The sequence below is a fragment of the Eptatretus burgeri genome, chromosome 8 (assembly GCF_056783735.1).
Source record: "Eptatretus burgeri isolate ZD-2024b chromosome 8, Ebu_testis_v1, whole genome shotgun sequence".
NCBI lineage: Eukaryota > Metazoa > Chordata > Myxini > Myxiniformes > Myxinidae > Eptatretus > Eptatretus burgeri.
The window spans coordinates 27,679,881-27,824,059 of NC_140968.1; the positions used below are offsets into that span (position 1 = coordinate 27,679,881).

Sequence of the window (144,179 nt, forward strand, 5' to 3'; positions counted from 1 at the left end):
ATGATCACCTGTCTGTTATCATCCGAGCTCAAGCATTTGGACATCAGGATTGCAGATCTCTCTGAGGTTCGGAGACCGGATTGCGGCGAGATAATGGTGGGTGGTTACACCTACTATTGGTCTGGTCGCTCTGATGGTCACCATACCCAAGGAGTTGCTGTAGCTGTGTCCAATAAGCTGACCCCAATGATAATTGAGGTAACACCGGTCAACGAGCGTATTAAGAGATTAAGGATTAGTCGCTCCTTAGGTGTCATTTCCCTGGTCTCTGTATATGCTCCGACTGAGGCGAGTGATCTCACCGTGAAGGATGCATTCTACGCCACGCTCGAGTCTGTGGTTGATCAGTGCCCCAGACGAGATACACTTCTAGTCTTGGGGGATTTTAATGCATCGACTGGAACTGATAGGGATGGTTATGAGGTGTGCGTTGGTCCCCATGGGTCAGGAACTATGAACCAGAATAGCACCAAGTTCCTTGACTTTGCAAGAAGTCATGGACTTAGGGTGGCTGGTTCATGGTTTCAGCACCCACAAGCTCATCGCTGGACTTGGTATTCCAACGCTGGCAGTGGCAAAGGAGATTGACCATGTCCTCATTGACGGTCATTGGAGGATGATCCAGAACTGCAGGATCTACCGGAGTGCTCAGTTCTTCAATACTGACCACAGGCTTGTTGTTGCAACTCCAAAGCTGCACCTTAAATCCTGGAGAATGGTACCATCCCAGCCTTGGCTGGAAGTTGGCAAGCTCAGGGATGAGAGAGTAGCTGAGGAGTTTGCGAACAGGCTGAGTGGACACTTGGGGGGGTCCTGAAGAGTTGTGGAGTGCCTTCAAGACCACAGTCCTTGATGTTGCCGGTGGATGTCTTGGAACTCACCGCAGGGCAAAGAAGAATTTTGTCTCGCAAGGGACACTGGATACCATTGACCAGAGTCGCAGGGCCAAGCTGAATGGCAGAGCTGAGCTGTTCAGGGAGCTGAGGCGTAAAACTGTACGTGCACTGAGGGTGGACAAGGAGGCCTATGTGCGAGGAATCTGTGAGGGGGGGGGGTCGAGCATCACCTGTGGACAGGTGATTCTCGTCCCGCTTACAGGGGAATTCGTGCATTGCGTTCATACAAGCCCATCCCTCGGAGCACTGCAGTTCGAGCAGAGAGTGGTAGGCTCTTGACAGAGGAGTCTGAAGTGAAGGCCCGCTGGGCCGGTTACTTTGAGCGGTTGTACCAGGCTGATCCCCCAGCTGTCGAGTTGGACGTCAAGGGTGTTACAATCCCTGTTGCTGACCCTCGAATCAACTGTGGTCCACCTTTGCTTGTGGAAACACGGGCTGCGGTGAACCGGTTGAAATGGGGCGAAGCTCCAGGGATCTGTGGCATCCATGCTGAACTTCAAGGTTGGTGGAAATGCTGCACTTGTGTCGTTGCATGCAGTTTTGTGCTCTGCCTGGAACACAGGCATCATCCCAACTGATTGGAAAAAGGGCCTTGTTGTTCCTCTCTGGAAAGGGAAGGGTGATCGCCAAGATTGCAACAACTACCGAGGGGTGACGCTGCTCTCAGTGCTGGGCAAGGTCTTTGCTCGGATAATTCTTGATAGGGTTCGCCACCATCTGCTTGAGCACCAGCGTCCAGCAGTCAGGCTTTACACCAAAGAGGTCAACGATTGACCGTATCCTTGCTCTTAGTGTCCTTACCGAACGCAGACGAGAGTTTCGGCAGGGGCTGCTTGCAGCCTATGTTGATCTCTGTAAAGCGTTCGATTCAGTGAATCGGGATGTCCTCTGGAGGATTCTTGGTCTTCGTGGGGTGTCACCAAAACTGATCAATCTGATGTCTGAACTCTACTCTGGTACTGAGAGTGCTGTGAAGTGTGGTGGTACCATCTCAGACTCATTTCCAGTTGTTACTGGAGTTCGTCAGGGCTGTGTACTGGCCCCCACACTTTTCAGCACTTGTATGGACTGGATTTTAGGGAGGATGTCAGAGAGATCAAGCTGCAGTGCATCGTTTGGGAATGTCAAGATCTCGGACCTTGATTTTGCAGATGATGCAGTCATCTTTGCGGAGACTTTAGATATCCTTTTGGGGGCCCTCGAGGTGCTGAATGAGGAGTCGGAGCCGCTGGGATTACGTGTTTCTTGGGTCAAAACCAAGATCCAGGCTTTTGGTGACATCTTGGATGCTGCTGTCCTGTCTGTGTCTGTTTGTGGTGAGGATGTTGGGGTCGTGGAGAGATTCACTTTCTTGGCAGTGATATTCATGTCTCTGCTGGCTGTGAGTCAGAGGTCAATAGTCGTCTGGGTTGGGCCTGGGGAGTCATGGATTCACTGGATCATGTGGTGTGGCGCTGCCGGTACCTGTGCGGGAGGACGAAAGTCCGAGTCTTCAGGTCCTTGGTGCTTCCAGTCTTGCTCTATGGATGCGAGACTTGGACTCCGACCAAGGATCCGAGACGGAGACTTAATTCCTTTGGTACCAGGTCTCTTCGGAGAATCCTTGGCTATCGCTGGTCGGATTTTGTGTCGAACGAGCGGTTGCTGAGAGAGACAAGGATGAGATTTGTTACTTGCATAGTCCGTGAGCGTCAGTTGTGGCTGTATGGACATGTGGCTCGTTTTCCTGACGCTGATCCTGCTCACCAGATTCTCTCAGCGAGGGAGTCTGAGTGGAGGAGGCCAGTGGGCCGACCACATGCCTTGTGGTTGCAGCAGGTTGACCATCATCTCAAGGAGATGGGGATGGGCCTGGCATCTGCCTGGGGGATGGCCAGACGGAGGCCCCTGGAGTACCGGCGGAAAGTGGACGCAGCGACGCGCTGTTCTGGCACATGCTGCAATACCTGACCTGACTACAATGAAATCCATCATTAAGAAGTGGAAGACAGAGATTACCACCCAGACTCTAATCATATCAGATTGTCCACCCAAACTCAGTTGTCGGGCAAGCAGGAAACTGATTCGGGATGTCACTGTAAACCAACAATGACTTTGGAAGATATGTAAGGCTCTCTGTCCAAGATGTGGCTCTATCAAGCAACAATATCCTGGTCCCTTCACAAAACTGGCCTCTATGGACAGGTGGCAAGAAATAAGCCATTACTGAAAGACGAAATTAATTGTGGATAAAAACGCACTCACACAATGATGTAGGTGGATACTTTGAGACCTGTTAGGTCTCCGTTCTACCTCCTGAAAACCACCCAAGTGTGGAGATAGCAGCCAGCAACGCAATGAAGATAAAGCAAACAAAACAAACAAAAAAACAAACACACACTTCCACCTTCTGGAATCCATATATGGAGATAACCAACGACAGATTAGAATGCCCTCTTCATTGTCTTCATGAATGGGCAGAATACAACGAATTCGGTAAAATATTGTCATGTTTAAGCAGATTAACACCAGCCTGGACGGATAGCCGAACGGCTGAGAAGATCGTAGATTATGGACAGAAAGTGGCGGAGTACGTACCAGAACAGAAGCACACGGGTTTATTCTCAACAACACAATGTATAGACAAACACAAGTCAATTCAACAAACAATGGTTTAATAAACATAAAAATCAATGACTTGTAATGAAAATAAATCAGTGTGAGGTAAATTAAAGCCTAATTTGAGACATCTCCAGTCACAAAAACAGACAAGGAGTAAAAACAAGCTCAAATGAGCTAAGATCCTCGTTCTCTGCATGATGACGTCATAAAAACGAATACGACGTCATTGTGATGCATCAGGTTTGTGAGAAATTATCTGTGCTTATGCCCGGCTTGATTCCCGCAAACAAAATTCAAACAGCTTGCCGAGTTTCGGAGATAATGGTATAGGCGATACGACGTTAACTTTTTTTTCTCGGAAGAATTTCCAAAATCAGAGATGGTTACTGCCTGCGCGTGGGCTTTCTGCATATACGTGGCAAGTTTCACGAAGATCCGATGAAAACTCTGTGTTGTGAAACAAAAAATGTCAAAAAAATAGGAATGACGTCATAAAAATTGATATGACGTCATAGTGATGAATCATGCGTGCGGTAATTCATCTCTGCTAATGCCCTGTTCGATTCCCGCAAACAGAATTGAAAAAGCTTGCAGAGTTTCAGAGATAATTTTTTCGGCGATTTCCATTAGCGGAGATATTTTGATGTCATAACTTTTTTTCTAAGAGGAATTTCCAAAATCGGAGATGGTTACTGTCTGCGCAGGGTATTTTTACATACAGTGGGGAAAACAAGTATTTGATACACTGTCGATTTTGCAGGTTTTCCCATTTACAAAGCACGTAGAGGTCTGTAATTTTTATCATAGGTACACTTCAACTGTGAAAGACTGAATCTAAAACAAAAATCCTGAAAATCACATTGTATGATTTTTACCTTCGCAGACTTTGTTGCGAAGGTTATGTTTTGATCACTGTGTATTTATTTATTTGTGAATATGTGTGTTTGTTTGTTATTCGCACAACTCCAAAAGTATTGAACTGAATCGCAGCAAATTTGGTGGGATGATTGGTTATTACCGAGGACCATTTGATTAGATTTTGGGAGCGATCGGGTCAAAGGTCAAGGTCAAGGTCATGAAAAGGTCAAAATCGTCTTTTTACCATAGCGCGGTCAATTTGTATCCAATTTGCATGCAACTAATGCCAAAATGTTCAGAATTCAATGCCCCATCTTGTGATATGTGACATGACACAATGACGTAATAACCCTTATTAGCAGTTGGGAGTCAAAGGGCAGGGGTGGGGGGGGGTCACGACATTGCAAAATGTGCGGTTTTAGTCACAACACGGTCAATTCTTATCCGATTTGCATGAAACCAACACCAAAATGTTGACCGTTCTGTTCCCCACACTCTCATACCAATTACAAAATTAAGAGGACAAAGGTCAAGGTCGAGGTCATGAAAAGGTCAAAATCATCATTTTTGTACAATGAATGTTTGTTCACAATAAATAACTTATTTAGAAAAACAGAAACTCGTGTGTGCTAAATGCCCATAAAATAATTTCTTATAATGTGACCAGTTGTCATCAGATTGACTTGACACCGACACCCAAAAAGGTCAGGGAGTTCATACAGAAATTGTACAATGTACGTGAATCAGTGTCAAACAGCGGGAAATTTAATGTTTTTAAGCCATCATAACACATATGAGATGGCAGATCTGGTATGGGATTAAATACCCTCACAATCAACGGTTTCTGGGGGGGGGGGGCAAAATGTAGCGTTGGCGAAGGTATGCAATCTACTGAGTGCCCGTTCTAGTTAAATAATTGATTTGCATTTTATTGCATGAAATAAGTATTTGATACATCAGAAAAACAGAACTTAATATTTGGTACAGAAACCTTTGTTTGCAATTACAGAGATCAGCCGTTTCCTATAGTTCTTAACCAGGTTTGCACAGACTGCAGCAGGGATTTTGGCCCACTCCTCCATACAGATCTTCTCCAGATCCTTCAGGTTTCGGGGCTGTCGCTGGGCAACATAGACTTTCAGCTCCCTCCAAAGATTTTCTATTGGGTTCAGGTCTGGAGACTGGCTTGGCCACTCCAGGACCTTGAGATGCTTCTTACGGAGCCACTCCTCAGTTGCCCTGGCTGTGTGTTTCGGGTCGTTGTCATGCTGGAAGACCCAGCCACGCCCCATCTTCAATGCTCTTGTTGAGCGAAGGAGGTTGTTGGCCAAGATCTCACGATACATGGCCCCATCCATCCTCCCCTCAATACGGTGCAGTCGTCCTTTCCCCTTTGCAGAAAAGCATCCCCAAAGAATGATGTTTCCATCTCCATGCTTCACGGTTGGGATGGTGTTCTTGGGGTTGTACTCATCCTTCTTCTTCCTCCAAACACGGTGAGTGGAGTTTAAACCAAAAAGCTCTATTTTGGTCTCATCAGACCACATGACCTTCTCCCATTCCTCCTCTGGATCATCCAGATGGTCATTGGCAAACTTCAGACGGGCCTGGACATGCGCTGGCTTGAGCAGAGGGACCTTGCGTGCGCTGCAGGATTTTAATCCATGACGGCATAGTGTGTTACTTGTGGTTTTCTTTGATACTGTGGTCCCAGCTCTCTTCAGGTCATTGACCAGGTCCTGCCATGTAGTTCTGGGCTGATCCCTCATCTTTCTCATGATCATAGAGGCTCCACGAGGTGAGATCTTGCATGGAGCCCCAGACCGAGGGAGATCGACTGTTATCTTGAACTTCTTCCATTTTCTAATAATTGCGCCAACAGTTGTTGCCTTCTCACCAAGCTGCTTGCCTATTGTCCTGTAGCCCATCCCAGCCTTGTGCAAGTCTACAATTTTGTCCCTGATGTCCTTAGACAGCTCTCTGGTCTTGCCCATTGTGGAGAGGTTGGAGTCTGATTGATTGAGTGTGGACAGCTGTCTTTTATGCAGATAACGACTTCAAACAGGTGCAGTTAATACAGGTAATAAGTGGAGAACGGGAGGGCTTCTTAAAGACAAAACTAACAGGTCTGTGAGAGCTGGAATTCTTACTGGTTGGTAGGTGATCAAATACTTATTTCATGCAATAAAATCCAAATTAATTATTTAAAAAAATCATACAATGTGATTTTCAGGATTTTTGTTTTCGATTCCATCTTTCACAGTTGAAATGTACCTATGATAAAAATTACAGACCTCTACGTGCTTTGTAAGTGGGAAAACCTGCAAAATCGGCAGTGTCTCAAATACTTTTTCTCCCCACTGTATATCTGCCAAGTTTCAGAAAGTTTCGATGAAAACTGTAGGCTGTGAAACAAAAAAGTCCACAAGAAGAAGATGAAGAACAACAACGTGAGTAAGACTTCAAGATCCTCCACGAGGATCTAAAAGTAAAATAAAATCCTCCTTTTATGCCAGTTGTGTGCAGCTTGTGTCCAGAGATATCCTTTTAGGAGTCTCACAGTCATCGAGCCTCGAAGCCACTGTGTGGGAAATGCACAGCAAAATGGCACCAAGTCATTCCTCATGGTCACGTACGTGAGGGGATTCGCACGGACAATCTTCAACGCCAGGAACCACGAACTGCCGTCGAGTTTCTTCTCACAATCGAGATTGCCACACCGCTCCCTCAAAGTTCCAGGTCCACACATAAAATGACGCCACCTTTCTCCTTGATCATACAGGGCGATTGCTGAGGCTCTGAGACAAGGTCAAGAGATGTGCTCCTCTAAAACGTACAAACTTCACGATACAGGCAAACAGTCAATGGCAAGCATCTTGCTCCAGCACGTGAGCAAATTCACACAGCACGAACGACGAGAATCGTGCAGCCTTCTTGACCGCAGTGAGGATAAGCCAGAGGTCCTATGTGTTCTGACCATAGTCTCCACATTATCTCCATACTCTTACGTCACACCGACCAATCATCAAGCTCGGGAGTGTGACCTACCCGTATGAAGCCGGGAAGGCGGGGCATTTGCCTGCTCGGAAACATTTGGCTGTTGTTGAACGAACGTTGTTCCTATTTTAGACAGCGTTGTGAATGCAAAAACGTAGGAAAAGGTCACAGGGGGTAATCGAATGCTGGGAGAACTAGCTTAAAACCCTACCTAGTTAACACAGCACCACCCCTCATGTGGTGACACATAAAACTTAAACTCAGTTTTCCAGACTTGATTTACATCGAGATGACCCCTACCTGTCCACGGACCATGCTACAATATACAATCCTTCCTTTACCATGAAATTCCTCCATCTACCACACAAACATAACACAATACACATCTGGGATAAATTTAGAATCCAATCGAAGACTTCCTTCAAGAGACAACTGCCATAAAGGAATGCTTTTGCAAAATCAACTAACCACTTGACATGGGGGCAGAGGTTGTCACAACTTCATCAGAACCATCTTGATTCAAAGCTTCTTGTTCTCCAGCTGAGATAACAGAATTGGGCTGAATGTCCACCGAACCAACCTGAAAAATAAGGAGCTTCCTTCAATTTAGGGAACAGGGAGGGGAATGTGACCATAACATTCGTGAACAGCCTCACTCCTTCATACCATAATCAAAAATTTAACAACTGCCTTTCAAAGTACAAATTCCAAATAAAATTTCTGTCTGAATCATTAATATTCACTACCACAAGTCAACAAACACCTGCACTTGGGGAAGTGAAGACCCCCCCCCCCACCCACCATAGGGACATTTTTGCTGCATCATCAAAATAGCATTTTCCTCAAGTGCCAAACGTGCATCATGGAGAAGCTTACACATGCAACAAGTGTAGGAAAAATCTGTACTTGTAGAAATGAAAATGATAACAGAAGGAAGAGACAAACAGCATGACATTTGCACCTGGAATTCAAGCTTCATAAACTACAGGCCCAGGTGAGAACACCAAACAGGTAAATCCAAAATTTCAACCAAAGCAAAGAAACCTTGTTCACCGTTCCTCAGACCTGTTGCCATGCATGCAGAGAATGATCATAGAGTGACAGTAGATCGCCATGAACTTCTTCCTGCACAGTTGCTTGAACAGGAGGAGTTTTGACGCTCGGATCATCCACATAATTGAAGGTACATTTACTGGGCTTCCGGCTGAACAGAACAGTCAAACAATTAGGATTCAGGCCTTCCCGATCAACACCACCTGAACATTCATCATAATCATCTTCACCAGAGGATTTTTGCAAAATATTTTCAGCGATTCCTTGCAAATAGTTTTTCATAAATGTCCTTCCTTAAACATATGGAAAATGTAAAACAATCATAACAAGCATTATTATTTGAATGCGACCATGAGTGTTCATGTTGTTTACCTCTTTCGCCCAATCAGCACTGAGCTACAGACTTTTGTTCCTTGGAGAGGAAGCGACGAGTGAATACCAGGACCGGCCCTTTTCCTCCCACCATCCCCCACCTCCCTTTTGGCGATTCTGGACTCGGACATTTATCTACTTCGCAGCGAACTCAATTCCGATATACAGTAGTCTTAAGTCTATATCACATTTTGCATGCTTCAGTTTATCTTTTACTCTTTATAAACCATGGTGAGGTTTTTGTTTTGTTGTTGTTGTTGTTGTTGTTTGGGGGGAGGGGGTGAGCCGAGACTAGTGTAACAGCGAGAGCAGAATGGAAAAGGAGAAACACCAACAGCAGAGTGGAAGTGAGGATGAGATCAAAGGGAGTGGGGGTGGGGGGGGGGCACATGGAGTCAGGTCAGGTCAGGTATGGGAGCATATGTCAGGCAGATGACAGGCCCATCCCCATCTCCTTGAGATGCCGATTAACCTGATGCAAGCACGAGGCACGTGGTCGGCCCATTGGCCTCCTCCACTCAGACTCCCTCGCTGAGAGAATCTGGTGAGCAGGATCAGCGGCAGGAAAACGAGCCACATGTCCATACAGCCGCAACTGACGCTCACGGACTATGCAAGTAACAAATCTCATCCGAGTCTCTCTCAGCAACCGCTCGTTGGACACAAAATCCGACCAGCGATAGCCAAGGATTCTCCGAAGAGACCTGGTACCAAAGGAATTAAGTCTCCGTCTCGGATCCTTGGTCAGAGTCCAAGTCTCGCATCCATAGAGCAAGACTGGAAGCACCAAGGACCTGAAGACTCGGACTTTCGTCCTCCCGCACAGGTACCGGCAGCGCCACACCACATGAGCCAGTGAATCCACGACTCCCCAGGCCCAATCCAGACGTCTATTGACCTCTGACTCACAGCCAGCAGAGACATGAATATCACTGCCAAGGTAAGTGAATCTCTCCACGACCTCAACATCCTCACCACAAACAGGTACAGACAGGACAGCAGCATCCAAGATGTCATTGAAAGCCTGGATCTTAGTTTTGACCAGAGAAACCTGTAATCCCAGCGGCTCAGACTCCTCAATCAGCACTTCGAGGGTCCCCAAAAGGATAGCTGAAGTCTCCGCAAAGATGACCACATCATCTGCGAAATCAAGGTCAGGGATCTTGACATTCCCAAACGATGCACCGCAGCTTGATCTCTCCAACATCCTCTCGAGAATCCAGTCCATACAAGTGCTGAAAAGTGTGGGGGCCAGTACACACCCCTGACGGACTCCAGTAACAACTGGAAATAAGTCAGAGATGGTAGCACCACATCTCACAGCACTCTCAGTACCAGAGTAGAGTTCAGACATCAGATCGATCAGTTTTGGTGGCACCCCACGAAGACCAAGAATCCTCCAGAGGGCATCCCGATTCACTGAATCGAATGCTTTACAGAGATCAACATAGGCTGCAAGCAGCCCCTGCCGAAACTCTCGTCTGCGTTCGGTGAGGACCCGAAGAGCAAGGATATGGTAAATCGTTGACCTCGTTGGTGTAAAGCCTGACTGCTCAGGAGTGAAGTGAACATCGAGTGAACAAGCTAAAATGGCAAGAGGAGGAAGGGGAGAGCAGGGATGAAAGAGAAAAGGGGGGAAAAAAAACAAGTGAAATCCTTCAATACAGCACGTGTGGTGAAGCAAATGAGTACACATGTTAAAATATGCAATTTATGCTTTTTCAGTTGAAAAACAATTAAAAAGCATACTTAATATTTGAAATGTAAAAAATCTTGTTATTGTGATAAGCACCTTTATATATACATATAACAGAAGGAATGAAATCGTTCGATACAGCGTGGCAGGAGGCCGCAAAAGAATGATAGCGTAAGAAGAACTTAGCTTTCAGCGTTCGACGCGAAATGCGATGGTGGGCGGAAATGACGTCTTTTGTTTGTTCATACATGAGGGGAGCGTTTCTTGGTTTTTTTTTTCCGTCAAGCAATAAATTCAATTGTTTTCACATATATAACACATTAGTTTCAAAAATTTCCATTGAAATACTCGGGTATTTCTGTCAATTGTCGCCATTTCCGTCTCGGTCACACACTGCCATCTACCGGACAGCCGTCAATGACTGTCTTGAGGCATGTGGGGGGGGGGGGACACCGGGACACCAGAGACGTGGTAGACACCGGGGACATTTCAAACTCTGTGCAATTGTATACAGCGCACGCGCTGTAAAAAGGTTTGGGAGAGCAAACACAGAGAAGGGGAGTGCTTGGGATTGGGGTCATTCAGGGTAGAAGATCATGAATATAGATGGGGGATGAACTGAGGCAGTGGTAAATGGCAGTCTTGAAGCACCAGAGGGAAGAATGGGACTGAAAAGACTGGGGAAGTTAGTTGCATAGGTGAGAGAAAAAGAGGAACGAATGAGTGGAGGTGAGCACCGAGCCTGGATTCTAGGAGTTTCATCAAGAGAAGGGTTATTGGAACACCGTATGCACTCTGCAGAAGCCTGAAAAGGAAGAGAGCCAAGAGGGCGGAGGGTGCAAGACTAAAAAGGAGGTGGTCGGATATAGAGGCAACAATCCCGTCTGCGATGCGTGAGTAACAGGCAAAGATGGTCAGCTCCACCAAGAGAGATCCCAATGATCACGAAGGCCTTGCTTTCTTTCCACGACATCAAGAGCAGCAGTACTCAGGGCTGTGAATGAAGACCTTGTTGGTTGTCAAACGTCGATTTTCACAAAGCTAGAGATTTTGACTCGGGCCTTGTATTAAAACTAACGGATGAGACAAGTTATTGAGATTTTAACAACGACTTTCATAATAGTGTCATTTGGACTACTAATCATGTTACAAGTTTAACCAATCCAGGCAAAGCAATCCTTTCCAGGCCCAGACAGCCAACAGCCTAAGCTTGCAGAAATGTTTGGCAAGTGGAAATGAGTTCAGAAAAACAACAAGCTAACATCCTCACAGACCACGACACAAACACAAGTCATGTCGGACCCAGAAAAGAGGAAAGTAGTATTACAAGATTCAAACCAAGCTGCCAACTCGCCACCATCATCACACCATTCACTCCCACAGAAACAAAAATAGGATCGTGCATCCTGAAGCTCACCTGGATCAGGAGTAATAGTCACTCAAACCACCCGCAAACCCCCTTAGACCCTGATTTTTTTTTTTATTGCCATGAACAAACTTTGGTACATCATGGGTGATGAAGGTTGTGGTCAAGTTTCATCAAAATTGTGTGTGTAGTTTTGGAGAAGAGAGCAAATACCTATTTTTTGTGGGTGTCTTTTTGTGGGTTTGTAGCATATGGTACCCTACAAACAAGAAGGATGAGGACCTCATGGAGAAAGCACAACAAAGCTACCAGACCAATACCCGATTTATGATGGCGAGAATACCCAGACAGACTGATAGTTCTGAAATTTCCAATATTGGCTTATAGAAGACAAATGGCAGACCTCATCGAGGTCTACAAAATCGTCAAGAAGTTTGACAACCAGGAGGCCATGAAAGTGTTTGAAATGGATGAAGGGTCGAGAACCAAAGGGCACAGACTGAAAACTGGAGGAGTACTCGGTGGAGCGCATACTTCCACCACGTAATGCCTGATCAACGAGAACATATCAGGCCCAATACATTTTTCAAATATCATGCAACATATCGTTTTTTGGCACTATCCCTCAATGGTGAAGAATCACAATAAAAACTAAATAATTCTCGTGTCCAGATTCAGATCTCCACCAAAATTGAACGAGTTCTTCCTTGTCGCACACCCAACGTGTCCACCAAGTTTCATCCGGATCAGTCTTCAACTTTTTGAGATTATCCTGCACATAGACAAACAGACAGACAAAGGGGGTGAAAACAGAACCTCCTTCACCTCCAGTGGCTGAGGTAACTAGGAACATAACCTCCTTCACCTCCAGTGGCTGAGGTAACTAGGAACATAACCTCCTTCACCTTCAGTGCCTGAGGTAACTACGAACATCACCTCCTTCACCTTCAGTGGCTGAGGTAACTACGAACATAACCTCCTTCACCTCCAGTGTCTGAGGTAACTACGAACATAACCTCCTTCACCTTCAGTGCCTGAGGTAACTACGAACAACACATCCAGTAGCTGAGGTAACTAGGAACATAACCTCCTTCACCTTCAGTGCCTGAGGTAACTACGAACATCACCTCCTTCACCTTCAGTGCCCGAGGTAACTACGAACATAACCTCCTTCACCTTCAGTGCATGAGGTAACTACGAACATAACCTGCCTCACCTCCAGTGTCTGAGGTAACTAGGAACATCACCTCCTTCACCTTGTGTCCAAGGTAACTACGAACATAACCTCCTTCACCTTCAGTGCCCGAGGTAACTACGAACATAACCTCCTTCACCTTCAGTGCATGAGGTAACTACGAACATAACCTGCCTCACCTCCAGTGTCTGAGGTAACTAGGAACATCACCTCCTTCACCTTCAGTGTCCGAGGTAACTACGAACATCACCTCCTTCACCTTCAGTGTCTGAGGTAACTACGAACATAACCTACTTCACCTCCAGTGTCTGAGGTAACTCGGAACATCACCTCCTTCACCTTCAGTGTCCGAGGTAACTCGGAACATAACCTCCTTCACTTTCAGTGTCTGAGGTAACTACGAACATCACCTCCTTCACTTTGTGTCTGAGGTAACTAGGAACATAACCTCCTTCACCTTCAGTGTCCGAGGTAACTAGGAACATAACCTCCTTCACCTTCAGTGTCCGAGGTAACTACGAACATCACCTCCTTCACCTTCAGTGTCTGAGGTAACTTGGAACATAACCTCCTTCACCTTCAGTGTCCGAGGTAACTACGAACATCACCTCCTTCACTTTGTGTCTGAGGTAACTACGAACATAACCTCCTTCACCTTCAGTGTCTGAGGTAACTAGGAACATAACCTCCAGTGTCTGAGGTAACTAGGAACATCACCTCCTTCACTTTGTGTCTGAGGTAACTACGAACATAACCTCCTTCACTTTCAGTGTCTGAGGTAACTACGAACACATCACCTCCTTCACCTTCAGTGTCTGAGGTAACTACGAACATAACCTCCTTCACTTTCAGTGTCTGAGGTAACTACGAACACATCACCTCCTTCACCTTCAGTGTCTGAGGTAACTAGGAACATCACCTCCTTCACTTTGTGTCTGAGGTAACTACGAACATAACCTCCTTCACTTTCAGTGTCTGAGGTAACTACGAACACATCACCTCCTTCACCTTCAGTGTCTGAGGTAACTACGAACATAACCTCCTTCACTTTCAGTGTCTGAGGTAACTACGAACACATCACCTCCTTCACCTTCAGTGTCTGAGGTAACTAGGAAATACTCGTGTCGAACCAGACAAGGGAAGAATGCATTCTCAGTCAGAAGCATCAACAACCGGAACTCTACCTGAAAGGGCAGTCCGTGTAAAAAACGGTCGGCATTGGAAATATCAACCATTGAAGTACCAAATCCGACCACACAAATCCATGTATCGGCGCAGAAACGAGGAGCAAATAAATAAATATCGCTTTGAACCACATCATCAAAATCCCATTTACCTCAATTTATCCAACGATTTCCGACATTTCCTTACCCACGAGGTCGAAGTCGAGGCCGTTTGAGCGGAGGCAGGTCATCCTCATCCATGACGAACCGAAAAAAATACTGGAAAATGAACGGAAATTCAAACTTCAACTCGGTGACTTGTTTATTTATTTATTTATTTATTTCCCAACCGGAAACTCGTATCCAATGAAAATCACAAATTAATCGATCCACGTTCACTTTATTTATTTTATCCAACGGAAAATACGTTCCGTATGTCAATACCAATACAAGCGGAAGCGCTACATTAAATTCGCCATCGAGAACGTCGGAATCGGTACAAGAACACTGCCGCTAACTACCTTGCCATGGCCAGCTTATAGCGTATAGAAACATAACTGAAACGGAAACGAAATTGCTGAAAGAAAGCAAAAAAAAAAGACAATCGTCATCTCGGATATATTATTACAGGTCGGTACCAATATGTGATATGATTTGTCCTAAGACCTTGAGGATCCGTCGAGACGGTATAATCGGCGTTTATATCGGTGAATGTCTCCCGCAGTCCACTGATTCTCTCCAGCCCAAGGTTGGTTTCGACAGGAACAACGACAAAGTTATTCGTAAGTTTAATCAACTCCCTTTGGCGAACGGACGTGAATGAATCACATGTTATAGCGATCATGACAAATAGTTCACACAAGTCCTGACTGGAAAAATACACAATAAATTCCCCAACAAGAAAGATTTGAAATCCTTGAGTCGTCGTCACTACCACCTTCTCCTTCTCCTCCTTCTCCTCCTTCTCCTCCTTCCCCTCCTTCTCCTCCTTCTCCTCCTACTCCTTCTCCTCCTTCTTCTCCTCCTCCTTCTTCTTCTTCCGAATGCAACACAAGGCTGTGGGGTCACACACATTGCTGAGGGCGTGACTGTGTCGCTGATTCAGTGCCCCATGCAGGTTAGAGCAGGAATTTGGAATTCTAGTGGGGCAGATAACAGCAATTTTTGAGAGGAATCGTGCAAATGATGATACAAGCATCAAATTTGGCACATTCGTTCTCCATGGGATTCTAATCAAATCTGCCTGATTGGCCATTTGAAAATCCAAATTTTTCAAAATTTGGATTTTCAAATGGCCAATCATGGAGATTTGATCAGAGATCCCTGGAGAACAGAAATGCCAAATTTGATGCTTGTATCATAATTTGCACGATTTTTCTACTATCTACTACACTAATACTGTACAAGCAGACTACCTGCCCGAGCTGCAGAAGATCTTATTCCAAGCATACAACACGTTCTTCTGACACATACGTTTATTTGGGTGGTGTATAGGCAACTGACAACTCTCTATAGGCAAAAAACAATAACCCGGGTTAAATGCATCAATCAAAAACATACCTACTGCTTATCTATCTATAATTCCAGCAATATCTGTGTGTGTGTGTGTGTGTGTGTGTGTGTGTGTGTGTGTGTGTGTGTGTGTGTGTGTGTGTGTGTGTGTGTGTGTGTGACAGCTGTTTCTCGACAACCACTGGTCCGATCTAATTGAAACTTGCCAGGTATATTGCTGGGGCCCTGAGGATGTGCCTTTTCAAGGTTTGATATTAATCGGACAAGTGGTTCCCAAGTTATGGCCATTTATTTACCAAACCAATGACAGGACACGGTGCTATGACATCACAATTGGCGTCACAATTCTTCTTCTTCATTTGATATGACGTCACAATTGATGCTGGGGACCTGAGTATGTGCCTTTTCAAGGTTTGATATCGTTCAAGGTTTGACATGCGGTTTCAAAGCTTATTATTTTTTTTTTTTGCACGTACGGCCACGCACGTACAGGCACGCACTAGTAATTCAAAACACCTCAATACACTGGAAAACGTGGGGACAGGAATACTGTACTGTAATTGGTAGTGACTTGTAATACCCTCCCCCAACTGGAGGTGGTGCTACACGATACACATTTACATACAGAATTTGTGTCACCATTTGCACCCAAGACCTCTGGAAAAGATAAAAACATCCCTCCGGCCTATACATGAATTGGGGTCATGCTGACCCTATGTAGCAAGTCTGGACGTAATCAGCCCAGAACTGTATGAGGAATAGCACCGCAAACACCAGTCCATGAATTATAGGAACGATGTTCAGGGTGCCAACGATATCTCGACTCTTTGCGGAGGACACCGTGGGGATCTTTAACGTCCACTAACTAATATCGGTGGACGAGACACCTTGTTTAACGTCCATCAGAGGGATGGCACACACATTGATGATTCACCCTACCTATGAAACACCGGAATGACAGTCTCCAGCTGAGTCAGGGTTCAAACCTAGGCAAGATAGCTTAAAGGTGAGTGTGTGTACCTCCAGAGTCTAGGACATCCTGTGAGCCATATGATAGCCACCTTACCTCCACACACAATCATTAACTTTATTTTGAACTCTGTGGAACCATTTAAAGAGCCATCTCACCAGGTTCACACGAAAACCATCTGCCACACTTGTACACTCTGGGATGTGTCCCCTTTTATCCTCCACCTCTCCACCGGGTTTCTCGACAAAGGCCAAACGAGGTGTATGACTCACTGATATAAATGGTGAATGTTTCGAAAACATCATCGATTAATTTGACTTGGTGCTTTTAAATGACGGTATTGGGACCTTCGTCAATCCATCCACTTGGCAGTTTTCACTTGTGGACCTCACCTTTGTCTCCTCATCTAGAGCAGTGAGGTGCGAATGGTGGATCCACTCTGACAGTTTAGGTAGTGACCATTTTCCGGTGATCACCAACCTCAAATTGGATCGGAACCTTGACGATTTGGGCAGATCCTCCTCTTGGAACATTTCCAAGGCTAACTACTTTTCTATCTGCTGCTCTGAGGAAGTGAGGGAAGAGCTTGCTAACGAGAACATTGACAATTTGAAGATAAATTTCCTCAAAACTATAAATGCCATCATTCAGGATTCAATCCCCATTAGTAAAAGTTCAGCTGGTCGGAATATCAAAGTTTCCCGGTGGAATGACGAACGCAAAGAGGCTATTGGGCTAGCAGGACATCTGTTGAGTAAGAACATCTCTTCAAAGAGTAAGAACATCTCTGTTGATTCAAGATGCCATCGAGTTTAAAAGGAGAAGAGCTCAAGCCGAGTGAGCAATCAAACAAGCCAAGACTACTTCTTTGTGCTCCTGTTCATCCATCAAATGGGACGTCTCTCTTCAAACCATCTGGAGAAGAGTAAAATATATGAACGGAAGCAAAGATAGAGGGAGAATCAACCCCATGCTCGTCTGCAACGACGAAACCCTCTGCATGAACAGACAAGGCTTTGACCCTGTGAAAACACTTCTCTATCCTCATTTGAGACAGCAACATTAACTTGGAGTTCAAAGTACATAACCGTCAATTTGCCAACTAACATAGACAATCTCAATGACGCCTGTCCTGAAAGCTCAACACTCAACCTGGACTTCTCACTTTGGGAACTCAAGCAAGCCATTCTAAAGTACAAGAATAAGGTGCCTTGTCTTGACCATTAAACCTAATGTATGTTCAGGCACATAGATGATAGGGCGCTGGGAGTGTTCCTTCAACTTTCAAACAAGGTTTTGTCTTTAGGAAAGCTTTCCTGTGACTGGAAACACTACACTGTTATTCCCATTCACAAAGTTGGAAAATATCCCTCAAACCCAACTTCCTCTCGACCGACTGCTCTCATTTATTTTGTGAGTAAACAATGGAGATGTTCAATGAACGTCTGGTCTTCTTCCCTGAAAAGAACAACCTGTTGTACAAGTACCAGAGTGGGTTCAGAAAGGGATGTTCTTCCATTGACCGCATTGCATCACTTGCCAATGACATCAGAAAATCTTTAAACAACCGCGAGTCACTATTTGGAGTATTCCTCGATATTAACAAGGCCTACGACACAGTCTGTAAAGAAGGCCTTCTTTACAAGACATACCGACAAGCAGTGTTGGGCACCGATAACCAAAAAGTTAACTTCGATAACGATAATCCCAATTTTTAAGTCTGATAACGATAATCCAGTAATACAAATATAATACAAAGTTATCAGAAGTTAACGATAATCCAATAACTACTTTTTAAGAATAATTTAAAAAAAAAACAAGGAAAAAGCTTCAAAACCCATCGAAAAGGCTTATTTATGCTAAACCCAAGAATAAAATAAGCATTATGTGTCAACAGTGGACTGGCGTACGGCAGTGCCAGTGCTGGCTGAGCCCAGGGCCTCGCCGATGGTGGGCTGCCGGACCTTCTTGGTGGGCAGCTCGGGGGTGGCGGAGCCAGAGCTGCGCACGCTGCTGTTGCCGGAGGTGTGGTGGCGGCGCTTGCCACGGCCAGAGCCAGCCTTGATCTCCTCCGCAAACTGGAGAGCTACGGATGGGTGGGTCCTCTTGATGTGGGACTTCAAATGATTAAGGCTGGTGACATGGCCTCTAACAATTTTCTTGGTCGGGCGGCATTTTTGGCACTCAAAATAGAGGACCTTTTCCTTGTCCTTATCCTGACGGCTGAGCTTGAAGTAGCGCTCCAGGTGGGGCCAGGGGTTTTGGAAAGGCTCCTGGTCCTGGCTGGCGGCGGCCTGGCTGCCAGATGGCTGAGAAGTTTCCGCCACAGACAGAGTCAGATTGGGACTCAGAAGTTCCTGAGACAGAGGCTATCTCAATGTCGAGAACTTCTTCTTGGTGTTCCATGGTTGTAGACTGTAGTCTTGTAAGTTGCATAGAATGCTTGGTAACTGGTAAGCAAGAACTGAACGCTGTCAAGTTGACGATGATACTGAAGAACCTGAAAAGAAAAAAAGAGTAAAACGATAAAAATGTTATCGGACAAAAAAAATGAACGGACATTATCGGACTAAAAAAAAATCGAGTTATCGGAAGTTAACTGGTCCGATAACGATAAATGGAAGTTAACTTCCGATAATAGTCTGATATAAAAAAGGTTAACTTCGATAACTATGTTATCGGATTATCGCTTTTATGCCCAACACTGCTGACAAGGAATCAATGGTGGAATGTTCGGTTGGATCCAGGAATTTCTGTCCAACAGATCCTGCCAACTGAGAGTACACCAAGCCCCATCCACTGTTTTCCTTATGGATAACTGTTTAAGTCCCACTCTATTTAATATCATTATCAACGATGCAGCCTCTCCTTCAGTGCCTTACAGTAGGATATCTCTGTTTGCGGATGACATTGCCATGTGGACCCGGAGCAGAAACCCACATTTTATGGCCAAAAAACTCCAGGTTGATGTTTGTAGGATCGAGCAGTGGGCCCAAAAATGGGGATTTGTGTTTTCCGGCTCAAAGTCCAAGTTCATAATTTTCACTCGCAAAACGAAGGCCAAGGACAAATTGCTAAATCAATGGTACTTCCCTTAAACCTTCCTCGGATGTGTCCTTTCGCGGAATTACTCTCGATAGGGGCCAACCGGGAACTCCCATATTAAAAAAAAAAAAAAACTTTCTGCAAAATGTGCAAAAGGTCCCAACCTTTTACATAATCTATCCGATACAACTTGGGCAGCTCATCAGGAAAGTCTCCTGTTTTAAGCCATTATCCACTCTCAATTTGACTATGACCATCAGGCCTTTTGTGATGTGTCCAAAACCAACCGCAAAAAGCTGGAACCATTCAATCCAAATCAGTCCGTGTGTGTCTGGGCACCTTTAAAAGCACTCCAGTTTGTGCACTCCTTGTAGAAGCCGGCGAGATGCCCTTGTCTCTTCGGTGGGAAGTGTCCAATTTGAAGTACTGGGCTAAGAGCATTTCTCATGGGGACAACCACCTCGTCAAAGCTTTGTTCTCAGACTATTGGGAGTACCAAGCTCTCGGCAGAATCTCCGTTCCACCTCCTGTCATTCTAACATGCGTGAGGGTGGCAAAATAAATGGGTTTGGATTATTTTACCTGTAATTCCCTCGAACAAAGTGGCAATCTGGTCCTCTGAATTCTTAGAAGCCCCTCATATACACCTGGATCCATGGGGAAACCTGATAGGGACAACCTGGTTGTGACATGTATCCAGGCCATGGAATATATCACACACGGTTTGGAGTCAATCTTTACATGTTTACACAGACAGCTCTAAAGACCCTGCCCTAACGAGAACAGTGGCTGCTTTTTGCATTCCAGATAAATAAATGTGATAAAGTCAGTTCGGCTTTCTGATTATCTTTCGGTATTCTCAGCTGAGCTCTTTGCCATCGTTTTGCTCTCAAACGGATAATTGACTTCAACCCCATTAGTGCAGTAATATTTTCTGATTCACTGACCTGGTTCTTGAGGTCCTTCACCTTATTAACATGGCTAAGGAGAAGGGCACGTTGATTGACCTGCCCTGGATCCCTGCTCACATGGACATTGGAGACAATGAGGCCTGCGATCAGGCAGCCAAACATGCACTCAGTTCATATTTTGAAACCCCAATCCCTTTGGGCTCATCAGAACTTTTTAATATAATTAGGAGTCACGTTAACAAAAAAGGAAATGGCAATTTCAATGGGAGACTTCCACCAAGGTGCGATAGTGCTATAAGGTGCACACTTTGGTTGAATCCGGTCTCGTTTCCTCAACTCTCTCAAGGAAACCAGGCAATCCTCTACACTCTACAGACTTAGACTCGGATATTGTGCTCTAAGCTCCTTGTTACATACTCAGTGTTCTGCGAGCGGTGTAAGGTTCCCGAAGATTTGGATCACGTCTTCACATAATTCCCTGGGTATGGGAGACCCAGATCACACCTTTTCCACTCTGCCCGAGAGATTGGGATCAGCTGGGCAGGTGCATGTGTACCGGATACACTGTGCCGATTGAGCCAGAAGCACACACGACTCTGCAAATCGGTTTTAAAATTTATAAAAACAATATTATTGTGGGCTAGGTTCGGTAGCGAGGACGAACGCCAGAAGGAGCAGTTGGGCCATCTCCTACCGAACACCAGAATTGAAAGGTCGTCACCCCGGATAACTCCGGAGTCGACGGGCCACTTAAAGGATCGTGGTCACCAATATTTTGACGGCGTGAGGTAGGGTCCACTTGTCTATTCCAATTTACCTAAGTACTCACGCCGTCTAGTTACCGGAGAAACCACACGCTCGGCCGCCTCTGTCCGAACCGAGTCGCGTGTACCGAGCGGGAATTACCAGAGCTGCGCCAGTCCCAATGACAACTTACCGGCCCAAACGGCCTCACGACTTCTCAATACGCACCGTGCTGAGTCAATGAAAGAAAGTGACAGACAACGAGCTGGTACATTGAACAATTGGGGGTTTATTTGTCAGGGGGCCAGGGGGGCACAAAGAGCAGAGTTATCTGAATATGCAGGAAAATGTACAATGAACAAAAGCACTTAACATTTCTACTTACCAGACTGGTGACACACACACACACACACACACACAAGAAATGGACGCCGTGGGGTTTTTATTCGGTCCCTCAGCTCAGGAGGGAAGGACGAGCTGGGGACCAGGGCTCAGCTTGTACCTGGTCGGAGGGAAGGTGCGCTCCGTAATGCGGCACCAGACAAAGCATGTCGGTCAAATCCCCAGTCGCACGTGGGGGACTTGTGGTTCGTGGCGGAGCTCGAACCCATGCCTCCAGAATCCAAGGAGCGACTTGGCCAGCTGCGAACACCGATGGGCGACTCGAGCACCACGAACACGAACACCAACCAGGACGAACGCCAACTCCGACCAGCACGATCATCGACCAGGAGCCACAAACTCAACTAGAGGGGGAGCACTCGGGAGAGTGCAAAACCTCCACCGCCAATACTGCTGGGTCACTCAAGTGAACCTTATATCTTATTCATTAAATATGATGTCAACAGTGCTAAGAGTTATAGTTCTTTTCTCCAACATTTTTTTTGGGGGGGGGGAGGGTTGGAAATCACTTGAAACATGTAAAAATGCAAAAAAAAATGCAAAAAAAATGCAAAAAAAAAAAAAAAAAAAAAAAATCGAAATTTTGTTGAAAAAAAAGTTGCAATTTTTTTTTTCTCTAACAATTTTTTTTTGGGGTGGGGGGGGGTTGGAAATCACTTAAAACATGTAGAAATGCAAAAAAAATTTTTTTTTCTCTAACAATTTTTTTTTGGGGGGGGGAACCAAGTCCAAAATTTAATGGCATGATCCTTGGACCATACCTAACCTCCCCCCCCACCAAGTTTTGTCGAAATCCATCGAGGAGTTTTTCTGTAATACTGTTCACAAACAAACAAACAAACAAACAAACAAACAGGGGTGAAAACAGTAACCTCCATCCATCTTCGCGAAGATGGCGGAGGTTAACCAGCAGAAACCAACTTCTCTCTCTGGCGAGCAGCTCGTGCATGACCTTTCTTATCCCTCCCCCTCGGGGGGGGGGGGGTGGAGCATCTGCTGAGGTAACTCGCCTCCTGATTGGACGGTTGCATCGCACGATTCGCTGGCCGTCCTTCATTGGACAGGCCCACGGTAGGCGGGGCAACTCCCACCCTTCTGGGCGGAGTCCCGATCGGAGGCGTTTGTGGCTCTGCCTGCCTCCTCACCTCCGGCCATCTGCGTAATGGCGATGGTGTCGAGTTGGAAACGGGGCAGGCGAGACGTCCGCTCCTTGCCGATTGGCCAAAGAGGGACGCCATGCCTATGTTAGACTCCACCCACGCGCACGCTTGCTGGCGAGCACGTGAAGAATGCTGCGAGCAGAGTGTTGTGTGAAAGTGAAGATGTAAAAAATCCCATCTATAAAATAACGCACAGCGCACGTACACTTAGTTCCCATTAGACACAGGGGATGGATTCTAACTAAAAACACATGCTTACCGATATAACTGATCTATAGGGACTCTGGCTGCTGTGTGCAGTAAGCTTCCAAATACATAACAATACCAGGTGGGGTTGACTCGGCCTGTCATGGTTGACTCGGCCTCGGCCTGTCAATACCAGGTCGGCAAAATGAGTGCCAGCTTGCTGGTATCCTGTGTCGGAGTGGCGACCCATCCAGGATTGTGCCCAATAACCAAGGAATCTACTGAGGCAGCACCAACGCTCTGCACAGAGTGTGGTCCCAATGTATGGATGAAATTGAATTTAGAATGGGATTAAAATAAGTTCAATTCAAATCAAATGGAAGACCAAATAGGTAAAGTCCTGCATTGGAGTTATCAGAAGGAACACAAACAAGCAAAAAGCAAAGATGATGTCATCAGGAGGAACCTGGATAGGATTCACATTTCAGCTGCTACTCCTCAACCATCAAACTCATCCAAGTGAGTCTTATTCCAAAAAAAATATAAAAAACCCACATCAAAAAATTAAATAATTATGGCTGTCAGTTGATCTGTCTGATCAAGTTGAAATTTAAAAGATGTATTCTCCATCACTACGAGATCATAATTATGAAGTTTCATGGCGATTGATTAAGCGATTCCAGAGAAAACGTTATTTAACATTCTTCTTCAATCCAATATGGCTGCCAAACCATGTGACCTTTCAATTATTCCTCAACAAACTTGAACACCAAAGGCTTGGGGAACATTTGTGTGAAGTTTCCCTTCGATCTGTGCAGCCGTTCTGGAGAAGATTTTTTTATAGGTTTCAGGGTAAATCCAATATGGCTGCCAAACCATGTGACTTATGTCATATGTGTGAACCTTTTGTTCCTCATGGATAGGTCATACATGTAAAGTTTCACATCAATCTGTTCAGCCACTTCAGAGAAGATAATTGAAGGTGTTTTTTTTTATTTTATTCTTTAAACAATACGGCTGCCAAATCACGTGACCGATGACATCAATTTTTTTTCTGTGAACAATTTTATCACTAGATGACCCTCATAAATTATCATACTGATCAGATGTAACGTTCTACATATGCAATTATGATTTCATAATGAAGCACCTATGACATCATAAACAAAAATATCACTTATTCCCCATGAGGAGTACTTGCCGTGTGCAAAGTTTCAATTTTTTTTCCTTGGTGCAGTTTCCTCTCCCCTTAAACCCATCCAATCGAGATACAGAGGTCCAAAGTTTTTCCGTTTTTCCGACATGGCTGCCACACCACATGACCAATGACGTCATAATTATCAATAAAACAATGTGTATGAGTCATCGCTCCTATGGTGAAAATAGTCTCAATTCGACGAGTTGTTACGGAGACAAAAATAAAAACACAAAAGTTCTGTGCGGACAAATAGAGACAAGCCGGTAGGCGGCGATGGGTTGCGGAGCATGGAAATGATAAGATATAGAGAAAAATATGTCATATAGCGGATAGGGAATCACATTAAGATTATGCATATCAAATCTCATCCAGTTCCATCTACTGATAACTACTCGGTATCCATTTGAGTGAAAAGTACCGAAAACGTGGTTTGAAATCAGAAATCCCCAAAGTTTGAGGGGGTGCTGTGGGTGAACAAAGATCTAAATCGAAAATCCGGCTCGATCGTTCGTGCACAATGTATTCCAGACGATTAGTGTGAATTTTCATGACCATCCGACCATAACCCTAGGAGGAGTAGCTTTTGGCAGAAGGCACCTCCAGCTCTCGCATATTATCGATTTTTGCACTAATTGACCTTTGATCCCTGACCGAAGCGAAATCGGTCAATATGTCCTGAGGCAAAGTTGTAGTACTCATTGAGTACCATGAACCTGCAAAGTTTCATTCGTATCGATGCACTCACCTGGTCGCTAGGGGGCCTTCAATTTGCCAATTTTTGCGCATACCCTAATTGTAGGGGGTGCTGCGGTTAAAGTATTCCATATCTCACAAAAACCGGAATATATTTGATAGAGCATCACCTGTAGATCATCCGTGCCAAATTTCATAACCCTACGTGGGATAATGGCTTTCGGAATTGATTTCGCATGAACGGTACCGATTTTGAAGGTTTTTCGATTGTTGCTAGGGAACCAAAGCGTCCCTAGCAACCATCACAATTTCCAAAGCACTAGGTTATAAGATGTACCAACCACCCAAGATTGGTCAAAATCTGCCCACGTTTACTACCAATTATGCTGATGACAAACGAACAAAAATCCAAACAAACAGACAGAATTACTGACAATAAGGGTCACCTATTTCGGCGACCCAACAGACAGACAAATGGACCCAAATGTAATACCCTCTCCTCCAGCAAGGGTAAAAATAATAATTCAGAATCACAAATATATCGTACAATTTAATGTAAAATAAATAAAATGTATTTCTTTTTGGGCTTTTTGAGAAGAGGAAGTTGAAGTATAATGGAAGAAAAATGTGAAGAGGATGACATTTGGGATAAAGGAAAGATTGCGTGATAGACTTTAGGCCTCGACGTGATGTAGCTGTGTCCTGAGGCCTCGACAGACAATCGCAGATTTTTCATGACAGTCGAGAAGATGAGGATAAGACACCGGAATTGTCCCACAATTAATTTGCAATTGGTCACTGGCTTTGACAGCAATATATATATTTTTTCTATTAAAGACCCTGGATATCAAAACCATCGCTGTAGTGTCCATCTTGTTTACCCCCGTGTACCACACCTCATCCCTCTCCCTTCCACAGATCTCATGTCTCTGTTCACCATTATTTTGTACTTCTCTCTCCTGCCTTGTTACATGGTCCTTGGGTTAGCTCTTACACGAGTCTCGACATGGTACACAAAATAAATACAATAAAAAGCTACATATATCAAATAAAGTTCGAAATGGAGCACCTCATCACCATTAGAGCATTTAGATTGCCTCAGATGTGGCACGAAATGTGAATTGTTGCTCCCAGCTTGCCTGCTCGATGCCAGAAGACACCATTTGAATTTTTGCCGCCTCCATCCCGACTGGGGTTAGAATCCCATGCGGGCACGGGCGACATCAGAATCCCAATCGACAACACCGACGAAATGATGAGGGAAATGTCACCCCTTCGTGAAATCTTCAAGCAACACAAAAGAAATGTGTGAAGAGGAAAAAAAAATTTACTCCATATTTTACATCCATCCATTGACATTGTGCACAGTCAATCATGACATTCCATGGCAGAGAGTAATTAAATAATTGTACATTATCATCACCGTGCCTCAATTTTTTGATCAATAAACTGTCCACAAAGTACATAACCAACAATATATAATTAATAAAGTTTTTTACAAATCTTGGAATCATTCCAAAACACGTCTGGTCCTCCACCAGCACCATGGGACTGTCACATCAGCCTGGAAACCCTGTCCTCAAGCTCTTGCGGAGCAGCTGCGCACCAGTGCGTCCAACTTGCGGCCAAACGCAGCAGGTGAAAAACGAGCGGCCACCCTTTCCTGGCCGGCCAGACCCATCTTGTGAGCCAGCCCGGGATCTTGGAGCAGTCGGAGCAAGGCGTCGGCGAACGCTTTTGGTTCAGGAGGACAAAGGACACCAGTCACGCCATGAGCGACGGTCTCGCACGGACCGCCCGAACAGACCGCCACGACGGGCTTGCCCGTAGCCATGGCTTCCAGGGGCACAATACCGAGGTGCTCCCGAGACGGTGTGTACACCACGGCGGTGGCCGCACCGAGCAAGGCTCGTTTCACGCGCTCCGAGGGCGAGCGGAGCAGAGTGACCGAATCGGACAGGTGCAGCGAGGACGCCAGGTCACTAAGCTCGGCGAACACCTGCGCGTTCTCGGGTAGTCGTGGATCGAAGCCGCCCGCCTGGACCAGGTGCACCTTGGCCCACTCGTCGGGCGACAGCATGTCCCGGAGCTCGGCCATGGCCTCCAGAGCCAGGGGCAGCGCTTTCTTGCGCTCGTAGCGGTTCACAGACAGGAAGAGCGCGGTCTTCCCCCGCGGGACTTGAGAAGGGACATCGGAGGCGAGACCCTGGCGCAGGAGGGACGCGTCCACGCACGGGTACAGCACTTCGGGGGAACGACGAGCCACTGACGGGAAGGTCTCTCGGAGGACGTCGGCGGTGAACTTACTGTTGACGAGCAGCCGGTCGGCCGCGGCCGTGGTCCGCTCCTCCAGCCAGTCGATGGGGGCCCGGTACAGGCGACGCCACGGCGAGTCGTGACTGCTGAGCAACAGGTCGGGGAAGTGACAGTAGAAAATGACCCGCGCGCTGTTGCGCAACCGGAGGAGGGGCACGCAGGCGGAGATCTGGTCGCAAAACGCCACGTCGTACGTGTCGCCGCTGAGCAGGGACACGTAGAGCGCCAGGTAGGCCATGCGGAGGTACGCGCACAGCGCCACACCTCGTCGCAGCACGCTGCGAGGAAGCCAATCCCCGGCGGTCACCACCCGCAAAGAGCCGTCTGTGGTCTCGGGGAAAGCGTGCCGCGGGTCGTGATGAGAGGTCCACACCGTCACGTGGTGTCCGGCCGCCTGCACGGCCAACGCCGCATCCACCACAAGACGCTCTGCTCCGCCGATACCCAGATCCGGATGAACAAACACCACCCTCGCCACCCCAGCCATCCTTGCTCTCCCCTCTCCTCCCTCTTCTTCTTCTTCTTCGATTTTGGTGACGTATTCAAAGCCGAAAGACTATATACACCACCGAACTCAACACCCCAATCTGCTTCTTCTTCTTCTTCTTCTTCTTCTTCTTCTTCTTCTTCTTCTTCTTCTTCTTCTTCTTCTTCTTCTTCTTCTTCTTCTTCTATTTTAATGACGTATTCAAAGCCGAAAGGCTCTATATACACCACCCAACGAAAAAAAACCCAATATTCTTCTTTTTATTCAATTTTGGTGACGTATTCAAAGCCGAAAGACTCTATATACACCACCGAACTCAACACCCCAATCCGCTTCTTCGACTTTAATGACGTATTCAAAGCCGAAATGCTCTATTTTCACCACCGAACAAAACAACCCAATATTCTTCTTTTTCTTCAATTTTGGTGACGTATTCAAAACCGAAAGGCTTTATACACACCACCTTACGAAAACAATCCAATCTTCTTCTTCTTCTTCTTCAATTTTGGTGACGTATTCAAAGCCGAAAGGCTCTATATACACCACCGAACGAAACACCCCAATCTTCTTCGTTTTCTTCGATTTTGGTGACGTACTCAAAGCCGAAATGCTCCATATACACCACCTAATTAAACAATCCAATTTTCTTCTTCTTCGATTTTGCTGACGGATTCAAAGCAGTAAGGCTCTAGATATGCCACCTAACGAACCAACCCAATCTTCTCATTTTTCGATTTTGGTGACGGATTCAAAGCCGAAAGGCTCTATATACACCACCGAACGAAACACCCAAATCTTCTTCTTCGATTTTGGTGACGTATTCAAAGCATTAAGGCTCTATATACGCCACCTAACGAACCAACCCAATCTTCTTCTCCTTTTTCGATTTTGGTGACGGATTCAAAGCCGAAAGGCTCTATATACACCACCTAACTAAACACACCAATCTTCTTCGATTTTGGTGACGTATTCAAAGCCGAAATGCTCTAAATACGCCACCTAACGAACCAACCCAATCTTCTTCTTCTTCGATTTTGGTGACGGATTCAAAGCCGAAGTGCTCTATATACACTACCGAACGAAACACCCAAATCTTCTTCTTCTTCGATTTTGGAGACGTTTTCAAAGCAGTAAGGCTCTATATACGCCACCTAACGACAGGACCGAATCTTCTTCTTCTTCGATTTTGGAGACGTTTTCAAAGCAGTAAGGCTCTATATACGCCACCTAACGACAGAACCGAATCTTCTTCTTCTTCGATTTGGTGACGGATTCAAAGCCGAAAGGCTCTATATCCGCCAAAATGAAACAACCCAATCGTATCAAGGGAGCCTTCCTATCATCTGATGAGTGATCATATATCAGGGCCTACGGGCCCATGAAGACCAATTTCGGGGAAGGAATTGACATTTGCTTCATCTTTGCAACACTACTGCCGCGGCTGATAAACAAGCTCAAATGAGCAAAGATCCTCGTCCTCTTAATGATGACGTCATAAAAACGAATATAACGTCATTGTGATGTATCAGGTTTGCGATAAATTATCTGTGCTAATGCCCGGCTTGATTCCCGCAAACAAAATTCAAACAGCTTGCCTAGTTTCGGAGATAATGGTATAGGCGATTTCCATTAGCGGCGATATTATGACGTCAACTTTTTTTCTAGGAAGAATTCCCCAAATTGGAGATGGTTACTGCCTGCGCTTGGGTTTTCTGCATATACATGGCAAGTTTCACGAAGATCCGATAAAAACTCTGGGTTGTGAAACAAAAAGTCAAAAAAATAGGAATGACGTCATAAAAATTGATATGACGTCATAGTGATGTATCGTATGTGCGGTAATTCATCTCTGCTAATGCCCTGTTCGATTCCCGCAAACAGAATTCAAAAAGCTTGCCTAGTTTCGGAGATCACTTTTAGGCGATTTCCATTAGCGGAGATATTTTGACGCCATAACTTTTTTTCTCGGAGGAATTTTCAAAATCGGAGATGGTTACTGTCTGCGCAGGGTATTTTTACATGTATACGCCAAGTTTCAGGAAGTTTCGATGAAAACTGTAGGATGTGAAACAAAAAAGTCCACAAGAAGAAGATGAAGAACAACAACGTGAGTAAGACTTCGAGATCCTCCACGAGGACCTAAAAATCGCACAACTACTACTTCCTCCGTTTGACAAAGTTTCGTACGTACTACTTTACAGAATCCAGGGTACCTGTTACTCCACCGGTAAAGTATATCCGCAACACCTGGATGACGTATTGTCATTCCTCGAACAGCCACGACCTTGCAACGTCGTACCTGAAGGGCGTTGCAAGTTCAAAATGTCAAGTTCTCAGGTGAAAATCCAACCCATCGATCTGTAAAAAGTCCAAACGGTTCAACTTCGACTCAAACGATTTGGGGACAAGAGATCAATAATTAACACAGCTTTCTGGATTTAAATCAGCGGTGAAATTAACAGGACGGTGGTTGAGGGAATCCCAGTAGGAAGCAAAGACAAGCTGACGTTTCGGGTGTGAACCCTTCGTCGGAGCAAGAGAGGGACGGACGAAGGGTTAACGTCCGAAACGTCAGCGAGCTTACCTCGAGCATCCAGTTGATTTCATCGATTGCTCTAACGCTCAGCCTTGATAACTTAGAATGATGCATTTCCAACTGAAATCAAGAAAACATGTTTCTCTTCTTTATTGCACACAAACGTGTCAAATCAAATCAGTCAAGTTTAATAATCCAAATCAGGAAAAATTACTCCGACCTCAACAAAAAAAAATCACAACTACAAAGTGAGCAAAACAACTTCTATATTCTCAGCAACATTGTGGAATGAACTACTCAGATGGTTCATCAGTAGAGACAACAGACATTTCCAGAGAAACATTAGTTGAGGACTCTTGCTCAGGCTCCGGCTCCGGCTCCGGCTCAGACACCGGCTCCGGCTCCGGCTCCGCACCCAAGACCCGGTTAAGTGGTGTTTTCTGGATAATGTAATCTGATGTGGCATTGAGAGACTTGCGGACGCGAGTCACACGAGCACGACTGGTCTTTGCCACATGCTCGATACCAGCCGCAGATTGCCTGTAGACTCGGCGTCCAGCCTTGCTGGATACTGCAGCGAGGCGCTTATAATAAGCAATGGTCACAGAGCTTGGTGTAGACTTCTCCACAGCCATTTCAACTTCTGCAAGGAAACAAACAGCAGGCATTAAACTCATATGCCATAAAAAATTATATATATATATATATATATATATATATATATATATATATATTGTATTCAAAAACTCTGGCTTGCCTGGTTCATCTGCGGAAGCTGGCAAAAACCTCTCAACGTACTGCTCCGTCCGAGATAGGAGCACGTCAGCCCCGGACACCACGACACGGCCAAGCCGTGTACCCAGGAGGACATCAGTACCACCGACCACAGCCTGTTTGGAACGTTCTACACCCCCTTCAACCTGGGACTTGGTTTGATCCAGCACGCTGTTCACCTGCTTTTGGGCACTTTGAAATGTGTCCGAGAGGTGTTCCTTTGTCCCGGTAACGACCTAAAAACAAATCAATCGATCAATCCTTTAATAGTGGCAGATTTACCCATCGCATCGAAACGTGGTTACGACCTCCACCACCTAAGGTGGACCGAGGTTGTGTTTTCACCAGTCTGTCCCTTTGTCTGTGAGCAGGATATCTCAAAAATCGTGGACGGATTCGGACGAAATTTGGTGGGCCGGTTGGGAGTGTGACGAGAACTCATCGATTAGATTTCGGTGAAGATCCGGATCCGGATTCTAGAATTTTTTTTTTAAGTGATTCTTCGCCGTTGAGAGATCAGGCCAAAAACGATGTGTTGCGTGATATTTCAAAAATGTATTGGGCCCGATATATTCTCGTGGATCAGGCATTGTGTAGCGGAGGTGTGCGCTCTACCGAGTGTCCTTCTCATTTTGGACATTCAACGGGTATAGTTTGAAGCTGATAAAACTAGAACGGCACTCGGTAGAGTGCATACCTGCACCAGGCTGAAGAGTTTACGTGTTGTATCCCACTGATGGGCCGGATCTGCATCCAGACCGTAACTAAAATCTAATCGGCTTCTTTTCGTCACCGACCCAACCTGTCCACCAAGTTTCAGCCGAATTTGTCCTCAACTTTGAGATATTGTGTTGTGTATCGTTTTTGACCCCAATCCCTCAATGTCGAAGAATCACTTTTAATACAATATAAATTAAATAATTCTCATATCCAGATGCGGATTCAGATCTTCAATAAAATCGAATCAATTCTTCCTCATCACACACTCAATGTGTCCACAACTTTTTGAAATATCGTGCCATATACGAGTTTAGGGTTAGTGACCGTCACACCCTCTCTCTCAATGGTGAAGAATCAGTGTAAAAAAAAATTTGTCATTGGATTCGGATCTTCACAAAAATTGAATGGATTCTTCCTTGTCACACACCCAACCTGCCCACCAAATTTCATCCGGATCCGTGTACAGTTTTTTGAGATATCCTGCACACACAGACAGACAGACAGACAGACAGACAAGCAAACATAACCTCTTTCACCTTCGTTGGTGGGGGTAATCAATTCATAACACCCTATTTATAAAATCTCACATTCATCCCTCGTTTTATTATATCCTTGCAGCAGAGACAACTACCAGCGAGTCAGATATAATTGGTTCAATTTCCATGAATCTTACAGCAGCACCAATTAAACGAGGCAGCTTAAACACCTTGGTGGTTGTTTGGTGAAGGATGGGCACTTTATCTTCCAAGATATCCAGACCCCGGCACGCCAGCTTGTCCACAAACTTTACTGTTGGTAAGACAATTACACGTCACAATGATTACATTTAATGACACCCGACTGATGCAACACATGAATGTGAAATTGCAAAGACCATATATGGTTAAGCTCAAGAATTAAACACCAAGAAGGGATTGCTCAGAGAGAGGGGTGGGTGATGAGTAGTACACGACCTTTAACATACTTCAAACAGCTCACTTTCAAACAACCCCCTCGAACACACTCCCCCCCCTCCACCACCACCACACCCTCAATTACCTTCATGATAACATATCATGGACTTTGGTTGCAGTGTGGCAAAGTAATTATGTACCAGGTTCGATATGTTTTTGGAAATGGCATTTCTACGTACTTTGTGGCTGCAAAAGCCTGGTAAATGGGCGGCTTCCAGTCGCAGCAATTGCAGTCATTCCTGAAATGCTCTGCTCAGCCACATTGCACAGCGAACGCAGGATGGGTCTCGCTTCCTTGCCATTGAGATAGACCGCAACCAACTCACCATAAGCAGAACTCAGCAAAGGTAGCCCGATCAACCTTTGCACGACACTCTGTGGAAGGGGTTTGGGGGTGGGGAGGGGTAAAAGAAGCAGCATTACTCCATCACAAGAAGCATATCATCTGGGCAGATGCTCTGATGGACAGTGCTCAAGAAACATCAAGATCATGAATCTACTACAAATGGATTGTGCGTGTGTGTGATGCTTTTTTTTAATCGATTAATTACGTACGTCTATTAATTAATTACGTACCCTTTTGACCCTTTACATTGCTGAGACCTCTTCGACGTTTCAAGACCCGTTAACACCCTCAAAAGACCCCAAAAGACCTCTATTATTAGGGTTCCTAACATATCATTTTTGTTCAGGCCAGCAAAACGCCCAAGGCCGTGAAGACCGATGAAAATTTTGGTCCGATGGACCAACGGGCCCCCTAAAACCAATCAAACCCTGACAATCTCCGAGAAAACAAAAACCAAAAACAAAAAAAAGGGACCTTGGTGTGAGATCGGGGTGAAACGCGGGCACGTTGGATCAAACGACCTTCTGCACACATTGCGAGCCAATGCAAACAAAGCAAAAGAAGCAAATTTAAACATTTGTTTTTAGATCCTCGTGGAGGATCTCTGAGTCTTACTCACGTTGTTCTTCTTGTGGACTTTTTTGTTTCACAGCGTACAGTTTTCATCGAAACTTCCTGAAACTTGGAATGTGTATGTAAAAATTCCCTGCGCAGACAGTAACCATCTCGGATTTTGGAAATTCCTCCAAGAAAAAAAAGTTATGACGTCAAAATATCTCCGCTAATGAAAATCGCCTAAAAAATTATCTCCGAAACGAGACAAGCTTTTTGAATTCTGTTTGCAGGAATCGACACAGGGCATTAGCAGCGATGAATTACCGCACATTATGATACATCACTATGACGTCATATCAATTTTTATGACGTCATTCCTATTTTTTTGTTTCACAACCCAGAGTTTTCATCGGATCTTCGTGAAACTTGCCATGTATATGCAGAAAGCCCACGCGCAGGCAGTGACCATCTCCGATTTTGGAAATTCTTCCGAGAAAAAAAAAAAGGTTGACGTCATAATATCGCCGCTAATGGAAATCGCCTATACCATTACCTCCGAAACTCGGCAAGCTGTTTGAATTTTGTTTGCGGGAATCAAGCCAGGCATTAGCACGGATAATTATTTATCGCAAAGCTGATACGTCACAATGACGTCATATTCGTTTTTATGACGTCATCATTAAGAGGACGAGGATCTTAGCTCATTTGAGCTTGTTTTTTTTTTCCACCCCCTTTTTAATGGCTGTTCAGATGATTTCATCCACAACGGTACGTCATCGGTATAGAAACAATGGAAATTGTGACGTAAAGATCAAAACAAACACCTTGTCGTCGACGCGTCCCCCCTCGATCCCGAGAGCCATTGCGTCCAACAAGAGGTTTCACAAGATGATGATGATGATGATGAACCAGCGACTGAAAATCTGAAGGATCAAAGATGAGGATCGAGGAGGTGAAACAAAGCAATGCTGATCACACACGGCGAGAGAGAAAAAGAGAAAAAGAGAAAAAGAGAAAAAGAGAAAAAGAGAAAAAGAGAAAAAGAGGTGATGCAACAAACAAACGAGCGCTTCCACACTACCTACCTATACCACCTGTAGTCTCGTATATCTACCTGGATTTACCACGACAACCACCAAAAAACCCACGGGTTTATCCAATCCACCACCACCTGGCTCTGGGAACTCCGGCTCATGCGCTCTCTATATATATATATATATATACGTATATATATATATATGTACGTGCACGCGCTCCACGCGGGACACGTGACTGCGCTGACGTCACGCGCGCCGTCTCCTTTGACCTAAATCTTTCTTCTCGACGGTTCATTCATTCCCCCTCCCCGTCGGCCCGTTGTCGTAATTGCGGTGAGCGTTGATGACGTTTATCCTGTTGCCATGGTGATAGAGCAATTTGGATTTATTTATTTATTTATTTTGATGGGGTTTTTTTTTTTCCTTCCCACCCTCTCGGGGACAATGATAATAAGCAGCGCGGCACGCCCCGTTCGTGCCCAGAGTCACGTGACGTACGGCGCACGGCGGCCGTCCGTGCTCACGTGACTCGCATTGGGATTCGAATGAGCGAATTATCACACGCTCACTGACGGGACGCGTTGGGATGGATTGAAACGCTCGGAAGGATATTTTTCTACAGCACGAGTCCGGCGCCTCGGGACGCACGAGTCGGTAGTCGTGTCGGTGTCGAACGAACGATGTCCGTGTTGTTAATATAAAAAAGGCCGCGTGTTCGTACCGGTCCGTGCCGACTAGGCCGCGTGTTTCCGGCCGCTCGCCTAGCGGACGCTCCTGGGACTCGGCCTACTCGGCCTACTCGTCGTGTCGAGGTCTCTCACACCGGTCCACGGTGTTGTGCTTGCGAGATGAGCCGGGATTACAAATACAAGGCCGGTGATCTCATCTTCGCCAAAATGAAGGGGTATCCGCACTGGCCCGCTCGGGTGGGTAAACCCTACGGCCTCGCCTAGATTTCGAACCGCGGTCTGTGCGCGCTAGGCCTCGGGCGTCGGCGCGAAATTTCCCACAGAGGCGTCGCGCAGTCCTTCGGTCTTGATGAACCACCGTGACGATAGATCTCTCGGAGGAGGAGGAGGAGGAGGGTGTTTGGTGAAACCCCAACGAGGGGTCGACACCGGCGTGTTGTAAACTGCCGTCCTGGCGATTCGCGGGCTCGACGTTCAGTGATCGAGTGTGTCCTGCGTCGGATACATCAGCGAGCCAAGGTTCCGGCTATACCGGCGTTTGTTTGTGGTCATAATGAAACATCCCATCCTGCCTTTGGTAAAGGGTAGGCCATTGTGTTTCGGTGCCCTGGCCAAATTCTAGCCACTACCTGTTGGGTGCATCCCCACCAGCTTGGAGCGCTGACACCCCCCCGTGGACATAATGAAACATCCCATCCTGTCTTTTGTAAAGGGTAGGCCGTTGTGTTTCGGTGCCCTGGCCAAATTCTAACCCGACCTGTTGGGTGCATCCCCACCAGCTTGGAGCGCTGACTCCCACCCTCCCCCCAACCCCCTGAGGACATAATGAAACATCCCATCCTGTCTTTGGTAAAGGGTAGGCCGTTGTGTTTCGGTGCCCTGGCCAAATTCTAGCCCGACCTGTTGGGTGCATCCCCACCAGCTTGGAGCGCTGACTCCCACCCTCCCCCCAACCCCCTGAGGACATAATGAAACATCCCATCCTGTCTTTGGTAAAGGGTAGGCCGTTGTGTTTCGGTGCCCTAGCCACTCCCTGTTGGGTGCATCCCCACAAGCTTGGAGCGCTGACCCCCCCCCCTCTTTGGACATAATGAAACATCCCATCCTGTCCAGTAAAGGGTAGGCCGTTGTGTTTCGGTGCCCTGGCCAAATTCTAGCCACTACCTGTTGGGTGCATCTCCACAACTTGGAGCGCTGACCCCCCCACCCCTCCCCCCCGTACACATAATGAAACATCCCATCCTGCCTTTGGTAAAGGGTAGGCCATTGTGTTTCGGTGCCCTGGCCAAATTCTAGCCCTACCTGTTGGGTGCATCTCCACCAACTTGGAGTGCTGACCCCCCCCCCCCCCCCTCCCCCCTACCCCTGGTGTTTCAAAGGACTGGTTACCTACTGGGTTCGAACGTGGTGCAGTCCAACCATCATCCTTCAACGCACTTGTCTGACTTACCTGGAATGATGTCACATACACACAATCTTGCTCGCTTTGGACATTGTACAACTCGGTTCCATTGTCGCGCGAAATCCTCATTGTATTGTCTTTTGATTGTGCAATTTTTAATCGATCACTATGATTCACAGCAACGTATGAGTTTTTAGAATCCACCTGCATTGCATTGCTCTCTGAGAGATCTCTGAATGAATAACCCTGTAATTTGTGTTAAAGTACACACACGTGTGTACCGGTGTGTTTGTCCTGAACCGCTCGTCGATGTACCTTGGATCGGTGTTCAGGATGATAACAATGCTTTGTGTTGTTTGTGCGTTGTAGATGGGTGACACAGGCGATTGTTGTGACATGCACGTACAAATGTCTGAAGTTGTGTTTGTGTTAAAAGTTTTTTTTTTGACAGTAACAGCAACAGCAACACTTCAGAAAATTCCAGTGAACGGTATTCAAGGTGTGAGGTCCTGGGATTGAGGCATTTGGATTTGATTTGATTTGAGTTGGATTTTGATTGGATTTTTTTCAATGGATTACAGGCTTTGTTGGTGTTTACAACCTATTGGCATCACATGTTTTTATCCAAGGACGGGCCTTATCTAAACGAGGTTGGTCTCTGATTAGAACCTAGCTTGGACACGAAAGGGGGGGGGGGTCTTTGCTCCCATTAGCTCTCCAACTTGCTGTCCAACATGGAGCTTGCAATTAAGATGGCCAGCATGAGAGCATAAATTGATGTCATTTGGTTTTTATCATACTAATCCGACTAAATTACATAATTTGGTGTCGCCTGTCTGTCTGTCTGCGATACATTCGCTCATTACTTGTCCAATCTCAACCAACCTGGACAGGAGGACAAAGGGTCGCACTCTGGAGGTTGTCGTGACTTCATTTGCCCCTCTCCCCAAGGGGGTTTTTTCCACCTTGGGTGAAATCTGTGTTAAGGTGTGTAGATGGCTTGCAGTGGCATTTTCTCAAGACCTTTTTTAATAACAGTAACTAGCCTGGTGTTGGCTACGTGGTTAGGGTGGCGGCTTGGGATCCTCGGATCCTGAGTTCAAGCCCCATTGGCCGCTGAATTAAAATACACCAGGAGGTTGACAAAGTCTGTCATCCTTCCGAGGTCGGCAAAATGAGCACCAGTGTACTGGTAAGGGGGACACTGCATCAGCGGCATAGCCGTGTCCCAACCAATGATGCAACCAGCAGCCATAGGCTGCGAGAGAGAGATAGAGAGATAGATAACAGTAACTCGAAGGGCATTCGGTAGAGCGCATACCTCCACCAGGTTGATTCATTTACATTTTGTATCCCACCGATAGGCCGGATCTGGATTTGGACCCACACAAAAATTTTACCAGCTTGTTCTTGTCACTTGACCAACGCATCCACCAAGGTTCGTCCGAATCGGTCCACAACTTTTTGAGATATCATGCTATATTTCTTTTTTAGCCCGATCCCTCACTGGTGAAGAATCACTTAAAAAATTTCTCGTATCCAGATCTGGATCTTCACCAAAATCTAATCGGTTCGTCATTGTCACATACCGAACCTGTCCACAACTTTTTGAGATATCCTGCACGCAGACGGACAGACAAAGAAACAGACAGGGGTGAAAACATAACCTCCTTCCACATTTGGTGGTGGAGGAAATAACACTAATGATAATTAGCATAATGTTAATTTTATTACAAAACAATATTAATACTAATAATAATAACCCCCCCCCCTCCCCAAGGAGCGTTCCTCCTTGGATTAACGTGCATAAATAGCTTATCGTGGCGTATTATGGGGAACACCTCCGAGAAGTAAAAAATATCGATAAACCACAAATACGTATGATTACATTTTTAAACAGTCGCTACTGCTGTTTACCACTAAACTGAAAGGGAGGAAACCCGACGTTCTTGAAGCATTATATTCTTGTTGCGTCCCCCCACAGATTAACGGACCTGAGCCTAGATTTACTGTAATCGATATATCCCAGAGAGGATAATAACATGGTCCTTCCTGCTGCTGCTGTTGCTGCTGCTGCTGCTGCTGTCGGGAGTGGTTGTACTCGTTCTTCAAAATGGTGATGGGAATTGACAATAAAGAGTCTGTACATTAACACGCGTCGAACAAGGACGAGGACATTTGTACATTTCTGCATTGATCGACGTGTTTCTGTATGTCATTTTTATCTTGGGATTCCAGCATCATGTGCTCAGATTGAAACGCCAAATGGGCCCCCCACAAGTTGTGCCAATTTACTAGATCTTCTTTTGATTACACTTGATTGTTGTGCTCTGATGATGATTATTTCTCTGTGTTGTTTGGGGGGTTTTTTTGGTCCCAGGTTGATGCTGCTCCAAGTGGGGCTGCAAAGTCTCCTGGAAACAAATATCCAATTTTCTTCTTTGGAACCCATGAAACGTAAGTAATAGCCAAGTACCTGTGAGTTGTGTAGACTGGTAACTAGAGAAAAATACTTTGATTATTATAATTTATTTGTTTTGATACAGGTAAATGCGGAGCATTCGATTGCTTATCATGCTCCTGTTTGAATGTAAAGTGTATTTGCCGGAGTTGGGGGTGGGGGAATTTTTTGAAAGGAGCATATTGTGACGTCCACGGGACTTGAACAGTCCCGCCAACGCAGAATGAGCCGAAACGATGGAGGCGGTTTATTTATTTATAACCCAAACATGGCGGTTCTAATCGCTCTACCGCAAACGGGACGAGGAAGGTGGCACAAGTCACTTTTCACTGAGTTGATGATGTTTATTCCTTTTTACTATTAAGCAGAAATAACAAGACTCGGCAAGAAGAGGGATCCGGGGCGATTCGACGGGATGGTGTGGGATCGGGCATGGGGAAAAACACAGACAATTCCAATGAATATATAGAGATCTCAAACCTTCTAAGGCGCCAAGCACACACACACACACACACACACACACACACACACACACACACACACACACACACACACACACACACACACACACACACACACACACACACACACACACACACACACACACACACACACACACACCGTAGCTATTTCTGGTGGTCAGGCTGGACCGTGGTGTGGACGCAACTGTCCCTGGATCGGCGTCGGACGAGCCGGCCTTGCTCTCGCCAGGGGGGCTAGAGAAACCGCGGTGCTGTCGACCTCCTGGTCCTGGCCCAAGTCCGCCCACAGCTGCCAGGGAACCAGCTCCGGCGCCAAGCCGCGAGCAGGAGAGGGAGGCAGGTCCGCCCGCCGCCCGACCCCGCACTCCGAGTCAGCAGAACCCCAGAGCCAACCAAGGCGAGGCACGAGGCTCAGCAAGGCTCCAAGACACGATCAAGAACACGATCGACTCACCACAACAACAAGGACGCTCTCTGCCGCCAGGGAACCACACCAAAAAAACACAATCTTTTGATTGTAATCTTCTTCCTCTTCCTTTTCGACCCCGAACAAAACCTTTTATCCTTGGTTCTCGTCACTTCCAATCGAGCCGTTTATTGGCCCACCGCCATCGCCTTCTGCCAATCGTTATCACGGGGCGGAGCCATCCGCTGCACTGTCCTGTGACGTCACGGCCAGTCTCCAGAGAATACCAAAAAGGGGTTTACGCAGACACACTTACCCTATCCCGTGTCCCTATCTAATTACGTGACAATTATCATTTCCCCCCCTTGAAGAAATGAACATTTACTAGACAACTTATCACCACTGAATTGCTACTTATCACCACTGAATTGCTACTTATTACATCGAGATCCTGGTAAACTCGAACAGCATGGCATACCTAATTAAACATCCTAATTACCCTTTGAATGCATACCCGCCCCCCTCAAACGTAACAATATATTGGAAAGTCGGGAAATGCTTGATCACCTTACGAGGAACTAACAGGAGATTCGTGCTGTTAGACCATAGCTTTATACAATGATGTACGTGAATGGATGGATAACCCTCCACCCTCTTCCGTGTCCCTTACATTTCACTTCTCTGTGCGACCTCTTTCTTTCCTCCAACCTTCATTACCCTTTCAGTCACTCTTGCGCCCTCCATACCTCTTACCCAGGTTGTCAAATGTAGATGCCCCTAACCTGATGCTTCTCTTAAACTCTGGCACTGTTAATGCTACAGCTGTTTGCAAAAGTGCGTTGTGTTTCAAAATATATCCGGTCTGGTGATTTCACTTTTGAATGACCGTTGTACGATGTCTTCTGCAGTTCATTGGCACACTTTGTCTGTCAAAGTACTTTCTTCGATAAGTAATGCAAGCTGTGTAGTTATGGTAAATGGGTTATCATGTTTTTTTTCACAAACCTCCTTGCAATATATTGTGTCGTCTTGCGTTCCAGGGCTTTCCTTGGAGGTAAGGATATATTTCCTTACAAACAGCACAAGGAGAAATATGCCATTCCGTACAAGCGAAAGGGTTTCAAGGAGGGCCTCTGGGAGATTGAAAACAACCCAATGGTTCAGTTTCTGGAAGACTCGGTGGGTGACACGCACCATGTGGTTATGGTGGTACAGTTTGGTTCGTACGGGTCGCCGCTGCTTTGCGATGGTGCGCATGTCGGTGCTTATTGCTCATTGTCCTTCAGGAGGGGTTGATGAGTCTGCTGGCGGATTGTTTGCCTTCGATAAAGATCAGCCGAGCAAATTGTTAGCACAACCTTTCTTTATTTTTTTTTTTTTTGTAGACATTGGAAACAACCTTGCTGCTTTGCAACCACACGTGTCACATGGCACATCTTTGCGTTGGACTTAAAAAAAAAAATTAAGCCTGCTTATCGAATGCATTTTAACTTTTAAGAAGCACTTGATTTGCTGAATTTCTTACAAAGCAGACATGAGTTTTTTATTATTATTAGGCTTCCAAGCAATACCTTGCTTGGAAACCTATTGTTCTTGTTGTTTTTATTGCTTGCAAATGAAAGTTCCGTTCTCACCATACTGGTGGCATCACATGTTGTTGACCCAAAGTGTGCACACAACCCATATGTTGAGTTGGTTCATAGTGGACTCCATTCAGATAAGTCGCCAATTTAATCACAATCGCACACATACACATACACATACGCTGTCTTTTATTTAATTTTGGGTTGGGTTAATCATGTCTGGAACGTGGCTTATTCGTTTTAGCCGCTTGCCATCCATGTTGATCATGGTGTTCCACTCCCACCCGTTGCTTGTTTCCTTCCACATGTAGGTAGTGCATCAAACCTTCAACTTTCCTGACCTGTGTGTAGTATATGCAGATAACTTGAACATTTCTCTTCCATTAAGAATTGGCTGTAAAATTCTGTGGCTTAAAAACTGCCCGTTTGTTTACCTACACTACCGAAGGTGGACAGAGGTTATATATTACCCCTGTTTGTGAGCATGATATCTCGAAGTTCTCGACAGATTCTGATGAAACTTGGTGGATGACAGGAACAAGCCGATTCGATTTTGATTCAGATCTGGCCTATCAGTGGGATACGAAACGTCAACTGTTAAGTCTGGCGGACGTATGAGCTCTTCAGAGTGCCGCTCTAGTTTTGCATGAAATTTGGATCATTGCAAATTACCATTTGTCCAAATATTTATTTTATCTTCGATTAATGTAGCACGTTGACACGGTCTTTCTGATTGCTGTGAGAGCAGATGGAAGCAACAGAAGAAGCCCACAGTCCTGGTGATGGTTCGAGGAGCCATGAGGAAGAGGAAGTTAATGAACCTGAGGAGGCGGAGGGTGAAGAAGAGCAAAAGGGAGACGAAGAGGAGGGTTGGAGTGAAGAAGAGGGCCGACTGGTGATCGATGAGACGCGAACGCCCAAAGGAGTCGTCAAGAGACAAAAGGCCTCGTCTGGCCGGGTGGGTCGACGTCTGGCGGTAGTAAATGGAAGAATGACATGTTAGGAGTGCAATCGAAATGGGTTCTGTGTTGGTTCAACGGGCTGAGCTTTTGTATTGAAATTTGGACATCAAATCGCCACGGTGCTGGGTATGTGAGTGAGTCATCCGATGCATTCTTTGCAGTGATGCTGCATATGTAGCATCTGCTGTCTTGTTTAAAGGAGTAGACAATTAAAACTTGAAATCTGTACAAAGAGTGCTCATTACTTCACTTTTATTACTTGATAGGTGTTAAGGTTTGTAGGCTTGGGGTGGATGGAGTTTTCTAAAAGATGGATTAAAAGAAGGATAAATCTCTAAGTACAGATCCTGCCATTCATCACAACCTCCTACCAGGTAGATAATACTGCAGTCTATTGGGCATGATAATATTAGTACATTATTGGCCAGCTCGTTCAGCGAAGGATGGTCCGTGAACACGTTCTGAGCTATTTGGCCATCGTTGATGTGGAGCAGATGCACCCCCTTCCCCTCTCCCCTCCACCTCCTGTGAGTAAGCTGTCCACACTTCCTTGAGGCTTCATATCAACTTGAAGCCCTTTCACTGTATTGATACCAGAAACTATGTGCCACAGAGGCTATTGCCTCATGGAACCACACCAATCGGGTGTTGTTGTTACACACCATCCTGTTTGTGATCCACAACATGAATTTTATTTGTTTTGCAGAAAGTCGCAAAGCGATCTTGGAAAGCCAGCGATTCTGGCGGCAGTCGCACTGGCTCTGCAGCTGGTGGTTCGGCTGATGAGGTAAGTCATGTATTTACAAAGGCACTGTGCGCATGATGAGACCCCCCCCTCCCTGAGCAATTCAGGACGCATTTATACTTTGCTTTTGACATTCTAGCAAGTGTTGCACGAGTGCTCCTGTAAACGTTAGTGATGCACGATGAATGAAAATGGTTTCTTTATGAAGAATCCTCGACTCTTGCGTACGATTCTTAGCATATGTCCATCTGTATAAATTTGAGGCTTATTTGCCGATGAAACCAGGAAGTTAAATCATTTGTCTGATCTCATCGTGAAGCTACAACGGAGACGTTAGGCCAAAGACTACTCAAAACAGGCATGGGGGAAGGCAATTTCGCACAAATGTAACTTTCACCATGTTACCACCACATCACCAAGGCACAATGAAAATAACAAACAAAACACAAGATGTCAGTGATGACGTGTAGTACAAACGATATCAGACAATGACAGGGTTCAAAGTTTACAAACGTCCTCCCTCCACTATCCTGGCCCTTATTTCTCAAGCTTGCTCCAACCCCACCCCACCGCTCTTCCATAGGCAATTTCTCTTGTGCATTAAGTCTGAGGGCAAATTGACCCCCAGTGTTGATGTGTTTTTTTTAACGAAGTAAGCCTTACAATCATGTACGTGTAATTTTTACCTCTGCCACCAAAGGTGGACGGAGGTTATGTTTTCTCCCCTTCCTGTCTATCTTTTTTGTTTGTCTGTGAACAGAATATCTCAAAAAGTTATGGACGGATTTGGACAAAACTTGGTGGACAGGTTGTGTGTTTAATAAGAACAAATTGATTAGATTTTGGTAAAGATCTGGACACTCGAGTTTTTCAAGTGATTCTTTACAATTAAAAGTTGGGGCCAAAAATGATATGTAGCATGATATCTTAAAAACTTATGGACGGGAACCTGGTGGACAGGTTGGGTGTGTGACAAGGAAGAATCGATTCAATTTTGGTGACGATCTGGATACGATAATTCAAAAAAAAAATTATTCAAGTGAATCTTCACCATTGAGAGATAGGGCCAAAAATAATATCTCGCATGATGCTTCAAAACGTTGTGGACGAGTTATGATAAAATTTGGTGGAAGAGTTGGTTCGGTGACGAGAACAAGCTGAATCGTTTTTGGGTCAGGTTCGGATTCAGATCCAGTCTACCAGTGGGATACAAAACGTAAACTGTTCAGCCTTGGCGTAGGTATGCACGCCAGAGAAAGCTGTCTCGTAGCATATACCTTTACCTTGATTATTTTATATCCTTTATTAACATTTTAAATTAATGAGTGCAATTTGTCTTTACGAAGTCCGTAACCTTTTCAGTTTAAGTTGGGTTTCTTCCATGGACCACACTAGCACATTGTGTTGTTTGTTAACGAAGTTGACTGCTTTTGTTTAAAACTTATAAATGACTTCCAAATACTTGCTTCCAGGCTACAGATGAAGAGTTGGTTGTTTCAGAAAAGAAGCCAACGAAGAAGAAAGTTAAAGGTAATTTTGTGAGCGTAACATTCTAGTTGGTTCAGTTAGGTATTTGTTATTGTTTCTCATTTGCACTTGAACTTGTCATTGCGATTGTTTTGTTACGTCCAATTGCAGAGCAGATTTCAGAACGTAATTTCAATGGTGACAGGCCGCGAAATTGCAGAATATCCAGGGTCATGTCGAAAAACATAATGCCTCCTATTATTTTTCTCGAAAAGAAGTAAAGACATTCGAATGAAACAGACGGATACTAACATCAATCTTTAATCTACCGTGGTGCATATTTATTTCCCACCCTGATCACCACTTTGGTGCACACATTTCTGCCAACGTTTGAGTAGTTTTGTCATACCATCAGGATATAAACTTTGCGTCCTGCCGACTTAACCAGCATGCCGCAGCGGCCTTTACATAATCGTCAGAAGAAAAGTGCTCTGCACGAAGATGTTAAGTTTGGGGAAGAGATGAAAATATTATGGAGCCATGGTGGGTGCTGTGAGTCGGTGAAACGACTTTCATTCGTCAATAAATGTCGATACGAGACGTTCTTTAACCACAGTCACGTGCATGCTGTGCTACCCTGTGCATTCCTGATTTAAGAAGCACTGAGGCATGTTGTGTCAGAATCGCTAGACTTCACACCCAGTGGAAGGAAGATCGAATGTGTGGATTGTGCTTTATTTCATTCGACTCTCTTTACCTGTTTTGGAGAAAATGAATAGTAGGTATTGCTCCTCAACAGGATATTTAACCCAGGGATTTTTGCAGAAAAAAAAAATCCTGATCCTAATCTCATTTGCATATGGAATCAAATTATTGAAGAGTTGAAGTTTTTCAGTAAATTGGCAAATACATATAATGCCCAATCGCTGGCAGAAAATTTCACATTGATGGTTGAATTGGTTGGTCTGTTTAGAGTTTCTATACGAACCGATGGCTCGCGTTGTCTGTAACCAGGTTCTATATATTTGAGATCAGATCCCATTACTGTAGTGGGTACCAGGCAGGAAGTGAGTGCCACACCAGCTATTGCTGCATGCATCTTCACCAGCAGGAGATGCCTGCCACACATTAAACCTGTCTGTTGTGCACAAAACAGTTCTGGGGGTTACCAGGATGAATTCGTATTTTAAAAAGCCTCTTCTGGCTAAACAGTTGCATAGGCTCTGCCTATTAGGCAGGAGCTTAGCAGAGCTACAGCCTCTGACTTCTCAGGAGGATTGTACTGCAGCCAATACCTCAATACCAGGAAGATAATTTAATTCTCAATTTTTGTCGACTAGTTCTCTCTCAGAGTACACTGGTCAATAAAATTAAGAATTAAATTGTCTTCCTGATAATGTCTACAGTCTTTTTTTTTTTTTTAATATGTACTTATATTTCAGTCCATTATGTAGTAATGTCCTTGCACTGCATGTGATTTTATGTCCAAACTCTTCCCTGAGCCTGAGATCAATGTTAAAAAGACCTCCTTTGGATGCCACTCTCCTGCTTCCTCTTAGTTGATGGGGAGAGCATGAAACCAGGAAGTTAAATCATGGTGCATACTGCAGTGAGTCACTGCTCATTGTTTATCCTTGGTCAGAGCATGTTGCAAGCCTACTGGGCTTGTTTGAGCATCCTGGCTTAAGTTTTTTAAGTGGATAAGGCCTGATACATGAATTACGGTGCTTTTGGGAGATACCATGCTACCTCCATTATTGTTTGTAAAGCATGATGGATCACATGATGATCTATTTGTTTATAAATATGAACTGCAGAGCTACATTGTGTTCTCTATATTAAATGTAAAGCAAAATGGTCAAGATGACCTTCATGGCCGATGAGTCGGGACGTGTTCAAGTCGATTATAGTCTTTCACAAAAATGGTTTCATTGAAGGTGTCCATCAAGATGAGCGAAATGAAAGAGCAGGAACTTGAACTAGAAAAAAAAAAGTTTGAAATATCCACGAGAAAGCAAAACTTTTGAGTCCAAGAGTTCGGACATATGATCTGGCAACCAGAATTATTAATCTTTTTATTTTTTTATCTATTTATTTATTTCTTTTTGAATGAGGCCCACTTGGCTGTGCCTAGATGGGTTTGAGGGTAGAGGAGTAGCAGCTGAAATGTGAATCCTATCCAGGTTCCTCCTGATGATGTCATCTTTCCTTTTTGCTTGTTTGGGTTCCTTCTCATTACTCCAATGCAGGACTGGTACCTATTTGATCTTTCATATGATTTGAATTGAATTTATTTTGATCCCATTCTAAATTCAATTGAATAATAATAATAAATAACGTCAGGTGTCCAATCAAAGCGGGACGACTTGGGACCCGGTCATCACTGCCAGCAGTTATAAAGTGTTAGTTCTACTTATGTCTCTTATTAATTACATAATACACCACACAGACTTGAACAAAGACCACACAAAACAAGGCCTAGCGAAGGTCTGCAATGTGATTGTTCTTTCTCTTATTTATAGTTTTGTTATTCAGTTGTGGGGATGTGTGTGTGTGTGTGCATCGCTGCCTTGCAGGTGGCACATGCTCCGATCGCAAATGCCCCGCGAGCATTTAAAGTTTACCTGGCAGCATGGACTTGACACCACATGTAAAACAAACCAAGCAGGGCAGTCCGATTAGACCTTTTGAAGGTCATTAGCGAGCTCTGTTGCTTTTATTGACGGTCCATTAACGATATGGCAATTTGTGACCAGCTCAGTTTCTCAAATTGTCGAATTTGTATAACCACGTAATTGCTGCTTTCAGCTGCATTTGAACCTGTAACATCTGGGAGGCCAGTTCAGTGTGTCTACCAGCACACTCACTATAAAACCTCTTCACAAGACCAAGGTGCCAGGTATTTTATGCTACTGGATTTTGTAGCCATTCACCCTTTTGCAAGCGAATGTTTTCAAACGAGTAACAACTCTGGCAACTGCAGCAGTTCTCTGAATACCAATATTTAACTGTGAACCATTCGAATAAAGGATGCATCATTAATCCTCAAACCTTTTCAATGGTCGGAGGAGTTTAATTCCTAACTTCATGAATTGTTGGACTCCAAATTGGTCCTTATGATGCATGTGAGCCATTGCAATTGACATAATAGTCTGAGGGTAGTTAATCTGGCATTGTTTAGTACCCATTGTCCAATTGAACTTTGAGTAATATCAAGGGATTGTGGCTGACCAGCTTCACGCTTCCGTGATGTTCATGCGTTTGGATCATAGAACGTTTCAAGATGACTAAAGACTCCATCCGTTTGGTCCTTGTGGTGCTGGACTAATGTGTGAAACGAGATGTCGATTTGGCTATCACAATGCCCAGATGTGAATCTGCTTGAACGAGCGTGTAAGGTGTGAGACTACAATTCGGGATCGTCCACAGCAGCTCACATCCTCTTTGACGTCATGGTGCTCAGGCCTCAGCTTGATTAGATTAAAGAGTATAGTAATGGTGCTCTATCTTACCGCATGTCATTTTTCTTCTCGTATATTTGATGCCAGTTCATTCTGCCGTCTACATTTGGGCCGGCTGTGGTGAACGCCATGACATTCCGTTATTTACCTTGTCAAGCAACTATAGTCTGTTTCGGCTTCAAAACCAAGTTGCTCAAGCTTGAGTATGGTTGCGTTGTCATCATAAGATCACTGACTTGGCAAACCAGCACTTGATGGTTCGCGTCAAGGCAGCCAGTTACTTTTGTGTGCTGGTTTTATGTATTTGCTGAGTATTGTTTTCTAAACACTGCTGCAGGCACTAAATTGTGACCAACCAGATTTTTGGTGGCATTGTGGTTACAGTGACCGCTCTGAGTTTGAGAGGTCGGCCGTTTGATTCGGACCCTGGCCGAGTTCCATCGAAGGCTTTAAACTTAGTATGTACAACTTCCTTGCTTGCCGCAAAACATTGAGAGGATTGAGCATTGGTAAACCCTGCAAATTTGGATCCTTTGGGGAAGAGGATTTCTGCATATTAAAAAAAAACAAAAAATCCCCATCGACCGTGGAGAGAAAAGTTTCCCCGGTTCCCATTGTGTTCTGGGATGTTACCCCCTCCTCCCCCCCCCCACATACACACCTTCCCCCACTCAGGTCAATGGCCGTGTTTGGCTGATGGCAAGTCCTCTGTTGTCTGCTACGTGCTGCTTTCAGCTGCTCTGCCATGAACTTTACCAACTGTAGACTAAAACCTGTGCACAGCTTGAAGGTTAGGTGTGCTCATGCATTTGACTAACAAATAGTTTATGAAGTAAAAAAATATTTTTTTTGGGGGGGGGGTTATCTCTGAACCCCATCTTGAAAATCACAGCAAATTTAATCTCGTTAAAACGTGCATCCATTGAATAGCATTGTCCAAAGGTCCAAAGGGAAGAAAAAAAAATACCTCCAGGGTTACAATTTGAGCATTTCTTGATGGCTCTCAAGTTAACCCCTTGTGGTATTGACAATGAAAGTTGTATATAAGGACCATTTAGGTGTTGCTTTTTTTTTTCTTCTTCAGTTTTTTAATATGCAATATTGATGCTTGTATGGGAGCTAAAACGCACAACGTATAACGAGGGGTGGGAGAGGGAAGCACAAAACGGTGTGGAACAGAGATATTTGGAGATCTATGGGATGGGGAACACGAGGTACACAAGATTGACATTACAAGGACTTTAAGGAAGGAAGCGGGGAATTTGAAGGAGGTGGGTTTGGGGTGGATTAAAGGGGGTAGAAAATATTGTGGTGTTATATGGGAGAAGATGAGAGATGGCGGTGAACAGCTGTTTTGAAGACCTGGAAGGAAGAGTGGAGTTGAAGAGAGTGTGGGAGTTTATTAGAAAGGTGGGAAAAAGAGGAATGAAAGTGTGTCGGTGAGCAGGAGAAGTGATTCTTGATTTTTGGTAGTTTTACCAGAATGGGGTTGCTGGTGGACCTTGAGCGTCCTGCGGAAATATGAGGGGGTCAGATCGCAGACAGAGTGGGGGGGGGTGAGGCCGGATAGGAGACTTCAGAAAACAGAAAGACCACCGACCTGCCTGCGGTGGGAGAGTGAGACCCAAAGACTCGGCCTCATCGCGGGCGATACCAATGATCCACAATGTCTTGGTTTCCGAAGCATGAAGCCGAGAAAGGTGAGAGGTGGGAGCACCAGGCCAGAGGGGAGAGCAGTACTCAATCAGACTGTGGATGAAAGCTTTGTATGTGGAAAGGAGCTTAGGTGTGCCAAGGAAGGACTTTGCACGACGGATGATGCCCAGTTGGCGACTGGCTTTGAAGGCCAGCTTGGAAATGTGGCTTTCCCAGGAAAGATCATGGCAGATAGTGAGACGCAGAAGCTTGAATGAAAGGACTTCTTCCAGAGGATTGTTGAGAAAGTAGGGGGGGGTTCCAGACGGTCCTTTCAGAGAGACAAAGTAAGAATGAGATTTGACAGGATTGAAAGACATGTTCCATGTTTTGGACCAGTTTGTGATTTTATCCAGATGTGCAGAGAGCGAAGAGGCTGCTGTTTACCGATCTGAGGGATGCCAGATGGTATGGCAGAGGGTGGAGTCCTCAGCAAAAAGATTAAGAGGATTTTCCAGAGTCGGAGAGATCATTGATGAAAACCAGAAAAAGAACAGGGCCCAGAACACTGCCTTGAGGAACTCCAGCCTGGACAGGAAGAGGGGATGAGAGAACTCAATTTAGGGCCACACGTTGACTGTGACAGGAGAGGAAGTCTGTGAGCCATGAGTGGAGATGTCCTTGGACACCATAGGAAAAGAGTTTGGTGAGCAGGTCAGGGTGCCAGACCGTGTCAAAAGCACGTGATATGTTTAGGGATACGGCTCGGATTTCCTGTCTGGCATTGAGGACCTCCATCCATTGTTGGGAGAGCAGAAGCAGCATATCCAGGGTAGATTGACCTGGGCTGAATCCAAATTGATGATCGGAAATCAAGCCATTGGAGAAGAGGAAGGATTTTTAATGTCTGAAGCGATGATGGATTCCATAAACTTGCTGATGATTGGGAGAAGGCTGATTTGGTCTGTCGTTGCAGGGATCTGTTTTTTGCACCTTTTTTATGCAGAACGGTAATGTTAGCTGATTTCCAAGCAGATGGCAGATGACCTTGTCAAATGATGGATTAATTTTTTTGTTGTTGTTTAAGCTGACCCACCCTTCCCCCTTTTCCTGATATTCTAATTAGTTAGCCTTCTTCCTTTTTCCATGGACATTCCAGCCTGAGTGGAGACAAAAATAACCTGCAGCAGTTTTTTATTCTCTGCACCCAGGCTGGAAAGGAAGTGTGTCTGATGCTTCCTTTGTCCTCACCTCCTTGTTTCTCTGCAGGTGAGGATTTACGAAAAAAGACCAAAAAGGACCAGGCCACACCAGAGCTCGTCGTAAGGTATGATATGCAGCACTGTTAGACCATGTGGAGGTACTCGCTATTACCTTCAGAAAATGATTTTCGTTGTGCAGATCACCAATCTGAATGAAATTTGGCATACTTAAAGAATTTTAGATGCTGAGTCCAAATCCACTTGTTTCCACGTCGAGGATGTGACACAATTGGCCATTTTTGGCAATTAGAGATAAACCGAACATTAATGCACGATTTTGACACAGAAATGAAGAATCAAGGTTAGACTGATATGTACGTCAAAGAAAACTCTTGTGAGGTCTTAAAATGATACAATATGTTTATACAGAGCCCTATTCACTGTTATTAAAGATGTTTATAATTAAAGGTCGTAAACCGAAGCAGTTACATATTTTTACCGGCCGAAAACGTCTGGACCGACCAGACAGGCCTTCGAGTTGACCAAGGCAACTTTTTGCTTAAAAGGCAGCCACACTGGCTATTAAAGGTAGTTACATTGACTATTAAAGGCAGTTACATTGGCTATTACGGATTAAATCAGAGACAAAGAGACTGCGCGACTCAGCCTGATGAAAAGTAGAACCGCCACAAGAGGATTACTGTCTTGGAACTCCAGTATTTCTTGCTCTGAAGCGGTTGCTGAACTTGGCTCTTGACTGCTGCTATTACAAAACTCAAGTCCACTATTACATGCTAACCTACCTGAATACTACTGTGTAGTCGATCACCACAGCAAAAGCAGTGTGACGCCCGCATTCACATTTCGTCGTCGGAATCATCGTCAGTTCTGCTTTCATCATCCATAAGTTCCATTTCTGCACGGGGTCTGTTCATCGTTGGCGCAGTTTTGACACCCACAGCACTCTGTGCAGGACAGTCCTTTTGACCGGCAAGAACACTGGTTGGTCTCGCATTTCGTCTTCTTGCAATTACATTTCGTCGCCTCTAACAGTTCCTTCGGCGCTGGTGGTTTGCTCAGCCAGTGAACAATCAGTGCTCCGTTGCGTTCCACTCATCCGTGAAATGTAGGAGAAGGGGCTTCTATAAACCTCTCAGTCGCACGGTGGTGGATCGCAGACTGATAGTTCACTCTTTTGCAATACAGAATCAGAGCGTCACTTGTAGGTGGCAACTTCTGTTCTCCCAGCAACTGGCTGCAGAATAGCTTGTAGCGAGCCTCATCCACACTCTTCATGGTCGGCTGATTGTACATGGCTCAGACGAATTGTTCCAGGTCGTGAATGTTATTCTGATCTAGCGTGAATTCTCGACCAATGCTCCCGAGATGGGGACCCTTCATCATCAAGTCAAATGGCCTTGTTTTGCCCTTACCGTGGAATGCACTGGTGGTATCACTTCCCGTGAAATTGTGCAAACCTATCAACGTATCGCAGACAGAACTTTCCAGGGCATTACTCAGCTTCCTAATGTCAACAACGATAATGTCCTTGGGACTTCCTGTGACCAGATGGAAATTTCGCGCCTGAATCGACTTTGAGTGAGCCAATGCCAACACAAACACATCGGTGTCGAAACTCTATATGTGCACCGACTCTTCATTCTGTCCCGTGTGAGCGGCATGTAGCAGGAGCTTCGTGTCAGCTTCCTCATGGTCACATTCAATTTCAGCTACTGATGACAGTCATGACACCATTCGACGCCTTGATTTTCTCACATTTGCCGGCATGACTGACGTACAACAGCATGTCGCCCAGTTTTGATGGAGAGATGTTTCTCGTCCACGATTCGACGATGAACTCTATCAACGCCTCCTTGTTGGCTCCGCTCAGGAGATAATTGTCCCACTGTTTTGGAAGGGCTTGATCACGTCCGTAGATGGTTCACACCTGAAGATCGCCCGCCCTGCCCGCTCGTCTGGCGTGCTCCAGGCACTTGATGCTGATACTTGGGTAAGTATTAAACACCACGTCCAGTCTCGAAGATTGGTTATGTCGTGCTTTGGCCACTACGATGTTCAGCACCATCTCTTCCAGTTTGCCGAAAGTGTTAGGCAGTGAACCAGCCTTTATCGCCTGAATAACGGCCATTCCATCCACAATTGTTGCACCTTGGAAAGGCCGAGCGTCCACACGGCAATCGGGCCACAGTTTCAGTATATGGTTGCGGAGTTTGACTTTGTCCGTCTTAGCAATCGAACCATCACCGGATGCCAGCGGGAAAGATATGTTCGCCAGTGGGTACGCGAGCAGATCGTGCAGTGTTACATTGCTTTTCTCGCCAATCAACAGCAGTCGTGTGAAAAGACGACGTTCAATCGCAATTACAACCTTCGGCGTCTGCTGGTGGGGAGTCGCGGACTTGCCTCGCGCCTTCGAGAAAGTTGCCAATTTGGCCTTCGAAATCGGACTGAAGAATGGGACCTCACCCGAGAGAAGCCGATCACGCATGAATTGCACGACAGCATTCTCTCCCTTGACATACGCGTTCATCAACTCCGCGGAAGTGGCTGGCGGTGCGATGACACCTGAACTAATATTGACGAGTTTAAGGTGAGCGCCGGAGAAAGGGTTAATCATTTTGAAGTACTGTGTCCATCACTTGAACCACCACTGCTTCGTTCTTCTTCGTGCTCGACACATCCAAATCCTTTCTCGTTCGGGGCTCGTCGTGGATACCCGCCATGGACTCGCATTTCCTTGCGATTTCCGCACGTGCTGGTTGGGACAGGATCCACTTCTTCACAGCTGTGCTTTTCTGAGTGTAACCAATGATTCCTCCACTGGTCTTGCTGTCCCTATTTAAAGTCTGCTCTATGATCTGATCACAAGCAACACTACTAAATCCATAACGAGTATGCCGTTGGGCAGTCCATTTGCCATCCATGAATGCTTGATAGGTGTCTGGGTGGGAGTGCTCTCGCCCGGCCATTTCCAGCCAGTAAACGGGTAAGTACCTTGCATAGTATAGGTGCTCGTACGCAAAGTACCAGGGCATTGACGATCTCGTGATCGCAAGGTGTTTCGGCCAGTTTGAAGTAAGAGTTGCCCATATAAGCTCTAGTGCTAGCTCCACCATTTCCAAGTAGGAGCACCAGAATGTGAATGTTTTGCTCGCTGTACATTGCTGCTGTCTGAAGTCGCTGTAGCGTGTGAACATTTCTGAGACCTCTTCTGATGACAGTAACTGTTCGAACAACGGAGACGGAAACATTTCCTGGAGACGCTCGATACACCTCTTGAATCGCACACGCGTCTCCTCTGCGAGGGAGTCCATGAAGGACTGGAAGCATAGTCTTCCTAGCGCTTCGTAGACGAGCTCGTGACAGCGCAGACTCCTGTTATAGTGGTGGCCGTTTATTACTGAATTTGCAGAACGCTGAGCGACAATACCAGACTATTATGAGGTCTTGCAGACCTGCGTCTGAATCTTTTGCCGATCACGCCTCGGAAGCTCATGAGTTGGTGGAATTCGCCGAGACGAATTACCAACCTTTCTGTCAACTCCGGGTGCAACCAACGAATCTCCTGCGCCTTACTGTAGATCGCAAGGTCGAATACTCGAACTACTTCTTCACGTTCCAATTTATCAGCCATATCGATGCTTTGGCGTAGGACAGTGTAAACGGAGTCCAGTTCCGTGGGTGATGCCTCGATCACGGGTAGGTAGATGATGGCTGACTTGGTCAACTCTTCATCCTGACGAAGGAGGGTGTTGTACCCAGTCCATGTCTGCAACCGCCCGTCCGTTTTCTGGACCGTTTTCATTGTGTAATAGAGCACATCTAGCGATAGCCTGTCCTCTTGTGACGGACTGATGTCAATGTCACAACTGTAAAAGGCTGTGGTCCCTTGCCTTTTCCTGCCACCATACTTGAGAATGGGTGGCGTGTTACCAACTAATGACCGCTGACGACGGCTAATTGGAGTCACTGGACGAGCGTGCTGAATCGGCTCAGAGGGTGCGTCTTGTATCGTCAATCCATTGGTGTGGTGAGTGGTCCCATGACCGGTGAGGGTCTCCTCACTGAAATCGATGTTATCGTACACAAATATTGTCGGTACATTTCTGAGGCAGTTTGAGGGCAGTTTTCCCTCCTGATCAATCTGCAACAGTGCCAAAGCAGTTTCCAACGCCTGTGTAGTACTGACTGAGACGCAATGCCCAAGCTTGTTGAGCAGTCCTAACAGTCGAGTAGAACCAGTCCAATGTTTCACAGTCAGGCCCAATGCATAGGACTTCGGAGTAAACGTCTGACCCCTTGACGCTATAGAAACGTCTTGAAGAACAGAGAGCATTTTCAGATGAATATGCCATTGGAGTTCCACAAATTTCTCCAGGGTTGGCTCGTCTGACAGGCCCGCTATCCATGCAACAAGGTTGTACAATGCAACAGGGATGGCTCTTTCAGCATTTGAAATGTCGAAGTCAGGAGCAAGTGGTGGCCATGTAATATCCACACTTTGGTGTTTGTTCAGGTCATCCCTCACCATGAGTGCTCACGAGTATAAAACATGTAAATTGAGGTCTGAGTCACCCTGCTGTGGACCCTGGCTGGCTTCATCCTCTGTAGTTGACTCTGTTTCTGTTGTAGAGCTACTGTCTACAACAGCAGCCTGAGCAATGGAACCAATATCAATGTCCTTCATGTACACCACTTCGCTCTCAGACATTTTTGGTGGACGATAGAAAATCATGTCTGGGTACCGTTCCTGCAGTCTTTTCTTCAGTCTTGTTGCCTGGTAGTTGGCCTTATCTTGACCTTCGCATACTCTGAGTAGGTCGTTGAACATCTCACATAACTTCTTCATATGTATAGATTGCTTTCCATCAATGAGTCTTACCTGGATTACTTTATCACAGAAAATGTCAAATGTTGAGTCATAGTTCACTTTCTGAGTTTGGAGTTTACTTTCACTCTGTCTGCGATATGTGTCATTCACATACTCGTAATAACATTTACGGTGATAACAAACTGCCAGCACCACACAGTCTTTATCCTTTATAGTTGTCATTATTCTCACATCACGTTCATCTCTCCTCTGCTGAGCAGTTTCCCTCGGCTTTCCTCCATCCTGTGTTTCTGCCAGGGACAACTGATCACGTTGAGATTTTCCTTTGACACGGATGAATTTGTCTTTTTTTCTGGCATATGATACAAGTTCTTGGCAGTACACCAGCTGATTTGCCAGCCACCCTTTCTACAGAGGTTCTGAGGGATTTTCTATGTATTTTGTGGTATGAGTGCCCCTCTTCTTCTGGTCCGCCCACCACCTCACTGGCTGCAGTAGTGCTGGCTTCTGATTTCCTTTTCCTGGCTTCAGCGCGTTTTATATGATCCTTGCTACAAAACGACGCATAGCAGAACAGGTGACAGCCGGCATCCGCAGGAGGATCAGTCATTGGCAGCAGTTTCATCATTTGATCAGCCAGCAAACGGAATTTGTTGATAGTTTGACTATCTGTGGTGTCGCACCAAGCCTTCGCACACTCGCATACCTTACGCCAGCTCTTATCCGTGAATTGCGTCACTTTATCATCATCCTCCGTGCCCAAGTGTATGAAACAAGGCATATTTGGTTGTTGAAAGACCAAAAATCACTCAATCACACGATAACCATGGGCGCCGCCATCTTGATTTGTTGTTTCCTGGTCGTTTCCTCCGGGATTCGAAGCACGCCACGCCCACTTCACGGCGGTAATTTCAAATGGTAATAACTGTCGGTGTGTCAACTTGTGCATATGGAAACAAGTAGGAATTTCAATGGTGTGTTCTCATGAATGAATGTACAGGGTGAATTTCGTTTTGATTGGTGATCTGCACAACGAAACTGAACGAACCGACCCACCTCCACATGACCTATGTGGAGGTGGTTTTTCCAATTGTTTTGTTTTTGCAGCCATTTATAATCAAACACAGCTTCTTATCCCCATTATAACCATGTTGTTGAGAATTCTCATGTCCCGATTTTGGTGTCTCAGAGTCGACCTGAGTTAAGTGAATTAAAAAAATGTTGTTGTTCAATTTTTCTTGCTCACATGACACTTTATTTATTTTTTTTTGTGCTCATGTGGTTCAGCGGAGATGAAGTGATCGAAAAGCGAGGCTCATGGCGGAACAGGCGGAACGATGAGCATGCTTCCAGCCCAGAAGTCTCGCGCGATCGCACTGGAAGACGTGGGCCGAGCGAGCGGAAACCTTTGGCAGCTAAAGATACACCTGGAAGCAAGAGAAAAAGGGGTCAAAAGTCTGAGTTGGATTCAGAGGCTGATGACATGGTGAGATCTATGAAGAGTAACGGATAATGTTAACTTGAAATAAACCCACAGAGTAGTCGATGGACATGATGACCAATTTTACTGTTTTTTAATTGTGGTTCACAAGGTCGTAACAACACTGTTTACGGAGTGACTTCATTGCATGGAGTACGATTAATGAGGTCGTTTGATTCGCAGGCACGATGCTATCATGCTGCGTTATCTTCACCTTGTACATGTGTTAAAGGGAGATGAAATATTTTCTCAAGGGAAATAAACGTTTACTAACGAACGCTTCTCAAACCTTCTTCCAATGTGTATAAGTGTGGGTCGAGTATGGTAATGCGTTCAATTGAAAGTGACATTATCTGCGTGCAGATGATCGATCGTATCGTATTCTGTCGCGGCTATCATGATGCGTTAATAAGCGGCAATGATTATATGGAAAAACTAGAACGACACTCGGTAGAGAAGATACCTCCACCAGGCTGACAGTTTATGTTTTGTATTCCACTGATGGGCCAGATCTGGATCCGGATCTTCACCGAAATCGAATCGATTTTGTCCTCGCACACCCAACCTATCCATCAAATGTAGTCCAAATCCATCCAAGTTTTTTTGAGATATTGTGCTCACAAATGGACAAACAGGAGTGAAAACATCGCCTCCATCTAGCTTTGGCAGTGGATGTAATTATTATTTATAATAAGCATCGGGGGGGGAAAACTGGTGTGGATTCAGGATGGGGAGAGATGGAAGGTGTACAGGATGGTTCCTCCCTTTTTCAGGGCTGGCAATGGACATGTACTTTTTCAGCGTTTACCTTCACCCAATTCGACGCTGCATCGGTGAGTGATAGAATAGGCTCAGGTCGTGTTGAGGGATCGTACATTTCATCATTAAACGGACGTGTAATTGTGTGTCCAAACAATATCTAGATGTAATGACACTGCCAAACATGTACTGATTTTGGGTGATCGTTTTCAGATCCATATGTTTGAAAAGTAGTTAAAAAGCTAATTTTGGACCGAATGCTTGTTTGTAAGACTTTCACAGCTTTGTAATTTCTAGTTCGGAGAAAGTGGGAGGACAAATTAATGATCTATCATGTGTATCCTATTGCAAGCAAATTCAACAAAACGGTCCTTTTAATTTCATTAAATTAAATTTTCATTTCAAAAATAATCCATTGATCCATGGCGAAGTTTCAGGCGAATCATTTCGTTGGTCAGTGTGCTGCCCAGCTCCGATTTGTGTCATGACCATTCTTCAAACAAACTGCTGTTTCGACAATATTAGTGTTTCCCTTTAATTTCATAGACTTTGTGCATTAAACTGTAATTGTATATTAAAATAATTAATGTCCAATGCTCTGTGCAGAGCACCTGTGCTGCCGAATACGTTTATTGGGCGTTGTTACAATCCTGGATGGGTTGCTACTCCAACGATGGAAGTTAGGGCAGGTATTTGTAATTTATTCATGGTGACAGTGATAGCTCATCTACTCTTCGCGAAGATGGATGCCGTGGGATCTTTAATGGCTACCAACGAATGCTGGCAGATGGGACCCCCAGTTTAACATCCATCTGAAGGACTGCACACACATTGATGCCTCGCCCTGCCTGCGAGACACCTGGATGACCGTTTGTATCTGGGCTGAGGTTCAAACCCTTGCTGGACAGCTCAGAGGTGAGTGTGCGTATCTCTAGGCCACAGGTGGGGAACCTTTTCTTGTCTGATGGCTACAACAACTATTTTTTAAACTTGGTGTGGGCTCGATTATATGCTTCGTGATTTGTTCGTAATTTAATCAATACGTGTGCAGATAAGTAATGTGACTAATCATTCTGACTCTGACATCTAACTGAAAGGTTCGGCACTCCTGAGTCAACTTTCTGCTTCTTAACGTTCGCCGCATTATCAACCATGGCCAACGATAAAATACTCGCTTATTTCAATGCTTTTATCTCAAACTATAAAGCTGTACATTGGCAACAATATTTAGTGAGACAGAGAGCACGTGTGCGGTTACGAAGCCAGTCCTTCCTGTCTTCCCGTTCACTTCCCGCTAAGACTGATGCTGTCGCTTGTAGTGGTAAATATGGTTGTACACAACTTTTAAGGATTAAATAAGTTTCTGTGCCTCGGCTGCTCGTGGTCGCAGCCTTGACAGGTCGCCACTCTGACACAGGATACTCGAATGCAAGCGCAGGAATTAGTAATTTGTTCAGGGTGCCGGCGATAGCTTGTCTTTTCTTCGTGAATGACACCGTGGGGATCTTTAACGTCCACCTAGTTGTGCTCGCAAACGAGATTCCTAGTTTAACATCCATCTGAGGGATGGCGCATTCATTGATGAATCACCTTGCCTGTGAAACACTGGGATGGCAGTTTATAGCTGGGTCAAAATTAAAACACAGGTGACTGCTCAGAGGCAAGTCTGTACATCTCCCAGTTATCCTGGCAGCCCTTCTGACATAATGGCTGCATAAAATACTGAACAAAATATCACCACGCAGGCCAGATCAAAACGTGCCATGGGCCAGAGGTTCCCCATTCCAACTCTTGGCCATCCTGCCAGCCCATTCAAACAATGCTCTGAGTAAATGTATCATCTCTTCCTCGGGTTAACTTGCAGACTGAAGTTTTTTTTTTTTGTTGTTAAGTTGGTGATTTCAATTTCCTTCTGTTTACTGATTTAAACCAAACTAGAATTAAATATCGAATATAGACTACAGATTGGTGTAAAAGTCAGTTTAATTAGATCAGCATTGTACATCAGACAACGTTGCGATACAACTTGGCAAACATTGTATGCAGCCAAATTGTGATGCTTTAGTTATAATGTCCATGACGTATGGATAAAAATGATTTATATTGAGATGATCGGTTGTATTTTATCTTGGTAAACTAAATTTTTGTCCATGAACTATTCCTCCCCCCCCCCCCACCTCACCGCTAAACCTGATTGAGTCCCATTCACTGATCGTGAAGCAGTACACAGCAGTTCGGGGAGAGTCCACTCGTAACGGGAATGTTTCATTTGAAATCTATTGATTGACATTATCTTTCATCTCTGACAATGTGAACGTTTTCTTTGCCATGATTCTTACAGTACACATTTTCCTTGATTGTCCCCACATTTTTTGAAGAAAAAAAAACAACAGGGATATTGTAATTGAGTCTGTCTGTCACGCTATCTCCTCAAACTGTTCAGCAGAAATTCACCAAACTTGGTAGTTATGACTATCGCATGACAAAAAGGTGCAAGAGTAGTATAATTTTTAGCTCTTTTGATTTTACCCCTGGGGTGAGATCAAAAGGTCAAATTCTAAAAAATGAAATTGTGTGCACATTTTTAAGCATTTCAAAATGAAACTATATGTAGTCAAATTGGAGAATTCGTGACTATGTGACACTTTTTTGGGGGATTTGACCCCTGGTTCATGCCTCAGGGGGTGGGGACTTGGGGTCACGTCATTCCTGGCAGAACTTTTTGTTACCTTTCAACTTTGCTTTCGGTGAGAAGTGTGGGGATTTGCGATGGCATGGCATCGACTTTACTCTAGTTACCTCCACCACCGAAGGTGAAGGAGGTTGTTTTGACCCCCTTTTGTCTGTTGGGTCGCCGAAATAGGTGACCCTTATTGTCAGTAATTCTGTCTGTGTGTTTGGATGTTTGTTCATTTGTCATCAGCATAATTGGTAGTAAACGTGGGCAGATTTTAACCAAACTCGTGTGGTAGGTACATCTTATGACCTCATGCTTTGGAAATTGTGATGGTTGCTAGGGACGCTTTGGTTCCCTAGCAACAACCGAAAAACCTTCAAAATCGGTACCTTTCACACGAAATCAATTCCGAAAGCCATTATCCCACGCCGGGTTATGAAATTTGGCACGAATGATCTACAGGTGATGCTCTATCAAATATATTCCGGTTTTTGTGAGATATGGAATACTTTACCCGCAGCGCCCCCCTACAATTAGGGTATGCGCGAAAATTGGCGGCCCCCTAGCGACCAGGTGAGTGCATCAATACGAATGAGACTGCAGGTTCATGGTACTCAATGAGTACCACAACTTTGCCTCAGGACATATTGACCGATTTTGCTTTGGTCAGGGGTCAAAGGTCAATTAGTGCAAAAATCGATAATATGCGTGTGCTGGAGGTGCCTTCGCACCAAATGCTACTACAAGGGTTATGGTCGGATGGTCATGAAAATTCACACTAATCGTCTGGAATACATTGTGCACAAACAATCGAGCCGGATTTTCGATTTAGATCTTTGTTCACCCACAGCACCCCCTCAAACTTTGGGAATTTCCGATTTCAAACCACGTTTTTGGTACTTTTCATTCAAATGGATACCGAGTCGTTATCAGTAGATGGAACTGGATGAGATTTGATATGCATAATCTTAAGGTGATTCCCTATCCGCTATATGACATCCATTTTGCTCTATAATCTTATAGTTTCCATGCTTGGCGACCCATCGCTGCCTACCGGCTTGTTTGTATGTTTGTTTGTCTGTGTACAGGATATCTCAAAAAGTTGTGGATGGATTCGGATTAAATTTTGTGGACAGTTTGGGTGTTTTGACAAAGACAAACTGATTAGATTTTGGTGAAGATCCGGATCCGGATCTGACTGCTCAAATTTTTGCATTATTCTTCACCATTGAGAGATAGGGCGATACTGATATATAGCACAATATCTCAAAAAGTTGTGGACGGATTCGGATGAAACTTGGTGGACACTACTTTGGGTGTGTGGCAAGGATGAATTGATTCGATTTTGGTGACTATCTGAATCTGGATCTGGATACGAGAATCATTTAGTTTTTAAAGCGATTCTTCACCATTGAGAGATAATGCCAACAATGATATGTAGTATGATATTTGAAAAATGTATTGGGCTTGAAATGTTCTCATGGATCAAGCATTACGTGGCAGAGGTATGTGCTCTACCGAGTGTCCTTCTAGTTAACTTTTGCATTATAACTGGGAAAAATATGATTGGGCCAAAGTTTGTGATATTGGTGAGAATTATTAATTGATTTATTATTATTACTGATATGCAGTCCGGGCGTGTGAAGTATCACCGCACGGATGTAAAGCAGGGTTAATCAATTGGTTCACGTTCTTTAGCTGTCCACAAATGTAAGTTTATGATCAAGGAACAACTTTATTTCGATTGAATGTTAAATTTTGAACACGAATCTGATAACGAACCAACCTGCAGTTTAGCAGTACTTTGGCTCTGAATTAGTTGCGATCATGCATGAGCAGAGAGGAGTTTGCTAAAAAATATTTTTTTTTTTCAGTGTTTTCTGGCAGTCAAACAAAATTGAAAATCATTCCAAACAGGAAACGTCTTGTTTTTGGAAACGCCATAAAGGACACAAATAGGTACGAAGAACTGATGTAACGTGTTAATTAAGGTGGTGTAAAAGACGCTGCATCAACAGCGGTAAACTTCTAAAAAAAATGCTTTTCTCTACAACCTTTAAAATCTTTATTTTATTTCAATTGAGTTATATACTTGAACACTGGGGAACACGAATCACCTTTTTACACTTTTAAAACACTTCCATTTACCAGTATTTGGACAAAATATGGCATTTGACATCATTTTGACCAATGAAATGTGCCACTTGTAGACCCTGCCCATGTCCTTTATTTATTTATTATCTCCTTTCTCCACTCTCCACTCTCCACTCTCTCTCATGAGTGCACATGGAAAGTTGTTCTAATGAACTCACCAGCTTTTATTTTTATTAAGTTTGATCAATGACCTCAACTGTGTTGCTGCATCAGGCAATTAACATCCATGTCCATTCGGTTATACAACTTAACTGTTCATTTGAAATGGTGTGTCCACTTGAGAATTCCATCAACTTGTATCTATGACGGACATCCTCAAAAACCACATCAGCCTGTTTCATCTTCTACAGGACGAAGATCTCCGTCAACTCATTTTGAAGAGTATTTGGCATACTCGCCACATTATCCAAATGTGGGTTGGTGAACGAGTAGCCCAAGGAAATTAGCCCACATCGCCCAATGTATCAAGAGACCAACCAGTCTTGAACCATCAACAAAACGAGCACTCTGCTGATGATGTGCAAAAACGCAGTTCTCTCCCATCATTGTTCAACAAATCATATTTCTTAATTTTTGTTCAATTTGGTGGTTGTCCGTCATTATCCCCACACTTTTTGAAAACAAAATCTGGGGGATATTGTAATCTGCTCTCTCATTGTCCTGTCTGATCGTCATGCTATCTCCTAAACAGTTGTGCAGAAATTCACCAAACTTGGTAGTTCTGATCACTACATGGCATGAAGGTGCAAGAGCAGTTCTTTTGACCTTGCTTCCTGGGGTGGTCAAAAGCTCAAGTACCAAAAAAATGCAATTATGGGCACATTTGTTTAAATGATACTTTGTATATGCAATCAACATTGGGGATGTGAAAATATGTAACTTTTTTTTTTTTGACCCAGGTTCATACCCCAGGAGGTGGGGACTTGGGGTCAAAATGGGGGGTGGGGGGGTGATTTAATAATAAATTATTTAAAACATAAGTTATTTTACTTCAACATTTCCACAATAACAATTACAAGGGCACTCGGTAGAGCGCATACCTCCGTCCAGTAATGCCTGATCCAATATAACATATTGGGCTCAATACATTTTTGAAATATGCTATATATCGTTTTTGGTCCCATCTCTCAATGGTGAAAAATCACTAACATTTAAATAAAAACAATGTCACCTGCAGGGTGACCCGTATCTTGCCAAAAGGTGACCACGTGTGACTTCTTTAAGGTCACACTGAGGTGAACAGAGCTACTATCCACCAGGAGCGACTCCTTGAGGAATATCTGCCTACGAGAGATTCCGATGGGAATCGTTCTACAGAGTAACCATGAAAAATATGCGTTTGCCTCATAACGTCACCAAATGACGTCATAATGCCTCAAGCTTGACATATCTAGAAAGCACTCATCGAGGTGTTCAATTTGAGGTACTACACGATATGGTTCCTAAAACTTGAAAATTTGACCTTGGGGTCAAATATGTTTGACCTCAGGTGCTAACCATGAAGGTCAAGGTCAATCGCCACCAAAAATTAATCAGCTGAGCGCCAGACCATGAACTATATTCCCATGAAGTTTGAAGACGATCCGATCAAAATTACTCAAAAAATAAGGGTTTCGTCGACTCCCCTGATTTGCGACAGTGACCTTGACCTTGACCTTCAAAATGTTGTGCACTGAAAGGGACCTCTATAGGCCTCTGATATGCGAAGTTACAAAAATTTCCAATGATAACTGTGCTCTGCAGAATTTTTTTATACGTGATTACAGACAAACAAACAAACAAACAACAAAAAAAACATACAAGCTGACTGACATATCTTGCAAAAACTTCGTTTTGGCAAGATAATAATTCTTGTATCCAGATTTGGATTTGCATCTTCACCAAAATCGAATCGATTCGTTCTTGTTACACACCCAACCTGTCCACCAAGTTTCGTACGAATCCGTCCAGAACTTTTAAAGATATCCTGCACACAGACAAATAAAGACAGAGAGGTGAAGACAACCGCCTTCACCTTCGGTGGTGGAGGTAAATATACAGTAAACTAAGTATAACAAGCAAATTGTCGTAGGTTTTAATATTGCTCCCTACTACATACCATATTTACCTCCACCACCGAAGGTGATGGAGGTTATGTTTTTACTCCTCTCTCTTTGTCTTTGTTTGTCGTCGTTCCTTGCAAAATCTAAGATTTTTCAAGTATATTGGTCAGTCGATTTTGTTATTCCGTTTTTCTGTTTGTCTGTCACCTATAGGTCGCAATTTTAAACCTATCTTCACGAAACTTCACCACATAGTCGAGTTTGTCATAAGGAAGAAGCCTCTTGCTTTTGAGGTCAAAAGGTCAACATCTTCGGTAATATTTCTAAAATCCTCAATTTTCATCTGATTTGAAGAGTATTTATATTTCATCTCAATTAATTCAACCACCAATTATTTTTGAGGTCAACATAGGCCAAAGGTCAACAACTAAGGTTGTATTTCTAAAATTCTCAGTTTTCAACCCATTGACTTGAATTTTGAGGAGGATTGCATACAGGTCAATGAATTCAACCACATATTATTTTTGAGGTCAACTTAGGCCCAAGGTCAACAACTAAGGTGAGATTTCTAAAATCCTCAATTTTCTTCTGATTGACTTGAAACTTGAAGAGGATTTATATTTCTTGTCAATTAATTCAAGCAGCCAATTATTTTTGAGGTCAACATGGACCAAAAGGTTAACATAGGCCAAAGGTCAACAACTTCGGTGAGATTTCTAAATTCAATTTTCATCCATTTGACTTGAAATTTGAAGAGGATTTATATTTCAGGTCAGTGAATTGAACGAGCCAATTATTTTGGAGGTAAACATCAGCCAAAAGGTCAACATAGGCCAAATTTCTAAAATTGTCAATTTTCATCCGATTTACTTGAAATGTGAAGAGGAGTTGCATATTTAGTCATTGAATTCAACCACCAATTATTTTTGAGGTCAAATTTGTTTTATGGATTTTGCAAGTATCGTGCTCTGCACGACGTCTTCTTCTTGTTTGTCTGTCTGTCTGTGTGCAGGATATCTCATAAAGTTGTGGACGGATCTGGATTAAATTTTGTGGACAGGTTTGGTGTGTGACAAGGCCGAACTGATTAGATTTTGGTGAAGATCCGGATCTGACTACTAGAATTTTTAAAGTGATTCTTCACCATTGAGGTGTGCACACCTCCTCTTCTTGTTTGTCTATTTGTGTGCAGGATATCTCAAAAAGTTGTGGACTGATTCGGTGAAACTTGATGGACAGGTCGTGTGACCATACGAGATGATTCGATTTTGGTGTCGATCCGAATCCAGATCTGGATACGAGAATTATTTAATTTTTAAAGTGACTTCACCATTGAGAGATGCGGCCAAAAATAATACATGGGATAATATTTCAAAAATGTAATGGGCCCGATATGTTTTCATGGATCAGGTATTACGTGGCGGAGGCATGTGCTCTTTCAAGTGCCCTTGTAGTTTCCAGTGTATTAACTGCACTTTTTTATCGGCGGGAAAATGTTAAAAATCGGGGGTGCGGTTAATACACAGGTATAGAAAATAATCCGTTTTTAAAATGATCAATTTCTCAATGCTGAATTTCAATTACAGTAGAATCTGGATAATAAGTGTATATACCTATTTTTAGATTTGGCGGAATACACATATGCACTTATTTTTCACATGCGTTTGTATTAAAAAGCCAGACACATGCGCTTATTTTCCATATGCACTTGTGCTTATTCAAAAAGCCATGACCTGCGCTTCTAATGGTAAATGTTCTTCAGAATGGCTGCATCGATGTTGGTTTTTACACCATTACAATTTTAATTGTCCGTATCTGGGAAACAAATACTTAATGCACTTTCAGTCCTCGAGCACGTATCTGTTTAAACTTTGCAATAAGTTAGTTTTCTTTGTCCATGTCCAGGTAAAAGGCCCATCTTCCGCTCCCTATCTTCTTTGAACCTTTCTCACTGAACAATTATTTCCTCATTCTTCACCATTCACATCAAAGTCCTCGTGTTAAGTCCGAATTTCTTACACATCTGATACTGATTCTTACAAGAGTTGTAAAACACGATAATCTCGATTTTTCTTTAACGGATCAACGCTTCACAAGCTTGTCCATTTTGATCGTGATGAAAGACGTTTTACGACCTTTTATCATAAAGGGTCGTAAAACACCCTTTTACGACCCTTGATGAACAACATTATTTTGAACGTACAACTCGTGTAAGTACCAGTGCAGGGCCTGTTCAAAGCAACAGCAAATCCACCGATCTTCAAGTATCATCCGTTCTCCCTATCAAGATGTCAAGGCCTTCATTCACCGCAGCCTTCAAACTCTCCATCTGCCGATCTGCAGAAGAGTTTGGGAATCGGGAAGCTGGGAGGCGATTCGGCGTGGCCGATTTCTGTCATCCGGCGCTGGAGAACAAGCAAGGCAACGATAGAGAAGATGTCCAGGAAGAAGAAGGTGCTGACGGGAAAGTCGGGGAAGTGGCCTCAGCTGGAGGAGCGTCTCATTGCTTGGGTCTGGGAGAAGAGAGCAGAGGGTCATGCCATCTCAACACTTGCTCTCAGGCTGAAGGCGAGGAGATTCGCCAAGGAGGATGACACAGATTATATACATGATGTACAAATGTATTTAGATCTAGATTAGAAAATAAAATGATCTATTATTATTATTATTATTATTATTATTAGTATTTATTTTTGAGTGTGAAAAACATGGGTGTGGTTAATAGAATAGAAAATACAGTTGTAAAAGCAATGGGTCTCATATAAAGAAAGAAAACCAAAACAGACATATTTGGATTTGCCAGGGTGGTTGAAGTCGACCCTTATTTGACTTGACGAGTGACTCGTAAAATTGACTGGTATTTTGGATTGCCGATTGTTGACTATCCTGGAAAATAGCAACTATATTGATTAGAGAAGTGGCAAGATCCCATCAATGACTGGTAGTACATGCATTTCTCTAGCTGGTAACACTTATTGTCATTGGCAGGGATCAATATAGCTTTAGCATCAGCTGGATGGATGAACGAAGTAAACAAAAGATCTTGGGCTGAGGTGTTGCTGAAGCTGACCACGTGATAGCTTGGGTGGTCAGCATGTTAACACAAAACGTAAATTGGATGTTATGCAAGCCTGGCTTGACAAGTAATTATCCCTGCGTTTTTTTGAAAAAAAAACAGATATTGTAATCTCCTTTGGCTGTCTGGGCATCGTCATGCTATCTCTTAAATGGTTGGGCAGAAATTCACCAAACCTGGTAGTTATGACGAACACATAGCACAAAGGTGCAATAGCAGTGTAATTTTGGCCCCGATCCCTGGGTTGGGGTCAAAAGATCAAAGACCAAAAAATGTAATTACTGGCACATTTTAAAACATTTTTCAATTAAACTTTGGATATGTGATCAATATTGGAAGACGCATGAAATATGTAATGTTCTTTTTTTTGATTTGACCCCCGGTCCATGCCCCAAGGGGAAGGGGAGACTCGAGGTCACATGGGTGAAAATGGGGGGGGGGGGTGGGATTGAACTCAAAATTTGATATTGGATCATTTGAAAGTTTTTGCCATTTTTCAACTTTGCTTTTGGTGTGAAGCGTGAGGATTTGCAATGGAACGCCATCGACCTCGCTCGAGTTGTTTTTTTTGTTTGTTTTGTTTTTTTATCAGTTTAAAGCATAGAGAAAATATCGTCAACCAAAACTGGTTTAAAAATATAAATTGGGAGTGAAGTGATCAGGCGATTGTAAAGAAGTCGGGCAAAGTCATCTTTTACTGCAGTGATCTACAACTCATGAAGGAGCTTGTGTATGTACGACATGTAGGATAAAAGAATACAGGAGTTTTACCCTTTTATATGAATTGCAATCAAGCATCACTGGACAACTTACTGAACATGGTACATGATGACATGAGATTGGAAACTGAGAGCACAGCATCACGAGATTTGTGTTGAGAGGCTCCGAAACATACTGCCTGTTTTGTTTGATTATCATGGATTCGTGCTACTTGTTTTGTTTGATTATCATGGATTTGCACCACTTGTTTACTTTGATTATCATGGATTCGTACTACTTGTTTACTTTGATTATCATGGATTCGTACTACTTGTTTACTTTGATTATCATGGATTCGTACTACTTGTTTACTTTGATTATCATGGATTCGTACTACTTGTTTACTTTGATTATCATGGATTCGTACTACTTGTTTAGTTTGATTATCATGGATTCGTACTACTTGTTTTGTTTCATGATGATGGATTCTAACTTTCTTTCTTTTTATCATGATAGATTCACAAGCACTACATTATTATCATTTGTTCAATTTGAACATGTCATATAGCATTCATTTCAAGGTTCCCATATATTCCTTTCCCCTCATCAATAATTATTTTTCAAACTTCATTGCGATACTTTGATCATACACTATATAGTGGAGGAGTTTTTATATGGCATGGCAACTTTAAGCATTTTGCGGGCTGCAGCCTGAGAGGACGAGCCGAGGTAGTGATCGGAGTAAACGATCCAGCAGTGGAGCCGCAGCACGTACTAGTGATCCCCAGGAAGTGAAACCGCGACATTCGGAGGAACCTTCAACAGAGAGGTATTGACATGCTTTGATTAATTTGCCTGATTTCTACATTGATGATTGCTCGACAGCATTAGCACACTTTGAAGTGTTTAATGATGTAGCTTGGACAGCAAGAGTGCAATTTGTTTCTTTGTTTAAATGGTCTGGCATTCTACTGTAGGACATGACATCATGTATGGTTGCTTGCACATTTATTAGTGACTGCATGTGTCTTTTACATTTAACAGCAGGTTTTAACTTTTGTCATCGAATATTAGCAATTATGTACGTATGTAGGTTTACCATCATTATCGTATTCGAAAAGGTCTAGATTGATGGAGAATTATCCCAGAAGATGCTTGATAGTCCGTGCAATGGGCAATCCTTGAAGGTGGAAGATGCAGGATGTAAAAGTGTTTATCACATTTTAATAAATTAAAGGTCTGTTTGTTGTATCTATCTCAGGTTTTACCCTTTGGTCTGAACCATGAACTTTCCGCTAGGTTTGAACCCCATATTAGCATTCTGTATTCGTATTCCAATGTCTCTAAGTTTTCTTGTGTACAATGATATGTGTACATGCTTCACCATGCCTTGGATAATGATTAATTTACAAGCAAAGATCAACGAAAAGGTGGCACTGTACCTTAAAAAAAAAAATTTAATTTGAAGTTTGGATGTACCTCTACACTACACATGTTGCATCGTACTATGGGACTTGTGTATTCCAGGTTGTGGTACTTGTGTAATGCTAACCTTTTATTCCAGGTTGCAGAGTTCTGAGGCTCGAAGCAAGATTGCAAAGCCGATTCATAAAGCAGAGAAAGCATCCGGTGAGTATTGATCTTTGGCTAAGAGTGTGTGTGTGTGTGTGTGTGTGTGTGTGTGTGTGTGTGTGTGTGTGTGTGTGTGTGTGTGTGTGTGTGTGTGTGTGTGTGTGACAGTTGATCATTAATATGATCTCATTTTCCTTAGATGTGTTGCCTGATCACCGAGTGTGCGAGATCGTTTCCGATATTAAATTGGCTTTGCAACTTGACAGCCCGGTAAGTATTTCTTGTTGTTGCTGTTTCTTTTGTTTGCTTATTTATAACCCTGACATTGTCCAATGTAACGTGCATGTGCGGCTTTAAATATTTTGACCTCAAGAAATCAGATGTGCCACGTCCCATCTCTTCTATCTGTCTTCCTCACATTCGTATTATATTGTTATGGTTGTGGGGGTAGATGGAAGAATTTGATAGGGAATATTGCATTGTGTAGAGTTGCTTGGTCCGTGGATGTGTAGGAGGCATCTCAATGTAACTAAGTAGGGAACCTGTGAGCTTAAATGTTGCGTGTCACCACACGAGGGGGCGGTGTCGTGTTAATTAGGTCGGGTTTAAGAATATGCTTCCCTAGTATGTCATCACCCCACTGTGACTTTTCCCTTTGTCTTTATAACCAAAACCATGTGGAGGAACAAGCAGGCCTGCCGAGCAGGCAGAAGCCCCGCCTTCCCGGGTTTCTTGTGAGCAGGCCACACCCTGGAGGGGGAGGATATAGGCGTGATTGAGAGGAAGGTTGGTTGCGCATTGCAGGAGGCTTCCTACTGTATAGGACGAGAGATCGGCAGAACGCACGCACGAGGTCAGTGTGGGAAACGCACGAGGCAGAGTTGATTCGGAAGAGAATCGAGGGCGGGAGTTCACGGCTCTCCAGCAATGTGCAAGCCCTGATCAGAGCAGAGGCATGAGGCGCATTGATTTTGAGAGGCGAGAGGGAGAGTGTGCACATGAGAGGAGGTGGGAGTTCATGGTGGGTGCATGCATAAAGCAAGACAGCCTTGGGTTATGACCAAAAAGACCAAAAAATTGGGTTATGGAATTGGTTTATGTCTGTCTTATCATTTTATGATCGAGGAACAACTTATTTAAATTGAATGTTATATTTTGAACATGAATTGAAAGACAAGTTTATCATTTTTCCCTACTTTGTGTCTGAATTCATTCTGATTGCACATATGCAGAGAGAAGTGAGACAATAATATTACTCTATCTGCCTGTCTGGCAATCAAACAAAATTGAAAATCATTCCAAACAGGAAACGTCCTGTTTGTAAGGATGTTGTAAAGAAAACACAGTCATGAAGAAGTAATGCAATCTGTTATCAGGTGGTGCACTGGGAAAAAGCAATAAAACCTGGAATAAATTTATTTATATGCCTTTAAACCTTTATTTAAAGGTCCACAGAATCAGAAATATATATATATATATATATATATATATATATATATATATATATATATATATATTTAATGTGATTGTATTGATTTTAAGTAATAAACAAATAACTGAATGTGGTTTATAATTCCAATAATTTTTTGAGGTGTTAGTTAAAAAAGCAAACCCCTCGGGTACCACACCTAAAAATCCCAGATAAACTGCCATGACGTAATCTTGGGAAAGATTGCCAGCATACGATAGATAATGGCTGCACAACTCGCTTCAGACTAATCAAAAAGTGAATTTGACGAATAACTTTCTGATTAAGAATCTCCAGATTATGATGATAATCAAAATCATTATGTCGAAGGTGCTGTCACACCGTACAGTGGCCTGAAAAAGTATTCATCCCCTCCTAAGTTTTCACATTTTGATGCCACCTGAGCTTATTTAATGATGCTTTCAAATCAATGTATAGCATCTTCACAAACTACTCCAAAGTGATAAAGCCATCAAAAAAAAGCAGATAAAATGTGAATAAGTTCAGATTAACAGAGAAAATCAGAAGATTCTCAGTTGCATCACTTGAGTGAACTCCAAATCACTACAGGAGTAAATTATTTGTTTGAAAGGTTACAAAATAAGTGTAATAGGTTTCACCTGAATATAATCAGTGGTTTAACATAAAAATTAATCTCCCCCAATTATGTAAGGAGTTTTAAGGTGCAAGTCAAACATGAAGACCAAGGAGCTTTCCAAAGAAGTCAGACATAAATTGGTGGAGACGCACCGTTCAGGAGAGGGTTATAAGAAGATTTCCATCACTCGTTATCCCTTTTGAGTACGGGGAAATCAATCATTAAGAAGTGGAAGATGCACCATACCACGCAGACTCCACCCAAATCAGGTCGCCCATCCAAACGCAGCAGCCGGGCAAGCAGGAAACTGGTTCAGGATGTCATTGTAAATCCAACAATGACTTTGAAATATCTGCAAGGCTCAATGTCTGAGATGGGGGTCAGTGTTCATCTATCAACAATATCCCGCTCCCGTTGCAAAGCTGACCTCTGAACAGGTGGCAAGAATGAAGCCATTGTTGAAAAAGACACATCTAAAGGCTCATATAGAGTTTGTGAAAAAGCATCTTAATGATATTGTTGTGGAAATGGCCTTTAGTGTGTTATTAAATATACGATTAGCCCAGATCCCCCATTAAATGCATGTTTAGCCAGGTTGTTCGGTAATTGGACGTTACATTGTGTCGGGAGGTGTAGGAGGCCGTTCATTTGTTCGTGCAGTGGTGGTGTACCGAGAGGTTCTTCTTCGTTCCCCTCTCCGGATAATAGGCCCCACCCAGCGCTCTGAGAGGGAGTGGCCTAGAGAAGCGAGTGCCGGAAGGGTGGATCTGCGACGAGCGCAGAGGTGGCACCGATTGGCTGTACAAGGGACGGCTGTGTCTGTTTTGCGATCGGCTTTCGTGAGGAGCGAGCCGAAAGAAAGGCAAGGAAGGGACTGAAAGAGGTCTGTCTGCCATCGGTTGTGGGAGTAACTTGTGGTGCGTGTGGTCGGCGATCTGTAAGAGAGGAACGGCCTGAACCTGAGGGTCGAGTCGACGATCTGCCGAGGGAGTAACTGAGCCTGATTGTCGAGTGAGGATTCTGCTGTATATAAACGACTAGTGGGAGGCTGCAATCTGCTTCAAGAGGAACTGGCTGCTGTGTGAGTCGGCGATGGACTTAATGAGGAGGTCATCGACAGGTTCAACCTGCGTCTAACCACCGAGCCTCTGTCCTTACTCACCTCAAGGCTCGACGACGTCTTGTAATCCTGTCGATCCGCCTGCGGAGCCCAACACCCCGATTTTGCCTGATCTGGTGAACAGGCCAGGCCCAGACTTGTATGCTGGACCTTGTGAGGGACCAGCTGGAGCATACCATAGATCTTTTGTCTTGTGCCGTCGACCTCACGGGGGCTGAACGCGCTGAGGCTGCGTGTGTGGGCGATGCGACAGAAGGAGGACGCCGCCGCCATTTTGCCACGCTGCATGCTCGAGCTGGATGCTCGAATCCGTTGACATCGGCTTGTCACGAGCCGCATTCGTGCCCTTCGACACTTTCCTCTCATCCATGAAGCATCACCTAGTACTCTGTGTCTTGTCTGCATGTTGTCCAAGGTTTATCTCGCTAGGGTTCCCTTCGAAACCCGTAATCCGTAGCTCCCTAGTTAAGAACGGGTTATAGATTAATTATAACATTGTCATGAATGCTTTGCTTGTGTTGTGTTCCCTGATGTGTCCCCAATAAATCTGGCTGAGTTGTACGAGATTTGCCACCTTGAATTTATTCGTGCCGCGCCGAGGAACGATCCGCTCAATTTGGATATAAAACCAAAATGGTTACAGACTGGTAGACTCTGCTTGGTCTCTGACAAAACCAGTCTGTAACCGGGGTCTATTCCCCCAGCTGGCAAGGCACAGGTGTATTTTGGTTTCGTGATCTGAGGCACGTAACCCGAGAATTGTGCCGAACCAGCCGGCGTTATAACCCCAGAGACTGCGGTGCTGTTAAGTGATGCCAAATCTTCAACATTTGGCTGTCAAGAGTAGGGTGTAATTGACATCACTCGTCCGAATCCTTACACTGGGGTCAAGAGTAGGGTGCAAATCCCACCACCGCTGAATCTATAACAATATTATAGGCTTGTGGAGAAAAGTTTTGTTGTCAGACAAGACAAAAATGAACGTTTTGGTCTAAATTCAAAGCGTTATGTCTCGCTCAAGCCTAATATTGTACATCACAAAGACAACACCATCACTACTGTTAAGCTTACTGGTGGCAGCTTCATGTTATGGGGCTGATTTTCATCAGGAGGGACCGGCGAGTTTGTCAGGATAGAAGGGACAATGGATGGTGCAAAGTAAAGGAGAATCCTCAACGAAACCCTGCTGGAGTCAGCCATGAATCTGAAACTGGATAGGAGATTCACATTTCAGAAAAATGATCCGAAGCACAAAGCTAAAGCCACACTGGAGTGGCTGAATAAGAAGAAAATAAATGTTCTTGAGGCCTATATCACATTCGCTCTACGGCGAGGATACGGCGGCCGTACGCTCTCTGAATTGACAAACGTGCGGCGGCCGCAGAGAAACTGAGGTGGCCTCAGGGAGGCCCTACGCCGTTTGGCTATATTTTACAGGCCGTAGGGTCGCTGTGGAATTATAGCGCGGAGTTATAACTTTTTTTTCATTTCTACGTTCGCCGTAGCAATTCGACAAGCCAAGCTATGACGCAGATGTGTTCCACGTCGACCATATGTAGGCCGTACGGTGGGCTTGCGTTATTCGTGCGGCTGCCGTAAGCTCTTCTCAATGAAAAATGAATTTTCCCAATCCCCAAAAAATTACAGCGGCCGCACTATTTCCACGGTGGCCTTGCGGTCTGTGTGACTACCTGCAGGCAACGCAGGCTCGATGCACGGTTCCCCTACGCCCGCCGTGCACCTACGTACGGCCTCCGTGGCAGTCTGCGTCGACCGTGCGTCCACCGTGCGCTACCGCTAGAGATCGGAGTATAGGTGTTAGCCTATACCGTGGTGCCCCCAGGATCCCAATTTAATTCGTTCCAGGAGGCTGTTCGGATTGCAAAAAGTTCCGATTGCAAAAATATTTTCCCAATAAGAAATAATGGAGTGAATTGATCCGTTTGTGGACCCAAAGAAAACCCACTTTTAAGACACTTTAAACTGAAATTACCCATGTTTAAGGTAAAATAAGATGAGTAAATGACCTTCGGTGTCGGTGTATTGTATGTAAACTGGTACAATCACCACATCCAAAGGTCCACACAGGCTCGTGCTCCGGCCTGGGTTCCAATAGCTCACATACTCTGCGAGAGCGCTACCCCCAGGGCAGCTCATCAAACATGATGCCTGCAGAACCACAATCACTTTCATCAAACGCATCGGGCTGACATCATGGATATTCCAAATTACAACTGGTTTTGCTGTGAAATTCAATCCTTGCCTGACAGTCCATCAAACCACGTGATTGGATTGCTTTTATTGTTCTTAATTAAAACACAAGATGATAAAAAAACAAACATCACAAATGAAGGTGAAAACACGAGGTAAGGCCTGTCGCATTTGGCTCGGCGGCCGGAGGGTCTACAAAATGTACGGCCACTAGCAATTATAAAGCAGCCGCAGTATTTCCACGGTCACACAATGTAGCAGTCACATATGTTTTTAGCAGCGTTTCGCGTAGCGAACGCTGCTCATAGAGAGCTCGGCGTTGTTCTTCTTCTGCTTGTTCTTCTTCTTGTGAAGACAAAACCTTAATCTCTCGGACTCTGCTCTTGTATATACAATATCCGGATCGCCTTAAATACTGAGCACATGTACACATCCTCACATAGACGGTGCCTTTTGAGAGCGTCTATCATGAACTTTTAAATATATTCGGACATTTGCTTTAAAGTTTCGAAAAGTTGACGTTACTATTCAAAGATTATTCCATTTATCGTATTATAATTTCCTAAATAGATTATATATTTCGTAAATTCACAATATATCGTAAATATGTAAATACATTATGACGGGTTTCGCTATTGGCTTAATGAAGACACGTGACGAAATATCGGAAGTTGTTTAAAAAAAAAAAAAATTTTTTTTTTTTTTTTTTTAGGTTTTGGACGCTGCTCTTGGACACATTTGTCCTTGTTATTTTTCGGGTAACAGCACGGTGTATTTATAAATTGTGGAGACCGAAAACATGGGTGTGCAGTACGGTGTTTGATTTGATGTCGCACGGTGACCTTAGGGCGTTCCTGCGGCGGCCATAGAATTTTCAAGGCAGACGCAAGGTGCCCACAAGGCGACCGCAGGGGACCGTAAGCCGAACGTGTGGCCAGACGGACGGTAACGAATGGGTTAATTTTTTTTTTTTTTTTTTTTTTTTTTTTTACCAGTTCTTTTGTTTCGGCTTGTTGAATTTCTACGGCGAACGTAGAAATGAAAATAGTTATAACTCCGCGTTATAATTCCACGGCGACCTTACGGCCTGTAAAATATAGCCATACAGCGTAGGGCCACCTTGAGACCACCTCAGTTTCTCTGCGGCCGCCGCACGTTTCTGTCAATTCAGAGGGCGTACGGCCGCCGTATCCTCGCCGCAGAGCAAATGTGACTGAGGCCTAAAGTATCGATCGACACACAAGAGATGCTTCCACCGACGAACTGAATGAACAAAGCGCGAAGATGCGGGTCGAATAGGTGGGGGAGACACGTGAACAAACATGAACGCTACGTTGTGTTCGGTTTTTTTTTTAATGTATTAGGTTTTTAGGGCAAAACTTTCTCAAACATTGTTCGGATTCCAATTTGTTCAAACAATGGGGCGTTCGGATTCTGGGGGCACTACGGTATATTATAGTTATAGTATATTCAGTTATATATATATATACACTGGTATATTTTTATTTCAGTAAAAAAAAGAACTGGTATATATATTGTTGCGGATTCGCGCCCGCCGGCGTGCGAACGGCCACATAACTCGAATCGCGGCACGTCGCCCACCGGACGGACAATCCCATCGTGACCCTCTCGGACTAACGCCGGGAACTAGTCACGGGTGGGCCTTTCGGCCTCACCACGATCGTGCCAATCGGCCCCCCGCGTGGGATAGGGTTGCTCGCCAAATTCGACCTACCTAAGTACCCACACGGAGGGTAGACCGGGCGATCGCACCTCGCCGCAGGTCGACTTCGGACACGGGCCACTTTAAGCGACCCGTTCCGTACTATCGGGATAACCGAGCGGTGTTATCGTCAACCTGGACGGTTCGATTAATTATCGGGCGTTTTAGCCCACGACCAACCCTTTACGTGAAGTAAGATGGAGATTCAATTAAAGAAAAGACGAAGCAAAACGGGAAAAACAGTTCAACATAAAGCACATTTATTCCGCGGCGAACGGAAAGCACACATATACAATTACACCAAAAGCAAATGTAAAAGAAGAAGAAACGCACAATAATACACAAAAAGCAAATGTAAAAGCAAAACACAATGCAGATATACCACCAACTACCGAGCACACGGCAACACTTATACAGTTTTACTTCACAGACGGCGCCGACAACACATATACTCAAAGCAAAAGAAAAGGACCACCCTCAAGGATGATGGGGGCAGACGGGCCTGGGGCCGAGACCGCGTCGGGCCTACCCGTCTGATGAGCCGTAAAATGGCGGTGGCGCCCCGACTCCGCGGGCCTCGCGGACAGTGTCTGGAATGGGGTGGGAACGGGCCCCCTTCTCGCACTATCTCAGCGCGGGGGGAAACAGGAGGGGGTTGTTGATGCTCGGGGGAAGGAGGATATCTCCCTGGCTCGGGTCCCGCGACGAGCGTCTCCACCACGACCTCGGTTGCGTTGCCGGCCTCTCCTCTCCGCAGCTCCCCGACTCTGACACGAGCACCCCCTCGACTGCCTTCGCCGCCGCCACCTCTCCAACTCTCCACAGCTCCGTCCAACTGCCTTCTCCGACTCCTCTCTTGACTGGCTCTTCCCAACTCAACTCCGAACTGAACTTGACTGACTCAACTACGAGCGAACGCGGCCCTTTATAGCCCCCGTGGCCTCGCTCCTTCACCTTCGACTCATTACCTCTGGCTGGCTCCCCATTGGACAGAAGAAAAGTGGGCGTGAATGCTTTTTGATCCGCGAATCTGCATATAGCGACCACACTCCGACGCACCTGGAGGCGGGGCCAAATCGCCCCACGCTCGCCGATAGGACGGAACAGAAGTGGGCGTGAGTCGTTTTTGATCCGATTGCTTCGGAAAGGCTGGTGCCTCTGCACCCGCTGCTCGGTGCGCGCCCTGCACGAGTCCAGTATCGGTGCCCACAAGCGGCGCGGGAATGGTGGTGATGCGATGGTTGCGAGGGCGAGTTGTGACGGTAAAGGTCGTGGCTGTTGTTGTGAAGCGGCGTTGCGGTTGGTGGTTGTTGTGTGATGGCTGTTGAGACATGGTTGGTGGTGGTAGTAATGGTTGTAATGGCGGCTGGTCCAAAATAAAGATAGTAAAAGAAAAACGGCTATCTAGAGGGGTCGCAGCCCGAATGAATGACATTTATTCTCTCTAAACAACGGGTTTGGGCCTAACTACACATATACTTAGAGATATCTCACCTAAGGGACCTGAATGGTGGTTTGCGAATTTCGTCAACCACAACAATATATATACCCATTCGTTACCATCCGTCTGGCCGCACGTTCACCTTAGGGACCCCTTTGGTCGCCTTGCGTCTGCCTTGAAAATTCTATGGCCACCGCAGCGACGCCCTAAGGTCACCGTGCGACATCAAATCAAAGACTGTACGGCACCCCCACGTTTTCGGTCTCCACAATTTATAAATACGCCGTGCGGCTACCCGAAAAAAAAAAAAAAAACAAAAAAAAAAAAACATGTGACTGCTACATTGTGTAACCGTGGAAATACTGCGGCCACCGTATAATTGCTAGTGGCCGCAGATTTTGGAGACCCCACGGCCGCCGTGGCAAATGTGACCTCGGCATGAGTAACCCAGTCAAAGTCCTGACTTGAACCCAATTGAACATTTATGGTGAGACTTGAAGATTGCAGTTCATCGACGATCCCCATCAAACTTGGCAGAACTATAGCAATTTTCACATGAAGAATGGACAAAGATTTCACCATCTCACTGTGCAAAACTGTTGGAGATCTACCCAAAAAGACTCGTAGCAGTCATTGTTGTAAAAGATGCTTCTACCAAGTACTGACCTCAGGGGTTGAATACTTTTACAACCAGTGAATTTTGATTTGAACACGTTTTTTAAAGGTATTCCTGACATGTAACCTCCTTCAACGATAACAATGTTTTCGTTTGATCTCTCCAGTTATGAATAAAAAAGTTCATTTGAAATTTTTTTCTACATCATATGTAATTCATCTAAATGTGGCATTATTGGGAGGGGGTGAATACTTTTGCAGGCCACTGTACATGTATGAACCCGAGGTCAAGATGATGTCATGGGAGGAGTGGGGCCAATCAAGGTTTTTTTTTTTGTTGTTTGTTTTTTCTGCGTGGGGGGAGGGGGGGAGTAGGTGTGCCCAATTGAGTGTAAAATGACACCAAATAACATCAAAATCTTCCTTTGAAGATATTTATTTAAAAAAACAATGGTTGAGAGAAGCCATATCTATTCATTAAACCAAACATGATTTTTCTGATTCTCTGCACCTTTAAATTGAATTGTATACTTGGAACACGAGAACACAAATCACCTTCATAATACTTCCAAAAACCTCCAGTATTTCAGTACTTCGACATGTCATATCGGGTGGTGTATTTAATAGGAACTGTCAAGCGCAGCCCCTGGGAAGTGGGCACAGCATGCGAGAGGGTGCATTATCGGGGTAAAGAACATGCTGCTAATTATGGTTATGTGGGATGTTGATTGACACTGCGTTCTATAGTGATCAATAAAGCCGCCATCTCCGAAACTGACTCAACATCATCTTATTACAGTACAGTATATAAGGGTGATGTATGAGACTGCTTTAGTTGCACTACACTTCCAGATTTTTTTTTTATTGAAGTACAATACTCTGCATGGGGTAACGTATTCTCTGAACTCTCAAGTTTTGTATGAGCTTAACCACACTACCTACGTCTGACTAGCAGGACATTCAGCGATGCCTGGCACTGTTGGAGGAGCTGAATAGCCTCCAGCTGGACCTTCAGCACCTGCAGCGCCATGCAGAGCTTGTTGCAGTTCTGCGCAAGGTGTGTCTAAAACACTCGTTGAGTACATTTCTGCAATAGAGGTGGTGTCACTTGGTCGAGGTGAGTAAAATGATGAGATATCATGAGATGCTTCATACTGAATGGTAACGACCATTTTTTGTGATGTCATTGCCTGTGTTCCAGGTTAGAAACTATCAAGGAAGTACAGAAGTGATGCTCAAAGCGTCCATGATATATCACAAGTACAAGGCCATGTTTCTTGCTGGCGAGGGCGATTCTGATGATGGAAGCACTGCTCACTCTACGGTAGATGGGGGGTCGAAGAAAAAGGGAATTTCGTCCCAGAATGAAAGACGAGGTGAGCCTGGATTGTAGATAAGATCTTTATGACAAATTGTAAAAATAAATATAACATGCATTCAATCAATTATGATTGGGGCTGGCAGGATGGCCTTCGAGACACGAGAGGTATGCATTCGTGTCTCGAAGCACTCGAGCCTGGGTTTGAATCCCCAGCTGGAAACTTTTTTTGTTTGTGTTTTTTTCTTCTATGGAAATCGCCCCATACAAGTCATGGAGCCACTCCAGGTAAGGGGCTAAGGGAAGGTTAGATAAAGATATGAATAAAGCAAAACAAAATAAAAGAAAGGGAAAAAAATAACAAACATCCAAGACACAGAAAGTCGCAGAAGTCATGTGAAATGCAATGTAACCTCAAAGATGCAAGAAGTCGGAATTGATGTTTCACTTGCAGGGTGTTCATCAATGTGTGTGCCATCTCTTGAATGGACGATAAATGGGCGTCCCGTCTGCCGGCATTAATCGGTGGATGTTAAAGGGGAACCCAAACGCAATTATTATTATTATTTTTTTTAAAATGAAAACTGTTGAAAATCATTAATCGCATTCCAATTTGAAGGGAAAAAAATTAAAAAGTGCCAAAAAAAAAACCTTATTGTGTTGAATTTTCAATTTCCTCAGTGACGTCACACTATGAGCCCACTTTTATCCAAATGGCGGATTACCGATAGAAACTAATCAACAGTCTTTGTCGAGCTTGGATTCCAATACTGATTCCACCGTCATGAGCCACTCTGAAGGTCCTCAGTGTGTTGAAACTGATCAGTGAGATTTTGAAGAAATTGTTGGAGACAAAATTGGCGATGGAAACGCTTTTGGGGGAATTGTGGAGCCGTCTCGTTTAGAGCCTCATGTGAGCGATTCAGACGAAGATGGCGGAAGTGTTCGGGAAGTTGAAAACGTTGGTCGCATGTACGCTACAGATTGATAGGATTTGTTTTTTTTCTGTTCAATTAACAGCTCGTAAGGGGTTAATTGATAAATCAGTTGTGTACTACTCCAGAAGACACGTGGCTCGGACACCATGGACATAATGGGTGACTAATGCTTTGTCACACCATCGCAGGTTGACCAGGTGTCTTGCATGTTGCGGGATCATCGTGTTTCATACTTTCCCCGGACGCCATTTGTGGTCGCATGCCGCGTGCCCTGACACGTGTGTGGTTGTGGGTATTGTGGCGGTGGTGGTGGGGGGGGGGGGGCTGAAAGTTTTAGCGTCCTAGGTCAAATCCTCTCGGAAGAATAGAAGATACATACATACTTACTTTCTCGCCACTTTAAATAAATGGTTTGACATATGATTTGTTGAGATTTTTATGTTGATGGATAATTATTTTCAAGTGCTCTCATGGTAACTGCCGGGCAATGGCAACAGGTGTTTGATTCACCACTCAAATCGCCAGTGTACATGTGCTGGTAGCTCGGTAGAGATGGTGTTACAGTTTTGAGCGACGGTTGTTTCTTCCGCTTAATTGTGGGTATGGCATCCTCTCTCAATTGTGGTGGATAGCCATAAGATCTGGCCATCTCTGTTGCTTCATAACGTGCTCTGTAACGTGTTCCGAGCACAAAAGCGAACATTTTCTCGGCCCGATCCACACTCAGGTATTTCAGACAAACCTCGGGTCTTTCAGCCAATGGTGTAGCCATGAAAGCATCTAGATTTGTATTACTACAAGCACCAAGAACACTTCGACGAAGCATATTTGTGGGAAATCGAAAACTATTCGTCGTTTGAGTGAAGTTGTACCACGATGTAACCTGGAGAAGTGTGAATAATAATAATAATAATAATAGTATTTCGCCTTTTAATCGCAAAATTACCGACTTTATAAATTGGAAAAAGACATCATATATATTTTTTTAGGGTATTGAGGGATAAAAAAGGGTGGTCTGAGCATTTGGGTTCCACTTTAAAGATCCCACTGTGTTTTGCGAAGAGTAGGAGAGCTATCGCCGGCACCATGAACAAGTTACAAATCCCTGCCCTGATATCCTTTGTCGGAGTGGCAACCAGACCAGACCAGGATGGTAAGCCTCGCCAAGAAACTGCTTTAGCAGAACGGATGTTCTGTTTTGAGCACGGTACATTATCTGAATTTGGATAGTGAGTGTTTTAGACCTTTTTGTTCTCCCCCACCCCCTTTCATATCAATTGTTGTTGAAGATGTTTTGAAGTACTTTGCAATGCATGGGTGGATTCCAAGGGAAATTGGAAGCAATGAAAAGGAAGAATAATGGAGGTTTCTGGTTTTAAATATAAGAGGGGGCGGGGGTGGAGGTGTTGTAATGGAGGAGGAAATTTTTATTGTTTTTAAAATGTTTGTGCTCCTTTGAGTATCATCCATCTATTGTTTGAGTTGTCCTTGGTTTAATACTCTAAGCATTTTGAGACTGCGTTTGACTCAAATGAAAGTGCCGTTGTGTGCACAAGTGTTGCGGTTTAAAGGGTTGAGTCCCCCCCTCCCTCCGTCCACACCCCCCCACCCTCCCATTATGCTGCACCTGCCCTGTGTGCCATCAGGTAGGGGTAAGAGAACTGGGAACAAAGATGAGGTGAAAGCGGTTACCGCAGCCTGCCCAGATGCATCGACCCCACAACCAGTGGAGGATAAGGAAGGGTATGTGTTGTCGGTGCTTGTGGCCAGGGACGGGGCATGAGGGTTAAATGTTTGACTTAAATGAACAATCTTAAATTTATCTTTGGAAAGCATGGATTGACTTGCTTTTTAGAAATTAAACTTTGTAAACAATTTTCAAAAAGCTGTCACAGTTGTCATTAACAAATACAGCATTGTAATTTATCAAATAGGTTTTCGGGGGCAGATCCAGGAATTTCAAGACAGGGGAGTGGGGGGGGGTGCACCTGGCCATAGTGTGAAACTGGGGGGGAGGGTGGGGGAGTCTTACCCCAGCAAATTTTGAAAAATTGATCCTCAGAAACAACATTTCCTGTGTTCTTGGACATTTTCTACAGTTTGTTCCGTTTTTCCGGAGCCCAACAGTTCAGCAGCTTCCTGATGACTAATGGGACAGAGTAGTAAACTTTTCCAGCCAAACCTTAGTTGCCTGAACTTGCGTGAAAAAGACCTGTGCACAACTGTAGTATGAAATAATGGTGGGAAGCTTAGGGCAGGGAGGGGCGGGGGCGAGGTGTCATTCCCCACAAAAGAGATCAGATAGAACGGCTGATGTGAATTATTTTATTACTTGTAAATGATTCCATTTTGGAAAAGATTGCGCTTGTGTTTCCGAATGAAAATGTCACCCACGTCATGGTTTCTGTTCATGAGGGCTTTCTCCCATGGAATGTCTTCAGCGGGTCTTCAGGCGCCGTAGGCAAGAAAATGAGCATTCAGCCGCACAGGAGCCTACAAGGAGGGTGCATCCAATATGGAGTAGGACTTGGATCGATGGAAATTTGTCTCCATATTATACCACACAAAAACAATCCTGCAGGCCTACCCTTTTGTGCTCCATCTGCATTTATTTTACAAGCCAATCCACACACGTCATACCTTGTTGCTCCACTATGATTGGCACGTTCAAAAGACAAATATTTCTGGTTATACTGTTGTGGGCCGGGGGTCGGTGGCGAGGAGCGACCGCGAGGTGGAGCAGTAAGGTCGTCTCCACCCAGTACCCGAAATTGAAGGTCGTAACCCTTGGATAACTCCAAAGGTCACGGGTCCCTTAGCACACCGTGGACGCCAATATTTTGACGGTGTGGGGTAGGGTTAATTGCTTAATTTAAATATACCTAAGTACCCACGTCATCTAACTACCGGGGAAAACCACACCCTCGACGGACCTCAGGCGGAACAGGCCGTTTACCGAGCCCGATCCGGGTGTAAACCGAGCGGGAATTACCAAGATCCGTCGGTTCAAATGAACAATTACAGCAACAAGGCCTCCCTAATTCCCAATACGCACCGTGCTAAATAGGCCAGTGGTAAACCTCGATAAAGGGCTATATTTTAGTTTAAACAACCGGCTTGACACAAAGCTACAACAGGTCTCTTATGAAAGATGGTGATCTCAGTAACACATTTAGCCCTGTTGTCCTCATATTTTAGTGTGCGGTCCATGAAATATCCACATTTGAAGGATACACCCGTCTGAATATTTGAACCATTTCAGAAAATCGCATAATTTCCCATAAACTACAAGACAAAGAGCGACAAACACGTTTGGTATTGAAATGTGTCGATTGGACAGGAGAATAATGTAGTATCACAACCACATTATTATATGTTAGGGTTAGGGATGCTAAGAGCAGCGGTGGTATTGTTGGCCTAACGAGAAAGGAGTCTGCACTACTTCGGTGGACAATCACAACAAAGCTTGGGAGAATATGCATCTGCCATACGATCCAGAAGTGGGACCATCCACAAGGACGACATGGGTCATGAACAAATGCGCCCTGCAGCTCTGAACCGTGATGAACAGCATGTACAGCGATTGATTTGTCATATCGAAGACAATATGACACATCCGTTCCGGACCACTGATCATCCAGATGAACATCTTGTGAATATATCAAGTGGTGTCATCACTTCCAAGGATATTCAGAAGTCCTTGTTGTCTGTCCACGACCTGGGGAAAAGACAGATGGAAGAGTACATCACAGAATCTCTTTGCACTGGGGGGCAGAGAAGCATGTACCAGCCAATCCCAAAATCCAAACTCAAAACGTTTTCGATTTCCAAAAAGAAAACAAAAATCCTGATTTTTGGGTCAGAAAGCATTGGTTGCAATAAACCCAGAAATGGTTTTCCGCCATGCTATTGACTCAAGTCCGCCCTGACCTGAACATGAAGCACATCCTGAGCTATCCCATTACGTCTGTTCCGACATCTATCTTTCATGAAGATGGAGCTCCACGGAAGAACACCAAAGCAGAACTAGGGCATATTCTCGAGGGCCTAGTCGATGAAGAGCACGAAAACACTGCCAGTGATAACCAACATCGCAGCGTGTGCATCAGGGATGCTATGGCTGAACTCCATATCCTGGGTGGAAATGGTGGTACGTTTGGTAACTTGGCGCAGTGTTACCTAAACCAGTTGCTTCATTGCATCAAAACACACCACACCCTCATCAACGTCTTCGACCAATATGATGATGTCAATTCTGTGAAGACAGAGGAAAGAACGAGACGCCTTACTGCTGCTGGTGGATGTTGCTGTTGCTGGTGTGACCAGAAATGTGTACCCAGCTTCCTGCGTTTCATGCCCTGACAGGATGTGACTCTGTATCAGCATTCTTCGGCTATGGTAAAAAGAAAGCGTGGAAAGCTATGAAGACACTGCATCTTCAGAATAATCGTCCACACCTCAAAGTCCTCGCCACTGACGATCTCCAGGAGGCAGTGGCTGCTTCAATAATTTAGTCGGTGCCATGTATGAATCTCAAGGGAAATATATGGATGCACACACAAATTTGAATGATCTTCGGGAGAAACTCGCAGTGACCAAAGATGTCCCAGTGCATAAGTTGCCTCCGTCCGAACCAGCTTTTCTCGAACATGTGAAGAGATCCGTTCACCAAACCCGAGTATGGATGAATGGCCACCTGGCAAATCCAGAAATTCCCACACCAGAGGGTCTTGGATGGTATAGAGGAGAAGGTGTGCTGCATCCCACATTGTTTGATGGACCCACATCAGCGGAAATGTTACATGGTCTTGTGTGTTCATGCCGTGGTCATGAACCATGTACCAACAGCTGCAGCTGCTCACAAGACAGTTTGCCTTGCACTAATGAGTGCATGTGTGCCACCAGTGACAGGCAGTGTGGCAACGAACTGTCACATGGTTACCAAAATGACACGGACAGTGATGGTTGAACATATATAGGACACTCGCTCAAAATATATGTTTTAGTTCATTTCTCGTAGAACAATGTGTATTGGTGTAACATATAGTTAGCACATCACTTGTGCAAACTTCAGTCACTATATCGTATAATTTGCTAGTAGAAATTTGTTTCAAAATATTCTCATTATATTGATATGGTAAACTGAACACATATAAAGAAAAAAATATGACAATTGGCAGATGTTTTTCTGTAGTTGATTTTCGAAGTTGTCGGTCCGGAAATTACGTCTTTTTTTTCTTTGAAAAGCACTCAAATGTACATATATTTCTCGAGAAGTATTCCATTAAGTAACTAGTATTCCCCTGTTCATTCTGCACATTTCAATACCAATCGTGTAAAAATAGGGCGCATTGCTTTGTAGTTATGGCTAATTCACTGATTTTCGGAAATGCTCAAAATTTCTAATGGGGGTATCCTTCAGGTGTGAATATTTCATGGGCCGCACACCAAAAAATGAGGACAACAGGGCAAAAATGAGTTACTGAGATCCCCATCTTTCATACGAGAGCTCTTGTAGCTTTGTGTCAAGCCGGTTGATTAAGTACCAAAAAATCTAACCTATACCGCTGGCCTAAAACAAATGAAAGAAACGACATCAACGAGCTGGTACATTTAACAAGAGGATTTATTTATGAACAATAATCAGGGAGGGGAGCACACAAAGAGCAGAGTAAAAACCGAATATGCAGTCAATGTACAAGGGCGAGATACTTGAGCAATGTCTACTTATCGGACTGGCGCCACACACACACACACACACACACACACACACACACACACACACACACACACACACACACACACACACACACACACACACACACACACACACACACACACACACACACACACACACACACACTGGGGCCGGTTGCCCTTTATTGTGTCCTACAGCTCGGGAGGGGAGACGAGCTGAGGGAAGAGCCTGGTCTTGCACCTGCCCGCCTCGTGCGGTAACGTTGATCTTGTCCGGTGGCGGGACTCAAACCCGTGCCGATGTACCAGGCACCGAGGGACCAAGGATTCGGCCACGGACGCCAGCCAGCTCGAACAATGACGAGGCGAGGGATCACTGCGACGAGACCAGAGCCAGCGACAAGACGAGACCAGCCACGAGACGACCGTGCTGTCCCATCTATTTTTCTCCAACTGGGGTCGGAGGGTGGGGGGAGGGGACGTGTCTCGCGTCACCGCACCCCTCATTCGCTGGGGGAAATCGGCCGTCTCTCCGTGATTGGTGTCGGGGCGTCTCGATCCCCTGCCCCCCCAAAAGAGACTCTGCTTTTCTTGGAGCTCGCTCTGTGCCCATCTGCTGAAAGGCGGCAAACGCGCTTGCACCCTTCCGTTTGGCCGAAGCGTGGTCAGAACTTCGGTGACCGAGCGAACTCTGCCCACATGCGTGTTCGGCACGCCATCATGCGGGGAATGGTCCATAGTGTTGTTATTTTTGTGGATATAAATTCTAGAGCTAAGAAAATAACTCTCAGCGCACACATGAAATTCCCATTAGACATAAGGGACGGGACCCTAACAATAAACGCATACTGATCGAAATAACAACTGCGGGGACTGCTGACTGTCTGTGTGCAGGAGGTTTCCAAATCCGTAACAATACTTCTGCTGAAGGGGCCCAAAACATCTGGCATCCATCGGTTGTAAAGGCCCTGTCACACCTTGACGTTTTAGCCAGCGTATGCCGATTTATGAAAAATTGTTCTAAAACGCTGGCACACGTCGAATACGTTAAGAGCACGCTGAAACGCGCTAGCATACGTCGTAGTACGCCGAGCTCGTCGACAAATTTTAAGCATGCTCAAAATTTTCCGACGTGCTCGGCGTATGACTCACACGTTCCGCATACGCTGGCCATAAGTTGTAGGCACGTTATGCGATCATTGACACACATCGACACACGTTACTTGTAAATGATTCATAAGTCGAAACACGTCGAGGTAATGAAACATGGCATACCTGAAACTTATTTCTAACATATGAGTAACGTGCTTTGAACCTATGTGGAACGTATCTCCAACGCATATTGACGTACGTCGACGTATTTGACGTCTTCCGGACAACCACAAAACCTACTGAATGTGTTTCTAACTTACAGCTACCGTATAATGGCGTATTGGCAGCGTTTAGGGGAATTGGTATATAAAAATGGGGTTCACACAGGAGGAACCCGTCAGTGTTTCAGACTCCATGGTGAGTAGATGTCCATGTCAGTAGTATCAGTAGTAGTAGTAGGTGAGCGTGTCAGTAGTAGGTAGTAGTAGTAGTAGGTCCATGTCAGTAGTAGTGGGTGTGGTGATGATGGATCCTCCTTGCGTCCGCGTCCACAGCCACGGCCTGGAGACTTCTTGGCAGCATTGTTCGAAATTTTCTTTGGCATGACGGTGATGTTGACACTTCGATGTCTAGCTTGGTTATGATTAAAATCGTCGAGCGGCAGCGTCCATTTAAATAGTCGAGCGGCAGCCTTTTAATAGGCTACGCCACGTGATCGTCGGTGATACGCTGCCGCACGCTATGCATAAGTTAGACTATCGTTGGGCATACGTTGTGAACGCCGACAACACACTAAGCATTCGTTGGTATAAGTTATCTATAAGTTATCGAAACGTTCTGTGTACGTTACTAATACGTTATGCATACGTCCAACTCATTATGAATATGCCGAAAACTGAAAAAAATCAATACTTCAGCGTATGCCAGCATTGTACATACATTTTGATACGTTGCCATATGCTGGCTAAAACATCAAGGTGTGACAGGGCCCTGAGATATGGGAACAGTGTGGAAGAAGAATGAACAGTTATTGTTTTCCTTGGCCCAGTTAATCAGGTCAATAGCTACTTGGTTTCTGTGACCATCATGCAGGACAAGTATTGTGTCTGAAGCATCTCGACCTTGTACATATTTAATGAAATGGTTCTGCATATAGTCTCTAAAGACCTGAGAATTTGACCATCTCATCTGTGTCAGAATTCCATCAGCACCAACAGTTTTCCCCTGCATCAAGTCTGGCACCATTCGCTGTCTGGGAAAAACAATGAAAGGTGGTATCTGATTTTTTTTTTCTTCCCCTGTGCATTAAGCACTTCACTAATGGTAACAGTCTTGCTTCTTTCAGCCATGACAGCTTGTGGTTGATATCCTCTTCCTGAAACAACCTTAGGTGGCTTTTACTCTTTATTGATGCCCTTGTCATCTACATTATAGATGAGCTGTGGTTTGTCCTTTAGGTTGCATTTGGTTAGAATATTGCCCCATCCTTTGAAGTAGTTTTTCTGATTCTTCTGATGCACAATGTGCTCTAACAGCTCAGATAAACTTCATGGTTCTATCACATACAGCTCAAGCCATCTGTCCATAAAGTTGTAGAACCACTGCATGGCACTTGTCATCTTTCTGACACTTCCCGTGATGAACAGCATAGTCTGTATTCATTGTCAATACCACAGTCGTGTAGCTGTACCCTACTCACATACTACAGCAAGATCTTTAACATGTGATGCCAGCTCAGACTCTTCTGGCTGTGACAGAATATGTTCAGGACCAGGTCTGGCACAATCAACTTTAAGGGTAGTCAATGGTGCTGCACACTGTCTAGATGCTGAATAACAGCAATACCATCTTCCTTTACTGCCTGATATGCTCTTATGAGCGTCTTCGTGCCTGTTTCGAGAATGGGATAAGCTGAAAATGCAAAAACAAACAACAGTTACATAAAATTCAGGTTTATATATGTAGCACTTTTGTGTTTCCATAGATTTGAGATGTTGACAGTTGTATCCCTTTGTTATGCTAATTTTAGTAACGGATCCCCACTCTCGATACACAAATGAGCGTCCTTGAAATTACATGAAATTACTTGAATTACATGAAATATCAGATGGAGTTTTCAAGTTTCACAAGTAAGAACAATGGGTGATAGTAAAAAAAAAAGAAAAAAAAAGATTGTATTTATATAAAAATCAATATATTTTTCCTTCACTCGAAGCATGGTTCTCAAAATAGTGACATAAAATGGAGAGCGATGTCCACTTCCTGCTCGCTTCTGTGTTTGCTTGTGGTGTCACACGAAGGGAAAAATCTTGCGCTGGAGTGGAAGCTATCGGAAACGCATGATGCCACGATTTAAATCGTTGAGCGGCAGCCGCTCTACGATTTAAATCATAACCGCACTAGAAATCGAAGTGTCAACATTACCGTCATACCGAAGAAAAACAAATAAAAACCAGGGAGTCTGGAACACTGACGCTAACCATTACATTGACGTGTTTCGACTTATGAGTAACGTACAAGTAACTTTTGTTGACGTGTGCCAACGATCGCATATCGTGCATACAACTTATTCCCATCGCATGCGGAACGTGTGAGGCATACGGCAAGTACGTCACAAAATGTTTAACACGTTTAAAAGTACAAGACGTACTCCACTTACTACGACGTATGATAGCGTACTTTAGCGTTCTATTCACGTATACCAAACTTACCCATACTGTATTCGACGTGCGCCAGCGTTTTAGACGCATTTTTCAGAGGTCGGCACATGCTGGCAAGATCGCCAAGGTGTGACTGCGATGTTGACACTTCCATTTCTCCAGCGGTTATGATTTGAATCATTGTGCGGCAGCCTTTTAATAGGCGATGCCACGTGATCGTCGGCGATACGTGCAGCGCGCTATGCATAAGTTAGACTATCGTTGGGCATAGGTCATGAACGCCGACAACAGGTTAAGCATTCGTTGGTATAAGTTATCTATAAGACAATGAAACGTTCTGTGTCCGTTACTAATATGCTATGCTTACGACCAACTCGTTATGAATACGTCCGAATCTTTAAAAAAAAAAAAAACATCAAAAGTTCAGCGTAAGCCAGCGTTTTACATACATTTTGATATGTTATTGCTGGCTAAAACGTCAAGGTGTGACTGGGCCTTAAAATGGAAATATGAGCTGTCTGAGGTTTTTTTTCTCCATAACTTGGAGATTTAAAAACAAGGGTGAAAATATCAGTTTGTTTCAAAGTGAAACAAAAACGTATGCAAAGCCCGAGGGGGGGGGGGTGTGCGCACGCCCTGCACTCCTCCTTCTCCCCCTCGGATCCACCGTTGTTTTTGGGTTATTTCTCCAAAATAAACTCATGGAGTGGGTCTGTGTCCGTACGTACGTCGTCCGTTCATTAACATTTGACTAAAACATCTTCTCACACACTACCTCACCGATTATGGACCAAATTTGGTGTGATGCATCAGGACAGCAAATATGTGCTCCCCATTCGGATTGTGCTCCCCATCCGGATCCGCCCCCATAAGAGCCTGAAAAAGGGGCTTTCGCCCAGTGTTGTGGCCGAGTACAAGCTGTCCAAATCCAGCAATCCCGAGTCCGAGTACTTGGCATTCTGAGTCCGAGTTATGCTGAACATGTATTGGAAAGTTGGGGGGGAGGACGGATTTATTTGTTTATGTATGATGTAAATGAAGACAATTAAATATCAAAACTGACTGATGGTGTAACTTGTTACTTGCATCAGGATTTTATTCCATATTGTGGCCCGTAATATCTTGGGGGGGGGGGGGGGATGCCTGTCTCTAGTCTTGCGTTACGGAGCGTTACAGAGAGGGGTGGGGTTGAGGGGTGTCAGATTTTAGCAAAAATAGCATTGATGTTTGAACAGCCCCTTATAAATCGTTCTGCAATCACAGATCATTTGCCACCCTTTAAAACCATGGTCTTTTTACACCACCTTATTTAAAATGTTTGATTACTCGTGTAGCTTAATAATGTTCCGTTATGTAATATACTCGGAAGAGTACCCATCCCAAGTGACGGGAAAAGCTAGCAAAAGTATCCGTCCCCAGTACCTGGGAAAGGTTTAAGTTAATCTATCAATTTAAATAATATTTCATGGACTTCAAGAAGGTCAATTGTGTTGCACTCTTGATTTGCCAAAGTTTATTCACACCCTTCCAAAAATTTGGGGTCCACAGGGGGTTGCTCCGCAAAATATGTATTTGCTTTTTTCTCTGAAACTACACACGTAATTTGATGATGCTTGACCACAACCTTCATCGCCTGTGATGTAACAAAGTTTGTTCACGCTATTTAAAAAATCGGGATCGAAGGGGATTTATAGGTGGTGGCTTGCCGCCCAAAATAAGTATTTGCTACAACATTGATTCATTGGTCCATTTTGCTAATTCCGTCCCATGTTGACTTCCTCCTCGGTATCGTTATCGTTATTCTACCTGGTAAGCACCCAAGGGTATTGCCTCTATTTTAGTGGATAGTTTTGTGTTTTGTTTGTTTGTTTTCAGACTCCTGACTCAGCCAGAAGGGGAATTTTAATTCCTTCCTTCCTGGCTATATTTACAGAGACCTTGTTAAAAGTAATGTCATTCTTGTGCTGTATCACGTGGTTGGGTTTCATATATATCATGACTCGCCCGCTAGGGGTGGTAGTAGTGTACATCCGGGCACGCAATAAAGCGGAGTTACTGCTTCGCTCTCACTCTCCGTGTTCCGCTGCACCTCGGACATTACAGTTGGCTGACGAGGATGGTTGATAGACGAGTCACGGCGCACGGACAGGTGCCCATTTTCGTCGGAGACGACTTCGAATTGTTTTCGGAACAATTGGGGTGCTATTTCCATGCGAATGATGTGGATGATGAGAGCAAGCAAAAGTCAATCTTGCTCGCCTCGCTATCGACGGAACATTATCGACGACTGAGTGATTTGGTGGTGCCGGACAAGCCCAGTGGGGGCATGCTGTCATTTCAGGACATTGTGCAGATGACGAAAGCACACATGGTGCCGGAGAAGTCATTACAGCTAGCTTGATACCAGTTCGATCACCTTGCGAAAGGAAGGGAGGAGCGCGTTGCGGATTTCATCGCACGAGTGAAGCATTAGTCCGTGGCCTGCAGGTTCACGGCGGGGGAGCGTCCGGCTCGACTCAAAGATCGCTTTATTTCCGGTTTACAAGACGAAAAAATGGTTTCGGCGATTCTACGGCTGAAGGGTGAAGCCATTACATTCAACTCAGCGGTTGACACTGCTACAGCTGTCGAGCAGACTCTCGGAGATGCTCGGGCCATCGCCGGCCACAGCATACCAGATGGCCAGGGGGTCCATGCGGTGTCGCGAGCGCCCCGGGACGCACGCGCAACCTTCGGTGCGGGCCGGGGCCAGACGTCGCTGCGCGGCCGCACGAGCGGCGAGGTGACCCCGCGGACATGTTTTGGATACGGAGGTTGACACCTGCGGTGTGTGCCCGTTTAAAAACACCGTGTGTTTACATTGTCACAAGGTGGGTCATGTGAGATGTGTGTGCCGGGGGCGTTGGCCACCGTTAAGGTCATGGACGGCGATGTGCAAGGCGACCCGGGGCAGAATCTGCAGCCGATGATGAGCCTGTTTTCAATTGGTCCTGCGGCGGCATGACCGATGACGGTGGAAATCGAAGTGAACAAAACGCCGATCACGTTTCAGGTTGATACGGGAGCGGCTGTGTCGATCATCGGCGAACAGACTGCGCGTAGACTCAACGGCCTGAAGCTTACCAGGTCAAACCTCACACTGTACACGTACACCCGCGAGAAGATAACGCCAGTCGGGATGGCGGACGTGTCTGTAGTCTACCAAGGCCAGGTCACCGCGCTTCCGTTGTACGTGGTGCAGGGGAGGGGGCTGTCTCTCCGAGGCCGGGACTGGCTGACCCGCATCAAGCTTGACTGGGCCGCCGTTCACCTTGTGCAACCCGTGCCGAGCAGATGGGAGGATCAGTTGGACTAGATTCTTCAAAGACATCAAGGTTTGTTTTGCGACGACCTTGGGAAACTCAAGGACGTGCAGGCAAAGCTCTTCCTGAAGGTGGGGGTGGTTCCTTGTTTTTGTAAATCACGACCGGTGCCGTATGCCCTGTGGGACGAGGTCAAGGGTGAACTGGATAGGCTGGAGGCCTGTGGAGTGATCAAACAGGTGTCGTACTCAGATTGGGCCACCCCGGTCGTCACGGTGCTGAAATGGAATGGAGACGTCCGATTGTGCGGGGACTTCAAGTCCACGGTTAACCCAGGGCTCAGCGTGGAGCAGTATCCACTGCTGTCAATCGATGAGATATATGCACGGCTGGCAGGGAGTAGCAACCTTTTGACAATCAACACGTGTCAAGGACTCTATCGATATACCCGACTGTTTCGGGATTGCTTCGGCCTGGGCCTTGTGGCAGAAAGCCATGGATCAGGTTTGCATTGGCCTGCCCGCTCAAACCTACCTGGACGATGTGCTCATTGCGGGGAAAACGGTAGACAAGCACCTTGCGAACATTGCCCAAGTGCTGACGAAGCTGGAAGCGTGCGGCCTGCACTTGAACAGGGACAAGTGCGCGTTCTTAAAGCAGCGCTTGGAATACCTTGGGCACATCATCATGCCGGAGGGGCTGTTGAAAGGCCCTCGGAAGGTGGAGGAAATTCAGCATATGCCACCACCTCGCGACAAGACGCAGCTGCGCTCATTCATTGGTATGGCACAGTATTACCAAAGATTCATGCGCGGGCTCAGCTCGCAGCTTGCGCCGTTAACGCGGTTGCTCAGGAAGAACGAGTGCTGGGCCTGGGAGCATGCACACCAGGCGTCGTTCGACCGCATCATGCGGCTGCTCAAAGAGGATACGGTCCTTGTGCACTACGAACCTGCGCGTCCGCTCTTATTGGCATGCGACAGCTCTGCATACGGCATCGGGGCAGTGCTCTCCCACAGGATGGATGATGGTTCCGAGTGGCCTGTTTGTTTTGCATCCCGGACCCTGTCCACAGCAGAGCTGGAATATGCCCAGATCGAGCGCGAGGCTCTCAGCCTCGTCTGGGGTGTGCGGAGGTTTCATCATTACTTGCTGGGGCGGCATTTCACTTTGCAGACGGATCACAAACCACTTCAATTCATCCTGAGACCCGAACGTGGGGTACCGGTGGTGGTGGCCGCACGAATACATCGGTGGTATCTATTTCTTGCTGCCTACAGCTACGATATTCAGTTTCGAAGCACCGAGAAGCATACTAACTGCGACGGTCTCTCGCGCTTGCCTTGCGCGGAGGGTCCAGCTTCGTCTGAATCAGCCGACCGGGTTGATGTGTTTGCACTGAGCCAGGTCCAAAGCTGGCCGATCACGGCCAAACAGGTCGCGGTGGAATCGGCTCATGACATGATCCAGTGCTTGCCCGTGTCGTTCAGGCGATTTCTACAGGGAATTGGAGCGATCTACCTTCAACACCGGCATTTCAGCCTTTCGCGTCGCGCACATCGGAGTTGTCGTTGGTCCAACGGTGCGTTATGTGGGGAATGAGGGCGGTGATTCCACCGAAGTTCAGGCAGCAGTGTTTGGAAGAACTACATGTCGGTCACCTTGACGTCGTGAAGACCAAGAGTCTTGCTCGTAGCCTGTTGTGGTGGCCGGGGTTGGATAAAGACATTGAGCAGATGGTTAAGCATTGCGCCACTTGTCAGGCAGATGCTGATAATCCACGTCGAGCTTCGGGACTATGGCCGACCCCAGACAGGGCCTGGAAGTTGGTGCATGTGGATTTTGCGGGGCCGGTTAAAGGCAAAATGTTTTCTATTGTGATCGATGCGTTCTCAAAATGGCCGGAAGTTGTAGTAATGCAGCATACATCGGCAAACATTACGGTAGAAAAACTGCGGACGATCTTTGCTAAAAAAGGAATACCTGAGATTCTGATCTCTGATAATGGTCCGCAGTTCATCACAGGTACATTTGATGAGTTTATGCGTCAAAACGGTATTCGACATCTCAGGTCCGCACCGTATCATCCTGCCACAAATGGGCAGGCGGAATCATTTGTTAAAATGTTGAAACGGGCTTTGCGTAGGAGGGTGTTACACCTGTGCAGACTGTGGTCGATGTCTTTTTGCTCCAATACAGGAACGCTATTCATCCTGCCACGGGCGATTCTCCTGCCATTCGTCTCTATGGACGGGCATTGCGGTCCAGACTGGATTTGCTGCGACCTGGGGGGTCGGTGAGTGGGGCGGTGTCGCGCCCGACGCTGCTGCACGGTTTTGATGTGGTACAGCGGGTAATGGTATGCGATTATTACCACGATTCCAAATGGGTGCCGGCTGTGGTCTCTGTGGTACTGTGGCCGGCAAATTGCATGGTGCGGACTGATGGTGGGGAGGTGTGGAAGCGGCACGTGGACCAAATGCATGATCGCTGTTCAGCATCACCCCCCTTCCCCCCCGTGCCAAGCGACATGGGGCCCTCACCTGTAATGTCGCCGTGGCCAGGCGTTGTATCGCCAAGGCCAGACGTGCCGACGCCCGCGGGGTGTTCACCTGATTCAGTCCTGCCCGAGGACGACTAGCAAGCTTGTCAGCCGGGGGCAGTTGTTGTTGCGGATGGGGCAATTCCGGCAAGGGTGTCACCTCGACCTAGCCAGGAGGCGTTTGAACCTGGGCCATCTGGCGGCACTGCGCGCCCAAGGCGGGTCGGAAAATGGCCATGGTACTTGGAGGATTTTATATGTTGATTGGTTTCGTTTGGTCGTTTTATAATTGTCATTTCATCATTGGAATTGTCATTTTCCGAGGGGAGGAGTGTGCTGTATCACGTGGTTGGGTTTCATATATCATGACTCGCCCGCTAGGGATGGTAGTGTACATCCGGGCACGCAATAAAGCGGAGTTACTGCTCGCTCTCACTCTCCGTGTTCCGCTGCACCTCGGACATTACAATTTTAAACAGAACAGATGCGTGGCAGGCATCCCGTGTTGGTCAGGACTCTCACAGCAAGTGCTCTTGTTCATGGCTGCATTTGGTTAAAGGTGGATATAACACATCTCATAAATATTTTTTAAGTGTTTGTGTATGTACGTTATTCTTTCACGGCCAACCGTATCACCTCGAGGCCCAAAATGTGGGGGGGTTGGGACTTTAGAATCTGAGCAAGATTTTAAACTACAGCACACGTTGGCCTTTGGCCTTGAGGCCAAAGGTCACTATGAAATTGATATTGGGATGTGGGGTCAGGCAGTGCTCCTGCCGGCCCGTGGGCAAAAGGTAACCACCATGAGGTCAACAATTCCATCGCTTTTCAATGTCCAACACGTCCCAAATCCCCCACCAGGAAATGCTTGCCCTGCTGGGCAGCCCAGGTAGCCCCTGCCAGTAAAATACTAAAATCTCATGAGAAGTTCTTGTGCACTTCATTTGTTCTCGCTCATTAACACCTCGTGTGACCTGCGTGCAATTCCTGTCATTCTCTCACAGGTCAAAACGGTCGGACACCTTGAGCTCAACTCAGAAAGTCGGCTCGGTCGACACATCTGCTATCAGCGACTGAACCTTGACGACTCTCAATTTTAACGAGGCTATGGCTGGCAATAAGATGGACTCGGATTTCTTCCTTCTCACAATTTGTATTCTCGTCTCTGACTTTTTTTTGTTTTTTTTTTACACAAAAATTTGGAGGTTTAATAGCTTTTAAGAAATCATTAGAATCTAGCATGCTAATTGGCACATTGCACTGCTGTCGTAACAAGCTCTGTGGAAGGGCCTCATGTAGTTAACACTGAAGTTGATTGACTGTTTGTTTTATCCGTACAAATTGGCCGAGTAAGTTTAAATCTGCTCTTGTTGAATGTATTGGCTGAAGTTACACAAGAACATTCTTTTTGATAAGAAGGTTAGTTTTAGGTGATTGACGAGCATTTTGATATTTTTGATACGTGCCTGGTTTTAGGTAATCTTGGATACTCGTTTATGCTTGTTGAATGTCTCTCTCTCTCTCTCTCTCTCTCTCTCTCTCTCTCTCTGTCTCTGTCTCTGTCTCTGTCTCTGTCTCTGTCTCTGTCTCTGTCTCTGTCTGTCTCTCTGTCTGTCTCTCTGTCTCTATCTCTGTCTCTCTCTCTCTCTCTCTCTCTCTCTCTCTCTCTCTCTCTCTCTCTCTCTCTCTCTCTCTCTCTCTCTCTCTCTCTCTCTCTCTCTCTCTCTCTCTCTCTCTCTCTCTCTCTCTCTCTCTCTCTCTCTCTCTCTCTCTCTCTCTCTCTCTCCTCTCTCTCTCTCTCTCTCTCTCTCTCTCTCTCTCTCTCTCTCTCTCTCTCTCTCTCTCTCTCTCTCTCTCTCTCTCTCCTCTCTCTCTCTCTCTCTCTCTCTCTCTCTCTCTCCTCTCTCTCCTCTCTCTCTCTCTCTCCTCTCTCTCTCTCTCTCTCCTCTCTCTCCTCTCTCTCCTCTCTCTCTCTCTCTCTCCTCTCTCTCCTCTCTCTCCTCTCTCTCCTCTCTCTCTCTCTCTCCTCTCTCTCCTCTCTCTCTCTCTCTCTCTCTCTCTCCTCTCTCTTCTCTCTCTCCTCTCTCTCCTCTCTCTCCTCTCTCTCCTCTCTCTCCTCTCTCTCCTCTCTCTCCTCTCTCTGTATCTCTCTCTGTATCTCTCTCTCTCTCTCTCTCGTTTGTTATATTTTCAAATCTATATATCTCTGCTGCAAATGATTTCCTCAATTCTCATCTCTCTGTAATGGTGTACTGTACCGTATACGGCAGTAAATCGTTATTTTATTTTCATTCTGACAGCCTTATGTTTGGCATCGCCTGCACCAAACGCATGTGGAATTGAGGGTGCAGATTCTACCTTTTCATTCGTTCACGACTGCTGGCCCGACAAATTCGATTGTCAACTGGATGGTTTGTTGCAATGTTGTGGTTTTAAGGCAACTCAAAAATGAAGGTAAATTTTTGACTCGTGTGTGTTTAATGGTCCTGACCTTACCTGACGTGCCACGGTCTCAACCCACCTGATGATGTTTTTTTTTTTTTCCTCCTTTACAATTTTATCCTCGAGTAGGTGCGCACACCGCCTGTGGAATCCATCCCCGTTTTACTGCTCTTTCTGATTTTGATGCTGTCAGGATCATGAATAAAACATTTATTTGTGTTTTGTTACTAAGGTGACATTAATTTACATTGTTGTGTTTTTGTACACACGTTTGTGCATCATGAATTCCGTTCTGTGTTTCAATGCTTTGATGCATTTTGTAGATGGTTGCAGAATAAAATATGTTTGCAAATATTGTGGCTTTTCCAAGATATTGTGAATTGTGTCGTCCACCATCCTTTGTGAGCCACGTGTGTGGCATGGCATCAGGGGTCCAAATGACTCTCTCCACGAGCATGGTCAACGTCGTCCTCTCCCTGTGACGCCAATCCTAAGAAGGACCGAGTCGATTGGCCCTTGTAACTGTTGAAGGTGTGATGATCAACCTCGTCACACGGACGAGCACAGAATGAAGGATGGACACAGTCGGGTTGTTTGAGGAATAGAAAACTTGATTGATGGTGAAATGATCAAAATGACACTGTATCCAGACAAGTCGATCATTGACCAATACTTGGATCTCTGTTACCTCCAATCATACTGGGTAGTCAATTTTAATTAATGTATTGTAACCCTTATAATGTGCATCAACGTGAATCAGGCTTGTAAACACGAAATGTGATGGACAAGGAATTTTACCCCCCCCCCATTCACTCTTTCCAACCCAACCCTCGTGAAGGTTGGTGTCCTTTATCCCTGTTGATCCTTGCTTGTTGCAGCTCCACTATCTGTATATTACCTTAGTTATCACCCTTTGTCATCTCGTTGTTATATGAGCATGGTGGGGGCGAATGGGAGAAGTTTTAGGCCCAAGTCTCTCACAAACTGGTTGGCCATATGTGACCTTAAACACCTAGCGAGGTAGGAGTTTGTAATTCGTTCAGAGTGCTGGCGATAACCCACCTACTCTTCACTGCCGTCCATCTGCGAATGCTAGCAGACGGGACACCCGGCTTAAGGTTCTTCCAAGGGATGGTGCACCCGTTGATGGCTCGAGTCGCGAAGCGCCAATCCAGTAGTTTTATAATGGGGTCGGAAATCGAACTCGTGCGAGACAGCTCAAAGTGCACCACTACCTCTGTACCGCCCTATCGGACTCGGCACTCCATTTATACAGACAGTAAAGTTGTAAATACGAGTTCAATGGTTTCTTTTGAAAATGACCTTTTCATTTTTAGGTCAGCTCGCTGACCTCATATAACCGTTCGATGTCCTCAGATACGTCTGTCAACAATTTTTATTTTTCTATCTCGTCCTTGACGTTTTGGCCGATTGAGTTCTAACTTGACACCATGATAATACCAGTTTCTCTCTTTAGATCGTCTGAGCCCTTTTTCGCATTTTCTCCTCGGGGTCAAGGTTACATGGTCATTAAGTGCAAAATGACCGATTGGTCAAATGGCCTTCAAGGAAGCATCGGACGGCGATAATGCATAATGGGTTTTATAGGGGTTATTAATAAGGTTTATGCGACCAACTAGTTTCTCATTACCTGTGTCGTCTGGCCCCGTTTATTGGGCAACACGAGGTCCGCTGACTTCAACATGGCTTCGCGCGGTTATTTTAACTTCAATTTAAATTGTTTTCACTTTTCATTGTCGCTAAGGTTGATTAACACTCGGTTACATCAAGTTTTGTGAATATTGAATGTTTATATCCTCGGTCTGTGTGGAATGCATTGCAGCGAGGGGGAGCTTCCATCCGTTTCCATGCCATATAACGAGGCTGTCTTAAGTTCTAGTTCTCCCGCCCCCTGGAGGGAGGGAGCGGGATATTGTAATCGTCCGGTTTGTTTGTTGGATAGTCGATCTCGTCGAAAAAAACTTTTTTCAAAAAAAATTTTTTTGGAAATTTGTTCTACCCTTATTGTCTGTCTGTCTGTCTGTCTGTCCCTCTGTTCGGTCCAGTGCTCCGTTAATACAATGGTGATTTTGATGAAACTTGGTTGGTAGGTTCATACCATGACCTAGTTGTGTGCAAATGAGAACCGTTGTGATGGACACGACCGTTGCCTAGCAACGGGTCTTTGAAATTTTTGAAAAATCAAAAAATTAATTTTTTTCAAAAATCGGGCCATGAGCAACTGTGGGCAGCACATTCAGCCACATTGTCAAAAATTTCCAGCCGGATCCTATGAAAACTGTCGGAGAAGATAGACTTTGAATGAACCCTGGTCGAAAACAATAAAAAAAGTTCATTATATCTCAGAGACTGAGTCAGATATACATGAAACTGGTATGGTAGGTTCATGGTATGTCCTAGTTATGTGTGAGAAAGAACCGTTGCTATGGACCCCTCCGTTGCCTAGCAACGGCCGAAAAACCTCTAAATGTGGGGGTATTTTAACGAAAAAACAATCTGCAGCATTAACCCTTGAAGCTCGAATCATGAATTTTCTTGTGCTTAATCCTCAGTTCATTCCCCATCGAACGGACCCATCACGTCAGGTTATATTGGGTAGGCGACTACCCATGTCCGCCTACCGGCTTGTTTGTCTGTTAGCAACTTTGCGGCAAAACGGCTTTAGCAAACACTCATTTAATCCACAGGTGGGCAATGAACCTCGGACGACCCCATTAACTTTTGGGTCCAATTGGATCAAAGGTCAAGGTCACGAAAAGATAAAAATCGTTTTTCGCTCATAACTTCTTCAAAAATGATCTGATTTACTTCAAACTAAGCTTATAGTAAACCTTATTCTATTTGTCACTTATAATCCTACCCATTCCTATCGTGGAAAATGCATATTTGTGAAGATCGGTAGGGTCCGAAGTTTTGGAGGTCATGGCCATCGGTCAAAATTACAAATTTTCCATTAAAACTAAAACACGGTTACGAAAATACAACTTTACGGCAAACCGGCAGGCTCAAACACTGTCAAATTGTATCCACAGGTGGGTAATGAACCTCGGACGACCCCATTAACTTTTGGGTCCAATTAGGTCAAAGGTCAGGTCACGAAAAGGTCAAAATCGTTTTTCGCTCATAACTTCATCAAAAAATGGTTTAATTGACTTCAAACTAAGACTAAAATATTCCTTATAATCCACATTCAGGTTTAGGATGTATCAAATTTAAATTTGATCCCCAAAATAACTTTATGCCTTAAATGGGTGGGATTTGTTGTGCCTGGAACCACTTGTTAACCTCCGCCATCGAAGATCGGAGGTTACTGTTTTCACCCCTTTCTGTTTGTTTGTTTGTTTGTTTGTTTGTTTGTTTGTGAACAGTATTACGGAAAAACTTCTGGACGGATTTCGACGAAATTTGGTGGGGGGATAAGGTATGGTCCAAGGATCATGAGTAGGGTGAATATACTGATTCTGGCTCACTTTTCCCGATATAAATGAATGGAGGATTTTCAGCGATTCCCTTTTTTTTCCCCTAAAAATAAACCCCCTTTTTATCCCAAGGTATATTTATTTGTCTCCCCTTTTAACCTCGGGGCTCTCTATTCAAATAACCCACACAACAAGATAAAGATTTGTTAAAGGTGATTCTAAAGAAATATCTGAAATGTCTAAGCCCCGGGACACTCTTTATCAAATAACCGATGTATATTGTTTAGCTCACTCATTGAACCTATAAAGATTTGTTCATTCTCAAATTCCTTCAATAGTTTACTTTTCTTTGCACAATAATCCCCATCTAAAATATTGAAAAACAAAACATTTGAATCTTTATATTTTTAAGATACCCCTTTTGTGCCATTACGAAATGATAAACTTCTCTTAATGCTCTTGTTTGACCACCTCCTGAGCCACATATCATTTTGAGATTATAGTAAATTGTTTTTTCATTGTTCAATTGATAACCATCAAAGTTTTCAGTCCATTCAAGGATATTCATTTTTTTTCTTTACATCCTCTAACTTACTAGTTTTTAAATTGATTCGCTTATTTGTTTTATTTACCTTTGTTTTAGTTATTTTTTCAATAAGACTTATTTGATATTTTTCACATTCATTATGTTTTCCATTTATATACCAAGACTGAGATTTTCTCCACTCTTTAGTTTGATTAATACTTGGTTTAACCATTTATATATTGCGAAAAAAACGCGGCGGTAGCCCTTAAAAAACCCTAACCCATCTTCCCATCGTTAAAACACAATCTATTCTATTCACTCTATCATACAATATCCATATGGAACACAATCTATTCCATTATCTAAAATAAATCTCTTATCATCAAAGGCTCCTAATGCCTTTTTATTTACTTCTTCACTATATATATGTGTTATGTTTATAACTTCTTATTGTATTCATTTTCCTATATTCTTCTTTCTTATTCATCAAACAATTATAATAATTTCTAAAAGTTATTGATTTCTTTATTACATATTTCTTTATTCCCTTTAACCTCTTATCAATCTGATCACCATACTTATAAGCATATGCCTTTGCTCTCAATCCAATAAACTCACTCATTACTTTTCCACCCAACTCATCCTTAAACTTACCAATAACCTTTTCATTCTTTTTGGAAAATAACTCGCTCTTCTTGCTGAAATTACTTGTGTCATATACTCCGATATTTTTCTTCATATCTTCATAAACATCATCAGTTTTTATATCTAGAATAAAACTATCAGTGTCCATATACAACAATGAAACATTTTCACCATACTCTTTCTTTAAGTCATTATACAAATAATCATATATCAATATCTTTGATAAATCAAGAACTGCTGTTCCAATATAAATTGGTTTATCCATTACAATACTTTCCTTTTTCATATGAATTGCAGAAAAGTTCTCTGAAAAAACCTCTTCTCTCTCAAAACTTGGTTTATTTATCAATCTCGAAGCTTCTTTCCAAGATGTTGCGAATCTAATGTTTTGCCTGTTTCTAACATTTTCCATAGTCTTTCCAAATACAGCATTATTCATTCATTTATAAAAGTCCCCTTCAAATTTTACTTTTGTATTTGCTCTCATATCTGTATTGAATTGAATATACTTTTTCACCCAAGGACTTTGTTTAAATTTTAAAACTCTATGAATTTTAGCTACTCTCAATCCTTCTCTCAAAAACTGTTTTAAGCTTCTCTGATGCAAAACATATCCCTCTTTATCATAGAATGTTGTTAGTAGGGAAAGAATACTGGTTCTGGCTCACTTTTCCCCATGTAAATGAATGGGGGATTTTCAGCCATGAAATTTTTCTTTTTTTCCCCTAAAAAAATAAATCCCCTTTTTAGCCCAAGGTATATTTATTTGTCTCTCCTTTTAACCTGGAGCCTGGTGTTGGCTTAGTGGTGAGGGTGGCGGCTTGGGATCCCAGGGTCCTGAGTTCAAGCCCCGTTGGCTGCTGAATTAACACCAGGGGGTTGACTCAGCCTGCCATCCTTCCGAGGTCGGCGAAATGAGTGCCAGTGTACTGGTCCCGGTGTATGCCCCGGTTAGAATAGGTGTACCATATCCCTGTGTGTCGTAAGAGGGGACCAGGGTTGGCGTCAGGAAGGGCATCCGGCCATAAAACATTGCCTCAAGAAAAAGCCAAACCCCTGCACAGCAGGGAAAAATGGCTGTAAAAACGGTCATTTTTTTTTATTTCCCCTTTTAACCTAGGGGCTCTCTATTCAAATAACCCATCCAACAAGATAAAGATTTGTTAAAGGTGATTCTAAAGAAATATCTGAAACGTCGAAGCCCCGGGACACTCTCTATTCAAATAACCCAAACAACAAGATAAAGATTTGTTAAAGGTGATTCTAAAGAAATATCTGAAACGTCTAAGCTCCGGGACACTCTTTATCAAATAACCCATACAACAAAATAAAGATTTGTTAAAGGTGATTCTAAAGAAATATCTGAAACGTCTAAGCCTCGGGGCACTCTTTATCAAATAACCAATGCATATTGTTTAGCTCACTCATTGAACTTATAAACATTTGTTCATTCTCAAATTCCTTCAATAGTTTAATTTTCTTTGCACAATAATCCCCATCTAAAATATTGAAAAACAAAACATTTGAATCTTTATATTTTTTAAGATATCCCTTTTGTGCCATTACGAAATGATAAGCTTCTCTTAATGATCTCATCTGACCACCGCCCGAGTTGCAAATCATTTTTGTACATAAACCACGCCATAAAAAAAGTTTTGTTTCAAATGTTTTCAGTTCATGCCGTGAAAATGAGGAAGTGTTTTTTTGACACGGTCGTGCTGTGTGAATGAGGAAGTGGTTTTGGACTGTCATGCTGTGAAAAAATAGGGACTATTCTGTGAGACAAGGTCTCGTGTTTATATTTTATCTCAGAACACGAACTGAAAACTTTTTTTATGGCGTGGTTTATGTACAAAAATGATTTGCAACTCGGGCGGTGGCCAGATGAGATCATTAAGAGAAGCTTATCATTTCCTGTGGCCACACCCAATGATTAAGCAATCTCCTCATCGTTGCTTTATAAGCGGTTCGCCAGACAAAGTTTCTGCCAGACGGGATTTTCATTTTTACAACTGAGGCATGGGCGATCTTTCTTCCGATGAAGACAACAGCCCACTACAGAGTTGGTAAGTTTGTGTATGGTTTTCTCTTTGAACGATGAAGCAAATGATTATTAATTAAATCATGATAATTCTGATATATATTTTTTCCCTGACAGGTCATTGGGAGAAATTGAGTTTACATATCACGACGTGGTGCATGAAATTAATACTCTTATTGAAGAGATCAATGATTTTAGAAGAGAATTGAAAGACATTTACAATGAGTGGCACGAAGTCTTATCACGTCCTCTCATCTCGAAGGAATTAAACCAATGGTGAGACACGTGTGTGTGTGTGTGTGTGTGTGTGTGTGTGTGTGTGTGTGTGTGTGTGTGTGTGTGTGTGTGTCTCTCTCTCTGTCTGTCTTTCGACCTACCTCTCTCTGCTCTTATTGAAGAGGTCAATGATTTATAATGACTGGTCTCTGATCTCGAATGAATTAAACCAATGGTGAGACACGTGTGTGTGTATGTGTGTGTGTGTGCGTGTGTGTGTGTGTGTGTGTGTGTTGCTTTCCCTGTCTGTTTGTATCTCTCTCTGTCTGTCTCTTCATCTATACCCTTGACTTATTATTTTTTTTTTTCAGCACTATCGCACAACATCAGCTGTTGAAGCAATCTTGTACAACACATGATTTTCTGGAGGTAAATATTTCTGAATTATTATTAATATCACTCTCTCTTTAGAATGTCGCCTTATGTTGGTTGCATCATTAGTTTGGACGTGGTTTTCTCAGTACACTGGAATTCATTTTATTGACCTTGAAAGGATGACAGGCTCCTGGTGTGTTAATTCAGTGGTCAACGAGGCTTACTCGTATTACCATGTAATTATCTTTATAAAACCTAATTATTATCCACTTTTTGTTTCAAAACAGAATATGGTGTCTGAGTTTCGAAATCACAAGACATCTGAAGAAGATTGCTGGGAAAGATTATACATTCTCGCAAATGAATATTTAATATTTACAATTTTGATTAATTATATTTGTTTTGTTTACAATTACTTGATTCTGAATTACAAAAAAAGAATCAAGACATGAACGAGAGGGAGGGGTTGGGGGGGGGAGGGGGGGTAGGTGCGCTCCCCCAATGACCCATCACCCCCTCATCCCATCCCTCCCCTCCCCATGTGTGTGTGGGGAAGGGTGGGGGTGGGATGAGGGAGGTGGTGGGACAGGGGGGGGGGCGCACAGGGGGGATGAGGGGGTGGGGCTTGTGTGGGCGGGGCTTGTGTGGGCGGGGCTTCGGTGGGGGCTTGTGTGGGTGGGGTTTGTGTGGGCGGGGTGTGTGTGGGTGGGGCTTGTGTGGGCGGGGTTTATGTGGCTGGAGCTTGTGTGGGAGGGGTTTATGTGGACAGGGTTTATGTGTGTGGAGTTTTTGTGTGGAGCTTGTGTAGGCAGGGCTTATGTGGGAGGGGTTTATGTGGGCAGGGGTTTATGTGGGTGGAGCTTGTGTGGGAGGGGTGAATGTGGATGAGGCTTGTGTGGATAAATGGATGGGTGGAGAGATGGGGGGATGGGTGGATGAGTGGAGCTTGTGTGGATGGGTGGATAATTTTTTAATTAAATAAACATGTTGTGTGTGTGTGTGGGGAACTAATTAACTAATCACTAATTATGTGAATATGATGAATATGGGTGGAGCTTGTGTGGGGTTTGTGTGTGTGGAGCTTGTGTGGAGTTTTTGTGTGGAGCTTGTGTGGGGTTTGTGTGGGCGGGGCTTCGGTGGGAGGGGCGTGTGTGGGCGGAGTCAAAAAGGGGCGGAGTCAAAAAATTTCAATTTATTGGAGCTTGTGGGGGGGTGTGTGGTGGGGTTTGTGTAGGGTTTGTGTGGGCGGGGCTTGTGTGGGTGGAGTCAAAAAGGGGCGGAGTCAAAAAATTTCAATTTATCTTTGTCTTTTGTAATTCCTGTGAATAAAATGAACCTAAAATCTCTTCCCCTTCCAAATCATATATCTTATAAGTCCAAGGAACCATATCTATTACATCAACAATTTTAAAAAGTTCTTTCGTCCATCGTTTAGTAAAACCCTTTTCAAAATGAGATTTCCACATATATATTCTTACGACATCACCAACTTTGAACTGAGGTTTTCTGACATTAATCTCTTTTTCATATTTTAATTTTGTAAATGTTTCTGATGGTTTCATATTTGTTGCCGTGTGAATCGTGTCATTATACTTATCCACAATATCCTGAATAAAAGATGACCATTGTTGTGAACCGAGTTGTGTGAATTTTTTATATAGTCTCTCTTTTAAGGTACGATTAAAACGTTCAACAACAACTGCCTTCCCTTCATTAAAGGTACTGTATAATGTAACACTGTTATTTTTTAGAAAATTCATAAATGTCTTGTTATAAAACTCTCTACCCTCATCAGTCCACAATTTTTTAGGTTTTCTCTTACTTTTATTAAATATCTGTTGAAAAGCTAACATAAGAGTATTACCTGTTTTGTTTTTTAAAGGGACAACCCACGCATATCTACTCCTCAAATCAATAACGGTTAAAGCATACTTGTACCCCTTATCATTATTGAGTTCAATCAAATCAGCAGACCAGATATAATCTACTTCCTTGGAATAAACTTTCCTTCTCTGAAACTTTGTGAATATTGGTTAATGTAATTCATCAGCTAATTGCTCTTCAGTCTTAATGGCATCATTAGAGCCTATAAGTTTTTTGAATTTCCAAGTCCAAGTTTCAATTTAGCACTGATCATCTTCTTCACAATGAACCGATCAACTTTTTCTCTCAAGGTTGGATTTTGTATCAGAGACAAATTATACAACATTTCTCTATCGGCTTCATGCTTTTCTTCCAACGTTGTGGTATTCCCATAATCAATATCGTGTCTCATGCACACTTCATCAACTCTATTGATAGGCTTACTCCAGGATTTAGGATTGTCTGCCTCATCTAATCTTTTATCCAAGTTTGTGCCTGGACCACAGAAAGAATACCCTGGAAGATGTAATTCCCCTGGTATTCCAGTAGTTGTAAATTTACTTCCTGATAAAAACTTTTGTATATCTCCTCCTAGTTTGTGTTGGGAGATAAATTGATTTTTTTTTGAACCACACACCGAACATATACCTTTTTGTATAACCCTGTTATTTTTACTTTTAATATATGAAATATTTTTAGTATTAGTTTTCTTTTTACATTTGAGACAATAACTCATTTATTTATGAGAAAAATTCCTGCAGAGTGCAAAAACCTTTTTAGTTTCCAACATGCACATTTGAATCTTAATTTTTAAAACATAAAGAATCCTCAGAAATGCCTTCACTCTCTCCCCCATTTATTTAAGAAAAAAAAAAAAAATGAAAAACTTGAATTAAAATACATATCTTCTCGATGTCAATAGTCTTGTCGAAAGTATTGTAAATAGACATCAATTCTTTGTTTTCCTCCTCGGTGGGTTGAGTTATTTTCTGCAATACCCCTATTCTTTTTTGAATCTCACTGGTTTCCATATTTTGATATTTATTCATCCACTCTTTCCTCCCTCTCCTCCCTCTCTCTCTTCTCTCTTTCCTCCCTCTCTCTCTTCTCCCTTTCATCCCTCTCTCTCTTCTCTCTTTCCTCCTTCTCTTTCTTCTCCCTCTCCTCCTTCTCTCTCTTCTCCTTTTCCTCCTCTTCCCTCTTCTTCAACTCCTTCCTCATCCCTTACTATCCTTGAATCACTTACACCCCATAGAATATTATACATATATTCATCAGGATTTCTTGTTATTCCTGTATCCAAAATAATTTTTTTTACAACAGGAAACCAAAAAATTTCTTTTGAATTTCTAAAAGAGCCTTACCTTTTCTTAACTTTATAATTTTTTCATTATTTAACATTCTAATTAAATCTAAAGTTGTCGGTTTATCAACATCAGCATAATGCCAATCTTTTATTGAAAATACCTCATTCTTATGTTGTAGAACTTTTCTTCTTCTTCCTCTTTCGGCTTGCTCCCGCTAGGGGTCGCCACAGCGGACCAACTGTCTCCATTTTGCTCTATCCTCCACATCTTCCATTGACACTCCAACCACCCGCATGTCCGCCCTCACCGCATCCATGAACCTCTTCTTTGGCCTTCCTCTTCTCCTCCTGCCTGGCGGCTCCATCTTCAACATCCTTCTCCCGATATACTCCGTTTCCCTCCTGTGCACATGTCCAAACCATCGCAATCTCGCCTCTCTCACTTTGTCTCCAAACCGTCCTACCTGCGCTGTCCCTCTAATACACTCATTTCTTATCCTATCCATCCTCGTCACTCCCAACGAGAATCGCAGCATCTTTAACTCTGCCACCTCCAGCTCTGCTTCCTGTCTTTTTGTTAGCGCCACCGCCTCCAAACCATACAACATAGCTGGTCTCACTACCGTCTTGTATACTTTCCCCTTCACTCTTGCAGCTACCCTTCTGTCACAAATCACTCCTGCAACTCTTCTCCACCCACTCCATCCTGCCTGCACTCTCTTTTTCACTTCTCTCCCACACTCTCCGTTACTTTGGACAGTTGATCCCAAGTATTTAAACCAATCCACCTTCCCCACCTCAACTCCTTGCAACCGCACCATACCACCACCCTCCCTCTCATTTACACACATGTACTCCGTCTTTCTCCTATTGACTAACATTCCCCTTCTCTCCAGTGCGTACCTCCACCTCTCAAGGCTCGATTCAGCCTGCTCCCTACTCTCCCTACAGATCATGATGTCATCCGCGAACATCATGGTCCATGGAGACTCCAGTCTGATCTCGTCCGTCAACCTGTCCATCACCATTGCAAACAGGAAAGGGCTCAGAGTCGATCCTTGGTGCAATCCCACTTTAACCTTAAGCCGGTCCGTCATTCCTACCGCACATCTCACCGCTGTCACACTGTCCTCATACATATCCTGCACGATCCTCACATACTTCTCCACCACTCCCGACTTCCTCATACAATGCCACAACTCCTCTCTTGGCACCCTATCATAAGCTTTCTCTAAATCCACAAACACACAATGTAACTCTTTCTGGCCTTCCCTATACTTCTCCATCAACATTCTCAAAGCAAACATCGCATCAGTGGTGCTCTTTCCTGGCATAAACCCATATTGCTGCTCACAGATCGTCACCTCTCCTCTCAACCGAGCTTCCACTACTCTTTCCCACAACTTCATGGTGTGGCTTAACAACTTTATCCCTCTGTAATTTCCACAGCTCTGCACATCACCCTTATTCTTGAAAATCGGAATCAGTACACTTAATCTCCACTCCTCCGGCATCCCTCTCACTTTCCAAGACTTTATTAAACAATCTGGTTAACAACCCCACTGCCATCTCCTCTAACCACTTCCATGCCTCCACTGGTATTCCATCTGGGCCAACCGCCTTTCCACTTTTCATCTTCTTCATAGCAGTCCTCACTTCATCCTTACTGATCCACCCCACTTCCAGATTCACTATCTCCACCTCTTCCAACCTTCTCTCTCTCTCTCATTTTCTTCATTCATCAGCTCCTCAAAGTACTCCATCCACCTTCTCAACACACTCTCCTCGCTCGTCAGCACATTCCCATTTGCGTCCTTTATCACCCGAACCTGCAGCACATCCTTCCCAGCTCGGTCCCTCTGTCTTGCCAATCGGTACAAATCCTTTTCCCCTTCTTTTGTATCCAACTTCTCCTTGGCTCGTCATATGCCTTTTCCTTGGCCTTAGCCACCTCTCTTTTTGCTTTTCGACGCCACTCCTTGTACTCCTGCCGACTTTCTTCATCTCTCTGACTATCCCACTTCTTTTTAGCCAACCCCTTCTTCCTTATACTTTCCTGTACTTCCTCATTCCACCACCAAGTCTCCTTATCTTCCTTCCTCTCTGTCCAGATGTCACACCAAGTACCTTCCTAGCTATCTCCCTCACAACTTCTGCTGTCGTTGCCCAATCATCCCACCCATCTTTACCACCATCCAACGCCTGTCTCACCTCCTCCCTAAATTTCACGCAACAGTCTTCCTCCTTCAGCTTCCACCATCTGGTCCTTGGTTCAGCCCTCACTCTCTTCCTCATCCTCACCTCTAAAGTCACCCTACAGACCACCAATCCCGGGTGCCGAGCTACACTCTCCCCTGCCACAACCTTACAGTCACTAATCTCTTTCAGGTTGCATCTCCTACTTAAGATGTAATCCACCTGTGTGCACTTTCCTCCACTCTTGTATGTCACCCTGTGTTCCTCCTTCTTCTTGAAATACGTGTTCACCACTGCCATTTCCATTCTTTTTGCAAACTCTACCACCATTTGCCCTTCCACATTTCTCTTGTTGAGACCGTACCTCCCCATCACCTCCTCATCCTCTTTATTCCCTTCCCCAACATGTCCATTGAAATCTGCTCCAATCACCACTCTTTCATCCTTGGATACACTCTCCACCACTTCATCGAACTCACTCCAGAAATCTTCTTTATATTCCATCTCACACCCCATATGTGGGGCATATGCACTGATGACATTCATCATCACCCCTTCAATTTCCAACTTCACACTCATCACTCGGTCAGACACCCTCCTCACCTCCAATACCCTCTTGACATGATCTTCCTTCAGGATTATCCCGACACCATTTCTCCTCCCATCCACACCATGGTAGAACAGTTTGAAACCACCTCCAATGCTCCTCGCCTTACTCCCCATCCACTTGGTCTCTTGTACACACAGTATGTCCACCTTTCTTCTCTCCATCATATCAGCCAACTCTCGCCCTTTGCCAGTCATCGTCCCAACATTCAGAGTTCCAACTCTCACCTCCACACTTCGACCCTTCCCCCTCTCCCACTGCCTCCGGACTCGCCTTCCCCGTCTTCTTCTCCTCCTTCGCCCAGCAGTAGCACAATTTCCACTGGTACCCTGCTGACCACCGGTACCAGTGGCGGTCGTTGGTAACCCGGGCCTCGACCGATCCGGTATGGAAATTCGTTTTGTTGTCCGCATAATTCAGATTCTTATGTTGTAGAACATATTTATTAAAATACCGAATACCCTTTTCTTGAAGGTATGCTTGAACACAGAAATGATAATTTTCTTGAAGCCTTCTTGCTGTCATTTATGTATTAGAAATATATGTTAGAATAATATTATGGCACGAAACACCTCCCCATCTTCCCATAGTTAAATCATTTTGTATTTCCTTACTTATTATATATAATCCTGTTTTTTCTGTTTTCATGAAATAAACAAGGGCAAAACCATTATTATATTTACTAATGAATATATAATTCATCTCTCATACCCTTATTAAATTATTTTATTTGTTGTTTACTAATCGTAGCCCCACAAAACTCATTCTCGATACCAAGTGGATAATATTCTTCCTTACGAGACTGATTTAATTGTTCCAGGTCTTCGAGGTTAATTTTAAATGACCAATTATACCCGAAATCATTCATATCATACCCCCATTGTTCTATTCTCATACAAACGATACGCCCTTCTTTATAAAAATTTATTTTAATTCGAACTGTGAATTCTGTATGACCTGGAGATAATATCAACACTTCTGTATCTTTGGAATACACAGCCGTTTTATTTAAGTATATATATTGTGATAAATCACTTAATCTCACCAAGTCATTCGCTTCAGTTGGGGTTGGATAATTTTTTAATTTATAAGCATTTTTCATGTTAATATTTTTGGTTATATTATATTTATGTCGTTCAGCCTGTGCCTTTGTGTAATAATTTGATAAATCAATATCCAGTTCTTGAGATACACCAAAGATAGAACCATTTTTACCAACATAAGTCATTTATATAAGATTAGAAATAATATCATAAAATTTTTTATTTTTGTTGAGTTGAAATAACACATATAGGCATAATTGGCCACAACACTTGGAATTTAATTCTTGGACTTGAAATGTTTGATAAACACCATTCTGTAAGAATTTTATGACTTCAACAGGTGGCGGAAGACCAAAACTATCAAAATAATATTTGTCTTGACTATTAAAAATACAAACCCAATGAGAACCGTTCCCATTATTATCTTCTAAGTTCATAATAATATTCTTTGTATGTTTCGGCACATTTGTTAATTCATCTCTCATACAAATAACCACATTATGAATTTTTTATTTCTTACAATATTTGACAAGTTGTAAATTTGATGTTGTATTCTTTCCAAATTCTTTCAACCACTCATCAATGCTCATTTATTTATTAGAAAGATATAATCCATTACCTCTTTTCGTTAATTTTACACCTGCTTGTGCTATAGAAGAAAGCATATCTCCAACTAACAATCTCGCTTTATCAGGCAGACCTTCAAGTTTTTCAGCAAAATCTACAATTACACCACTTCCACTAATTTGTTTCTCCAACTCTTTGTTATGTCTTTCCAATTCTTTTTGAGCCTGGAGTTGAGCCTTCCTTTCGTTGGCAGTTTTCACCGCTGTTGAAATACCACCCGTCAATGCTCCAACCGCACTTAAACCAGCAAATAAAGGAATTAGAAATGGGAGAAATCCTCCACTCGTCTCTCTTATTGAATATTTTTTCAACATTGGTTTTGTCATTTTAATTTTAAGTGAGCCAGTGTCATTCAAGATTTTAACCTGTTCTCTTGTGAGAAAAACATAAATTCTTACTGCTCCTTTTCTCTGAATTGTATTAACGTTAATCGTACAAGGCTTTTGATTTTGAACACAAGATGATAGTTTATGAAGATTGATTTGATTAACATATACCCCAGTTGGTAGTTTGCCACTCATTTATTAAACAAAAAATTATGTGAGACTAATCATCACACCATTATCTGTATTAATCTGCAATTCTGTTTCTTCCAAAAGCAAACAATATGTATCAACTTCTTCACTCTCTCCTCTTTCAATGTATAGGGAAGTATCCACTCGATTAGACTTTATAGTTTCCTTTTGAGCGCTCAGGTCAAACGCATAGATTGTATACAAACTTTTAAATGCTGTCATATCCAAAATAGGTTCTTTATTTCCATTACTTTCACACACCTTTTGGTAAGACTTGTATGCTTCAGCAAAATCATTTTATTTCCCAATTAATTTCCAATCTATCTCGTGGGTAAAATGTCCCATCTAGAGAAACGCGAAGTTGTTTCACCTTAGCATTATCACTCAATGCATTATTCTTATCAGTCGCAGTATCACCATCTGGCTTTTCAAAAATGATCCACAGGTATCGTGGCTTTCCTTCCAGAACACCCAAATTCCACGTGTAAGTAGTTTGATTGAGTTTAACGTGTTGACATCTTCTTTTGAGGTATGATACACTGAGTGGTTTCTTTGAGTTAAGTCTTCGATTCAACATCTCTTCTGTTTTAAGATTAGGAGTATATTCACTGATATACCAACTCATTTCCTCAATTACAAATTTATTCTGATCACCAAAAGCACTACCAACACCAAAAAGCAATCGATTTTCATTATCATTCCTTTGTAGTTGAAATCTAATTTTAAGGCCATACAGAACTTTATCATGATCACAAAATCCAAATATACCTTTAAGAGGAACTGCCACAGTAAAACTATTTTCTGCTTTTGTATCATCATTATACATTCCTTTCCTTTGAGTATATCCAGGGTCTGTGTTTGTTCCCGTTGACATATCAGGAATAAAACCTTCTACAGACCCCTTTCCCATTCTATCACTGAATGTATAGAGTGTACATTTTATCATTTCAGATACAGCAGAGACATAATCAACCGCTTCAACTTCTTGTGTTCCAATATACAAACGCACACTATCAAACATTTTCCAGAAGAAATCATTTACAAGTGTGGCGTTTGTGTTATTCCCAGCTTTATTGAATTTAAATTTACACAACAAGAAACTTTCGGAGAGATTCAAATAGGTTTGTTGATTATTTATTTCAAAACTTTTTGTACCATTCGTATTCCAGTCTGTTCCAGTTATTGCATTTACCTTGAAGTAATCTTCTTTTTTAGTGGAGTTTGAGATAATAATAGTATCATCCAAATCATAGATACTATCAATTGCTTCCATACTTGTATTTATTTAGGAAAAAAGATGTTAAAACTTTTGAAACCCTGATCCAAGTATTTGAATTATTTTCTGTCGTTCTTGGGGGGACAACTGAGTTTTGCCTTTCTTAATTTCTTTTATTGCTTGTAATTTATGAGATTCCTTCTGAGCATCTTTTATACTCTTTACAGCACCTGCTACATTTCCCACAGCAGAAGCAGTTGAACCAATTAGATCTTTATGTTTAAGAATAGTTGAACCAATACCCATGAGAGTATCAATTATCCCATCTCCTCTAAATTGATGTCCAACACCCCTTTGTCTCTTAGGTTTATAGTATCCTCTACCAAGATACATACCTTCATCCTTGTAGTATGGGGAAAGGAACATCCCATCCCCTGTAATTATTTTATATTTTCCCAACTCGTGTTTCCTCACAATAACCATCGTATTTATTTATTGGAAAACTTCACGTAGGTGAATTCTGATGGATATAACTTCTCCATTAAAAGAAATCACACGATTATCTTGGTCGGTTATCCTAAAATTTACTCTGTGTATGGTTTTTCCTGACACAGGTTGATAAACCAAATTTTTGGGTTCCATATTGAATTTATAACCAATTAGGGTTGAGTATGCGCTGAATGAAAATATTGTATTTTTTTTTTTCCCATCATTATAAGCACCATCAATCAAATCACAGTGAATTAACACCGAATTTATTCCTGAGGATATTTGAATGACATTATCACTGTAAAACGTCCCATTAGTTTCAATCTTTTTTGAGGAGAAACCCAATACCTCTCTAAATGAATTATCAATTGTGAAATCAACCTTGTAGTTATTTTTAACTTTAATCGTTGATTTTGAAGTATGTTTTTGAATGTTTATAACAATATTTTTTGGTTCATCACCCTGTTCTTTTATAAGACGAGCAATTTCAGAAGATATTTGAGAAATCTCATATGCTCCGGGTGAGACTGTTATCGTTTTGTATCCACTTCCCGGATTATAACTAAACTTGTCATTTTTCTCGGTTATATTAAATAAGGTATTATAAGTTTCCATGGACAATAAAGATGCCTCATATTCTTTTGTTGTGTCAAGTTGTAGTTGGTATGGGAATGAAGATGTGTGGTCGCTTGTTGTGAAATTGAAACTAAGGATTGTGCTTCTCATCTTATTTAATATGAGATAAAATGTCTTTATATTGATATTTATTAATTATTTTCATGTTCATCAACTGGTCTAAAATGGCTGATGCTTCATTAAAACAATTGTTATTTCCAGCCTTCTTACTGCCTAACAGCAATAACAGTCTATTAACTATTTGCGATGGGTCATTTGGAAGAAAACTAACACCTGAACCAAGGATACTTAAAGCCTGAATAATGTGTTTCTCCTTCTCATTCTTCCTACTTTTACCAGAAAGAATAACCTTATAATTTAGAGTGTTCAGCAGATCAATATATACTTTATCATCATTATTTTCCATATCCAATGGTTTATCAATATACTTTGATTCATCCCTCACAGTTGAACCTTGTCTTCCATCTTTTGTGAGAAGAAACATTAATCTCGGAGTTAGTTTAACAGGGTGTTGAGCAGAACCCAAGAACCAGAATTCATCATTAAATATCAATACCTTTTCTTGAACAAGATGAAATATTGCTGATTGTTCTGTTGGAATGAGCCCTGCTTTGGTTTTTGAATCCGCTGAATATTCATTGTTTTGAACAGCATTCACAATATAATCAGGGGGATGATTAATCTCTTCCAGTTGTTGAAATAATTCTTCATCATGATATTCTAATTCTCCAATATGCTCTAATTCTTCCTCCGTCATTTGACTGAAATCTTTTAACATTTGAAGTTTTTTAGGAGTATATTCTACTGTGGGAACTGTGGAAACATCTTTCATTTTTTCTTGGGAAGTTTTTAAAAGTGGTTTAAAAAATTTCTCTTGTTTTCTTTCAAATGCTTCTTCGCCCGTTAGTTTCTGTCTGCGTTTCTTCTTTATGTCTTCCTGCTGTTTTACAACTTTTGAAACCAACTCTTGATGTTCCCTAAATCTTCTTGCTCTTTCTTTCGCATCCATTTATTTATTGAAAAATATCATTTAATATCTCATCTTGTTTCACAACAATATATTTGTATTTTTCAGTCGTGTGTTTCATGTAATCCCCAAATTCCTTTTTACTACATAATGTAGAACAATTGTCTCTCCAAAAATTGTTTATATCTATTGAATTTAACTTGAATAAAATAAAAGTATTAGCATTGTTTCTGATGGAATGACGAGGAAGCTGAAAGTACGATTGACTAAGATAAATACAATTACAAGAAGAATGTCTCCCTCTTGTGTAGTAGCTGTCCATTACCGTTTGGTTTCTCTCATTAACACAATCATCAAAGATAACGAGGTTCTTTTTGGATTTATCCAAATCTTGGGGAGACGGTATATCATCCGTATTATCACTCAGAATACAAGTTATTGGTTTTTATTTCTTTTTACATCTCTGTGTATCACAAAATAGTTGTATTATATCTTCAATGTTAAAATCATTTAGGTTTTTATGAAGTTTAAATAAACCGATTATATCTTCTTTTTGAAGACCAGCATTAAAACCTTGTGAGAGTAGTTGATACTCTGGTTGAAAACTCGACTTTGTGAAAATTATTAAATTATCATAATCTAAAAAGTTGGGAGTGAGGAGCATCTTTAAAAGTAATCAGGTTTTTCCACATCCACTTGAACCAACAATGATGCATCTTAATGAATTGGGGAGATTTTTATGGTTGTCAAATTTTATCTTATTTTCCCAAATAGGTAAAAAAATTCATTTATATATTTGGAAAACAGGTTATTTAATTTATTATTGGCTTTTTTCGAAATTCTATATTTTATCCTAAGTTCAGGTTTAATTTCAAGATAATCCATTATTTTATTTATGCAATATCTTGTGTTGATATTTCCCTGAAAATCACATCCATGAATAATATATAACAACAATCCTTTGAACATTTCTCTAATACATTCAGTTTCTTCCCTTGTAAGGAAAGGTGTGTTCTCACCCTCGTACTTTACATTCATTTCTCTAATCAATCTTGTAAAGTAATTCATTTTTGGTGTAAATCTAAAAGAATTATTTTACTTTTTATATTTTTGATTATCATTAATTAGAAGATAATCACAGAATATACATTGTTTATAGGCTTTTGACTCTGTGTTTAATCCCCGTCTTTCACACTCAGGACAATTCTCAAATTTGTCATATGGAGAATCGTGGAATTCAAGAGGCTCAAAATCGAGTAAACTATTCATATTTATAAAGTAAAACTTTACTTAAACTGAAATTCATCTTCGATATCATCTTCGATACTTTCAGAATCATCTATACTTTCATAACTATCATTTGAACACAAACTCTCGGTGTCATAACTATCGTTTGAATGAAAACTCTCGGTATCATAATCACTCTCATAATCTTCAGTTGAATATTGACTCATTTAATTAGTAGAAAAAACATTACCATCGATATCGATATACATTTTTTCATTAACAGATTCAACTGCTACATTTTTTATATTAAAGGTAATTTTAAAATGATCCTTAACTACAATTGAACGAAATGTCATTTCACCTGATATATTAACATCCTTTATTTCATCAGGATTTATATCTTTAGGGTTGTTGAAAAAAATACAAATTTCTCCTTGCATATTACAGATGGTCTTATCTTTTCTTTCTAAAGCTTCATCCATAAGGTTTTTATTTTTGATACCTTTTCTTGTTTCATTGCTATTTCTAGTTTTGAATATATTGCCAGAAGGAGAGGAGAAACTTTTGTTAGAGATACCTTAATTGATGTTCTTCCAGGTATACTAAAAGCCCTTCCACTGAAGTAAATTGAAGAACTCATCATATCCACCATAATTGTTTTTATCCAATAGTTGTTATATTTATCTTTGTTCAATTTTACATCCTTGACATATTTCTCAGCATCTTTAACAAATGAAGAGATTGATTGAAACTTGTCTTTTGTGTCTTGAAACATTGTATTTATTAAGTGAAAAAGTTGGAGGATAAAATGGTTTTAAGCACAGATTCACCTGTAAAATAAACGAAATTTTCATCAAGAAAATTTTAGTTTAAGCACAGATTCACCTGTAAAATAAACGAAATTTTCATCAAGAAAATTTTAGTTTAAGCACAGATTCACCTGTAAAATAAACGAAATTTTCACCAAGAAAATTTTAGTTTAAGCACAGATTCACCTGTAAAATAAACGAAATTTTCATCAAGAAAATTTTAGTTTAAGCACAGATTCACCTGTAAAATAAACGAAATTTTCATCAAGAAAATTTTAGTTTAAGCAAAGTTCTATAATATAAATATGGTGAATACAACATACTGCGATGTTTGTAATCACGAATATAAACATTATAGAAAACACCTCTGAACCAACAAACACACATTTAATCTATTTCACAAAATATCCCCTCTTAAGTTGGAAAGAAAACATTGTGATACCTGCTCAAAGGATGTTTTGAAGAGTAGTTATAATAGACATCTTCAATCACAAAAACACAAGAAAAATGAGTTTGAAGTAAAGGGAGACTATTATATTGAAAACACTGATGGGGCATTTAAAGGGCATATAAAAATAAAGATTTTTCAATTTGGAGAACCCGGTCCATCATCAATAGTTGAATCAATTGAAATAGTGAAACCTGATGTTGAAAAATTTATTAAAAAGACATTAAAAGAAATCAAAACTTTAAAGTTTTATATGGGAGTGAAAATGAATATGAAAAGACAAGATGAAGAACAAACTCCTTATATGAGGACAGATCTTCATTTTATAACATCATTTCAAGATTTTTTGAATAGTGGGGTTTATGAAGAACTATCAAGACAAGAGGAGGATGTTGATAATACAGTGGTAGGAAGTGGATTCAATATTTAAAAAATCATCTTTTTAGATATACACATTCTAAAATCAAACCCTCTTAAAGCTTCTTCTTATATTGAATCACCAAAAGAAATAAAACGAAAGAAGGCAGTTGTTAATATTAAGAATAATGATAATAAATGTTTTCTCTGGTCTGTTCTTGCTCACTTACATCCACCAAAATGTAATTCAGAAAGAGTAAAACAATATATGAAATATGAGAATACCTTGGACATTAAAGATTTTAATTTCCCAATGCCACTAACAGATATTCCTAAATTTGAGAAAAAGAATAATCTTTCTATTAATGTATATGGATTAATGGATACAAACAAAGTTCAAATATTAAAAATTTCAAACAACTATAAAAATGAAGAAACACACATTGATCTTTTATATTTTAGTGTTGGAAAGAATTCACATTACACATACATCAATAATTTATCAAGATTAATCTCTTCTCAGGTATTCAGAACAGCAAACAAAATATATCCTTGTAAGCAATGTCTTGATTCATTTCAAACAAAAGAACGATTAGAACAACATTTAAAATATTGTAGTAATCATAAATCAGCTGTAATTACAATGCCTAAACCTGGTGAAAAGATTTCTTTTGAAGATTAAAATAAATCTATCATGCACCCATTTGTGATATACGCTGATTTTGAATGTATCCTTAAAAAGATAAATACTGCTTCTCCTAATCCAAAAGAACCATACACAAATAAATATCAAAAACATATTCCTTGTGGTTTCTGTTATTATATCAAATCATCTGTTGGAGAAAAGTATAATAAACTTGAACTGTATAGTGGAAAAAATGCTTCACAAGAGTTTGTAAAACGATTAGAAAAGGATTGTATAAGACTAACTAAATTAATGAAAGAAACAAATGAACCGATGGAATTAACCATAGAAGAAAAATTAGAATTTAGAAAGAACAATATCTGTCATATTTGTGAGGAGGAAATTGAGGAGTCTAAAGTTAGGGATCATTGTCATCTTACTGGTAAATATAGAGGTCCCGCACATTCCTGTTGTAATCTTAATTATAAATTACCTTCTTTTATTCCAGTCTTTCTTCACAACAGCGCCAACTATGATACACATCTATTTATAAATGAACTTTCAAAAACACCAGGGAATATTTCTGCCATAACAAACACAAGTCAAAAGTATATTTCATTTACAAAAATGATATTCACAAAACCTACAACTCGTATTTGGTTTCTTGATTCTTACAAGTTTATGGGAACACCACTAGCCAACCTCGCATCAAATCTAAGCTCCACGGGCTCTTTTCCAAATCTTAATTCATTCTTTCCAAAAGAGGAAATTCTAACTAAAGAGGAAATTCAGATTACAGAGAGAATTCAAAGTAAAGAGGAAATTCTAATTAATGAGGAAATGAATGAAGAAATTCTTACTGAAGATGAAATTCTAATTATACAGAAAATTCGAACAAAGAATGAAATTCTAACTAAAGAGGAAATTCTGATTATAGATGAAATTCTGATTAAAGAGGGAATTCTAACCAGAGAGGAAATTGAAACAAGGAATGAAATTCAAAGTAAAGAGAAAATTCTTACAAGTAAGGGAATTTATCCTTATGGTTATATGGATTCATTTATGAGATTTAAAGAAACACAACTTCCTTCAAAAGAAAGTTTCTATAATAACCTTTATGAAGAAGAGATAAGTGATAAGGAATATAAACACGCACAACAAATTTGGAAAATATTTAAGATAAAGAACCTTGGAGAATATCATGATTTGTATCTGAAAACAGATGTTTTATTGTTAGCTGATGTGTTTGAAGCTTTTAGATCACTCTGTCATAATAAAAATTGTTATGGATTAGATCCTGCCCACTATTTCACAGCTCCTGGTTTAGCTTGGAGTGCAATGTTGAAAATGACAAAACAAGATATAGATTTAGTCAGTGATGTCGATATGCTTTTGATGATTGAGAAGTCTAAGAGAGGTGGAATATCACAAGTATGTTCAAAAAGATATGCTAAAGCAAATAATAAATATCTTCCAAATTATGAGAGTGAAAAAGATAGTAATTATTTGATGTACTTTGATGCTAATAATTTGTATGGATGGGCAATGTCTCAATCTCTGCCTTATGGTAAATTAGAGTGGGTGGAAGAAAAGGATTATGAAAAGGCTTTGATGAATATTGTTATTTCTTCTCAAGAGAAATTGAATGACAAAGAAGAAGGTTATTATTTTGAAGTTGATTTGAAGTACCCGAGTGATCTTCATAATAAGCATAAAGACCTTCCTTTTGCATGTGAGAAAGAAACCCCAAAGAAAGAATGGTTCAGTGATTATCATAAAAGTTTTCATATTAAAGGCAAATCAACAGAAAAGTTATTAACAACATTCTATGATAAAGAGGGATATGTTTTGCATCAAAGGAACTTGAGACAATATTTATCTGCTGGGTTGAGAGTAGCTAAAATTCATAGAGTTTTAAAATTTAAACAAAGTCCTTGGATGAAAAAGTATATTAAATTCAATACAGATATGAGAACAAATACAAAAGTAAAATTTGAAGGGGAATTCTATAAATTGATGAATAATGCTGTCTTTGGAAAGACAATGGAGAATGTTAGAAACAGGCAAAACATTAGATTTGCAACATCTTGGAAAGAAGCTTCTACATTGATAAATAAACCAAGTTTTGAGAGAGAAGAGGTTTTTTCAGAGAACTTTTCTGCTATTCATATGAAAAAGGAAAGTATTGTCATGGATAAACCAATTTATATTGGAACAGCAGTTCTTGATTTATCAAAGATATTGATGTATGATTATTTGTATAATGATTTAAAGAAAGAGTATGGTGAAAATGTTTCATTGTTGTATATGGACACTGATAGTTTTATTCTAGATATAAAAACTGACGATGTTTATAAAGATATGAAGAAAAACATTGGAGTATATGATACAAGTAATTTTAGTAAGAAGAGTGAGTTATTTTCAAAAAAGAATGAAAAGGTTATTGGCAAGTTTAAGGATGAGTTGGGTGGAAAAGGAATGAGTGAGTTTATTGGATTGAGAGCAAAGGCATATGCTTATAAGTATGGTGATCAGATTGATAAAAGGTTAAAGGGAATAAAGAAATATGTAATAAAGAAATCAATAACTTTAAGAAATTATTATAATTGTTTGATGAATAAGAAAGAAGAATATAGGAAAATGAATACAATAAGAAGTTATAAACATAAGATATATAGTGAAGAAGTAAATAAAAAGACATTAGGAGCCTTTGATGATAAGAGATTTATTTTAGATAATGGAATAGATTGTGTTCCACATGGATATTGTAAGATAGAGTGTATAAAATAGATTGTGTTCCATATGGGTATTGTATGATAGAGTGAATAGAATAGATTGTGTTCCATATGGGCACAAGTTTTAACGATGGGAAGATGGGTTAGGGTTTTTAAGGGCTACCGCCGCGTTTTTCACAATATGTAAATGGCCGAACCAAGTATTAGTCAAACTAAAGAGTGGAGAAAATCTCAGTCTTGGTATATAAATGGAAAACATAATGAATGTGAAAAATATCAAATAAGTCTTATTGAAAAAACATCTAAAACAAAGGTAAATAAAACAAATATGCGAATCAATTTAAAAACCAATAAGTAAGAGGATGCAAAGAAAATAATAAATATGTTTGAATGGACTGAAAAATTTGATGGTTATCAATTGAACAATGGAAAAATAATTTACTACGATATCAAAATGATATGCAACTCAGGAGGTGGTCAGATGAGATCATTAAGAGAAGCTTATCATTTCGTAATGGCACAAAAGGGGTATCTTAAAAAATATAAAGATTCAAATGTTTTGTTTTTCAATATTTTAGATGGGGATTATTGTGCAAAGAAAATTAAACTATTGAAGGAATTTGAGAATGAACAAATGTTTATAGGTTCAATGAGTGAGCTAAACAATATGCATTGGTTATTTGATAAAGAGTGCCCCGAGGCTTAGACGTTTCAGATATTTCTTCAGAATCACCTTTAACAAATCTTTATCTTGTTGTATGGGTTATTTGAATAGAGCCCCTAGGTTAAAAGGGGAAATAAAAAAATGACCGTTTTTACAGCCATTTTTCCCTGCTGTGCAGGGGTTTGGCTTTTTCTTGAGGCAATGTTTTATGGCCGGATGCCCTTCCTGACGCCAACCCTGGTCGCCTCTTACGACACACAGGGATATGGTACACCTATTCTAACCGGGGCATACACCGGGACCAGTACACTGGCACTCATTTCGCCGACCTCGGAAGGATGGCAGGCTGAGTCAACCCCCTGGTGTTAATTCAGCAGCCAACGGGGCTTGAACTCAGGACCCTGGGATCCCAAGCCGCCACCCTAACCACTAAGCCAACACCAGACTCCAGGTTAAAAGGGGAGACAAATAAATATACCTTGGGCTAAAAAGGGGATTTATTTTTTTAGGGGAAAAAAAGAAAAATTTCATGGCTGAAAATCCCCCATTCATTTACATGGGGAAAAGTGAGCCAGAACCAGTATTCTTTCCCTACTGTTGTTAATAACTTTTCTGTTGATTTACCTTTAATATTAAAACTTTTATGATAATCACTTAACCATTCTTTCTTTGGGGTTTCTTTCTCACATGCGAAAGGAAGATCTTTATGCTTATTATGAAGATCACTCGGGTACCTCAAATCAACTTCAAAATAATAACCTTCTTCTTCCTCATTCAATTCCTCTTGAGAAGAAATAATATTCATCAAAGCCTTTTCATAATCCTTTTCTTCCACCCACTCTAATTTACCATAAGGCAGAGATTGAGACATTGCCCATCCATACAAATTATTAGCATCAAAATACATCAAATAATTACTATCTTTTTCACTATCATAATTTGGAAGATATTTATTATTTGCTTTAGCATATCTTTTTGAACATACTTGTGATATTCCACCTCTCTTGGACTTCTCAATCATCAAAAGCATATCAACATCACTGATTAAATCTATATCTTGTTTTGTCATTTTCAACATTGCACTCCAAGCTAAACCAGGAGCTGTGAAATAGTGGGCAGGATCTAATCCATAACAATTTTTATTATGACAGAGTGATCTAAAAGCTTCAAACACATCAGCTAACAATAAAACATCTGTTTTTAGATATAAATCATGATATTCTCCAAGGTTCTTTATCTTAAATATTTTCCATATTTCTTGCGCATGTTTATATTCCTTATCACTTATCTCTTCTTCATAAAGGTTATTATAGAAACTTTCTTTTGATGGAAGTTGTGTTTCTTTAAATCTCATAAATGAATCCATATAATCATAAGGATAAATTCCCTCACTTGTAAGAATTTTCTCTTTACTTTGAATTTCATTCCTTGTTTGAATTTCCTCTCTCGTAAGAATTCCTTCTTTAATCAGAATTTCATCTTTAATCAGAATTTCCTCTTTAGTTAGAATTTCATTCATTGTTTGAATTTTCTTTATAATTAGAATTTCATCTTCAGTTAGAATTTCTTCATTAATTTCCTCATTAATTAGAATTTCCTCTTTACTTTGAATTCTCTCTTTAATCTGAATTTCCTCTTTAGTGAGAATTTCCTCTTTTGGAAAGAATGAATTAAGATTTGGAAAAGAGTCCGTGGAGCTTAGATTTGATGCGAGGTAGGCTAGTGGTGTTCCCATAAACTTGTAAGAATCAAGAAACCGAATACGAGTTATAGGTTTTGTGAATATCATTTTTGTAAATGAAATATACTTTTGACTTGTGTTTGTTATGGCAGAAATATTCCCTGGTGTTTTTGAAAGTTCATTTATAAATAGATGTGTATCATAGTTGGCGCTGTTGTGAAGAAATACTGGAATAAAAGAAGGTAATTTATAATTAAGATTACAACAGGAATGAGCGGGACCTCTATATTTACCAGTAAGATGACAATGATCCCTAACTTTAGACTCCTTAATTTCCCCCTCACAAATATGACAGATATTGTTCTTTCGAAATTCTAATTTTTCTTCTTTGGTTAGTTTCATCGGTTCATTTGTTTCTTTCATTAATTTAGTGAGTCTTATACAATCCTTTTCTAATCGTTTTACAAACTCTTGTGAAGCTTTTTTTCCATGATAATGTTCAAGTTTGTTATACTTTTCTCCAACAGATGATTTGATATAATAACAGAAACCACAAGGAATATGTTTTTGATATTTATTTGTATATGATTCTTTTGGATTAGGAGAAGCAGTATTAATCTTTTTAAGGATACACTCAAAATCAGCGTATATCACAAATGGGTGCATGATAGATTTATTATAATCTTCAAAAGAAATCTTTTCACCAGGTTTAGGCATTGTAATTACAGCTGATTTATGATTACTACAATATTTTGAATGTTGTTCTAAGCGTTCTTTTGTATGAAATGAATTAAGACATCGCTTACAAGGATATATTTTGTTTGCTGTTCTGAATACCTGAGAAGAGATTAATCTTGATAAATTATTGATGTATGTGTAATGTGAATTCTTTCCAACACTAAAATATAAAAGATCAATGTGTGTTTCTTCATTTTTATAGTTGTTTGAAATTTTTAATATTCGAACTTTGTTTGTATCCGTTAATCCATATATATTAATAGAAAGATTATTCTTTTTCTCAAATTTAGGAATATCTGTTAGTGGCATTGGGAATTTAAAATCTTTTAATGTCCAAGGTATTCTCATATTTCATATATTGTTTTACTCTTTCTGAATTACATTTTGGTGGATGAAAGTGAGCAAGAACAGACCAGAGAAAACATTTATTATCATTGTTCTTAATATTAACAACTGCCTTCTTTAGTTTTATTTCTTTTGGGAATTCAATATAAGAAGAAGCTTTAAGAGGGTTTGATTTTAGAATGTGTATATCTAAAAAGATGATTTTTTTAAATATTAAATCCACTTCCGACCACTGTATTATCAACATCCTCCTCTTGTCTTGATAGTTCTTCATAAACCCCACTATTCAAAAAATCTTGAAATGATGTTATAAAATGAAGATCTGTTCTCATATAAGGAGTATGTTCTTCATCTTGTCTTTTCATATTCATTTTCACTCCCATATAAAACTTTAAAGTTTTCATTTCTTTTAATGTCTTTTTAATAAATTTTTCAACATCAGGTTTCACTATTTCAATTGATTCAGCTATTGATGATGGACTGGGTTCTCCAAATTGAAAAATCCTTATTTTTATATGCCCTTTAAATGCCCCATCAGTGTTTTCAATATAATAGTCTCCCTTTACTTTAAACTCATTTTTCTTGTGTTTTTGTGATTGAAGATGTCTATTATAACTCCTCTTCAAAACATCCTTTGAGCAGATATCACAATGTTTTCTTTCCAACTCAAGAGGAGATATTTTATGAAACAGATTAAATGTGTGTTTGTTGGTGAGGAGGTGTTTTCTATAATGTTTATATTTGTGATTACAAACATCGCAGTATGTTGTATTCACCATATTTATGTAATAAATCTTTGCTTAAACTAAAATTTTCTTGATGAAAATTTCGTTTATTTTAGAGGTGAATCTGTGCTTAATACCATTTTATCCTCCAACTTTTTCACTTAATAAATACAATGTTTCAAGACACAAAAGACAAGTTTCAATCAATCTCTTCATTTGTTAAAGATACTGAGAAATATTTCAAGGATGTAAAATTGAACAAAGATAAATATAACAACTATTGGATAAAAACTATTATGGTAAATAATATGAGTTCTTCAATTTCCTTCAGTGGAAGGCTTTTAGTATACCTGGTAGAACATCAATTAAAGTATCTCTAACAAAAGTTTCTCCTCTCCTTCTCGTAATATATTCAAAACTAGAAAAAGCAATGAAACAAGAAAAAGTATCAAAAAACAAAAACCTTATGGATGAAGCTTCAGAAAGAAAAGATAAGACCATCTGTAATATGCAAGGAGAAATTTGTATTTTTTTCAACAACCCGAAAGATGTAAATCCTGATGAAATAAAGGATGTTAATATATCAGGTGAAATGACATTTCGTTCAATAGTAATTAACGATCATTTTAAAATTACCTTTAATATAAAAAATGTTGTCGTTGAATCTGATAATGAAAAAAAGTATATTGATATCGATGGTAATATTATTAAATATGAGTCAATATACAACTGAAAGTATAGATGAATTTCAGTTTAAGTAAAGTTTTACTTTATAAATATGCTCGACTTTCCTGATTCTCCATATGACAAATTTGAGAATTGTCCTGCGTGTGAAAGACGGGGATTAAACACAGAGTCAAAAGCCTATAAACAATGTATATTCTGTGATTATCTTCTAATTAATGATAATAAAAAATATAAAAATGAAAATAATTCTTTTAGATTTACACCAAAAATGAATTACTTTACAAGATTGATTAGAGAAATGAATGTAAAGTATGAGGGTGATAACACACCTTTCCTTACAAGGGAAGAAACTGAATGTATAAGAGAAATGTTCAAAGGATTGTTGTTATATATTATTCATGGATGTAATTTTCAGGGAAATATCAACACAAGATATTGTATAAATAAAATAATGGATTGTCTTGAAATTAAACCTGAACTTAGGATAAAATATAGAGTTTCTAAAAAAGCCAATAATAAATTAAATAACCTGTTTTCCAAATATATAAATGAATGATTTTTTTACCTATTTGGGAAAATAAGATAAAATTTAACAACCATAAAAATCTTCCAAATTCATTAAGATGTCTCATAGTTGGTTCAAGTGGATGTGGAAAAACCTGCTTACTTTTAAAAATGCTCCTCACTCCCAACTTTTTAGATTATGATAATTTAATAATTTTCACAAAGTTGAGTTTTCAACCAGAGTATCAACTACTCTCACAAGGTTTTAATGCTGGTCTTCAAAAAGAAGATATAATCGGTTTATTTGAACGTCAAAAAAACCTAAATGATTATAACATTGAAGATATAATTCAACTATTTTGTGATACACAGAGATGTAAAAAGAAATCAAATCCTATAACTTGCATTCTTAGTGATAATACGGATGATATACTGTCTCCCCAAGATTTGGATAAATCAAAAAAGAACCTCGTTATCTTTGATGATTGTGTTAATGAGAGAAACCAAACGGTAATGGACAGCTACTACACAAGAGGGAGACATTCTTCTTGTAATTGTATTTATCTTAGTCAATCGTACTTTCAACTTCCTCGTCGTTCCATCAGAAACAATGCTAATACTTTTATTTTATTCAAGTTAAATTCAATAGATATCAATAATTTTTGGAGAGATAATTGTTCTGCATTATGTAGTAAAAAGAAATTTGAGGATTACATGAAGCACACGACTAAAAAATATAAATATATTGTTGTGAAACAAGATGAGATATTAAGGGATATATTTTTTGTTTTATAAACAATTACATATATAAATGACAACTATTATTATAAATCTTGTGGGTAAATCTGCCTCTGGAAAAAAACTTTCATAAATCAAGGTTCTTGTGTAGTACAAATGAGAATATTGTAAATTTACTTAAAAAACACCCCGTGATACGCATTGTATCAACAACAACAAGAGCAATAAGACCTGGAGAAGTAAAAGGTGAAGATTATCACTATATTTCATTGGAGGAACATATGCGATTGAGGAATGAAGGACAAATATTTGAGGAGGTTTCTCTTGGGACAACAAAATATTCACATTGTAAGAGTGAGTTAAGGAAACTAAAATCTGGTGGTGTTGGGATATTAGAAACTAATACAGAAGGAACGAGACAAATTATTAAATATCTGAGCGGAGTGAAGATTTTATCATTCGGTTTTAATGTTGATGAAGAAACTCAACGCAAACGTATGAAAAGCAGAGATGCAAGTATTAGTGAAGAAGAAATTATTAACTCGCATTAATGTTAATAAAGAATTTGATGAAATATTTGAAGAAAAGGATTTATTTGAACACATCTACTTGAATGATGAAGAAAAGGAAAATTTCCCTGTTGATCTTTACAATTCATTAAATGATATTTTACAATAAATAAATGGATGCAAAAGAAAGAGCAAGAAGATTTAAGGAACATCAAGAGTTGGTTTCAAAAGTTGTAAAACAACAGGAAGACATAAAGAAGAAACGCAGACAGAAACTAACGGGCGAAGAAGCATTTGAAAGAAAACAAGAAAAAATTTTTAAACCACTTTTAAAAACTTCCCAAGAAAAAATGAAAGATGTTTCCACAGTTCCCACAATAAAATATACTCCCAGAAAGCTCCAAATGTGAAAAGATTTCAGTCAAATGATGGAGGAAGAATTAGAGCATATTGGAGAATTAGAATATCATGATGACGAATTATTTCAACAACTGGAAGAGATGAATCGACCCCCTGATTATATTGTGAATGCTGTTCAAAACAATGAATATTCAGCGGATTCAAAAACCAAAGCAGGACTCATTCCAACAGAACAATCAGCAATATTTCATCTTGTTCAAGAAAAGGTATTGATATTTAATGATGAATTAAGGTTCTTAGGTTCTGCTCAACCCCCTGTTAAACTAACTCCGAGATTAATGTTTCTTCTCACAAAAGATGGAAGACAAGGTTCAACTGTGAGGGATGAATCAAAGTATATTGATAAACCATTGGATATGGAAAATAATGATGATAGAGTATATATTGATCTGCTGAACACTCTAAATTATAAGGTTATTCTTTCTGGTAAAAGTAGGAAGAATGAGAAGGAGAAACACATTATTCAGGCTTTAAGTGTCCTTGGTTCAGGTGTTAGTTTTCTTCCAAATGACCCATCGCAATCAGTTAACAGACTTATTGTTGTTAGGCAGTAAGAAGGCTGGAAATAACAATTGTTTTAATGAAGCATCAGCCATTTTAGACCAGTTGATGAACATGAAAATAATTAATAAATATCAATATAAAGACATTTTATCTCATATTAAATAAGATGAGAAGCACAATCCTTAGTTTCAATTTCACAACAAGCGACCACACATCTTCATTCCCATATCCACTACAACTTGACACAACAAAAGAATATGAGGCATCTTTATTGTCCATGGAAACTTATAATACCTTATTTAATATAACCGAGAAAAATGACAAGTTTAGTTATAATCCGGGAAGTGGATACAAAACGATAACAGTCTCACCCGGAGCATATGAGATTTCTCAAATATCTTCCGAAATTGCTCGTCTTATGAAAGAACAGGGTGATGAACCAAAAAATATTGTTATAAACATTCAAAAACATACTTCAAAATCAATGATTAAAGTTAAAAATAACTACAAGGTTGATTTCACAATTGATAATTCATTTAGAGAGTTATTGGGTTTCTCCTCAAAAAAGATTGAAACTAATGGGACGTTTTACAGTGATAATGTCATTCAAATATCCTCAGGAATAAATTCGGTGTTAATTCACTGTGATTTGATTGATGGTGCTTATAATGATGGAAAAAAAACAAATACAATATTTTCATTCAGCGCATACTCAACCCCAATTGGTTATAAATTCAATATGGAACCCAAAAATTTGGTTTATCTACCTGTGTCAGGAAAAACCATACACAGAGTAAATTTTAGGATAACCGACCAAGATAATCGTGTGATTTCTTTTAATGGAGAAGTTATATCCATCAGAATTCACCTACGTGAAGTTTTCCAATAAATAAATACGATGGTTATTGTGAGGAAACACGAGTTGGGAAAATATAAAATAATTACAGGGGATGGGATGTTCCTTTCTCCATACTACAAGGGTGAAGGTATGTATCTTGGTAGAGGATACTATAAACCTAAGAGACAAAGGGGTGTTGGACATCAATTTAGAGGAGATGGGATAATTGATACTCTAATGGGTATTGGTTCAACTATTCTTAAACATAAAGATCTAATTGGTTCAACTGCTTCTGCTGTGGGAAATGTAGCAGGTGCTGTAAAGAGTATAAAAGATGCTCAGAAGGAATCTCATAAATTACAAGCAATAAAAGAAATTAAGAAAGGCAAAACTCAGTTGTCCCCCCAAGAACGACAGAAAATAATTCAAATACTTGGATCAGGGTTTCAAAAGTTTTAACATCTTTTTTCCTAAATAAATACAAGTATGGAAGCAATTGATAGTATCTATGATTTGGATGATACTATTATTATCTCAAACTCCACTAAAAAAGAAGATTACTTCAAGGTAAATGCAATAACTGAAACAGACTGGAATACGAATGGTACAAAAAGTTTTGAAATAAATAATCAACAAACCTATTTGAATCTCTCCGAAAGTTTCTTGTTGTGTAAATTTAAATTCAATAAAGCTGGGAATAACACAAATGCTACACTTGTAAATGATTTCTTCTGGAAAATGTTTGATAGTGTGCGTTTGTATATTGGAACACAAGAAGTTGAAGCGGTTGATTATGTATCTGCTGTATCTGAAATGATAAAATTTACACTCTATACATTCAGTGATAGAATGGGAAAGGGGTCTGTCGAAGGTTTTATTCCTGATATGTCAACGGGAACAAACACAGACCCTGGATATACTCAAAGGAAAGGAATGTATAATCATGATACAAAAACAGAAAATAGTTTTACTGTGGCAGTTCCTCGTAAAGGTATATTTGGATTTTGTGATCATGATAAAGTTCTGTATGGTCTTAAAATTAGATTTCAACTACAGAGGAATGATAATGAAAATCGATTGATTTTTGGTGTTGGTAATGCTTTTGGTGATCAGAATAAATTTGTAATTGAGGAGATGAGTTGGTATATCAGTGAATATACTCCTAATCTTAAAACAGAAGAGATGCTGAATCAAAGACTTAACTCAAAGAAACCACTCAGTGTATCATACCTCAAAAGAAGATGTCAACACGTTAAACTCAACCAAACTATTTACACGTGGAATTTGGGTGTTCTGGAAGGAAAGCCACGATATCTGTGGATCATTTTTGAAAAGCCAGATGGTGATACTGCGACTGATAAGAATAATGCATTGAGTGATAATGCTAAGGTGAAACAACTTCACGTTTCTCGAGATGGAACATTTTATCCACGAGATAGATTGGAAATTAATTGGGAAAAAAATGATTTTGCTGAAGCATACAAGTCTTACCAAAAGGTGTGTGAAAGTAATGAAAATAAAGAACCTATTTTAGATATGACAGCATTTAAAAGTTTGTATACAATCTATGCGTTTGACCTGAGCGCTCAAAAGGAAACTATAAAGTCTAATCGAGTGGATACTTCCCTATACATTGAAAGAGGAGAGAGTGAAGAAGTTGATACATATTGTTTGCTTTTGGAAGAAACAGAATTGCAGATTAATACAGATAATGGTGTGATGATTAGTCTCACATAATTTTTTGTTAAATAAATGAGTGGCAAAGTACCAACTGGGGTATATGTTAATCAAATCAATCTTCATAAACTATCATCTTGTGTTCAAAATCAAAAGCCTTGTACGATTAACATTAATACAATTCAGAGAAAAGGAGCAGTAAGAATTGATGTTTTGCTCACAAGAGAACAGGTTAAAATCTTGAATGACACTGGCTCACTTAAAATTAAAATGACAAAACCAATGTTGAAAAAATATTCAATAAGAGAGACGAGTGGAGGATTTCTCCCATTTCTAATTCCTTTATTTGCTGGTTTAAGTGCGGTTGGAGCATTGACGGGTGGTATTTCAACAGCGGTGAAAACTGCCAACGAAAGGAAGGCTCAACTCCAGGCTCAAAAAGAATTGGAAAGACATAACAAAGAGTTGGAGAAACAAATTAGTGGAAGTGGTGTAATTGTAGATTTTGCTGAAAAACTTGAAGGTCTGCCTGATAAAGCGAGATTGTTAGTTGGAGATATGCTTTCTTCTATAGCACAAGCAGGTGTAAAATTAACGAAAAGAGGTAATGGATTATATCTTTCTAATAAATAAATGAGCATTGATGAGTGGTTGAAAGAATTTGGAAAGAATACAACATCAAATTTACATCTTGTTAAATATTGTAAGAAATTAAAAATTCATAATGTGGTTATTTGTATGAGAGATGAATTAACAAATGTGCCAAAACATACAAAGAATATTATTATGAACTTAGAAGATAATAATGGGAACGGTTCTCATTGGGTTTGTATTTTTAATAGTCAAGACAAATATTATTTTGATAGTTTTGGTCTTCCACCACCTGTTGAAGTCATAAAATTCTTACAGAATGGTGTTTATCAAACATTTCAAGTCCAAGAATTAAATTCCAAGTGTTGTGGTCAATTATGTCTATATGTGTTATTTCAACTCAACAAAAATAAAAATTTTTATGATATTATTTTTAATCTAATATAAATGACTTATGTTGGTAAAGATGGTTCTATCTTTGGTGTATCTCAAGAACTGGATATTGATTTATCAAATTATTACACAAAGGCACAGGCTGAACGACATAAATATAATATAACCAAAAATATTAACATGAAAAATGCTTATAAATTAAAAAATTATCCAAGCCCGACTGACGCGAATGACTTGGTGAGATTAAACGATTTATCACAATATATATCCTTAAATAAAACGGCTGTGTATTCCAAAGATACAGAAGTGTTGATATTATCTCCAGGTCATACAGAATTCACAGTTCGAATTAAAATAAATTTTTATAAAGAAGGGCGTATCGTTTGTATGAGAATAGAACAATGGGGGTATGATATGAATGATTTAGGGTATAATTGGTCATTTTAAAATTAACCTCGAAGACCTGGAACAATTAAATCAGTCTCGTAAGGAAGAATATTATCCACTTGGTATCGAGAATGAGTTTTGTGGGTCCACGATTAGGAAACAACAAATAAAAGAATTTAATAAGGGTAAATATAATAATGGTTTTGCCCTTGTTTATCTCATGAAAACAGAAAAAAACAGGATTATATATAATAAGTAAGGAAATACAAAATGATTTAACTATGGGAAGATGGGGAGGTGTTTCGTGCCATAATATTATTCTAACATATATTTCTAATACATAAATGACAGCAAGAAGGCTTCAAGAAAATTATCATTTCTGTGTCCAAGCATACCTTCAAGAAAAGGGTATTCGGTATTTTAATAAATATGTTCTACAACATAAGAATGAGGTATTTTCAATAAAAGATTGGCATTATGCTGATGTTGATAAACTGACAACTTTAGATTTAATTCGAATGTTAAATAATGAAAAAATTATACAGTTAAGAAAAGGTAAGGCTCTTTTAGAAATTCAAAAGAAATTTTATTGGTTTCCTGTTGTAAAAAAAATTATTTTGGATACAGGAATAACAAGAAATCCTGATGAATATATGTATAATATTCTATGGGGTGTAAGCGATTCAAGGATAGTAAGAGATGAAGAAGAGAGGGAAGAGGAGGTAAAGGAGAAGGAGGAGAGGGAGAAGAAAGAGAAGGAGGAAAAGGAGAAGAGAGAGGGAGGAAAGAGAGAAGAGAGAGAGGGAGGAAAGAGAGAAGAGAGAGAAGAGAGAGAAGAGAGAGAAGAGAGAGAGGGAGGAAAGGGAGAAGAGAGAGGGAGGAAAGAGAGAAGAGAGAGAGAGGGAGGAAAGAGAGAAGAGAGAGAGAGGGAGGAGAGGGAGGAGAGGGAGGAAAGAGCGAGACTAAATAAATATGAAAATATGGAAACCAGTGAGATTCAAAAAAGATTAAGGGTATTACAGAAAATAACTCAACCCACCGAGGAGGAAAACAAAGAATTGACAAGTCTATTTGCAATATTTTCTACAAGACTATTGTCATTGGCAAGATATTCATTTTCATTCAAGTTTTTCATTTTTTTTTTCTTAAATAAATGGAGGAGAGAGTGAAGGCATTTCTAAGGATTCTTTATGTTTTAAAAATTAAGATTCAAATGTGCATGTTGGAAACTAAAAAGGTTTTTGCACTCTGCAGGAATTTTTCTCATAAATAAATGAGTTATTGTCTCAAATGTAAAAAGAAAACTAATACTAAAAATATTTCATATATTAAAAGTAAAAATAACAGGGTTATACAAAAAGGTATATGTTCGGTGTGTGGTTCAAAAAAAAATCAATTTATCTCCAAACACAAACTCGGAGGAGATATACAAAAGTTTTTATCAGGAAGTAAATTTACAACTACTGGAATACCAGGGGAATTACATCTTCCAGGGTATTCTTTCTGTGGTCCAGGCACAAACTTGGATAAAAGATTAGATGAGGCAGACAATCCTAAATCCTGGAGTAAACCAATCGATAGAGTTGATGAAGTGTGCATGAGACACGATATTGATTACGGGAATACCACAACGTTGGAAGAAAAGCATGAAGCCGATAGAGAAATGTTGTATAATTTGTCTCTGATACAAAATCCAACCTTGAGAGAAAAAGTTGATCGGTTCATTGTGAAGAAGATGATCAGTGCTAAATTGAAACTTGGACTTGGAAATTCAAAAAACTTATAGGTTCTAATGATGCCATTAAGACTGAAGAGCAATTAGCTGATGAATTACATAAACCAATATTCACAAAGTTTCAGAGAAGGAAAGTTTATTCCAAGGAAGTTGATTATATCTGGTCTGCTGATTTGATTGAATTCAATAATGATAAGGGGTACAAGTATGCTTTAACCGTTATTGATTTGAGGAGTAGATATGCGTGGGTTGTCCCTTTTAAAAAACAAAACAGGTAATTCTCTTATGTTAGCTTTTCAACAGATATTTAATAAAAGTAAGAGAAAACCTAAAAAATTGTGGACTGATGAGGGTAGAGAGTTTTATAACAAGACATTTATGAATTTTCTAAAAAATAACAGTATTACATTATACAGTACCTTTAATGAAGGGAAGGCAGTTGTTGTTGAACGTTTTAATCGTACCTTCAAAGAGAGACTATATAAAAAATTCACACAACTCGGTTCACAACAATGGTCATCTTTTATTCAGGATATTGTGGATAAGTATAATGACACGATTCACACGGCAACAAATATGAAACCATCAGAAACATTTACAAAATTAAAATATGAAAAAGAGATTAATGTCAGAAAACCTAAGTTCAAAGTTGGTGATATCGTAAGAATATATAGCTGGAAATCTCATTTTGAAAATGGTTTTACTGAACGATGGACGAAAGAACTTTTTAAAATTGTTGATGTCATAGATACGGTTCCTTGGACTTATAAAATATATGATTTGGAAGGGGAAGAGATTTTAGGTTCATTTTATTCACAGGAATTACAAAAGACAAAACTAAGCAGATAATACTCATGGGAGCAATGGGTTGTCCCTTCACTCCCTCCTACTATACACCTTTGTGGACACTAGAGGGACAAGTCCGAGGTGTATTACAGTATATAATGTGTGTCAAGGGGGACGTTCTTAGATCTGTGAACCCCAAACACAGAATCCTCAACTGAATAGTCAAGGCTTAACTTTTGTTTGTTGATGTGTGTGTGTGTGTGTGTGTCAAGGGGGACGTTCTTAGATCTGTGAACCCCAAATACAGAATCCTCAACTGAATAGTCAAGGCTTAACTTTTGTTTGTTGATGTGTGTGTGTGTGTGTGTGTGTGTGTGTGTGTGTGTGTGTGTGTGTGTGTGTGTGTGTGTGTGTGTGTGTGTGTGTGTGTGTGTGTGTGTGTGTCAAGGGGGACGTTCTTAGATCTGTGAACCCCAAACACAGAATCCTCAACTGAATAGTCAAGGTTTAACTTTTGTTTGTTGATGTGTGTGTGTGTCAAGGGGGACGTTCTTAGATCTGTGAACCCCAAACACAGAATCCTCAACTGAATAGTCAAGGCTTAACTTTTGTTTGTTGGTGTGTGTGTGTGTGTGTGTGTGTGTGTGTGTGTGTGTGTGTGTGTGTGTGTGTGTGTGTGTGTGTGTGTGTGTGTGTCTCTGTGTGTGTGTGTGTCCCAACCCTCACATTCAAAATCTCAACCCCAACTCAATCCTCGCCCAACACAATGTCTTTTTCAAAATGAGATTTCCACATATATATATATATATATATATATACATATATATATATATATATATATATATATATATATATATATATATATATATATATATATATATATACATATTTTTTTTTACGTTTTTTTTTTTTCCAATTCTGTCTTTTAAGGCTTTCAGGTTTGATGACGTAGAAAGGGGGAGTCAGCCTGCACTTTCTTCCCAGAACGAACAATGTATATTTTTTATGTTTTTTTCTCTTCTTCCAATTCTGTCTTTTAAGGCTTTCAGGTTTGATGACGTAGAAAGAGGGAGTAAGAATTTTCTTGATAGGTTAAGATCCCAAAGAGTGGTAGCATTTCAAGTCTTCAAAATAAACCCAACTTTCCAAGTCTCCAAGGTATAGCCACATTCCTGTTGAGTTTCCAAGATATGTATCACATTGTGAGTTATCAAGCCAGAACCCACATTTCAAGTCTCCAAAAATATAACCATCTATCCAAGACTCCAAGGTGGAATCACAATTTCCAGAAATATAGTGGGTTTTGGTGATAGATCTCACATAGTATAACTGTGGATCATCAAGGAAATCTCCATTTTTCCAATTTTTATGGGTTTCAGTGATAGATCTCACATAGTATAACTGTGGATCATCAAGGAAAACTCCATTTTTCAAAATGTCTGAAAATTGTGAGTCTCCAAGGTAAAACTTGTATTCTGGCTCATCAAGGTATAACTTGTTCAGGGGGTATTGTCTTGATAACTCACAATGAGTACTATTGTTGCAAAACTCTTTTTCAGGACTTTGCTGGTCTCCAAGGTATAACTCTTTGGTTGAATCATCAAGGACGAACTCATTCTGTGGGTCTTGGTCGCTCATATGGTCTTCAACCAAGCCAACAATTTCGCTCCAAGTTGTAGCAAAAGCAGTATTTTCATTTCGTATTTCAGATACAATTTCCTGTGAGAGAAAATAATAATGTATTAATTAAGTTATTTAATTATTAAATGAGTATGCTTCAATCAAAGTTTGAAAATAGGAAAATAAAAATCTTACCTCAATGGATAAGAGGTTTGAATCCAGTTCATCAACTTGAAGGTTTAGTTCCATACAAGTCAGAGAGTTCCAAGGAACCCCAAAGTCATCCCACTCAAGGTCTTGCTCGTTCTGTCTTGGTCGCTTGGTCTTGGTCGCTCATAAGGTCTTCAACCAAGCCAACAATTTCACCCCAAGTTGTGGCAAAATCGGTATTTTCATATTGCATTTCAGATACAATTTCCTGTGAGAGAAAATAATAATGTATTAATTAAGTTATTTAATTATTAAACGAGTCGATGTTTAAAAGGAACTAAAAATAGGAAAATAAAATCTTACCTCAATGGATAAGAGGTTTGAATCCAGTTCATCAACTTGAAGGTTTAGTTCCATACAAGTCAGAGAGTTCCAGGCAAGCACACAGCACACCATCACCAGCAAAAAAAAAAAATGTTTAAAATGGAGCCTGGGCTTGAGGCTTTTATAGGGAAAGACTGTTGGGTGTGGTTTCCTGTGGAAATTCCCTGGTGGAATTTCATAACATGCTGGAAACCATTTCATAACATGGAAACCATAGAAACTGAAACATGCTGGAATTTTCTAGTGATTTCTTTGTGAGTCAGAGATGAACTGGAAATGATGTAAGAGTAGGTGGGCGGGGCTTAGGAAAAGTGGGCGTGGCTTATAAAAAACCTCATGAAAAGTGGGCGGGGCTTAGCAAAAGTGGGCGGGGCTTAGGAAAAGTGGGCGTGGCTTATAAAAATACCTCACAAAAAGTGGGCGGGGCTTAGCAAAAGTGGGCGGGGCTTGGCAAAATTGGGCGTGGCTTATAAAAAAATACCCCATGAAAAGTGGGCGGGGCTTGGCAAAATTGGGCGTGGCTTAGAAAAAAATACCCCATGAAAAGTGGGCGGGGCTTATCAAAAGTGGGCGGGGCTTGGCAAAAGTGGGCGGGGCTTAACAAAAAATAACCTGTGGCTCAGGAGGTGGTCAAACAAGAGCATTAAGAGAAGTTTATCATTTCGTAATGGCACAAAAGGGGTATCTTAAAAAATATAAAGATTCAAATGTTTTGTTTGTCAATATTTTAGATGGGGATTATTGTGCAAAGAAAATTAAACTATTGAAGGAATTTGAGAATGAACAAATCTTTATAGGTTCAATGAGTGAGCTAAACAATATGCATCGGTTATTTGATAAAGAGTGTCCCGGGGCTTAGACATTTCAGATATTTCTTTAGAATCACCTTTAACAAATCTTTATCTTGTTGTATGGGTTATTTGAATAGAGAGCCCCTAGGTTAAAAGGGGAGACAAATAAATATACCTTGGGATAAAAAGGGGGTTTATTTTTAGGGGAAAAAAAAGGGAATCGCTGAAAATCCTTCATTCATTTACATAGGGAAAAGTGAGCCAGAATCAGTATATTCACCCTACTATCATGCCATTCGATTTTGGACTTGGTCCAAAGTCCAATATGGCCGCTATGGCGGCCATTTTGAAAAAATATTTGAATTTTTTTTTTTGTATTTCTACACGTTTTAAGTGATTTCCAACCCCCAAAAAAATTTGTTAGAAAAAAACCCAGAAATTTTGCAACTTATTTTTCAAAAAAAATTCGATTTTTTTTTTGGCATTTCTCCATGTGCGTCGATCTAGTTTAGTTTATTCAATCGTAGTTCAGTGGAGTCTGATCCGTTTTGACTTACAATGAATAGGATATCAGGTTCACTTAAGTGACCCAGCAGTATTGGCAGCGGAGGTTTTGCACTCCACCGAGTATCGGAGGTTACGGTTTTCACCCCTTTCTGTTTGTTATCTTGCCAAAACGAAGTTTTTGCAAGATATGTTAGTCAGCTTGTATGTTTTTTTGTTTGTTTGTTTGTTTTTGTTTTTCTGTAATCACGTATAAAAAATTCTGCAGAACACAGTTATCATTGGAAATTTTTGTAACTTCGCATATCAGAGGCCTATAGAGGTCCCTTTCAGTGCACAACATTTTGAAGGTCAAGGTCAAGGTCACTGTCGCAAATCAGGGAGTCGACGAAACCCTTATTTTTTGAGTAATTTTGATCGGATCGTCTTCAAACTTCATGGGAATATAGTTCATGGTCTGGCGCTCAGCTGATTAATTTTTGGTGGCGATTGGCCTTGACCTTCATGGTTAGCACCTGAGGTCAAACATATTTGACCCCAAGGTCAAATTTTCAAGTTTTAGGAACCATATCGTGTAGTACCTCAAATTGAACACCTCGATGAGTGCTTTCTCGATATGTCAAGCTTGAGACATTATGACGTCATTTGGTGACGTTATGAGGCAAACGCATATTTTTCATGGTTACTCTGTATAACGATTCTCATCAGAATCTCTCGTAGGCAGATATTCCTCAAGGAGTCGCTCCTGGTGGATAGCAGCTCTGTTCACCTCAGTGTGACCTTAAAGAAGTCACACGTGGTCACCTTTTGGCAAGATACGGGTCATCCTTCGGGTGACATTGTTTTTATTTGTTTGTTTGTTACTGAACAGTATTACGGAAAAACTCCTCGATGGATAACGACGAAACTTGGTGGGGGGATTAGGTATGGTCCAAGGATCATGCCATTAGATTTTGGACTTGGTCCAAAACCCAATATGGCCGCTAGTGCGGCCATTTTGAAAAAATATTTGAATTTTTGTTTTTGCATTTCTACATGTTTTAAGTGATTTCCAACCCCCCCCCCAAAAAAAAATTGTTGGAGAAAAAAAAAATTGCAACTTTTTTTCAACAAAATTTCGATTTTTTTTGCATTTCTACATGTTATAAGTGATTTCCAACAAAAAACATGCCAAAATTATAAATGCGGCTGATTTTGGAACTTCAGGTGGATATACCCACGTAAAATCAATTTCTGTCTCAAGGCGTTCACTGCTTCACCACGTGACCTGTGACGTCTGAGGGACTGCTTATTCGTAACGTCTGTGAGATTGTTTATATTTTACATGGCGTTGAAGATGTGCTGTTTTGTATCCGAGCCGACCTTCAAAACCCGCTAGGGTGTATTTTTAGGTTCTCGTGGAGGATCTGTCTTCAGTCTTCTTCTTCTTCTTCTTCTTCTTCTTCTTCTTCTTCTTCTTCTTCTTCTTCTTCTTCTTCTTCTTCTTCTAAAACCTTTCGGACTCAGCTCTTTTATATACAGGATCCTGATCTCCTTAAATACTAAACACCTCTACACATCCTCGCATTGAGGGTGCCTTTTGAGAGCGTCTATCATGAACTTTTAAATATATTCGGACATTTACTTTAAAGTTTCGATAAGTTCACTTTACTAATTAAAGATTATTCCATTTAATGTGTTGTAATTTCGTAAATACACGATTTTCTCGTCATGAACAGGAGCCTCCATGACGGGTCTCGCTATTGGCTCCATCAAAGCACGTGACGAAATATCGGAAGTTGTTGCCTTTTGGACGTGGCTCTTGGACACATTTGTCGTTGTTGTTTCACATCCTACAGTTTTCATCGAAACTTCCTGAAACTTGGCATATGTTTGTAAAAATTCCCTGCGCAGACAGTAACCATCTCCGATTTTGAAAATTCCTCCAAGAAAAAAAGTTATGACGTCAAAATATATCCGCTAATGGAAATCGCCGAAAAAAATTATCTCCGAAACTAAGCAAGCTTTTTAAATTCTGTTTGCGGGAATCGAACAGGGCATTAGCAGAGATGAATTACCGCACATATGATACATCAGAATGACGTCGTATCAATTTTTATGACGTCATTACCTATTTTTTTGACATTTTTTGTTTCACAACCCAGAGTTTTCATCGGATCTTCGTGAAACTTGCCATGTACATGT

General features: G+C 41.9%; 3 protein-coding genes and 1 long non-coding RNA gene across 10 annotated transcripts; 2 read left to right on the top strand and 2 right to left on the bottom strand.

Moving 5' to 3' along the window:
- Positions 1 to 26,327: 26,327 nt before the first annotated feature.
- ALG2 (ALG2 alpha-1,3/1,6-mannosyltransferase) lies at positions 26,328 to 27,936 on the bottom strand. Its single transcript, XM_085891293.1, has one exon. It carries the CDS (start codon positions 27,819 to 27,821, stop codon positions 26,598 to 26,600), a length of 1,224 nt encoding a protein of 407 aa, XP_085747419.1. The 5' UTR covers positions 27,822 to 27,936; the 3' UTR covers positions 26,328 to 26,597.
- A 2,556-nt stretch (positions 27,937 to 30,492) lies between these two features.
- Positions 30,493 to 34,993, bottom strand: LOC147021389 (perilipin-2-like). 3 transcript variants are annotated; one of them, XM_085891299.1, is made up of 6 exons: positions 34,791 to 34,993; positions 34,530 to 34,628; positions 32,984 to 33,179; positions 32,558 to 32,640; positions 31,115 to 31,367; positions 30,493 to 31,000 (listed from the first exon to the last, which is right to left on the bottom strand). In XM_085891299.1, exons 2-6 carry the CDS (start codon positions 34,566 to 34,568, stop codon positions 30,651 to 30,653), a joined length of 921 nt encoding a protein of 306 aa, XP_085747425.1. In that variant the 5' UTR covers positions 34,569 to 34,628; positions 34,791 to 34,993; the 3' UTR covers positions 30,493 to 30,650. The 3 variants fall into 3 exon arrangements, with proteins under 3 accessions (XP_085747425.1, XP_085747426.1, XP_085747427.1); XM_085891300.1 differs by having other exon boundaries at positions 34,871 to 34,987; XM_085891301.1 differs by lacking the exon at positions 34,530 to 34,628 and having other exon boundaries at positions 34,871 to 34,973.
- Positions 34,994 to 35,218: 225 nt separating this feature from the next.
- LOC147021390 (PC4 and SFRS1-interacting protein-like) lies at positions 35,219 to 98,862 on the top strand. 5 transcript variants are annotated; one of them, XM_085891294.1, is made up of 15 exons: positions 35,219 to 35,668; positions 39,214 to 39,290; positions 41,223 to 41,361; positions 42,514 to 42,723; positions 43,434 to 43,514; positions 44,945 to 45,002; positions 51,305 to 51,362; positions 57,377 to 57,575; positions 69,687 to 69,805; positions 70,541 to 70,605; positions 70,748 to 70,818; positions 80,677 to 80,781; positions 80,926 to 81,100; positions 83,627 to 83,723; positions 98,278 to 98,861. In XM_085891294.1, exons 1-15 carry the CDS (start codon positions 35,591 to 35,593, stop codon positions 98,348 to 98,350), a joined length of 1,605 nt encoding a protein of 534 aa, XP_085747420.1. In that variant the 5' UTR covers positions 35,219 to 35,590; the 3' UTR covers positions 98,351 to 98,861. The 5 variants fall into 5 exon arrangements, with proteins under 5 accessions (XP_085747420.1, XP_085747421.1, XP_085747423.1 ...); XM_085891295.1 differs by having other exon boundaries at positions 80,680 to 80,781; XM_085891296.1 differs by lacking the exon at positions 35,219 to 35,668 and adding an exon at positions 36,754 to 38,949 and having other exon boundaries at positions 98,278 to 98,862.
- A 5,244-nt stretch (positions 98,863 to 104,106) lies between these two features.
- LOC147021391 (uncharacterized) lies at positions 104,107 to 107,412 on the top strand. The gene is made up of 3 exons (XR_015060781.1): positions 104,107 to 106,643; positions 106,955 to 107,012; positions 107,246 to 107,412. It is a non-coding gene; the product is annotated as an uncharacterized LOC147021391 (long non-coding RNA).
- Positions 107,413 to 144,179: the final 36,767 nt, after the last annotated feature.

Excerpts from the sequence above, each read along its gene's own strand:
- ALG2 (XM_085891293.1), bottom strand. The coding sequence starts at position 27,821 with ATGGCTGGGGTGGCGAGGGTGGTGTTTGTTCATCCGGATCTGGGTATC.
- LOC147021389 (XM_085891299.1), bottom strand. The coding sequence starts at position 34,568 with ATGGCTCTCGGGATCGAGGGGGGACGCGTCGACGACAAG. Across the intron at positions 32,641-32,983 it reads CAGGCTTTTGCAGCCACAAA|TAAAGTTTGTGGACAAGCTG; the intron begins GTACGTAGAAAT and ends TCTTACCAACAG. Across the intron at positions 31,001-31,114 it reads AGCTTCCGCAGATGAACCAG|AAGTTGAAATGGCTGTGGAG; the intron begins GCAAGCCAGAGT and ends GTTTCCTTGCAG.
- LOC147021390 (XM_085891294.1), top strand. The coding sequence starts at position 35,591 with ATGAGCCGGGATTACAAATACAAGGCCGGTGATCTCATCTTCGCCAAA. Across the intron at positions 41,362-42,513 it reads TTCAGTTTCTGGAAGACTCG|ATGGAAGCAACAGAAGAAGC; the intron begins GTGGGTGACACG and ends CTGTGAGAGCAG. Across the intron at positions 70,606-70,747 it reads TAAAGCAGAGAAAGCATCCG|ATGTGTTGCCTGATCACCGA; the intron begins GTGAGTATTGAT and ends CATTTTCCTTAG.